Here is a 138,124-nt window from a genome sequence, read left to right on the forward strand (position 1 = left end):
GGGCGCCCAGTACAAATCCCGAAAGCTACGTTTGAAGTTTGAGGTGGCAAGACAAGCAAGCAGCCTCAGTCTCTGTACCTCTGTGCGAGCAGTGCCATGGGCAGATGAGGCTGAGCAACAGCTTTCCAGGCTAGCTCTTTCTGGCTGCGAGCTATCTGCAGACGTTCGCATTTTGGGAGCAGGGCTGCCGGAGACGCCCTACACGGATCCCCAAAGCTAAGTTTGAAGTTTTAAGTGGCAAGAGAAGCAAGCAGCCCCAGTCTCTGTGCCTCTGTGCGAGCAGTGCCATGGGCAGATGAGGCTGAGCAACAGCTTTCCAGGCTAGCTCTTTCTGGCTGCGAGCTATCTGTAGACGTTCGCATTTTGGGAGCAGGGCTGCCGGAGGCGCCCGGCACGGACACCGAGAGATACATTTGAAGTTTGAGGTGGCAACACAAGCAAGCAGCTCCAGTCTCTGTGCCTCTGTGCGAGCAGTGCCATGGGCAGATGAGTCTGAGCAACAACTTTCGAGGCTAGCTCTTTCTGGCTGCGAGCTATCTGCAGACGTTCGCATTTTGGGAGCAGGGCTGCCGGGGGCGCCCGGCACGGACCCCCAAAGCTACGATTGAAGTTTGAGGTGTCAAGACAAGCAAGCAGCCCCAGTCTCTGTGCCTCTGTGCGAGCAGTGCCATGGGCAGATGAGGCTGAGCAACAACTTTCGAGACTAGCTCTTTCTGGCTGCGAGCTATCTGCAGACGTTCGCAATTTGGGAGCAGGGGTGCCGGGGGCGCCCAGTACAAATCCCGAAAGCTACGTTTGACGTTTGAGGTGGCAAGAGAAGCAAGCAGCCCCAGTCTCTGTGCCTCTGTGCGAGCAGTGCCATGGGCAGATGGGGCTGAGCAACAGCTTTCCAGGCTAGCTCTTTCTGGCTGCGAACTATCTGCAGACGTTCGCATTTTGGGAGCAGGGCTGCTGGAGACGCCCGGCACGGACACCCAGAGATACATTTGAAGTTTGAGGTGGGAAAACAAGCAAGCAGCCCCAGTCTCTGTGCCTCTGTGCGAGCAGTGCCATGGGCAGATGAGGCTGAGCAACAGCTTTCCAGGTTAGCTCTTTCTGGCTGCGAGCTATCTGCAGACATTCGCATTTTGGGAGCAGGGCTGCCGGAGACGCCCGGCACGGATCCCCAAAGATACGTTTGAAGTTTTAAGTGGCAAGAGAAGCAACCAGCCCCAGTCTCTGTACCTCTGTGCGAGCAGTGCCATGGGCAGATGAGGCTGAGCAACAGCTTTCCAGGCTAGCTCTTTCTGGCTGCGAGCTATCTGCAGACGTTCGCATTTTGGGAGTAGGGCTGCCGGAGGCGCCCGGCACGGACCACGAGAGATACATTTGAAGTTTGAGGTGGCAAGAGAAGCAAGCAGCCCCAGTCTCTGTGCCTCTGTGCGAGCAGTGCCATGGGCAGATGAGGCTGAGCAACAGCTTTCCAGGCTAGCTCTTTCTGACTGCGAGCTATCTGCAGACGTTCGCATTTTGGGAGCAGGGCTGCCGGAGACGCCCAGTACGGATCCCCAAAGCTACGTTGGAAGTTTGAGGTGTCAAGACAAGCAAGCAGCCCCAGTCTCTGTGCCTCTGTGCGAGCAGTGCCATGGGCAGATGAGGCTGAGCAACAGCTTTCCAGGCTAGCTCTTTCTGGCTGCGAGCTATTTGCAGATGTTCGAATTTTGGGAGCAGGGCTGCCGGAGACGCCTGGGCCGGACAACAAAAGCTACGTTTGAGGTGACAAGACAAACAAGCAGCCCCAGTCTCTGTACCTCTGTGCGAGCAGTGCCATGGGCAGATGAGGCTGAGCAACAGCTTTCCAGGCTAGCTCTTTCTGGCTGCGAGCTATCTGCAGACGTTCGCATTTTGGGAGCAGGGCTGCCGGAGACGCCCGGCACAGATCCCCAAAGATACGTTTGAAGTTTTAAGTGGCAAGAGAAGTAAGCAGCCCCAGTCTCTGTGCCTCTGTGCGAGCAGTGCCATGGGCAGATGAGGCTGAGCAACAACTTTCGAGACCAGCTCTTTCTGGCTGCGAGCTATCTGCAGACGTTCGCATTTTGGGAGCAGGGCTGCCAGAGACGCCTGGCACGGACACCTAGAGATACATTTGAAGTTTGAGGTGGCAAGACAAGCTAGCAGCTCCAGTCTCTGTGCCTCTGTGCGAGCAGTGCAATGGGCAGATGAGGCTGAGCAACAGCTTTCCAGGCTAGCTCTTTCTGGCTGCGAGCTATCTGCAGACGTTCGCAATTTGGGAGCAGGGCTGCCGGGGGCGCCCAGTACAAATCCCGAAAGCTATGTTTGACGTTTGAGGTGGCAAGACAAGCAAGCAGCCCCAGTCTCTGTGCCTCTGTGCGAGCAGTGCCATGGGCAGATGAGGCTGAGCAACAGCTTTCCAGGCTAGCTCTTTCTGGCTGCGAGCTATCTGCAGACGTTCGCATTTTGGGAGCAGGGCTGCCGGAGGCGCCAGGCACGGACACCCAAAGCTACGTTTGACGTTTGAGGTGGCAAGAGAAGCAAGCAGCCACAGTCTCTGTGCCTCTGTGCGAGCAGTGCCATGGGCAGATGAGGCTGAGCAACAGCTTTCCAGGCTAGCTCTTTCTGGCTGCGAGCTATCTGCAGACGTTCGCAATTTGGGAGCAGGGCTGCCGAGGGCGCCCAGTACAAATCCTAAAAGCTACGTTTGAAGTTTGAGGTGTCAAGACAAGCAAGCAGCCCCAGTCTCTGTACCTCTGTGAGAGCAGTGCCATGGGCAGATGAAGCTGAGCAACAGCTTTCCAGGCTAGCTCTTTCTGGCTGCGAGCTATCTGCAGACGTTCGCATTTTGGGAGCAGGTCTGCCAGAGACGCCTGGCACGGATCCCCAAATATACGTTTGAAGTTTTAAGTGGCAAGAGAAGCAACCAGTCCCAGTCTCTGTACCTCTGTGCGAGCAGTGCCATGGGCAGATGAGGCTGAGCAACAGCTTTCCAGGCTAGCTCTTTCTGGCTGCGAACTATCTGCAAACGTTCGCATTTTGGGAGTAGGGCTGCCGGAGGCGCCCGGCACGGATCCCCAAATATACGTTTGAAGTTTTAAGTAGCAAGACAAGCAAGCAGCCACAGTCTCTGTGCCTCTGTGCGAGCAGTGCCATGGGCAGATGAGGCTGAGCAACAGCTTTCCAGGCTAGCTCTTTCTGGCTGCGAGCTATCTGCAGACGTTCGCATTTTGGGAGCAGGGCTGCCGGGGGCGCCGAGTACAAATCCCGAAAGCTACGTTTGAAGTTTTAAGTGGCAAGAGAAGCAACCAGCCCCAGTCTCTGTACCTCTGTGCGAGCAGTGCCATGGGCAGATGAGGCTGAGCAACAACTTTCCAGGCTAGCTCTTTCTGGCTGCGAGCTATCTGCAGACGTTCGCATTTTGGGAGCAGGGCTGCCGAATGCGTCCGGCACGGACCCCAAAATCTACGATTGAAGTTTGAGGTGGTGAGACAAGCAAGCAGCCCCAGTCTCTGTGCCTCTGTGCGAGCAGTGCCATGGGCAGATGAGGCTGAGCAACAGCTTTCCAGGCTAGCTCTTTCTGGCTGCGAGCTATCTGCAGACGTTCGCAATTTGGGAGCAGGGCTGCCGGGGGCGCCCAGTACAAATCCCGAAAGCTACGTTTGAAGTTTGAGGTGGCAAGACAAGCAAGCAGCCCCAGTCTCTGTACCTCTGTGCGAGCAGTGCCATGGGCAGATGAGGCTGAGCAACAGCTTTCCAGGCTAGCTCTTTCTGGCTGCGAGCTATCTGCAGACGTTCGCATTTTGGGAGCAGGGCTGCCGGAGGCGCCAGGCACGGACACCCAAAGCGACGTTTCACGTTTGAGGTGACAAGAGAAGCAACCAGCCACAGTCTCTGTGCCTCTGTGCGAGCAGTGCCATGGGCAGATGAGGCTGAGCAACAGCTTTCCAGGCTAGCACTTTCTGGCTGCGAGCTATCTGCAGACGTTCGCATTTTGGGAGCAGGGCTGCCGGAGGCGCCCGGCACGGACCCCCAGAGATACATTTGAAGTTTGAGGTGGGAAAACAAGCAAGCAGCCCCAGTCTCTGTGCCTCTGTGCAAGCAGTGCCATGGGCAGATGAGGCTGAGCAACAGCTTTCCAGGCTAGCTCTTTCTGGCTGCGAGCTATCTGCAGACGTTCGCATTTTGGGAGCAGGGCTGCCGAATGCGTCCGGCACGGACCCCAAAATCTACGATTGAAGTTTGAGGTGGTGAGACAAGCAAGCAGCCCCAGTCTCTGTGCCTCTGTGCGAGCAGTGCCATGGGCAGATGAGGCTGAGCAACAGCTTTCCAGGCTAGCTCTTTCTGGCTGCGAGCTATCTGCAGACGTTCGCAATTTGGGAGCAGGGCTGCCGGGGGCGCCCAGTACAAATCCCGAAAGCTACGTTTGAAGTTTGAGGTGGCAAGACAAGCAAGCAGCCTCAGTCTCTGTACCTCTGTGCGAGCAGTGCCATGGGCAGATGAGGCTGAGCAACAGCTTTCCAGGCTAGCTCTTTCTGGCTGCGAGCTATCTGCAGACGTTCGCATTTTGGGAGCAGGGCTGCCGGAGGCGCCAGGCACGGACACCCAAAGCGACGTTTCACGTTTGAGGTGGCAAGAGAAGCAACCAGCCACAGTCTCTGTGCCTCTGTGCGAGCAGTGCCATGGGCAGATGAGGCTGAGCAACAGCTTTCCAGGCTAGCACTTTCTGGCTGCGAGCTATCTGCAGACGTTCGCATTTTGGGAGCAGGGCTGCTGGATGCGCCCGGCACGGACCCCCAGAGATACATTTGAAGTTTGAGGTGGGAAAACAAGCAAGCAGCCCCAGTCTCTGTGCCTCTGTGCGAGCAGTGCCATGGGCAGATGAGGCTGAGCAACAGCTTTCCAGGTTAGCTCTTTCTGGCTGCGAGCTATCTGCAGACGTTCGCAGTTTGGGAGCAGGGCTGCCGGAGACGCCCTACACGGATCCCCAAAGCTAAGTTTGAAGTTTTAAGTGGCAAGAGAAGCAAGCAGCCCCAGTCTCTGTGCCTCTGTGCGAGCAGTGCCATGGGCAGATGAGGCTGAGCAACAGCTTTCGAGACTAGCTCTTTCTGGCTGCGAGCTATCTGTAGACGTTCGCATTTTGGGAGCAGGGCTGCCGGAGGCGCCCGGCACGGACACCGAGAGATACATTTGAAGTTTGAGGTGGCAACACAAGCAAGCAGCTCCAGTCTCTGTGCCTCTGTGCGAGCAGTGCCATGGGCAGATGAGTCTGAGCAACAACTTTCGAGGCTAGCTCTTTCTGGCTGCGAGCTATCTGCAGACGTTCGCATTTTGGGAGCAGGGCTGCCGGGGGCGCCCGGCACGGACCCCCAAAGCTACGATTGAAGTTTGAGGTGTCAAGACAAGCAAGCAGCCCCAGTCTCTGTGCCTCTGTGCGAGCAGTGCCATGGGCAGATGAGGCTGAGCAACAACTTTCGAGACTAGCTCTTTCTGGCTGCGAGCTATCTGCAGACGTTCGCAATTTGGGAGCAGGGGTGCCGGGGGCGCCCAGTACAAATCCCGAAAGCTACGTTTGACGTTTGAGGTGGCAAGAGAAGCAAGCAGCCCCAGTCTCTGTGCCTCTGTGCGAGCAGTGCCATGGGCAGATGGGGCTGAGCAACAGCTTTCCAGGCTAGCTCTTTCTGGCTGCGAACTATCTGCAGACGTTCGCATTTTGGGAGCAGGGCTGCTGGAGACGCCCGGCACGGACACCCAGAGATACATTTGAAGTTTGAGGTGGGAAAACAAGCAAGCAGCCCCAGTCTCTGTGCCTCTGTGCGAGCAGTGCCATGGGCAGATGAGGCTGAGCAACAGCTTTCCAGGTTAGCTCTTTCTGGCTGCGAGCTATCTGCAGACATTAGCATTTTGGGAGCAGGGCTGCCGGAGACGCCCGGCACGGATCCCCAAAGATACGTTTGAAGTTTTAAGTGGCAAGAGAAGCAACCAGCCCCAGTCTCTGTACCTCTGTGCGAGCAGTGCCATGGGCAGATGAGGCTGAGCAACAGCTTTCCAGGCTAGCTCTTTCTGGCTGCGAGCTATCTGCAGACGTTCGCATTTTGGGAGTAGGGCTGCCGGAGGCGCCCGGCACGGACCACCAGAGATACATTTGAAGTTTGAGGTGGCAAGAGAAGCAAGCAGCCCCAGTCTCTGTGCCTCTGTGCGAGCAGTGCCATGGGCAGATGAGGCTGAGCAACAGCTTTCCAGGCTAGCTCTTTCTGACTGCGAGCTATCTGCAGACGTTCGCATTTTGGGAGCAGGGCTGCCGGAGACGCCCGGCACGGATCCCCAAAGATACGTTTGAAGTTTTAAGTGGCAAGAGAAGGAAGCAGCCCCAGTCTCTGTACCTCTGTGCGAGCAGTGCCATGGGCAGATGAGGCTGAGCAACAACTTTCGAGACTAGCTCTTTCTGGCTGCGAGCTATCTGCAGACGTTTGCATTTTGGGAGCAGGGATGCCGGAGGCGCCAGGCACGGACACCCAAAGCTACGATTGAAGTTTGAGGTGGTGAGACAAGCAAGCAGCCCCAGTCTCTGTGCCTCTGTGCGAGCAGTGCCATGGGCAGATGAGGCTGAGCAACAGCTTTCCAGGCTAGCTCTTTCTGGCTGCGAGCTATCTGCAGACGTTCGCAATTTGGGAGCAGGGCTGCCGGGGGCGCCCAGTACAAATCCCGAAAGCTACGTTTGAAGTTTGAGGTGGCAAGACAAGCAAGCAGCCCCAGTCTCTGTACCTCTGTGCGAGCAGTGCCATGGGCAGATGAGGCTGAGCAACAGCTTTCCAGGCTAGCTCTTTCTGGCTGCGAGCTATCTGCAGACGTTCGCATTTTGGGAGCAGGGCTGCCGGAGGCGCCAGGCACGGACACCCAAAGCGACGTTTCACGTTTGAGGTGGCAAGAGAAGCAACCAGCCACAGTCTCTGTGCCTCTGTGCGAGCAGTGCCATGGGCAGATGAGGCTGAGCAACAGCTTTCCAGGCTAGCACTTTCTGGCTGCGAGCTATCTGCAGACGTTCGCATTTTGGGAGCAGGGCTGCCGGAGGCGCCCGGCACGGACCCCCAGAGATACATTTGAAGTTTGAGGTGGGAAAACAAGCAAGCAGCCCCAGTCTCTGTGCCTCTGTGCGAGCAGTGCCATGGGCAGATGAGGCTGAGCAACAGCTTTCCAGGCTAGCTCTTTCTGGCTGCGAGCTATCTGCAGACGTTCGCATTTTGGGAGCAGGGCTGCCGAATGCGTCCGGCACGGACCCCAAAATCTACGATTGAAGTTTGAGGTGGTGAGACAAGCAAGCAGCCCCAGTCTCTGTGCCTCTGTGCGAGCAGTGCCATGGGCAGATGAGGCTGAGCAACAGCTTTCCAGGCTAGCTCTTTCTGGCTGCGAGCTATCTGCAGACGTTCGCAATTTGGGAGCAGGGCTGCCGGGGGCGCCCAGTACAAATCCCGAAAGCTACGTTTGAAGTTTGAGGTGGCAAGACAAGCAAGCAGCCTCAGTCTCTGTACCTCTGTGCGAGCAGTGCCATGGGCAGATGAGGCTGAGCAACAGCTTTCCAGGCTAGCTCTTTCTGGCTGCGAGCTATCTGCAGACGTTCGCATTTTGGGAGCAGGGCTGCCGGAGGCGCCAGGCACGGACACCCAAAGCGACGTTTCACGTTTGAGGTGGCAAGAGAAGCAACCAGCCACAGTCTCTGTGCCTCTGTGCGAGCAGTGCCATGGGCAGATGAGGCTGAGCAACAGCTTTCCAGGCTAGCACTTTCTGGCTGCGAGCTATCTGCAGACGTTCGCATTTTGGGAGCAGGGCTGCCGGAGGCGCCCGGCACGGACCCCCAGAGATACATTTGAAGTTTGAGGTGGGAAAACAAGCAAGCAGCCCCAGTCTCTGTGCCTCTGTGCGAGCAGTGCCATGGGCAGATGAGGCTGAGCAACAGCTTTCCAGGTTAGCTCTTTCTGGCTGCGAGCTATCTGCAGACGTTCGCATTTTGGGAGCAGGGCTGCCGGAGACGCCCGGCACGGATCCCCAAAGCTAAGTTTGAAGTTTTAAGTGGCAAGAGAAGCAAGCAGCCCCAGTCTCTGTGCCTCTGTGCGAGCAGTGCCATGGGCAGATGAGGCTGAGCAACAGCTTTCGAGACTAGCTCTTTCTGGCTGCGAGCTATCTGTAGACGTTCGCATTTTGGGAGCAGGGCTGCCGGAGGCGCCCGGCACGGACACCGAGAGATACATTTGAAGTTTGAGGTGGCAACACAAGCAAGCAGCTCCAGTCTCTGTGCCTCTGTGCGAGCAGTGCCATGGGCAGATGAGTCTGAGCAACAACTTTCGAGGCTAGCTCTTTCTGGCTGCGAGCTATCTGCAGACGTTCGCATTTTGGGAGCAGGGCTGCCGGGGGCGCCCGGCACGGACCCCCAAAGCTACGATTGAAGTTTGAGGTGTCAAGACAAGCAAGCAGCCCCAGTCTCTGTGCCTCTGTGCGAGCAGTGCCATGGGCAGATGAGGCTGAGCAACAACTTTCGAGACTAGCTCTTTCTGGCTGCGAGCTATCTGCAGACGTTCGCAATTTGGGAGCAGGGGTGCCGGGGGCGCCCAGTACAAATCCCGAAAGCTACGTTTGACGTTTGAGGTGGCAAGAGAAGCAAGCAGCCCCAGTCTCTGTGCCTCTGTGCGAGCAGTGCCATGGGCAGATGGGGCTGAGCAACAGCTTTCCAGGCTAGCTCTTTCTGGCTGCGAGCTATCTGCAGACATTAGCATTTTGGGAGCAGGGCTGCCGGAGACGCCCGGCACGGATCCCCAAAGATACGTTTGAAGTTTTAAGTGGCAAGAGAAGCAACCAGCCCCAGTCTCTGTACCTCTGTGCGAGCAGTGCCATGGGCAGATGAGGCTGAGCAACAGCTTTCCAGGCTAGCTCTTTCTGGCTGCGAGCTATCTGCAGACGTTCGCATTTTGGGAGTAGGGCTGCCGGAGGCGCCCGGCACGGACCACCAGAGATACATTTGAAGTTTGAGGTGGCAAGAGAAGCAAGCAGCCCCAGTCTCTGTGCCTCTGTGCGAGCAGTGCCATGGGCAGATGAGGCTGAGCAACAGCTTTCCAGGCTAGCTCTTTCTGACTGCGAGCTATCTGCAGACGTTCGCATTTTGGGAGCAGGGCTGCCGGAGACGCCCGGCACGGATCCCCAAAGATACGTTTGAAGTTTTAAGTGGCAAGAGAAGGAAGCAGCCCCAGTCTCTGTACCTCTGTGCGAGCAGTGCCATGGGCAGATGAGGCTGAGCAACAACTTTCGAGACTAGCTCTTTCTGGCTGCGAGCTATCTGCAGACGTTTGCATTTTGGGAGCAGGGATGCCGGAGGCGCCAGGCACGGACACCCAAAGCTACGATTGAAGTTTGAGGTGGTGAGACAAGCAAGCAGCCCCAGTCTCTGTGCCTCTGTGCGAGCAGTGCCATGGGCAGATGAGGCTGAGCAACAGCTTTCCAGGCTAGCTCTTTCTGGCTGCGAGCTATCTGCAGACGTTCGCAATTTGGGAGCAGGGCTGCCGGGGGCGCCCAGTACAAATCCCGAAAGCTACGTTTGAAGTTTGAGGTGGCAAGACAAGCAAGCAGCCTCAGTCTCTGTACCTCTGTGCGAGCAGTGCCATGGGCAGATGAGGCTGAGCAACAGCTTTCCAGGCTAGCTCTTTCTGGCTGCGAGCTATCTGCAGACGTTCGCATTTTGGGAGCAGGGCTGCCGGAGGCGCCAGGCACGGACACCCAAAGCGACGTTTCACGTTTGAGGTGGCAAGAGAAGCAACCAGCCACAGTCTCTGTGCCTCTGTGCGAGCAGTGCCATGGGCAGATGAGGCTGAGCAACAGCTTTCCAGGCTAGCACTTTCTGGCTGCGAGCTATCTGCAGACGTTCGCATTTTGGGAGCAGGGCTGCCGGAGGCGCCCGGCACGGACCCCCAGAGATACATTTGAAGTTTGAGGTGGGAAAACAAGCAAGCAGCCCCAGTCTCTGTGCCTCTGTGCGAGCAGTGCCATGGGCAGATGAGGCTGAGCAACAGCTTTCCAGGCTAGCTCTTTCTGGCTGCGAGCTATCTGCAGACGTTCGCATTTTGGGAGCAGGGCTGCCGAATGCGTCCGGCACGGACCCCAAAATCTACGATTGAAGTTTGAGGTGGTGAGACAAGCAAGCAGCCCCAGTCTCTGTGCCTCTGTGCGAGCAGTGCCATGGGCAGATGAGGCTGAGCAACAGCTTTCCAGGCTAGCTCTTTCTGGCTGCGAGCTATCTGCAGACGTTCGCAATTTGGGAGCAGGGCTGCCGGGGGCGCCCAGTACAAATCCCGAAAGCTACGTTTGAAGTTTGAGGTGGCAAGACAAGCAAGCAGCCTCAGTCTCTGTACCTCTGTGCGAGCAGTGCCATGGGCAGATGAGGCTGAGCAACAGCTTTCCAGGCTAGCTCTTTCTGGCTGCGAGCTATCTGCAGACGTTCGCATTTTGGGAGCAGGGCTGCCGGAGGCGCCAGGCACGGACACCCAAAGCGACGTTTCACGTTTGAGGTGGCAAGAGAAGCAACCAGCCACAGTCTCTGTGCCTCTGTGCGAGCAGTGCCATGGGCAGATGAGGCTGAGCAACAGCTTTCCAGGCTAGCACTTTCTGGCTGCGAGCTATCTGCAGACGTTCGCATTTTGGGAGCAGGGCTGCCGGAGGCGCCCGGCACGGACACCCAGAGATACATTTGAAGTTTGAGGTGGGAAAACAAGCAAGCAGCCCCAGTCTCTGTGCCTCTGTGCGAGCAGTGCCATGGGCAGATGAGGCTGAGCAACAGCTTTCGAGGCTAGCTCTTTCTGGCTGCGAGCTATCTGTAGACGTTCGCATTTTGGGAGCAGGGCTGCCGGAGGCGCCCGGCACGGACACCGAGAGATACATTTGAAGTTTGAGGTGGCAACACAAGCAAGCAGCTCCAGTCTCTGTGCCTCTGTGCGAGCAGTGCCATGGGCAGATGAGTATGAGCAACAACTTTCGAGGCTAGCTCTTTCTGGCTGCGAGCTATCTGCAGACGTTCGCATTTTGGGAGCAGGGCTGCCGGGGGCGCCCGGCACGGACCCCCAAAGCTACGATTGAAGTTTGAGGTGTCAAGACAAGCAAGCAGCCCCAGTCTCTGTGCCTCTGTGCGAGCAGTGCCATGGGCAGATGAGGCTGAGCAACAACTTTCGAGACTAGCTCTTTCTGGCTGCGAGCTATCTGCAGACGTTCGCAATTTGGGAGCAGGGGTGCCGGGGGCGCCCAGTACAAATCCCGAAAGCTACGTTTGACGTTTGAGGTGGCAAGAGAAGCAAGCAGCCCCAGTCTCTGTGCCTCTGTGCGAGCAGTGCCATGGGCAGATGGGGCTGAGCAACAGCTTTCCAGGCTAGCTCTTTCTGGCTGCGAACTATCTGCAGACGTTCGCATTTTGGGAGCAGGGCTGCTGGAGACGCCCGGCACGGACACCCAGAGATACATTTGAAGTTTTAAGTGGCAAGAGAAGCAAGCAGCCCCAGTCTCTGTACCTCTGTGCGAGCAGTGCCATGGGCAGATGAGGCTGAGCAACAGCTTTCCAGGCTAGCTCTTTCTGGCTGCGAGCTATCTGCAGACGTTCGCATTTTGGGAGCAGGGCTGCCGGGGGCGCCCGGCACGGACCCCCAAAGCTACGATTGAAGTTTGAGGTGGGAAAACAAGCAAGCAGCCCCAGTCTCTGTGCCTCTGTGCGAGCAGTGCCATGGGCAGATGAGGCTGAGCAACAGCTTTCCAGGTTAGCTCTTTCTGGCTGCGAGCTATCTGCAGACATTCGCATTTTGGGAGCAGGGCTGCCGGAGACGCCCGGCACGGATCCCCAAAGATACGTTTGAAGTTTTAAGTGGCAAGAGAAGCAAGCAGCCCCAGTCTCTGTACCTCTGTGCGAGCAGTGCCATGGGCAGATGAGGCTGAGCAACAGCTTTCCAGGCTAGCTCTTTCTGGCTGCGAGCTATCTGCAGACGTTCGCATTTTGGGAGTAGGGCTGCCGGAGGCGCCCGGCACGGACCACCAGAGATACATTTGAAGTTTGAGGTGGCAAGAGAAGCAAGCAGCCCCAGTCTCTGTGCCTCTGTGCGAGCAGTGCCATGGGCAGATGAGGCTGAGCAACAGCTTTCCAGGCTAGCTCTTTCTGACTGCGAGCTATCTGCAGACGTTCGCATTTTGGGAGCAGGGCTGCCGGAGACGCCCGGCACGGATCCCCAAAGATACGTTTGAAGTTTTAAGTGGCAAGAGAAGGAAGCAGCCCCAGTCTCTGTACCTCTGTGCGAGCAGTGCCATGGGCAGATGAGGCTGAGCAACAACTTTCGAGACTAGCTCTTTCTGGCTGCGAGCTATCTGCAGACGTTTGCATTTTGGGAGCAGGGATGCCGGAGGCGCCCGGCACGGACACCCAAAGCTACGTTTGACGTTTGAGGTGGCAAGAGAAGCAAGCAGCCCCAGTCTCTGTGCCTCTGTGCGAGCAGTGCCATGGGCAGATGAGGCTGAGCAACAGCTTTCCAGGCTAGCTCTTTCTGGCTGCGAGCTATCTGCAGACGTTCGCAATTTGGGAGCAGGGCTGCCGGGGGCGCCCAGTACAAATCCCGAAAGCTACGTTTGAAGTTTGAGGTGGCAAGACAAGCAAGCAGCCCCAGTCTCTGTACCTCTGTGCGAGCAGTGCCATGGGCAGATGAGGCTGAGCAACAGCTTTCCAGGCTAGCTCTTTCTGGCTGCGAGCTATCTGCAGACGTTCGCATTTTGGGAGCAGGGCTGCCGGAGGCGCCAGGCACGGACACCCAAAGCGACGTTTCACGTTTGAGGTGGCAAGAGAAGCAAGCAGCCCCAGTCTCTGTGCCTCTGTGCGAGCAGTGCCATGGGCAGATGAGGCTGAGCAACAGCTTTCCAGGCTAGCACTTTCTGGCTGCGAGCTATCTGCAGACGTTCGCATTTTGGGAGCAGGGCTGCCGGAGACGCCCGGCACGGACACCCAGAGATACATTTGAAGTTTGAGGTGGGAAAACAAGCAAGCAGCCCCAGTCTCTGTGCCTCTGTGCGAGCAGTGCCATGGGCAGATGAGGCTGAGCAACAGCTTTCCAGGTTAGCTCTTTCTGGCTGCGAGCTATCTGCAGACGTTCGCATTTTGGGAGCAGGGCTGCCGGAGACGCCCGGCACGGATCCCCAAAGCTAAGTTTGAAGTTTTAAGTGGCAAGAGAAGCAAGCAGCCCCAGTCTCTGTGCCTCTGTGCGAGCAGTGCCATGGGCAGATGAGGCTGAGCAACAGCTTTCCAGGCTAGCTCTTTCTGGCTGCGAGCTATCTGTAGACGTTCGCATTTTGGGAGCAGGGCTGCCGGAGGCGCCCGGCACGGACACCGAGAGATACATTTGAAGTTTGAGGTGGCAACACAAGCAAGCAGCTCCAGTCTCTGTGCCTCTGTGCGAGCAGTGCCATGGGCAGATGAGTCTGAGCAACAACTTTCGAGGCTAGCTCTTTCTGGCTGCGAGCTATCTGCAGACGTTCGCATTTTGGGAGCAGGGCTGCCGGGGGCGCCCGGCACGGACCCCCAAAGCTACGATTGAAGTTTGAGGTGTCAAGACAAGCAAGCAGCCCCAGTCTCTGTGCCTCTGTGCGAGCAGTGCCATGGGCAGATGAGGCTGAGCAACAACTTTCGAGACTAGCTCTTTCTGGCTGCGAGCTATCTGCAGACGTTCGCAATTTGGGAGCAGGGGTGCCGGGGGCGCCCAGTACAAATCCCGAAAGCTACGTTTGACGTTTGAGGTGGCAAGAGAAGCAACCAGCCCCAGTCTCTGTGCCTCTGTGCGAGCAGTGCCATGGGCAGATGGGGCTGAGCAACAGCTTTCCAGGCTAGCTCTTTCTGGCTGCGAACTATCTGCAGACGTTCGCATTTTGGGAGCAGGGCTGCTGGAGACGCCCGGCACGGACACCCAGAGATACATTTGAAGTTTGAGGTGGGAAAACAAGCAAGCAGCCCCAGTCTCTGTGCCTCTGTGCGAGCAGTGCCATGGGCAGATGAGGCTGAGCAACAGCTTTCCAGGTTAGCTCTTTCTGGCTGCGAGCTATCTGCAGACATTCGCATTTTGGGAGCAGGGCTGCCGGAGACGCCCGGCACGGATCCCCAAAGATACGTTTGAAGTTTTAAGTGGCAAGAGAAGCAAGCAGCCCCAGTCTCTGTACCTCTGTGCGAGCAGTGCCATGGGCAGATGAGGCTGAGCAACAGCTTTCCAGGCTAGCTCTTTCTGGCTGCGAGCTATCTGCAGACGTTCGCATTTTGGGAGCAGGGCTGCCGGAGGCGCCAGGCACGGACACCCAAAGCGACGTTTCACGTTTGAGGTGGCAAGAGAAGCAAGCAGCCCCAGTCTCTGTGCCTCTGTGCGAGCAGTGCCATGGGCAGATGAGGCTGAGCAACAGCTTTCCAGGCTAGCACTTTCTGGCTGCGAGCTATCTGCAGACGTTCGCATTTTGGGAGCAGGGCTGCCGGAGGCGCCCGGCACGGACCCCCAGAGATACATTTGAAGTTTGAGGTGGGAAAACAAGCAAGCAGCCCCAGTCTCTGTGCCTCTGTGCGAGCAGTGCCATGGGCAGATGAGGCTGAGCAACAGCTTTCCAGGTTAGCTCTTTCTGGCTGCGAGCTATCTGCAGACGTTCGCATTTTGGGAGCAGGGCTGCCGGAGACGCCCGGCACGGATCCCCAAAGCTAAGTTTGAAGTTTTAAGTGGCAAGAGAAGCAAGCAGCCCCAGTCTCTGTGCCTCTGTGCGAGCAGTGCCATGGGCAGATGAGGCTGAGCAACAGCTTTCCAGGCTAGCTCTTTCTGGCTGCGAGCTATCTGTAGACGTTCGCATTTTGGGAGCAGGGCTGCCGGAGGCGCCCGGCACGGACACCGAGAGATACATTTGAAGTTTGAGGTGGCAACACAAGCAAGCAGCTCCAGTCTCTGTGCCTCTGTGCGAGCAGTGCCATGGGCAGATGAGTCTGAGCAACAACTTTCGAGGCTAGCTCTTTCTGGCTGCGAGCTATCTGCAGACGTTCGCATTTTGGGAGCAGGGCTGCCGGGGGCGCCCGGCACGGACCCCCAAAGCTACGATTGAAGTTTGAGGTGTCAAGACAAGCAAGCAGCCCCAGTCTCTGTGCCTCTGTGCGAGCAGTGCCATGGGCAGATGAGGCTGAGCAACAACTTTCGAGACTAGCTCTTTCTGGCTGCGAGCTATCTGCAGACGTTCGCAATTTGGGAGCAGGGGTGCCGGGGGCGCCCAGTACAAATCCCGAAAGCTACGTTTGACGTTTGAGGTGGCAAGAGAAGCAAGCAGCCCCAGTCTCTGTGCCTCTGTGCGAGCAGTGCCATGGGCAGATGGGGCTGAGCAACAGCTTTCCAGGCTAGCTCTTTCTGGCTGCGAACTATCTGCAGACGTTCGCATTTTGGGAGCAGGGCTGCTGGAGACGCCCGGCACGGACACCCAGAGATACATTTGAAGTTTGAGGTGGGAAAACAAGCAAGCAGCCCCAGTCTCTGTGCCTCTGTGCGAGCAGTGCCATGGGCAGATGAGGCTGAGCAACAGCTTTCCAGGTTAGCTCTTTCTGGCTGCGAGCTATCTGCAGACATTCGCATTTTGGGAGCAGGGCTGCCGGAGACGCCCGGCACGGATCCCCAAAGATACGTTTGAAGTTTTAAGTGGCAAGAGAAGCAAGCAGCCCCAGTCTCTGTACCTCTGTGCGAGCAGTGCCATGGGCAGATGAGGCTGAGCAACAGCTTTCCAGGCTAGCTCTTTCTGGCTGCGAGCTATCTGCAGACGTTCGCATTTTGGGAGTAGGGCTGCCGGAGGCGCCCGGCACGGACCACCAGAGATACATTTGAAGTTTGAGGTGGCAAGAGAAGCAAGCAGCCCCAGTCTCTGTGCCTCTGTGCGAGCAGTGCCATGGGCAGATGAGGCTGAGCAACAGCTTTCCAGGCTAGCTCTTTCTGACTGCGAGCTATCTGCAGACGTTCGCATTTTGGGAGCAGGGCTGCCGGAGACGCCCGGCACGGATCCCCAAAGATACGTTTGAAGTTTTAAGTGGCAAGAGAAGGAAGCAGCCCCAGTCTCTGTACCTCTGTGCGAGCAGTGCCATGGGCAGATGAGGCTGAGCAACAACTTTCGAGACTAGCTCTTTCTGGCTGCGAGCTATCTGCAGACGTTTGCATTTTGGGAGCAGGGATGCCGGAGGCGCCAGGCACGGACACCCAAAGTTACGTTTGACGTTTGAGGTGTCAAGAGAAGCAAGCAGCCCCAGTCTCTGTGCCTCTGTGCGAGCAGTGCCATGGGCAGATGAGGCTGAGCAACAGCTTTCCAGGCTAGCTCTTTCTGGCTGCGAGCTATCTGCAGACGTTCGCATTTTGGGAGCAGGGCTGCCAGAGACGCCCGGCACGGATCCCGAAAGATACGTTTGAAGTTTTAAGTGGCAAGAGAAGCAACCAGCCCCAGTCTCTGTACCTCTGTGCGAGCAGTGCCATGGGCAGATGAGGCTGAGCAACAACTTTCCAGGCTAGCTCTTTCTGGCTGCGAGCTATCTGCAGACGTTCGCATTTTGGGAGCAGGGCTGCCGAATGCGTCCGGCACGGACCCCAAAATCTACGATTGAAGTTTGAGGTGGTGAGACAAGCAAGCAGCCCCAGTCTCTGTGCCTCTGTGCGAGCAGTGCCATGGGCAGATGAGGCTGAGCAACAGCTTTCCAGGCTAGCTCTTTCTGGCTGCGAGCTATCTGCAGACGTTCGCAATTTGGGAGCAGGGCTGCCGGGGGCGCCCAGTACAAATCCCGAAAGCTACGTTTGAAGTTTGAGGTGGCAAGACAAGCAAGCAGCCCCAGTCTCTGTGCCTCTGTGCGAGCAGTGCCATGGGCAGATGAGGCTGAGCAACAGCTTTCCAGGCTAGCTCTTTCTGGCTGCGAGCTATCTGCAGACGTTCGCATTTTGGGAGCAGGGCTGCCGGAGGCGCCAGGCACGGACACCAAAAGCGACGTTTCACGTTTGAGGTGGCAAGAGAAGCAACCAGCCACAGTCTCTGTGCCTCTGTGCGAGCAGTGCCATGGGCAGATGAGGCTGAGCAACAGCTTTCCAGGCTAGCTCTTTCTGGCTGCGAGCTATCTGCAGACGTTCGCATTTTGGGAGCAGGGCTGCCGGGGGCGCCGAGTACAAATCCCGAAAGCTACGTTTGAAGTTTTAAGTGGCAAGAGAAGCAACCAGCCCCAGTCTCTGTACCTCTGTGCGAGCAGTGCCATGGGCAGATGAGGCTGAGCAACAACTTTCCAGGCTAGCTATTTCTGGCTGCGAGCTATCTGCAGACGTTCGCATTTTGGGAGCAGGGCTGCCGAATGCGTCCGGCACGGACCCCAAAATCTACGATTGAAGTTTGAGGTGGTGAGACAAGCAAGCAGCCCCAGTCTCTGTGCCTCTGTGCGAGCAGTGCCATGGGCAGATGAGGCTGAGCAACAGCTTTCCAGGCTAGCTCTTTCTGGCTGCGAGCTATCTGCAGACGTTCGCAATTTGGGAGCAGGGCTGCCGGGGGCGCCCAGTACAAATCCCGAAAGCTACGTTTGAAGTTTGAGGTGGCAAGACAAGCAAGCAGCCCCAGTCTCTGTGCCTCTGTGCGAGCAGTGCCATGGGCAGATGAGGCTGAGCAACAGCTTTCCAGGTTAGCTCTTTCTGGCTGCGAGCTATCTGCAGACGTTCGCATTTTGGGAGCAGGGCTGCCGGAGACGCCCGGCACGGATCCCCAAAGCTAAGTTTGAAGTTTTAAGTGGCAAGAGAAGCAAGCAGCCCCAGTCTCTGTGCCTCTGTGCGAGCAGTGCCATGGGCAGATGAGGCTGAGCAACAGCTTTCCAGGCTAGCTCTTTCTGGCTGCGAGCTATCTGTAGACGTTCGCATTTTGGGAGCAGGGCTGCCGGAGACGCCCGGCACGGACACCGAGAGATACATTTGAAGTTTGAGGTGGCAACACAAGCAAGCAGCTCCAGTCTCTGTGCCTCTGTGCGAGCAGTGCCATGGGCAGATGAGTCTGAGCAACAACTTTCGAGGCTAGCTCTTTCTGGCTGCGAGCTATCTGCAGACGTTCGCATTTTGGGAGCAGGGCTGCCGGGGGCGCCCGGCACGGACCCCCAAAGCTACGATTGAAGTTTGAGGTGTCAAGACAAGCAAGCAGCCCCAGTCTCTGTGCCTCTGTGCGAGCAGTGCCATGGGCAGATGAGGCTGAGCAACAACTTTCGAGACTAGCTCTTTCTGGCTGCGAGCTATCTGCAGACGTTCGCAATTTGGGAGCAGGGGTGCCGGGGGCGCCCAGTACAAATCCCGAAAGCTACGTTTGACGTTTGAGGTGGCAAGAGAAGCAAGCAGCCCCAGTCTCTGTACCTCTGTGCGAGCAGTGCCATGGGCAGATGAGGCTGAGCAACAGCTTTCCAGGCTAGCTCTTTCTGGCTGCGAACTATCTGCAGACGTTCGCATTTTGGGAGCAGGGCTGCTGGAGACGCCCGGCACGGACACCCAGAGATACATTTGAAGTTTGAGGTGGGAAAACAAGCAAGCAGCCCCAGTCTCTGTGCCTCTGTGGGAGCAGTGCCATGGGCAGATGAGGCTGAGCAACAGCTTTCCAGGTTAGCTCTTTCTGGCTGCGAGCTATCTGCAGACATTCGCATTTTGGGAGCAGGGCTGCCGGAGACGCCCGGCACGGATCCCCAAAGATACGTTTGAAGTTTTAAGTGGCAAGAGAAGCAACCAGCCCCAGTCTCTGTACCTCTGTGCGAGCAGTGCCATGGGCAGATGAGGCTGAGCAACAGCTTTCCAGGCTAGCTCTTTCTGGCTGCGAGCTATCTGCAGACGTTCGCATTTTGGGAGTAGGGCTGCCGGAGGCGCCCGGCACGGACCACCAGAGATACATTTGAAGTTTGAGGTGGCAAGAGAAGCAAGCAGCCCCAGTCTCTGTGCCTCTGTGCGAGCAGTGCCATGGGCAGATGAGGCTGAGCAACAGCTTTCCAGGCTAGCTCTTTCTGACTGCGAGCTATCTGCAGACGTTCGCATTTTGGGAGCAGGGCTGCCGGAGACGTCCGGCACGCATCCCCAAAGATACGTTTGAAGTTTTAAGTGGCAAGAGAAGGAAGCAGCCCCAGTCTCTGTACCTCTGTGCGAGCAGTGCCATGGGCAGATGAGGCTGAGCAACAACTTTCGAGACTAGCTCTTTCTGGCTGCGAGCTATCTGCAGACGTTTGCATTTTGGGAGCAGGGATGCCGGAGGCGCCAGGCACGGACACCCAAAGTTACGTTTGACGTTTGAGGTGTCAAGAGAAGCAAGCAGCCCCAGTCTCTGTGCCTCTGTGCGAGCAGTGCCATGGGCAGATGAGGCTGAGCAACAGCTTTCCAGGCTAGCTCTTTCTGGCTGCGAGCTATCTGCAGACGTTCGCATTTTGGGAGCAGGGCTGCCAGAGACGCCCGGCACGGATCCCGAAAGATACGTTTGAAGTTTTAAGTGGCAAGAGAAGCAACCAGCCCCAGTCTCTGTACCTCTGTGCGAGCAGTGCCATGGGCAGATGAGGCTGAGCAACAACTTTCCAGGCTAGCTCTTTCTGGCTGCGAGCTATCTGCAGACGTTCGCATTTTGGGAGCAGGGCTGCCGAATGCGTCCGGCACGGACCCCAAAATCTACGATTGAAGTTTGAGGTGGTGAGACAAGCAAGCAGCCCCAGTCTCTGTGCCTCTGTGTGAGCAGTGCCATGGGCAGATGAGGCTGAGCAACAGCTTTCCAGGCTAGCTCTTTCTGGCTGCGAGCTATCTGCAGACGTTCGCAATTTGGGAGCAGGGCTGCCGGGGGCGCCCAGTACAAATCCCGAAAGCTACGTTTGAAGTTTGAGGTGGCAAGACAAGCAAGCAGCCCCAGTCTCTGTGCCTCTGTGCGAGCAGTGCCATGGGCAGATGAGGCTGAGCAACAGCTTTCCAGGCTAGCTCTTTCTGGCTGCGAGCTATCTGCAGACGTTCGCATTTTGGGAGCAGGGCTGCCGGAGGCGCCAGGCACGGACACCCAAAGCGACGTTTCACGTTTGAGGTGGCAAGAGAAGCAACCAGCCACAGTCTCTGTGCCTCTGTGCGAGCAGTGCCATGGGCAGATGAGGCTGAGCAACAGCTTTCCAGGCTAGCTCTTTCTGGCTGCGAGCTATCTGCAGACGTTCGCAATTTGGGAGCAGGGCTGCCGGGGGCGCCCAGTACAAATCCCGAAAGCTACGTTTGAAGTTTGAGGTGTCAAGACAAGCAAGCAGCCCCAGTCTCTGTACCTCTGTGCGAGCAGTGCCATGGGCAGATGAGGCTGAGCAACAGCTTTCCAGGCTAGCACTTTCTGGCTGCGAGCTATCTGCAGACGTTCGCATTTTGGGAGCAGGGCTGCCGGGGGCGCCGAGTACAAATCCCGAAAGCTACGTTTGAAGTTTTAAGTGGCAAGAGAAGCAACCAGCCCCAGTCTCTGTACCTCTGTGCGAGCAGTGCCATGGGCAGATGAGGCTGAGCAACAACTTTCCAGGCTAGCTCTTTCTGGCTGCGAGCTATCTGCAGACGTTCGCATTTTGGGAGCAGGGTGCCGAATGCGTCCGGCACGGACCCCAAAATCTACGATTGAAGTTTGAGGTGGTGAGACAAGCAAGCAGCCCCAGTCTCTGTGCCTCTGTGCGAGCAGTGCCATGGGCAGATGAGGCTGAGCAACAGCTTTCCAGGCTAGCTCTTTCTGGCTGCGAGCTATCTGCAGACGTTCGCAATTTGGGAGCAGGGCTGCCGGGGGCGCCCAGTACAAATCCCGAAATCTACGTTTGAAGTTTGAGGTGGCAAGACAAGCAAGCAGCCCCAGTCTCTGTGCCTCTGTGCGAGCAGTGCCATGGGCAGATGAGGCTGAGCAACAGCTTTCCAGGCTAGCTCTTTCTGGCTGCGAGCTATCTGCAGACGTTCGCATTTTGGGAGCAGGGCTGCCGGAGGCGCCAGGCACGGACACCCAAAGCGACGTTTCACGTTTGAGGTGGCAAGAGAAGCAACCAGCCACAGTCTCTGTGCCTCTGTGTGAGCAGTGCCATGGGCAGATGAGGCTGAGCAACAGCTTTCCAGGCTAGCACTTTCTGGCTGCGAGCTATCTGCAGACGTTCGCATTTTGGGAGCAGGGCTGCCGGAGGCGCCCGGCACGGACCCCCAGAGATACATTTGAAGTTTGAGATGGTAAAACAAGCAAGCAGCCCCAGTCTCTGTGCCTCTGTGCGAGCAGTGCCATGGGCAGATGAGGCTGAGCAACAGCTTTCCAGGTTAGCTCTTTCTGGCTGCGAGCTGTCTGCAGACGTTCGCATTTTGGGAGCAGGGCTGCCGGAGACGCCCGGCACGGATCCCCAAAGCTAAGTTTGAAGTTTTAAGTGGCAAGAGAAGCAAGCAGCCCCAGTCTCTGTGCCTCTGTGCGAGCAGTGCCATGGGCAGATGAGGCTGAGCAACAGCTTTCCAGGCTAGCTCTTTCTGGCTGCGAGCTATCTGTAGACGTTCGCATTTTGGGAGCAGGGCTGCCGGAGGCGCCCGGCACGGACACCGAGAGATACATTTGAAGTTTGAGGTGGCAACACAAGCAAGCAGCTCCAGTCTCTGTGCCTCTGTGCGAGCAGTGCCATGGGCAGATGAGTCTGAGCAACAACTTTCCAGGCTAGCTCTTTCTGGCTGCGAGCTATCTGCAGACGTTCGCATTTTAGGAGCAGGGCTGCCGGGGGCGCCCGGCACGGACCCCCAAAGCTACGATTGAAGTTTGAGGTGTCAAGACAAGCAAGCAGCCCCAGTCTCTGTGCCTCTGTGCGAGCAGTGCCATGGGCAGATGAGGCTGAGCAACAACTTTCGAGACTAGCTCTTTCTGGCTGCGAACTATCTGCAGACGTTCGCATTTTGGGAGCAGGGCTGCTGGAGACGCCCGGCACGGACACCCAGAGATACATTTGAAGTTTGAGGTGGGAAAACAAGCAAGCAGCCCCAGTCTCTGTGCCTCTGTGCGAGCAGTGCCATGGGCAGATGAGGCTGAGCAACAGCTTTCCAGGCTAGCTCTTTCTGGCTGCGAGCTATCTGCAGACGTTCGCATTTTGGGAGCAGGGCTGCCAGAGACGCCCGGCACGGATCCCGAAAGATACGTTTGAAGTTTTAAGTGGTAAGAGAAGCAACCAGCCCCAGTCTCTGTACCTCTGTGCGAGCAGTGCCATGGGCAGATGAGGCTGAGCAACAACTTTCCAGGCTAGCTCTTTCTGGCTGCGAGCTATCTGCAGACGTTCGCATTTTGGGAGCAGGGCTGCCGAATGCGTCCGGCACGGACCCCAAAATCTACGATTGAAGTTTGAGGTGGTGAGACAAGCAAGCAGCCCCAGTCTCTGTGCCTCTGTGCGAGCAGTGCCATGGGCAGATGAGGCTGAGCAACAGCTTTCCAGGCTAGCTCTTTCTGGCTGCGAGCTATCTGCAGACGTTCGCAATTTGGGAGCAGGGCTGCCGGGGGCGCCCAGTAAAAATCCCGAAAGCTACGTTTGAAGTTTGAGGTGGCAAGACAAGCAAGCAGCCCCAGTCTCTGTGCCTCTGTGCGAGCAGTGCCATGGGCAGATGAGGCTGAGCAACAGCTTTCCAGGCTAGCTCTTTCTGGCTGCGAGCTATCTGCAGACGTTCGCATTTTGGGAGCAGGGCTGCCGGAGGCGCCAGGCACGGACACCCAAAGCGACGTTTCACGTTTGAGGTGGCAAGAGAAGCAACCAGCCACAGTCTCTGTGCCTCTGTGCGAGCAGTGCCATGGGCAGATGAGGCTGAGCAACAGCTTTCCAGGCTAGCACTTTCTGGCTGCGAGCTATCTGCAGACGTTTGCATTTTGGGAGCAGGTCTGCCGGAGGTGCCCGGCACGGACCCCCAGAGATACATTTGAAGTTTGAGGTGGGAAAACAAGCAAGCAGCCCCAGTCTCTGTGCCTCTGTGCGAGCAGTGCCATGGGCAGATGAGGCTGAGCAACAGCTTTCCAGGTTAGCTCTTTCTGGCTGCGAGCTATCTGCAGACGTTCGCATTTTGGGAGCAGGGCTGCCGGAGACGCCTGGGACGGATCCCCAAAGCTACGTTTGAAGTTTTAAGTGTCAAGAGAAGCAACCAGCCCCAGTCTCTGTACCTCTGTGCGAGCAGTGCCATGGGCAGATGAGGCTGAGCAACAGCTTTCCAGGCTAGCTCTTTCTGGCTGCGAGCTATCTGCAGACGTTCGCATTTTGGGAGCAGGGCTGCCGGAGGCGCCAGGCACGGACACCCAAAGCCACGCTTCACGTTTGAGGTGGCAAGAGAAGCAAGCAGCCACAGTCTCTGTGCCTCTGTGCGAGCAGTGCCATGGGCAGATGAGGCTGAGCAACAGCTTTCCAGGCTAGCTCTTTCTGGCTGCGAGCTATCTGCAGACGTTCGCATTTTGGGAGCAGGGCTGCCGGAGGCGCCAGGCACGGACACCCAAAGCTACGTTTGACGTTTGAGGTGGCAAGAGAAGCAAGCAGCCACAGTCTCTGTGCCTCTGTGCGAGCAGTGCCATGGGCAGATGAGGCTGAGCAACAGCTTTCCAGGCTAGCTCTTTCTGGCTGCGAGCTATCTGCAGACGTTCGCAATTTGGGAGCAGGGCTGCCGAGGGCGCCCAGTACAAATCCTAAAAGCTACGTTTGAAGTTTGAGGTGTCAAGACAAGCAAGCAGCCCCAGTCTCTGTACCTCTGTGAGAGCAGTGCCATGGGCAGATGAGGCTGAGCAACAGCTTTCCAGGCTAGCTCTTTCTGGCTGCGAGCTATCTGCAGACGTTCGCATTTTGGGAGCAGGGCTGCCAGAGACGCCTGGCACGGATCCCCAAAGATACGTTTGAAGTTTTAAGTGGCAAGAGAAGCAAGCAGCCCCAGTCTCTGTACCTCTGTGCGAGCAGTGCCATGGGCAGATGAGGCTGAGCAACAGCTTTCCAGGCTAGCTCTTTCTGGCTGCGAACTATCTGCAAACGTTCGCATTTTGGGAGCAGGGCTGCCGGAGGCGCCCGGCACGGATCCCCAAATATACGTTTGAAGTTTTAAGTAGCAAGACAAGCAAGCAGCCACAGTCTCTGTGCCTCTGTGCGAGCAGTGCCATGGGCAGATGAGGCTGAGCAACAGCTTTCCAGGCTAGCTCTTTCTGGCTGCGAGCTATCTGCAGACGTTCGCATTTTGGGAGCAGGGCTGCCGGAGACGCCCGGCACGGATCCCCAAAGCTACGTTTGAAGTTTTAAGTGGCAAGAGAAGCAACCAGCCCCAGTCTCAGTACCTCTGTGCGAGCAGTGCCATGGGCAGATGAGGCTGAGCAACAGCTTTCCAGGCTAGCTCTTTCTGGCTGCGAGCTATCTGCAGACGTTCGCATTTTGGGAGCAGGGCTGCCGGAGGCGCCAGGCACGGACACCCAAAGCCACGTTTCACGTTTGAGGTGTCAAGAGAAGCAAGCAGCCCCAGTCTCTGTGCCTCTGTGCGAGCAGTGCCATGGGCAGATGAGGCTGAGCAACAGCTTTCCAGGCTAGCTCTTTCTGGCTGCGAGCTATCTGCAGACGTTCGCATTTTGGGAGCAGGGCTGCCGGGGGCGCCGAGTACAAATCCCGAAAGCTACGTTTGAAGTTTTAAGTGGCAAGAGAAGCAACCAGCCCCAGTCTCTGTACCTCTGTGCGAGCAGTGCCATGGGCAGATGAGGCTGAGCAACAACTTTCCAGGCTAGCTCTTTCTGGCTGCGAGCTATCTGCAGACGTTCGCATTTTGGGAGCAGGGCTGCCGGAGGCGCCAGGCACGGACACCCAAAGCGACGTTTCACGTTTGAGGTGGCAAGAGAAGCAACCAGCCACAGTCTCTGTGCCTCTGTGCGAGCAGTGCCATGGGCAGATGAGGCTGAGCAACAGCTTTCCAGGCTAGCACTTTCTGGCTGCGAGCTATCTGCAGACGTTCGCATTTTGGGAGCAGGGCTGCCGGAGGCGCCCGGCACGGACCCCCAGAGATACATTTGAAGTTTGAGGTGGGAAAACAAGCAGCCAGCCCCAATCTCTGTGCCTCTGTGCGAGCAGTGCCATGGGCAGATGAGGCTGAGCAACAGCTTTCCAGGTTAGCTCTTTCTGGCTGCGAGCTATCTGCAGACGTTCGCATTTTGGGAGCAGGGCTGCCGGAGACGCCCGGCACGGATCCCCAAAGATACGTTTGAAGTTTTAAGTGGCAAGAGAAGCAACCAGCCCCAGTCTCAGTACTTCTGTGCGAGCAGTGCCATGGGCAGATGAGGCTGAGCAACAGCTTTCCAGGCTAGCACTTTCTGGCTGCGAGCTATCTGCAGACGTTCGCATTTTGGGAGTAGGGCTGCCGGAGGCGCCCGGCACGGACCACCAGAGATATATTTGAAGTTTGAGGTGGCAACACAAGCAAGCAGCTCCAGTCTCTGTGCCTCTGTGCGAGCAGTGCCATGGGCAGATGAGTCTGAGCAACAACTTTCGAGGCTAGCTCTTTCTGGCTGCGAGCTATCTGCAGACGTTCGCATTTTGGGAGCAGGGCTGCCGGGGGCGCCCGGCACGGACCCCCAAAGCTACGATTGAAGTTTGAGGTGTCAAGACAAGCAAGCAGCCCCAGTCTCTGTGCCTCTGTGCGAGCAGTGCCATGGGCAGATGAGGCTGAGCAACAACTTTCGAGACTAGCTCTTTCTGGCTGCGAGCTATCTGCAGACGTTCGCAATTTGGGAGCAGGGCTGCCGGGGGCGCCCAGTACAAATCCCGAAAGCTACGTTTGACGTTTGAGGTGGCAAGAGAAGCAAGCAGCCCCAGTCTCTGTGCCTCTGTGCGAGCAGTGCCATGGGCAGATGGGGCTGAGCAACAGCTTTCCAGGCTAGCTCTTTCTGGCTGCGAACTATCTGCAGACGTTCGCATTTTGGGAGCTGGGCTGCTGGAGACGCCCGGCACGGACCCCCAGAGATACATTTGAAGTTTGAGGTGGGAAAACAAGCAAGCAGCCCCAGTCTCTGTGCCTCTGTGCGAGCAGTGCCATGGGCAGATGAGGCTGAGCAACAGCTTTCCAGGTTAGCTCTTTCTGGCTGCGAGCTATCTGCAGACGTTCGCATTTTGGGAGCAGGGCTGCCGGAGACGCCCGGCACGGATCCCCAAAGCTACGTTTGAAGTTTTAAGTGGCAAGAGAAGCAACCAGCCCCAGTCTCTGTACCTCTGTGCGAGCAGTGCCATGGGCAGATGAGGCTGAGCAACAGCTTTCCAGGCTAGCTCTTTCTGGCTGCGAGCTATCTGCAGACGTTCGCATTTTGGGAGTAGGGCTGCCGGAGGCGCCCGGCACGGACCACCAGAGATACATTTGAAGTTTGAGGTGGCAAGAGAAGCAAGCAGCCCCAGTCTCTGTGCCTCTGTGCGAGCAGTGCCATGGGCAGATGAGGCTGAGCAACAGCTTTCCAGGCTAGCTCTTTCTGACTGCGAGCTATCTGCAGACGTTCGCATTTTGGGAGCAGGGCTGCCGGAGACGCCCGGCACGGATCCCCAAAGATACGTTTGAAGTTTTAAGTGGCAAGAGAAGGAAGCAGCCCCAGTCTCTGTACCTCTGTGCGAGCAGTGCCATGGGCAGATGAGGCTGAGCAACAACTTTCGAGACTAGCTCTTTCTGGCTGCGAGCTATCTGCAGACGTTTGCATTTTGGGAGCAGGGATGCCGGAGGCGCCAGGCACGGACACCCAAAGCTACGTTTGACGTTTGAGGTGGCAAGAGAAGCAAGCAGCCCCAGTCTCTGTGCCTCTGTGTGAGCAGTGCCATGGGCAGATGAGGCTGAGCAACAGCTTTCCAGGCTAGCTCTTTCTGGCTGCGAGCTATCTGCAGACGTTCGCATTTTGGGAGCAGGGCTGCCAGAGACGCCCGGCACGGATCCCGAAAGATACGTTTCAAGTTTTAAGTGGCAAGAGAAGCAGCCAGCCCCAGTCTCTGTACCTCTGTGCGAGCAGTGCCATGGGCAGATGAGGCTGAGCAACAACTTTCCAGGCTAGCTCTTTCTGGCTGCGAGCTATCTGCAGACGTTCGCATTTTGGGAGCAGGGCTGCCGAATGCGTCCGGCACGGACCCCAAAATCTACGATTGAAGTTTGAGGTGGTGAGACAAGCAAGCAGCCCCAGTCTCTGTGCCTCTGTGCGAGCAGTGCCATGGGCAGATGAGGCTGAGCAACAGCTTTCCAGGCTAGCTCTTTCTGGCTGCGAGCTATCTGCAGACGTTCGCAATTTGGGAGCAGGGCTGCCGGGGGCGCCCAGTACAAATCCCGAAAGCTACGTTTGAAGTTTGAGGTGGCAAGACAAGCAAGCAGCCCCAGTCTCTGTGCCTCTGTGCGAGCAGTGCCATGGGCAGATGAGGCTGAGCAACAGCTTTCCAGGCTAGCTCTTTCTGGCTGCGAGCTATCTGCAGACGTTTGCATTTTGGGAGCAGGGCTGCCGGAGGCGCCAGGCACGGACACCCAAAGCTACGTTTGACGTTTGAGGTGGCAAGAGAAGCAAGCAGCCCCAGTCTCTGTGCCTCTGTGCGAGCAGTGCCATGGGCAGATGAGGCTGAGCAACAGCTTTCCAGGCTAGCTCTTTCTGGCTGCGAGCTATCTGCAGACGTTCTCATTTTGGGAGCAGGGCTGCCGGGGGCGCCGAGTACAAATCCCGAAAGCTACGTTTGAAGTTTGAGGTGTCAAGACAAGCAAGCAGCCCCAGTCTCTGTGCCTCTGTGCGAGCAGTGCCATGGGCAGATGAGGCTGAGCAACAGCTTTCCAGGCTAGCACTTTCTGGCTGCGAGCTATCTGCAGACGTTTGCATTTTGGGAGCAGGTCTGCCGGAGGTGCCCGGCACGGACCCCCAGAGATACATTTGAAGTTTGAGGTGGGAAAACAAGCAAGCAGCCCCAGTCTCTGTGCCTCTGTGCGAGCAGTGCCATGGGCAGATGAGGCTGAGCAACAGCTTTCCAGGCTAGCTCTTTCTGGCTGCGAGCTATCTGCAGACGTTCGCATTTTGGGAGCAGGGCTGCCAGAGACGCCCGGCACGGATCCCGAAAGATACGTTTGAAGTTTTAAGTGGCAAGAGAAGCAACCAGCCCCAGTCTCTGTACCTCTGTGCGAGCAGTGCCATGGGCAGATGAGGCTGAGCAACAACTTTCCAGGCTAGCTCTTTCTGGCTGCGAGCTATCTGCAGACGTTCGCATTTTGGGAGCAGGGCTGCCGAATGCGTCCGGCACGGACCCCAAAATCTACGATTGAAGTTTGAGGTGGTGAGACAAGCAAGCAGCCCCAGTCTCTGTGCCTCTGTGCGAGCAGTGCCATGGGCAGATGAGGCTGAGCAACAGCTTTCCAGGCTAGCTCTTTCTGGCTGCGAGCTATCTGCAGACGTTCGCAATTTGGGAGCAGGGCTGCCGGGGGCGCCCAGTACAAATCCCGAAAGCTACGTTTGAAGTTTGAGGTGGCAAGACAAGCAAGCAGCCCCAGTCTCTGTGCCTCTGTGCGAGCAGTGCCATGGGCAGATGAGGCTGAGCAACAGCTTTCCAGGCTAGCTCTTTCTGGCTGCGAGCTATCTGCAGACGTTCGCATTTTGGGAGCAGGGCTGCCGGAGGCGCCAGGCACGGACACCCAAAGCGACGTTTCATGTTTGAGGTGGCAAGAGAAGCAACCAGCCACAGTCTCTGTGCCTCTGTGCGAGCAGTGCCATGGGCAGATGAGGCTGAGCAACAGCTTTCCAGGCTAGCTCTTTCTGGCTGCGAGCTATCTGCAGACGTTCGCATTTTGGGAGCAGGGCTGCCGGGGGCGCCGAGTACAAATCCCGAAAGCTACGTTTGAAGTTTGAGGTGTCAAGACAAGCAAGCAGCCCCAGTCTCTGTACCTCTGTGCGAGCAGTGCCATGGGCAGATGAGGCTGAGCAACAGCTTTCCAGGCTAGCACTTTCTGGCTGCGAGCTATCTGCAGACGTTCGCATTTTGGGAGCAGGGCTGCCGGGGGCGCCGAGTACAAATCCCGAAAGCTACGTTTGAAGTTTTAAGTGGCAAGAGAAGCAACCAGCCCCAGTCTCTGTACCTCTGTGCGAGCAGTGCCATGGGCAGATGAGGCTGAGCAACAACTTTCCAGGCTAGCTCTTTCTGGCTGCGAGCTATCTGCAGACGTTCGCATTTTGGGAGCAGGGCTGCCGAATGCGTCCGGCACGGACCCCAAAATCTACGATTGAAGTTTGAGGTGGTGAGACAAGCAAGCAGCCCCAGTCTCTGTGCCTCTGTGCGAGCAGTGCCATGGGCAGATGAGGCTGAGCAACAGCTTTCCAGGCTAGCTCTTTCTGGCTGCGAGCTATCTGCAGACGTTCGCAATTTGGGAGCAGGGCTGCCGGGGGCGCCCAGTACAAATCCCGAAAGCTACGTTTGAAGTTTGAGGTGGCAAGACAAGCAAGCAGCCCCAGTCTCTGTGCCTCTGTGCGAGCAGTGCCATGGGCAGATGAGGCTGAGCAACAGCTTTCCAGGCTAGCTCTTTCTGGCTGCGAGCTATCTGCAGACGTTCGCATTTTGGGAGCAGGGCTGCCGGAGGCGCCAGGCACGGACACCCAAAGCGACGTTTCACGTTTGAGGTGGCAAGAGAAGCAACCAGCCACAGTCTCTGTGCCTCTGTGTGAGCAGTGCCATGGGCAGATGAGGCTGAGCAACAGCTTTCCAGGCTAGCACTTTCTGGCTGCGAGCTATCTGCAGACGTTCGCATTTTGGGAGCAGGGCTGCCGGAGGCGCCCGGCACGGACCCCCAGAGATACATTTGAAGTTTGAGATGGGAAAACAAGCAAGCAGCCCCAGTCTCTGTGCCTCTGTGCGAGCAGTGCCATGGGCAGATGAGGCTGAGCAACAGCTTTCCAGGTTAGCTCTTTCTGGCTGCGAGCTGTCTGCAGACGTTCGCATTTTGGGAGCAGGGCTGCCGGAGACGCCCGGCACGGATCCCCAAAGCTAAGTTTGAAGTTTTAAGTGGCAAGAGAAGCAAGCAGCCCCAGTCTCTGTGCCTCTGTGCGAGCAGTGCCATGGGCAGATGAGGCTGAGCAACAGCTTTCCAGGCTAGCTCTTTCTGGCTGCGAGCTATCTGTAGACGTTCGCATTTTGGGAGCAGGGCTGCCGGAGGCGCCCGGCACGGACACCGAGAGATACATTTGAAGTTTGAGGTGGCAACACAAGCAAGCAGCTCCAGTCTCTGTGCCTCTGTGCGAGCAGTGCCATGGGCAGATGAGTCTGAGCAACAACTTTCGAGGCTAGCTCTTTCTGGCTGCGAGCTATCTGCAAACGTTCGCATTTTGGGAGCAGGGCTGCCGGGGGCGCCCGGCACGGACCCCCAAAGCTACGATTGAAGTTTGAGGTGTCAAGACAAGCAAGCAGCCCCAGTCTCTGTGCCTCTGTGCGAGCAGTGCCATGGGCAGATGAGGCTGAGCAACAACTTTCGAGACTAGCTCTTTCTGGCTGCGAGCTATCTGCAGACGTTCGCAATTTGGGAGCAGGGGTGCCGGGGGCGCCCAGTACAAATCCCGAAAGCTACGTTTGACGTTTGAGGTGGCAAGAGAAGCAAGCAGCCCCAGTCTCTGTGCCTCTGTGCGAGCAGTGCCATGGGCAGATGGGGCTGAGCAACAGCTTTCCAGGCTAGCTCTTTCTGGCTGCGAACTATCTGCAGACGTTCGCATTTTGGGAGCAGGGCTGCTGGAGACGCCCGGCACGGACACCCAGAGATACATTTGAAGTTTGAGGTGGGAAAACAAGCAAGCAGCCCCAGTCTCTGTGCCTCTGTGCGAGCAGTGCCATGGGCAGATGAGGCTGAGCAACAGCTTTCCAGGTTAGCTCTTTCTGGCTGCGAGCTATCTGCAGACATTCGCATTTTGGGAGCAGGGCTGCCGGAGACGCCCGGCACGGATCCCGAAAGATACGTTTGAAGTTTTAAGTGGCAAGAGAAGCAACCAGCCCCAGTCTCTGTACCTCTGTGCGAGCAGTGCCATGGGCAGATGAGGCTGAGCAACAGCTTTCCAGGCTAGCTCTTTCTGGCTGCGAGCTATCTGCAGACGTTCGCATTTTGGGAGTAGGGCTGCTGGAGGCGCCCGGCACGGACCACCAGAGATACATTTGAAGTTTGAGGTGGCAAGAGAAGCAAGCAGCCCCAGTCTCTGTGCCTCTGTGCGAGCAGTGCCATGGGCAGATGAGGCTGAGCAACAGCTTTCCAGGCTAGCTCTTTCTGACTGCGAGCTATCTGCAGACGTTCGCATTTTGGGAGCAGGGCTGCCGGAGACGCCCGGCACGGATCCCCAAAGATACGTTTGAAGTTTTAAGTGGCAAGAGAAGGAAGCAGCCCCAGTCTCTGTACCTCTGTGCGAGCAGTGCCATGGGCAGATGAGGCTGAGCAACAACTTTCGAGACTAGCTCTTTCTGGCTGCGAACTATCTGCAGACGTTCGCATTTTGGGAGCAGGGCTGCTGGAGACGCCCGGCACGGACACCCAGAGATACATTTGAAGTTTGAGGTGGGAAAACATGCAAGCAGCCCCAGTCTCTGTGCCTCTGTGCGAGCAGTGCCATGGGCAGATGAGGCTGAGCAACAGCTTTCCAGGCTAGCTCTTTCTGGCTGCGAGCTATCTGCAGACGTTCGCATTTTGGGAGCAGGGCTGCCAGAGACGCCCGGCACGGATCCCGAAAGATACGTTTGAAGTTTTAAGTGGCAAGAGAAGCAACCAGCCCCAGTCTCTGTACCTCTGTGCGAGCAGTGCCATGGGCAGATGAGGCTGAGCAACAACTTTCCAGGCTAGCTCTTTCTGGCTGCGAGCTATCTGCAGACGTTCGCATTTTGGGAGCAGGGCTGCCGAATGCGTCCGGCACGGACCCCAAAATCTACGATTGAAGTTTGAGGTGGTGAGACAAGCAAGCAGCCCCAGTCTCTGTGCCTCTGTGCGAGCAGTGCCATGGGCAGATGAGGCTGAGCAACAGCTTTCCAGGCTAGCTCTTTCTGGCTGCGAGCTATCTGCAGACGTTCGCAATTTGGGAGCAGGGCTGCCGGGGGCGCCCAGTAAAAATCCCGAAAGCTACGTTTGAAGTTTGAGGTGGCAAGACAAGCAAGCAGCCCCAGTCTCTGTGCCTCTGTGCGAGCAGTGCCATGGGCAGATGAGGCTGAGCAACAGCTTTCCAGGCTAGCTCTTTCTGGCTGCGAGCTATCTGCAGACGTTCGCATTTTGGGAGCAGGGCTGCCGGAGGCGCCAGGCACGGACACCCAAAGCGACGTTTCACGTTTGAGGTGGCAAGAGAAGCAACCAGCCACAGTCTCTGTGCCTCTGTGCGAGCAGTGCCATGGGCAGATGAGGCTGAGCAACAGCTTTCCAGGCTAGCACTTTCTGGCTGCGAGCTATCTGCAGACGTTTGCATTTTGGGAGCAGGTCTGCCGGAGGTGCCCGGCACGGACCCCCAGAGATACATTTGAAGTTTGAGGTGGTGAGACAAGCAAGCAGCCCCAGTCTCTGTGCCTCTGTGCGAGCAGTGCCATGGGCAGATGAGGCTGAGCAACAGCTTTCCAGGTTAGCTCTTTCTGGCTGCGAGCTATCTGCAGACGTTCGCATTTTGGGAGCAGGGCTGCCGGAGACGCCTGGGACGGATCCCCAAAGCTACGTTTGAAGTTTTAAGTGTCAAGAGAAGCAACCAGCCCCAGTCTCTGTACCTCTGTGCGAGCAGTGCCATGGGCAGATGAGGCTGAGCAACAGCTTTCCAGGCTAGCTCTTTCTGACTGCGAGCTATCTGCAGACGTTCGCATTTTGGGAGCAGGGCTGCCGGAGGCGCCAGGCACGGACACCCAAAGCCACGCTTCACGTTTGAGGTGGCAAGAGAAGCAAGCAGCCACAGTCTCTGTGCCTCTGTTCGAGCAGTGCCATGGGCAGATGAGGCTGAGCAACAGCTTTCCAGGCTAGCTCTTTCTGGCTGCGAGCTATCTGCAGACGTTCGCATTTTGGGAGCAGGGCTGCCGGAGGCGCCAGGCACGGACACCCAAAGCTACGTTTGACGTTTGAGGTGGCAAGAGAAGCAAGCAGCCACAGTCTCTGTGCCTCTGTGCGAGCAGTGCCATGGGCAGATGAGGCTGAGCAACAGCTTTCCAGGCTAGCTCTTTCTGGCTGCGAGCTATCTGCAGACGTTCGCAATTTGGGAGCAGGGCTGCCGAGGGCGCCCAGTACAAATCCTAAAAGCTACGTTTGAAGTTTGAGGTGTCAAGACAAGCAAGCAGCCCCAGTCTCTGTACCTCTGTGAGAGCAGTGCCATGGGCAGATGAGGCTGAGCAACAGCTTTCCAGGCTAGCTCTTTCTGGCTGCGAGCTATCTGCAGACGTTCGCATTTTGGGAGCAGGGCTGCCAGAGACGCCTGGCACGGATCCCCAAAGATACGTTTGAAGTTTTAAGTGGCAAGAGAAGCAACCAGCCCCAGTCTCTGTACCTCTGTGCGAGCAGTGCCATGGGCAGATGAGGCTGAGCAACAGCTTTCCAGGCTAGCTCTTTCTGGCTGCGAACTATCTGCAAACGTTCGCATTTTGGGAGCAGGGCTGCCGGAGGCGCCCGGCACGGATCCCCAAATATACGTTTGAAGTTTTAAGTAGCAAGACAAGCAAGCAGCCACAGTCTCTGTGCCTCTGTGCGAGCAGTGCCATGGGCAGATGAGGCTGAGCAACAGCTTTCCAGGCTAGCTCTTTCTGGCTGCGAGCTATCTGCAGACGTTCGCATTTTGGGAGCAGGGCTGCCGGAGACGCCCGGCACGGATCCCCAAAGCTACGTTTGAAGTTTTAAGTGGCAAGAGAAGCAACCAGCCCCAGTCTCAGTACCTCTGTGCGAGCAGTGCCATGGGCAGATGAGGCTGAGCAACAGCTTTCCAGGCTAGCTCTTTCTGGCTGCGAGCTATCTGCAGACGTTCGCATTTTGGGAGCAGGGCTGCCGGAGGCGCCAGGCACGGACACCCAAAGCCACGTTTCACGTTTGAGGTGTCAAGAGAAGCAAGCAGCCCCAGTCTCTGTGCCTCTGTGCGAGCAGTGCCATGGGCAGATGAGGCTGAGCAACAGCTTTCCAGGCTAGCTCTTTCTGGCTGCGAGCTATCTGCAGACGTTCGCATTTTGGGAGCAGGGCTGCCGGGGGCGCCGAGTACAAATCCCGAAAGCTACGTTTGAAGTTTTAAGTGGCAAGAGAAGCAACCAGCCCCAGTCTCTGTACCTCTGTGCGAGCAGTGCCATGGGCAGATGAGGCTGAGCAACAACTTTCCAGGCTAGCTCTTTCTGGCTGCGAGCTATCTGCAGACGTTCGCATTTTGGGAGCAGGGCTGCCGGAGGCGCCAGGCACGGACACCCAAAGCGACGTTTCACGTTTGAGGTGGCAAGAGAAGCAACCAGCCACAGTCTCTGTGCCTCTGTGCGAGCAGTGCCATGGGCAGATGAGGCTGAGCAACAGCTTTCCAGGCTAGCACTTTCTGGCTGCGAGCTATCTGCAGACGTTCGCATTTTGGGAGCAGGGCTGCCGGAGGCGCCCGGCACGGACCCCCAGAGATACATTTGAAGTTTGAGGTGGGAAAACAAGCAGCCAGCCCCAATCTCTGTGCCTCTGTGCGAGCAGTGCCATGGGCAGATGAGGCTGAGCAACAGCTTTCCAGGTTAGCTCTTTCTGGCTGCGAGCTATCTGCAGACGTTCGCATTTTGGGAGCAGGGCTGCCGGAGACGCCCGGCACGGATCCCCAAAGATACGTTTGAAGTTTTAAGTGGCAAGAGAAGCAACCAGCCCCAGTCTCAGTACTTCTGTGCGAGCAGTGCCATGGGCAGATGAGGCTGAGCAACAGCTTTCCAGGCTAGCTCTTTCTGGCTGCGAGCTATCTGCAGACGTTCGCATTTTGGGAGTAGGGCTGCCGGAGGCGCCCGGCACGGACCACCAGAGATATATTTGAAGTTTGAGGTGGCAACACAAGCAAGCAGCTCCAGTCTCTGTGCCTCTGTGCGAGCAGTGCCATGGGCAGATGAGTCTGAGCAACAACTTTCGAGGCTAGCTCTTTCTGGCTGCGAGCTATCTGCAGACGTTCGCATTTTGGGAGCAGGGCTGCCGGGGGCGCCCGGCACGGACCCCCAAAGCTACGATTGAAGTTTGAGGTGTCAAGACAAGCAAGCAGCCCCAGTCTCTGTGCCTCTGTGCGAGCAGTGCCATGGGCAGATGAGGCTGAGCAACAACTTTCGAGACTAGCTCTTTCTGGCTGCGAGCTATCTGCAGACGTTCGCAATTTGGGAGCAGGGCTGCCGGGGGCGCCCAGTACAAATCCCGAAAGCTACGTTTGACGTTTGAGGTGGCAAGAGAAGCAAGCAGCCCCAGTCTCTGTGCCTCTGTGCGAGCAGTGCCATGGGCAGATGGGGCTGAGCAACAGCTTTCCAGGCTAGCTCTTTCTGGCTGCGAACTATCTGCAGACGTTCGCATTTTGGGAGCTGGGCTGCTGGAGACGCCCGGCACGGACACCCAGAGATACATTTGAAGTTTGAGGTGGGAAAACAAGCAAGCAGCCCCAGTCTCTGTGCCTCTGTGCGAGCAGTGCCATGGGCAGATGAGGCTGAGCAACAGCTTTCCAGGTTAGCTCTTTCTGGCTGCGAGCTATCTGCAGACGTTCGCATTTTGGGAGCAGGGCTGCCGGAGACGCCCGGCACGGATCCCCAAAGCTACGTTTGAAGTTTTAAGTGGCAAGAGAAGCAACCAGCCCCAGTCTCTGTACCTCTGTGCGAGCAGTGCCATGGGCAGATGAGGCTGAGCAACAGCTTTCCAGGCTAGCTCTTTCTGGCTGCGAGCTATCTGCAGACGTTCGCATTTTGGGAGTAGGGCTGCCGGAGGCGCCCGGCACGGACCACCAGAGATACATTTGAAGTTTGAGGTGGCAAGAGAAGCAAGCAGCCCCAGTCTCTGTGCCTCTGTGCGAGCAGTGCCATGGGCAGATGAGGCTGAGCAACAGCTTTCCAGGCTAGCTCTTTCTGACTGCGAGCTATCTGCAGACGTTCGCATTTTGGGAGCAGGGCTGCCGGAGACGCCCGGCACGGATCCCCAAAGATACGTTTGAAGTTTTAAGTGGCAAGAGAAGGAAGCAGCCCCAGTCTCTGTACCTCTGTGCGAGCAGTGCCATGGGCAGATGAGGCTGAGCAACAACTTTCGAGACTAGCTCTTTCTGGCTGCGAGCTATCTGCAGACGTTTGCATTTTGGGAGCAGGGATGCCGGAGGCGCCAGGCACGGACACCCAAAGCTACGTTTGACGTTTGAGGTGGCAAGAGAAGCAAGCAGCCCCAGTCTCTGTGCCTCTGTGCGAGCAGTGCCATGGGCAGATGAGGCTGAGCAACAGCTTTCCAGGCTAGCTCTTTCTGGCTGCGAGCTATCTGCAGACGTTCGCATTTTGGGAGCAGGGCTGCCAGAGACGCCCGGCACGGATCCCGAAAGATACGTTTCAAGTTTTAAGTGGCAAGAGAAGCAGCCAGCCCCAGTCTCTGTACCTCTGTGCGAGCAGTGCCATGGGCAGATGAGGCTGAGCAACAACTTTCCAGGCTAGCTCTTTCTGGCTGCGAGCTATCTGCAGACGTTCGCAATTTGGGAGCAGGGCTGCCGGGGGCGCCCAGTACAAATCCCGAAAGCTACGTTTGAAGTTTGAGGTGGCAAGACAAGCAAGCAGCCCCAGTCTCTGTGCCTCTGTGCGAGCAGTGCCATGGGCAGATGAGGCTGAGCAACAGCTTTCCAGGCTAGCTCTTTCTGGCTGCGAGCTATCTGCAGACGTTTGCATTTTGGGAGCAGGGCTGCCGGAGGCGCCAGGCACGGACACCCAAAGCTACGTTTGACGTTTGAGGTGGCAAGAGAAGCAAGCAGCCCCAGTCTCTGTGCCTCTGTGCGAGCAGTGCCATGGGCAGATGAGGCTGAGCAACAGCTTTCCAGGCTAGCTCTTTCTGGCTGCGAGCTATCTGCAGACGTTCTCATTTTGGGAGCAGGGCTGCCGGGGGCGCCGAGTACAAATCCCGAAAGCTACGTTTGAAGTTTGAGGTGTCAAGACAAGCAAGCAGCCCCAGTCTCTGTACCTCTGTGCGAGCAGTGCCATGGGCAGATGAGGCTGAGCAACAGCTTTCCAGGCTAGCACTTTCTGGCTGCGAGCTATCTGCAGACGTTTGCATTTTGGGAGCAGGTCTGCCGGAGGTGCCCGGCACGGACCCCCAGAGATACATTTGAAGTTTGAGGTGGGAAAACAAGCAAGCAGCCCCAGTCTCTGTGCCTCTGTGCGAGCAGTGCCATGGGCAGATGAGGCTGAGCAACAGCTTTCCAGGTTAGCTCTTTCTGGCTGCGAGCTATCTGCAGACGTTCGCATTTTGGGAGCAGGGCTGCCGGAGACGCCTGGGACGGATCCCCAAAGCTACGTTTGAAGTTTTAAGTGTCAAGAGAAGCAACCAGCCCCAGTCTCTGTACCTCTGTGCGAGCAGTGCCATGGGCAGATGAGGCTGAGCAACAGCTTTCCAGGCTAGCTCTTTCTGGCTGCGAGCTATCTGCAGACGTTCGCATTTTGGGAGCAGGGCTACCGGAGGCGCCAGGCACGGACACCCAAAGCCACGTTTCACGTTTGAGGTGTAAAGAGAAGCAAGCAGCCCCAGTCTCTGTGCCTCTGTGCGAGCAGTGCCATGGGCAGATGAGGCTGAGCAACAGCTTTCCAGGCTAGCTCTTTCTGGCTGCGAGCTATCTGCAGACGTTCGCATTTTGGGAGCAGGGCTGCCGGAGGTGCCCGGCACGGACCCCCAGAGATACATTTGAAGTTTGAGGTGGTGAGACAAGCAAGCAGCCCCAGTCTCTGTGCCTCTGTGCGAGCAGTGCCATGGGCAGATGAGGCTGAGCAACAGCTTTCCAGGTTAGCTCTTTCTGGCTGCGAGCTATCTGCAGACGTTCGCATTTTGGGAGCAGGGCTGCTGGAGACGCCCGGCACGGATCCCCAAAGATACGTTTGAAGTTTTAAGTGGCAAGAGAAGCAACCAGCCCCAGTCTCAGTACTTCTGTGCGAGCAGTGCCATGGGCAGATGAGGCTGAGCAACAGCTTTCCAGGCTAGCTCTTTCTGGCTGCGAGTTATCTGCAGACGTTCGCATTTTGGGAGTAGGGCTGCCGGAGGCGCCCGGCACGGACCACCAGAGATACATTTGAAGTTTGAGGTGGCAAGAGAAGCAAGCAGCCCCAGTCTCTGTGCCTCTGTGCGAGCAGTGCCATGGGCAGATGAGGCTGAGCAACAGCTTTCCAGGCTAGCTCTTTCTGGCTGCGAGCTATCTGCAGACGTTCGCATTTTGGGAGCAGGGCTGCCGGAGACGCCCGGCACGGATCCCCAAAGCTAAGTTTGAAGTTTTAAGTGGCAAGAGAAGCAAGCAGCCCCAGTCTCTCTACCTCTGTGCGAGCAGTGCCATGGGCAGATGAGGCTGAGCAACAACTTTCGAGACTAGCTCTTTCTGGCTGCGAGCTATCTGCAGACGTTCGCATTTTGGGAGCAGGGCTGCCGGAGACGCCTGGGACGGATCCCCAAAGCTACGTTTGAAGTTTTAAGTGTCAAGAGAAGCAACCAGCCCCAGTCTCTGTACCTCTGTGCGAGCAGTGCCATGGGCAGATGAGGCTGAGCAACAGCTTTCCAGGCTAGCTCTTTCTGGCTGCGAGCTATCTGCAGACGTTCGCATTTTGGGAGCAGGGCTACCGGAGGCGCCAGGCACGGACACCCAAAGCCACGTTTCACGTTTGAGGTGTAAAGAGAAGCAAGCAGCCCCAGTCTCTGTGCCTCTGTGCGAGCAGTGCCATGGGCAGATGAGGCTGAGCAACAGCTTTCCAGGCTAGCTCTTTCTGGCTGCGAGCTATCTGCAGACGTTCGCATTTTGGGAGCAGGGCTGCCGGAGGTGCCCGGCACGGACCCCCAGAGATACATTTGAAGTTTGAGGTGGTGAGACAAGCAAGCAGCCCCAGTCTCTGTGCCTCTGTGCGAGCAGTGCCATGGGCAGATGAGGCTGAGCAACAGCTTTCCGGGTTAGCTCTTTCTGGCTGCGAGCTATCTGCAGACGTTCGCATTTTGGGAGCAGGGCTGCTGGAGACGCCCGGCACGGATCCCCAAAGATACGTTTGAAGTTTTAAGTGGCAAGAGAAGCAACCAGCCCCAGTCTCAGTACTTCTGTGCGAGCAGTGCCATGGGCAGATGAGGCTGAGCAACAGCTTTCCAGGCTAGCTCTTTCTGGCTGCGAGTTATCTGCAGACGTTCGCATTTTGGGAGTAGGGCTGCCGGAGGCGCCCGGCACGGACCACCAGAGATACATTTGAAGTTTGAGGTGGCAAGAGAAGCAAGCAGCCCCAGTCTCTGTGCCTCTGTGCGAGCAGTGCCATGGGCAGATGAGGCTGAGCAACAGCTTTCCAGGCTAGCTCTTTCTGGCTGCGAGCTATCTGCAGACGTTCGCATTTTGGGAGCAGGGCTGCCGGAGACGCCCGGCACGGATCCCCAAAGCTAAGTTTGAAGTTTTAAGTGGCAAGAGAAGCAAGCAGCCCCAGTCTCTCTACCTCTGTGCGAGCAGTGCCATGGGCAGATGAGGCTGAGCAACAACTTTCGAGACTAGCTCTTTCTGGCTGCGAGCTATCTGTAGACGTTCGCATTTTGGGAGCAGGGCTGCCGGAGGCACCCGGCACGGACACCGAGAGATACATTTGAAGTTTGAGGTGGCAACACAAGCAAGCAGCTCCAGTCTCTGTGCCTCTGTGCGAGCAGTGCCATGGGCAGATGAGGCTGAGCAACAGCTTTCCAGGCTAGCTCTTTCTGGCTGCGAGCTATCTGCAGACGTTCGCAATTTGGGAGCAGGGCTGCCGGGGGCGCCCAGTACAAATCCCGAAAGCTACGTTTGACGTTTGAGGTGGCAAGAGAAGCAAGCAGCCCCAGTCTCTGTGCCTCTGTGCGAGCAGTGCCATGGGCAGATGAGGCTGAGCAACAGCTTTCCAGGCTAGCTCTTTCTGGCTGCGAGCTATCTGCAGACGTTCGCATTTTGGGAGCAGGGCTGCCGGAGACGCCCGGCACGGACACCCAGAGATACATTTGAAGTTTGAGGTGGGAAAACAAGCAAGCAGCCCCAGTCTCTGTGCCTCTGTGCGAGCAGTGCCATGGGCAGATGAGGCTGAGCAACAGCTTTCCAGGTTAGCTCTTTCTGGCTGCGAGCTATCTGCAGACGTTCGCATTTTGGGAGCAGGGCTGCCGGAGACGCCCGGCACGGATCCCCAAAGCTACGTTTGAAATTTTAAGTAGCAAGAGAAGCAACCAGCCCCAGTCTCTGTACCTCTGTGCGAGCAGTGCCATGGGCAGATGAGGCTGAGCAACAGCTTTCCAGGCTAGCTCTTTCTGGCTGCGAGCTATCTGCAGACGTTCGCATTTTGGGAGTAGGGCTGCCGGAGGCGCCCGGCACGGACCACCAGAGATACATTTGAAGTTTGAGGTGGCAAGAGAAGCAAGCAGCCCCAGTCTCTGTGCCTCTGTGCGAGCAGTGCCATGGGCAGATGAGGCTGAGCAACAGCTTTCGAGGCTAGCTCTTTCTGGCTGCGAGCTATCTGCAGACGTTCGCATTTTGGGAGCAGGGCTGCCGGAGACGCCCGGCACGGATCCCCAAAGATACGTTTGAAGTTTTAAGTGGCAAGAGAAGCAACCAGCCCCAGTCTCTGTACCTCTGTGCGAGCAGTGCCATGGGCAGATGAGGCTGAGCAACAACTTTCGAGACTAGCTCTTTCTGGCTGCGAGCTATCTGCAGACGTTCGCAATTTGGGAGCAGGGCTGCCGGGGGCGCCCAGTACAAATCCCGAAAGCTATGTTTGACGTTTGAGGTGGCAAGAGAAGCAACCAGCCCCAGTCTCTGTGCCTCTGTGCGAGCAGTGCCATGGGCAGATGAGGCTGAGCAACAGCTTTCCAGGTTAGCTCTTTCTGGCTGCGAGCTATCTGCAGACGTTCGCATTTTGGGAGCAGGGCTGCCGGAGGCGCCAGGCACGGACACCCAAAGCTACGTTTGACGTTTGAGGTGGCAAGAGAAGCAAGCAGCCCCAGTCTCTGTGCCTCTGTGCGAGCAGTGCCATGGGCAGATGAGGCTGAGCAACAGCTTTCCAGGCTAGCTCTTTCTGGCTGCGAGCTATCTGCAGACGTTCGCATTTTGGGAGCAGGGCTGCCAGAGACGCCCGGCACGGATCCCGAAAGATACGTTTGAAGTTTTAAGTGGCAAGAGAAGCAACCAGCCCCAGTCTCTGTACCTCTGTGCGAGCAGTGCCATGGGCAGATGAGGCTGAGCAACAGCTTTCCAGGCTAGCTCTTTCTGGCTGCGAACTATCTGCAAACGTTCGCATTTTGGGAGTAGGGCTGCCGGAGGCGCCCGGCACGGATCCCCAAATATACGTTTGAAGTTTTAAGTGGCAAGAGAAGCAAGCAGCCCCAGTCTCTGTACCTCTGTGCGAGCAGTGCCATGGGCAGATGAGGCTGAGCAACAACTTTCGAGACTAGCTCTTTCTGGCTGCGAGCTATCTGCAGACGTTCGCAATTTGGGAGCAGGGCTGCCGGGGGCGCCCAGTACAAATCCCGAAAGCTATGTTTGACGTTTGAGGTGGCAAGAGAAGCAAGCAGCCCCAGTCTCTGTGCCTCTGTGCGAGCAGTGCCATGGGCAGATGAGGCTGAGCAACAGCTTTCCAGGCTAGCTCTTTCTGGCTGCGAGCTATCTGCAGACGTTCGCATTTTGGGAGCAGGGCTGCCGGAGACGCCCGGCACGGATCCCCAAAGCTACGTTTGAAGTTTTAAGTGGCAAGAGAAGCGACCAGCCCCAGTCTCTGTACCTCTGTGCGAGCAGTGCCATGGGCAGATGAGGCTGAGCAACAACTTTCGAGGCTAGCTCTTTCTGGCTGCGAGCTATCTGCAGACGTTCGCATTTTGGGAGCAGGGCTGCCGGATGCGTCTGGCACGGACCCCAAAATCTACGATTGAAGTTTGAGGTGGTGAGACAAGCAAGCAGCCCCAGTCTCTGTGCCTCTGTGCGAGCAGTGCCATGGGCAGATGAGGCTGAGCAACAGCTTTCCAGGCTAGCTCTTTCTGGCTGTGAGCTATCTGCAGACGTTCGCAATTTGGGAGCAAGGCTGCCGGGGGCGCCCAGTACAAATCCCGAAAGCTACGTTTGAAGTTTGAGGTGGCAAGAGAAGCAAGCAGCCCCAGTCTCTGTGCCTCTGTGCGAGCAGTGCCATGGGCAGATGAGGCTGAGCAACAGCTTTCCAGGCTAGCTCTTTCTGGCTGCGAACTATCTGCAAACGTTCGCATTATGGGAGTAGGGCTGCCGGAGGCGCCCAGCACGGATCCCCAAATATACGTTTGAAATTTTAAGTAGCAAGAGGAGCAAGCAGCCCCAGTCTCTGTGCCTCTGTGCGAGCAGTGCCATGGGCAGATGAGGCTGAGCAACAGCTTTCCAGGCTAGCTCTTTCTGGCTGCGAGCTATCTGCAGACGTTCGCATTTTGGGAGCAGGGCTGCCGGAGACGCCCGGCACAGATCCCGAAAGATACGTTTGAAGTTTTAAGGGGCAAGAGAAGCAAGCAGCCCCAGTCTCTGTACCTCTGTGCGAGCAGTGCCATGGGCAGATGAGGCTGAGCAACAACTTTCGAGGCTAGCTCTTTCTGGCTGCGAGCTATCTGCAGACGTTCGCATTTTGGGAGCAGGGCTGCCGAAGGCGCCCGGCACGGACACCCAGAGATATATTTGAAATTTGAGGTGGCAAGACAAGCAAGCAGCCCCAGTCTCTGTGCCTCTGTGCGAGCAGTGCCATGGGCAGATGAGGCTGAGCAACAGCTTTCCAGGCTAGCTCTTTCTGGCTGCGAGCTATCTGCAGACGTTCGCATTTTGGGAGCAGGGCTGCCGGAGACGCCCGGCACGGATCCCCAAAGCTACGTTTGAAGTTTTAAGTGACAAGAGAAGCGACCAGCCCCAGTCTCTGTACCTCTGTGCGAGCAGTGCCATGGGCAGATGAGGCTGAGCAACAACTTTCGAGGCTAGCTCTTTCTGGCTGCGAGCTATCTGCAGACGTTCGCATTTTGGGAGCAGGGCTGCCGGATGCGTCCGGCACGGACCCCAAAATCTACGATTGAAGTTTGAGGTGGTGAGACAAGCAAGCAGCCCCAGTCTCTGTGCCTCTGTGCGAGCAGTGCCATGGGCAGATGAGGCTGAGCAACAGCTTTCCAGGCTAGCTCTTTCTGGCTGCGAGCTATCTGCAGACGTTCGCAATTTGGGAGCAGGGCTGCCGGAGGCGCCCAGTACAAATCCCGAAAGCTACGTTTGAAGTTTGAGGTGGCAAGGCAAGCAAGCAGCCCCAGTCTCTGTGCCTCTGTGCGAGCAGTGCCATGGGCAGATGAGGCTGAGCAACAGCTTTCCAGGCTAGCTCTTTCTGGCTGCGAGCTATCTGCAGACGTTCGCATTTTGGGAGCAGGGCTGCCGGAGACGCCCGGCACGGATCCCCAAAGATACGTTTGAAGTTTTAAGTGGCAAGAGAAGCAAGCAGCCCCAGTCTCTGTACCTCTGTGCGAGCAGTGCCATGGGCAGATGAGGCTGAGCAACAACTTTCGAGACTAGCTCTTTCTGGCTGCGAGCTATCTGCAGACGTTCGCATTTTGGGAGCAGGGCTGCCGGGGGCGCCCAGTACAAATCCCGAAAGCTATGTTTGACGTTTGAGGTGTCAAGACAAGCAAGCAGCCCCAGTCTCTGTGCCTCTGTGCGAGCAGTGCCATGGGCAGATGAGGCTGAGCAACAGCTTTCCAGGCTAGCTCTTTCTGGCTGCGAGCTATCTGCAGACGTTCGCAATTTGGGAGCAGGGCTGCCGGGGGCGCCCAGTACAAATCCCGAAAGCTACGTTTGACGTTTGAGGTGGCAAGAGAAGCAAGCAGCCCCAGTCTCTGTGCCTCTGTGCGAGCAGTGCCATGGGCAGATGAGGCTGAGCAACAGCTTTCCAGGCTAGCTCTTTCTGGCTGCGAGCTATCTGCAGACGTTCGCATTTTGGGAGCAGGGCTGCCGGAGACGCCCGGCACGGACACCCAGAGATACATTTGAAGTTTGAGGTGGGAAAACAAGCAAGCAGCCCCAGTCTCTGTGCCTCTGTGCGAGCAGTGCCATGGGCAGATGAGGCTGAGCAACAGCTTTCCAGGCTAGCTCTTTCTGGCTGCGAGCTATCTGCAGACGTTCGCATTTTGGGAACAGGGCTGCCGGACACGCCCGGGATGTACACCCAAAGTTACGTTTGACGTTTGAGGTGGCAAGACAAGCAAGCAGCCCCAGTCTCTGTACCTCTGTGCGAGCAGTGCCATGGGCAGATGAGGCTGAGCAACAGCTTTCCAGGCTAGCTCTTTCTGGCTGCGAGCTATCTGCAGACGTTCGCATTTTGGGAGCAGGGCTGCCGGAGGCGCCAGGCACGGACACCCAAAGCGACGTTTCACGTTTGAGGTGGCAAGAGAAGCAACCAGCCACAGTCTCTGTGCCTCTGTGCGAGCAGTGCCATGGGCAGATGAGGCTGAGCAACAGCTTTCCAGGCTAGCTCTTTCTGGCTGCGAGCTATCTGCAGACGTTCGCATTTTGGGAGCAGGGCTGCCGGGGGCGCCGAGTACAAATCCCGAAAGCTACGTTTGAAGTTTGAGGTGTCAAGACAAGCAAGCAGCCCCAGTCTCTGTACCTCTGTGCGAGCAGTGCCATGGGCAGATGAGGCTGAGCAACAGCTTTCGAGGCTAGCTCTTTCTGGCTGCGAGCTATCTGCAGACGTTTGCATTTTGGGAGCAGGTCTGCCGGAGGTGCCCGGCACGGACCCCCAGAGATACATTTGAAGTTTGAGGTGGGAAAACAAGCAAGCAGCCCCAGTCTCTGTGCCTCTGTGCGAGCAGTGCCATGGGCAGATGAGGCTGAGCAACAGCTTTCCAGGTTAGCTCTTTCTGGCTGCGAGCTATCTGCAGACGTTCGCATTTTGGGAGCAGGGCTGCCGGAGAAGCCTGGGACGGATCCCCAAAGCTACGTTTGAAGTTTTAAGTGTCAAGAGAAGCAACCAGCCCCAGTCTCTGTACCTCTGTGCGAGCAGTGCCATGGGCAGATGAGGCTGAGCAACAGCTTTCCAGGCTAGCTCTTTCTGGCTGCGAGCTATCTGCAGACGTTCGCATTTTGGGAGCAGGGCTGCCGGAGGCGCCAGGCACGGACACCCAAAGCCACGTTTCACGTTTGAGGTGGCAAGAGAAGCAAGCAGCCACAGTCTCTGTGCCTCTGTGCGAGCAGTGCCATGGGCAGATGAGGCTGAGCAACAGCTTTCCAGGCTAGCTCTTTCTGGCTGCGAGCTATCTGCAGACGTTCGCAATTTGGGAGCAGGGCTGCCGAGGGCGCCCAGTACAAATCCTAAAAGCTACGTTTGAAGTTTTAAGTGTCAAGACAAGCAAGCAGCCCCAGTCTCTGTACCTCTGTGAGAGCAGTGCCATGGGCAGATGAGGCTGAGCAACAGCTTTCCAGGCTAGCTCTTTCTGGCTGCGAGCTATCTGCAGACGTTCGCATTTTGGGAGCAGGGCTGCCGGAGGCGCCTGGCACGGATCCCCAAAGCTACGTTTGAAGTTTTAAGTGGCAAGAGAAGCAACCAGCCCCAGTCTCTGTACCTCTGTGCGAGCAGTGCCATGGGCAGATGAGGCTGAGCAACAGCTTTCCAGGCTAGCTCTTTCTGGCTGCGAACTATCTGCAAACGTTCGCATTTTGGGAGTAGGGCTGCCGGAGGCGCCCGGCACGGATCCCCAAATATACGTTTGAAGTTTTAAGTAGCAAGAGAAGCAAGCAGCCCCAGTCTCTGTGCCTCTGTGCGAGCAGTGCCATGGGCAGATGAGGCTGAGCAACAGCTTTCCAGGCTAGCTCTTTCTGGCTGCGAGCTATCTGCAGACGTTCGCATTTTGGGAGCAGGGCTGCCGGAGACGCCCGGCACGGATCCCCAAAGATACGTTTGAAGTTTTAAGTGGCAAGAGAAGCAACCAGCCCCAGTCTCAGTACCTCTGTGCGAGCAGTGCCATGGGCAGATGAGGCTGAGCAACAGCTTTCCAGGCTAGCTCTTTCTGGCTGCGAGCTATCTGCAGACGTTCGCATTTTGGGAGCAGGGCTGCCGGAGGCGCCCGGCACGGACACCGAGAGATACATTTGAAGTTTGAGGTGGCAACACAAGCAAGCAGCTCCAGTCTCTGTGCCTCTGTGCGAGCAGTGCCATGGGCAGATGAGGCTGAGCAACAGCTTTCCAGGCTAGCTCTTTCTGGCTGCGAGCTATCTGCAGACGTTCGCAATTTGGGAGCAGGGCTGCCGGGGGCGCCCAGTACAAATCCCGAAAGCTACGTTTGACGTTTGAGGTGGCAAGAGAAGCAAGCAGCCCCAGTCTCTGTGCCTCTGTGCGAGCAGTGCCATGGGCAGATGAGGCTGAGCAACAGCTTTCCAGGCTAGCTCTTTCTGGCTGCGAGCTATCTGCAGACGTTCGCATTTTGGGAGCAGGGCTGCCGGAGACGCCCGGCACGGACCCCCAGAGATACATTTGAAGTTTGAGGTGGGAAAACAAGCAAGCAGCCCCAGTCTCTGTGCCTCTGTGCGAGCAGTGCCATGGGCAGATGAGGCTGAGCAACAGCTTTCCAGGTTAGCTCTTTCTGGCTGCGAGCTATCTGCAGACGTTCGCATTTTGGGAGCAGGGCTGCCGGAGACGCCCGGCACGGATCCCCAAAGCTACGTTTGAAATTTTAAGTAGCAAGAGAAGCAACCAGCCCCAGTCTCTGTACCTCTGTGCGAGCAGTGCCATGGGCAGATGAGGCTGAGCAACAGCTTTCCAGGCTAGCTCTTTCTGGCTGCGAGCTATCTGCAGACGTTCGCATTTTGGGAGTAGGGCTGCCGGAGGCGCCCGGCACGGACCACCAGAGATACATTTGAAGTTTGAGGTGGCAAGAGAAGCAAGCAGCCCCAGTCTCTGTGCCTCTGTGCGAGCAGTGCCATGGGCAGATGAGGCTGAGCAACAGCTTTCGAGGCTAGCTCTTTCTGGCTGCGAGCTATCTGCAGACGTTCGCATTTTGGGAGCAGGGCTGCCGGAGACGCCCGGCACGGATCCCCAAAGATACGTTTGAAGTTTTAAGTGGCAAGAGAAGCAACCAGCCCCAGTCTCTGTACCTCTGTGCGAGCAGTGCCATGGGCAGATGAGGCTGAGCAACAACTTTCGAGACTAGCTCTTTCTGGCTGCGAGCTATCTGCAGACGTTCGCAATTTGGGAGCAGGGCTGCCGGGGGCGCCCAGTACAAATCCCGAAAGCTATGTTTGACGTTTGAGGTGGCAAGAGAAGCAAGCAGCCCCAGTCTCTGTGCCTCTGTGCGAGCAGTGCCATGGGCAGATGAGGCTGAGCAACAGCTTTCCAGGTTAGCTCTTTCTGGCTGCGAGCTATCTGCAGACGTTCGCATTTTGGGAGCAGGGCTGCCGGAGGCGCCAGGCACGGACACCCAAAGCTACGTTTGAAGTTTGAGGTGGCAAGAGAAGCAAGCAGCCCCAGTCTCTGTGCCTCTGTGCGAGCAGTGCCATGGGCAGATGAGGCTGAGCAACAGCTTTCCAGGCTAGCTCTTTCTGGCTGCGAGCTATCTGCAGACGTTCGCATTTTGGGAGCAGGGCTGCCAGAGACGCCCGGCACGGATCCCGAAAGATACGTTTGAAGTTTTAAGTGGCAAGAGAAGCAACCAGCCCCAGTCTCTGTACCTCTGTGCGAGCAGTGCCATGGGCAGATGAGGCTGAGCAACAGCTTTCCAGGCTAGCTCTTTCTGGCTGCGAACTATCTGCAAACGTTCGCATTTTGGGAGTAGGGCTGCCGGAGGCGCCCGGCACGGATCCCCAAATATACGTTTGAAGTTTTAAGTGGCAAGAGAAGCAAGCAGCCCCAGTCTCTGTACCTCTGTGCGAGCAGTGCCATGGGCAGATGAGGCTGAGCAACAACTTTCGAGACTAGCTCTTTCTGGCTGCGAGCTATCTGCAGACGTTCGCAATTTGGGAGCAGTGCTGCCGGGGGCGCCCAGTACAAATCCCGAAAGCTATGTTTGACGTTTGAGGTGGCAAGAGAAGCAAGCAGCCCCAGTCTCTGTGCCTCTGTGCGAGCAGTGCCATGGGCAGATGAGGCTGAGCAACAGCTTTCCAGGCTAGCTCTTTCTGGCTGCGAGCTATCTGCAGACGTTCGCATTTTGGGAGCAGGGCTGCCGGAGGCGCCAGGCACGGACACCCAAAGCTATGTTTGACGTTTGAGGTGGCAAGAGAAGCAAGCAGCCCCAGTCTCTGTGCCTCTGTGCGAGCAGTGCCATGGGCAGATGAGGCTGAGCAACAGCTTTCCAGGCTAGCTCTTTCTGGCTGCGAGCTATCTGCAGACGTTCGCATTTTGGGAGCAGGGCTGCCGGAGACGCCCGGCACGGATCCCGAAAGATACGTTTGAAGTTTTAAGTGGCAAGAGAAGCAACCAGCCCCAGTCTCTGTACCTCTGTGCGAGCAGTGCCATGGGCAGATGAGGCTGAGCAACAACTTTCGAGGCTAGCTCTTTCTGGCTGCGAGCTATCTGCAGACGTTCGCATTTTGGGAGCAGGGCTGCCGAAGGCGCCCGGCACGGACACCCAGAGATATATTTGAAATTTGAGGTGGCAAGACAAGCAAGCAGCTCCAGTCTCTGTGCCTCTGTGCGAGCAGTGCCATGGGCAGATGAGGCTGAGCAACAGCTTTCCAGGCTAGCTCTTTCTGGCTGCGAGCTATCTGCAGACGTTCGCATTTTGGGAGCAGGGCTGCCGGAGACGCCCGGCACGGATCCCCAAAGCTACGTTTGAAGTTTTAAGTGGCAAGAGAAGCGACCAGCCCCAGTCTCTGTACCTCTGTGCGAGCAGTGCCATGGGCAGATGAGGCTGAGCAACAACTTTCCAGGCTAGCTCTTTCTGGCTGCGAGCTATCTGCAGACGTTCGCATTTTGGGAGCAGGGCTGCCGGATGCGTCTGGCACGGACCCCAAAATCTACGATTGAAGTTTGAGGTGGTGAGACAAGCAAGCAGCCCCAGTCTCTGTGCCTCTGTGCGAGCAGTGCCATGGGCAGATGAGGCTGAGCAACAGCTTTCCAGGCTAGCTCTTTCTGGCTGTGAGCTATCTGCAGACGTTCGCAATTTGGGAGCAAGGCTGCCGGGGGCGCCCAGTACAAATCCCGAAAGCTACGTTTGAAGTTTGAGGTGGCAAGAGAAGCAAGCAGCCCCAGTCTCTGTGCCTCTGTGCGAGCAGTGCCATGGGCAGATGAGGCTGAGCAACAGCTTTCCAGGCTAGCTCTTTCTGGCTGCGAACTATCTGCAAACGTTCGCATTATGGGAGTAGGGCTGCCGGAGGCGCCCAGCACGGATCCCCAAATATACGTTTGAAATTTTAAGTAGCAAGAGGAGCAAGCAGCCCCAGTCTCTGTGCCTCTGTGCGAGCAGTGCCATGGGCAGATGAGGCTGAGCAACAGCTTTCCAGGCTAGCTCTTTCTGGCTGCGAGCTATCTGCAGACGTTCGCATTTTGGGAGCAGGGCTGCCGGAGACGCCCGGCACAGATCCCGAAAGATACGTTTGAAGTTTTAAGTGGCAAGAGAAGCAACCAGCCCCAGTCTCTGTACCTCTGTGCGAGCAGTGCCATGGGCAGATGAGGCTGAGCAACAACTTTCGAGGCTAGCTCTTTCTGGCTGCGAGCTATCTGCAGACGTTCGCATTTTGGGAGCAGGGCTGCCGAAGGCGCCCGGCACGGACACCCAGAGATATATTTGAAATTTGAGGTGGCAAGACAAGCAAGCAGCCCCAGTCTCTGTGCCTCTGTGCGAGCAGTGCCATGGGCAGATGAGGCTGAGCAACAGCTTTCCAGGCTAGCTCTTTCTGGCTGCGAGCTATCTGCAGACGTTCGCATTTTGGGAGCAGGGCTGCCGGAGGCGCCTGGCACGGATCCCCAAAGCTACGTTTGAAGTTTTAAGTGGCAAGAGAAGCAACCAGCCCCAGTCTCTGTACCTCTGTGCGAGCAGTGCCATGGGCAGATGAGGCTGAGCAACAGCTTTCCAGGCTAGCTCTTTCTGGCTGCGAACTATCTGCAAACGTTCGCATTTTGGGAGTAGGGCTGCCGGAGGCGCCCGGCACGTATCCCCAAATATACGTTTGAAGTTTTAAGTAGCAAGAGAAGCAAGCAGCCCCAGTCTCTGTGCCTCTGTGCGAGCAGTGCCATGGGCAGATGAGGCTGAGCAACAGCTTTCCAGGCTAGCTCTTTCTGGCTGCGAGCTATCTGCAGACGTTCGCATTTTGGGAGCAGGGCTGCCGGAGACGCCCGGCACGGATCCCCAAAGATACGTTTGAAGTTTTAAGTGGCAAGAGAAGCAACCAGCCCCAGTCTCAGTACCTCTGTGCGAGCAGTGCCATGGGCAGATGAGGCTGAGCAACAGCTTTCCAGGCTAGCTCTTTCTGGCTGCGAGCTATCTGCAGACGTTCGCATTTTGGGAGCAGGGCTGCCGGAGGCGCCCGGCACGGACACCGAGAGATACATTTGAAGTTTGAGGTGGCAACACAAGCAAGCAGCTCCAGTCTCTGTGCCTCTGTGCGAGCAGTGCCATGGGCAGATGAGGCTGAGCAACAGCTTTCCAGGCTAGCTCTTTCTGGCTGCGAGCTATCTGCAGACGTTCGCAATTTGGGAGCAGGGCTGCCGGGGGCGCCCAGTACAAATCCCGAAAGCTACGTTTGACGTTTGAGGTGGCAAGAGAAGCAAGCAGCCCCAGTCTCTGTGCCTCTGTGCGAGCAGTGCCATGGGCAGATGAGGCTGAGCAACAGCTTTCCAGGCTAGCTCTTTCTGGCTGCGAGCTATCTGCAGACGTTCGCATTTTGGGAGCAGGGCTGCCGGAGACGCCCGGCACGGACACCCAGAGATACATTTGAAGTTTGAGGTGGGAAAACAAGCAAGCAGCCCCAGTCTCTGTGCCTCTGTGCGAGCAGTGCCATGGGCAGATGAGGCTGAGCAACAGCTTTCCAGGTTAGCTCTTTCTGGCTGCGAGCTATCTGCAGACGTTCGCATTTTGGGAGCAGGGCTGCCGGAGACGCCCGGCACGGATCCCCAAAGCTACGTTTGAAATTTTAAGTAGCAAGAGAAGCAACCAGCCCCAGTCTCTGTACCTCTGTGCGAGCAGTGCCATGGGCAGATGAGGCTGAGCAACAGCTTTCCAGGCTAGCTCTTTCTGGCTGCGAGCTATCTGCAGACGTTCGCATTTTGGGAGTAGGGCTGCCGGAGGCGCCCGGCACGGACCACCAGAGATACATTTGAAGTTTGAGGTGGCAAGAGAAGCAAGCAGCCCCAGTCTCTGTGCCTCTGTGCGAGCAGTGCCATGGGCAGATGAGGCTGAGCAACAGCTTTCGAGGCTAGCTCTTTCTGGCTGCGAGCTATCTGCAGACGTTCGCATTTTGGGAGCAGGGCTGCCGGAGACGCCCGGCACGGATCCCCAAAGATACGTTTGAAGTTTTAAGTGGCAAGAGAAGCAACCAGCCCCAGTCTCTGTACCTCTGTGCGAGCAGTGCCATGGGCAGATGAGGCTGAGCAACAACTTTCGAGACTAGCTCTTTCTGGCTGCGAGCTATCTGCAGACGTTCGCAATTTGGGAGCAGGGCTGCCGGGGGCGCCCAGTACAAATCCCGAAAGCTATGTTTGACGTTTGAGGTGGCAAGAGAAGCAAGCAGCCCCAGTCTCTGTGCCTCTGTGCGAGCAGTGCCATGGGCAGATGAGGCTGAGCAACAGCTTTCCAGGTTAGCTCTTTCTGGCTGCGAGCTATCTGCAGACGTTCGCATTTTGGGAGCAGGGCTGCCGGAGGCGCCAGGCACGGACACCCAAAGCTACGTTTGACGTTTGAGGTGGCAAGAGAAGCAAGCAGCCCCAGTCTCTGTGCCTCTGTGCGAGCAGTGCCATGGGCAGATGAGGCTGAGCAACAGCTTTCCAGGCTAGCTCTTTCTGGCTGCGAGCTATCTGCAGACGTTCGCATTTTGGGAGCAGGGCTGCCAGAGACGCCCGGCACGGATCCCGAAAGATACGTTTGAAGTTTTAAGTGGCAAGAGAAGCAACCAGCCCCAGTCTCTGTACCTCTGTGCGAGCAGTGCCATGGGCAGATGAGGCTGAGCAACAGCTTTCCAGGCTAGCTCTTTCTGGCTGCGAACTATCTGCAAACGTTCGCATTTTGGGAGTAGGGCTGCCGGAGGCGCCCGGCACGGATCCCCAAATATACGTTTGAAGTTTTAAGTGGCAAGAGAAGCAAGCAGCCCCAGTCTCTGTACCTCTGTGCGAGCAGTGCCATGGGCAGATGAGGCTGAGCAACAACTTTCGAGACTAGCTCTTTCTGGCTGCGAGCTATCTGCAGACGTTCGCAATTTGGGAGCAGTGCTGCCGGGGGCGCCCAGTACAAATCCCGAAAGCTATGTTTGACGTTTGAGGTGGCAAGAGAAGCAAGCAGCCCCAGTCTCTGTGCCTCTGTGCGAGCAGTGCCATGGGCAGATGAGGCTGAGCAACAGCTTTCCAGGCTAGCTCTTTCTGGCTGCGAGCTATCTGCAGACGTTCGCATTTTGGGAGCAGGGCTGCCGGAGGCGCCAGGCACGGACACCCAAAGCTATGTTTGACGTTTGAGGTGGCAAGAGAAGCAAGCAGCCCCAGTCTCTGTGCCTCTGTGCGAGCAGTGCCATGGGCAGATGAGGCTGAGCAACAGCTTTCCAGGCTAGCTCTTTCTGGCTGCGAGCTATCTGCAGACGTTCGCATTTTGGGAGCAGGGCTGCCGGAGACGCCCGGCACGGATCCCGAAAGATACGTTTGAAGTTTTAAGTGGCAAGAGAAGCAACCAGCCCCAGTCTCTGTACCTCTGTGCGAGCAGTGCCATGGGCAGATGAGGCTGAGCAACAACTTTCGAGGCTAGCTCTTTCTGGCTGCGAGCTATCTGCAGACGTTCGCATTTTGGGAGCAGGGCTGCCGAAGGCGCCCGGCACGGACACCCAGAGATATATTTGAAATTTGAGGTGGCAAGACAAGCAAGCAGCTCCAGTCTCTGTGCCTCTGTGCGAGCAGTGCCATGGGCAGATGAGGCTGAGCAACAGCTTTCCAGGCTAGCTCTTTCTGGCTGCGAGCTATCTGCAGACGTTCGCATTTTGGGAGCAGGGCTGCCGGAGACGCCCGGCACGGATCCCCAAAGCTACGTTTGAAGTTTTAAGTGGCAAGAGAAGCGACCAGCCCCAGTCTCTGTACCTCTGTGCGAGCAGTGCCATGGGCAGATGAGGCTGAGCAACAACTTTCCAGGCTAGCTCTTTCTGGCTGCGAGCTATCTGCAGACGTTCGCATTTTGGGAGCAGGGCTGCCGGATGCGTCTGGCACGGACCCCAAAATCTACGATTGAAGTTTGAGGTGGTGAGACAAGCAAGCAGCCCCAGTCTCTGTGCCTCTGTGCGAGCAGTGCCATGGGCAGATGAGGCTGAGCAACAGCTTTCCAGGCTAGCTCTTTCTGGCTGTGAGCTATCTGCAGACGTTCGCAATTTGGGAGCAAGGCTGCCGGGGGCGCCCAGTACAAATCCCGAAAGCTACGTTTGAAGTTTGAGGTGGCAAGAGAAGCAAGCAGCCCCAGTCTCTGTGCCTCTGTGCGAGCAGTGCCATGGGCAGATGAGGCTGAGCAACAGCTTTCCAGGCTAGCTCTTTCTGGCTGCGAACTATCTGCAAACGTTCGCATTATGGGAGTAGGGCTGCCGGAGGCGCCCAGCACGGATCCCTAAATATACGTTTGAAATTTTAAGTAGCAAGAGGAGCAAGCAGCCCCAGTCTCTGTGCCTCTGTGCGAGCAGTGCCATGGGCAGATGAGGCTGAGCAACAGCTTTCCAGGCTAGCTCTTTCTGGCTGCGAGCTATCTGCAGACGTTCGCATTTTGGGAGCAGGGCTGCCGGAGACGCCCGGCACAGATCCCGAAAGATACGTTTGAAGTTTTAAGTGGCAAGAGAAGCAACCAGCCCCAGTCTCTGTACCTCTGTGCGAGCAGTGCCATGGGCAGATGAGGCTGAGCAACAACTTTCGAGGCTAGCTCTTTCTGGCTGCGAGCTATCTGCAGACGTTCGCATTTTGGGAGCAGGGCTGCCGAAGGCGCCCGGCACGGACACCCAGAGATATATTTGAAATTTGAGGTGGCAAGACAAGCAAGCAGCCCCAGTCTCTGTGCCTCTGTGCGAGCAGTGCCATGGGCAGATGAGGCTGAGCAACAGCTTTCCAGGCTAGCTCTTTCTGGCTGCGAGCTATCTGCAGACGTTCGCATTTTGGAAGCAGGGCTGCCGGAGACGCCCGGCACGGATCCCCAAAGCTACGTTTGAAGTTTTAAGTGACAAGAGAAGCGACCAGCCCCAGTCTCTGTACCTCTGTGCGAGCAGTGCCATGGGCAGATGAGGCTGAGCAACAACTTTCGAGGCTAGCTCTTTCTGGCTGCGAGCTATCTGCAGACGTTCGCATTTTGGGAGCAGGGCTGCCGGATGCGTCCGGCACGGACCCCAAAATCTACGATTGAAGTTTGAGGTGGTGAGACAAGCAAGCAGCCCCAGTCTCTGTGCCTCTGTGCGAGCAGTGCCATGGGCAGATGAGGCTGAGCAACAGCTTTCCAGGCTAGCACTTTCTGGCTGCGAGCTATCTGCAGACGTTCGCAATTTGGGAGCAGGGCTGCCGGAGGCGCCCAGTACAAATCCCGAAAGCTACGTTTGAAGTTTGAGGTGGCAAGGCAAGCAAGCAGCCCCAGTCTCTGTGCCTCTGTGCGAGCAGTGCCATGGGCAGATGAGGCTGAGCAACAGCTTTCCAGGCTAGCTCTTTCTGGCTGCGAGCTATCTGCAGACGTTCGCATTTTGGGAGCAGGGCTGCCGGAGACGCCCGGCACGGATCCCCAAATATACGTTTGAAGTTTTAAGTGGCAAGAGAAGCAAGCAGCCCCAGTCTCTGTACCTCTGTGCGAGCAGTGCCATGGGCAGATGAGGCTGAGCAACAACTTTCGAGACTAGCTCTTTCTGGCTGCGAGCTATCTGCAGACGTTCGCATTTTGGGAGCAGGGCTGCCGGGGGCGCCCAGTACAAATCCCGAAAGCTATGTTTGACGTTTGAGGTGTCAAGACAAGCAAGCAGCCCCAGTCTCTGTGCCTCTGTGCGAGCAGTGCCATGGGCAGATGAGGCTGAGCAACAGCTTTCCAGGCTAGCTCTTTCTGGCTGCGAGCTATCTGCAGACGTTCGCAATTTGGGAGCAGGGCTGCCGGGGGCGCCCAGTACAAATCCCGAAAGCTACGTTTGACGTTTGAGGTGGCAAGACAAGCAAGCAGCCCCAGTCTCTGTGCCTCTGTGCGAGCAGTGCCATGGGCAGATGAGGCTGAGCAACAGCTTTCCAGGCTAGCTCTTTCTGGCTGCGAGCTATCTGCAGACGTTCGCATTTTGGGAGCAGGGCTGCCGGAGACGCCCGGCACGGACACCCAGAGATACATTTGAAGTTTGAGGTGGGAAAACAAGCAAGCAGCCCCAGTCTCTGTGCCTCTGTGCGAGCAGTGCCATGGGCAGATGAGGCTGAGCAACAGCTTTCCAGGTTAGCTCTTTCTGGCTGCGAGCTATCTGCAGACGTTCGCATTTTGGGAACAGGGCTGCCGGACACGCCCGGGATGTACACCCAAAGTTACGTTTGACGTTTGAGGTGGCAAGACAAGCAAGCAGCCCCAGTCTCTGTACCTCTGTGCGAGCAGTGCCATGGGCAGATGAGGCTGAGCAACAGCTTTCCAGGCTAGCTCTTTCTGGCTGCGAGCTATCTGCAGACGTTCGCATTTTGGGAGCAGGGCTGCCGGAGGCGCCAGGCACGGACACCCAAAGCGACGTTTCACGTTTGAGGTGGCAAGAGAAGCAACCAGCCACAGTCTCTGTGCCTCTGTGCGAGCAGTGCCATGGGCAGATGAGGCTGAGCAACAGTTTTCCAGGCTAGCTCTTTCTGGCTGCGAGCTATCTGCAGACGTTCGCATTTTGGGAGCAGGGCTGCCGGGGGCGCCGAGTACAAATCCCGAAAGCTACGTTTGAAGTTTGAGGTGTCAAGACAAGCAAGCAGCCCCAGTCTCTGTACCTCTGTGCGAGCAGTGCCATGGGCAGATGAGGCTGAGCAACAGCTTTCCAGGCTAGCACTTTCTGGCTGCGAGCTATCTGCAGACGTTTGCATTTTGGGAGCAGGTCTGCCGGAGGTGCCCGGCACGGACCCCCAGAGATACATTTGAAGTTTGAGGTGGGAAAACAAGCAAGCAGCCCCAGTCTCTGTGCCTCTGTGCGAGCAGTGCCATGGGCAGATGAGGCTGAGCAACAGCTTTCCAGGTTAGCTCTTTCTGGCTGCGAGCTATCTGCAGACGTTCGCATTTTGGGAGCAGGGCTGCCGGAGAAGCCTGGGACGGATCCCCAAAGCTACGTTTGAAGTTTTAAGTGTCAAGAGAAGCAACCAGCCCCAGTCTCTGTACCTCTGTGCGAGCAGTGCCATGGGCAGATGAGGCTGAGCAACAGCTTTCCAGGCTAGCTCTTTCTGGCTGCGAGCTATCTGCAGACGTTCGCATTTTGGGAGCAGGGCTGCCGGAGGCGCCAGGCACGGACACCCAAAGCCACGTTTCACGTTTGAGGTGGCAAGAGAAGCAAGCAGCCACAGTCTCTGTGCCTCTGTGCGAGCAGTGCCATGGGCAGATGAGGCTGAGCAACAGCTTTCCAGGCTAGCTCTTTCTGGCTGCGAGCTATCTGCAGACGTTCGCATTTTGGGAGCAGGGCTGCCGGAGGCGCCAGGCACGGACACCCAAAGCTACGTTTGACGTTTCAGGTGGCAAGAGAAGCAAGCAGCCACAGTCTCTGTGCCTCTGTGCGAGCAGTGCCATGGGCAGATGAGGCTGAGCAACAGCTTTCCAGGCTAGCTCTTTCTGGCTGCGAGCTATCTGCAGACGTTCGCAATTTGGGAGCAGGGCTGCCGAGGGCGCCCAGTACAAATCCTAAAAGCTACGTTTGAAGTTTTAAGTGTCAAGACAAGCAAGCAGCCCCAGTCTCTGTACCTCTGTGAGAGCAGTGCCATGGGCAGATGAGGCTGAGCAACAGCTTTCCAGGCTAGCTCTTTCTGGCTGCGAGCTATCTGCAGACGTTCGCATTTTGGGAGCAGGGCTGCCGGAGGCGCCTGGCACGGATCCCCAAAGCTACGTTTGAAGTTTTAAGTGGCAAGAGAAGCAGCCAGCCCCAGTCTCTGTACCTCTGTGCGAGCAGTGCCATGGGCAGATGAGGCTGAGCAACAGCTTTCCAGGCTAGCTCTTTCTGGCTGCGAACTATCTGCAAACGTTCGCATTTTGGGAGTAGGGCTGCCGGAGGCGCCCGGCACGGATCCCCAAATATACGTTTGAAGTTTTAAGTAGCAAGAGAAGCAAGCAGCCCCAGTCTCTGTGCCTCTGTGCGAGCAGTGCCATGGGCAGATGAGGCTGAGCAACAGCTTTCCAGGCTAGCTCTTTCTGGCTGCGAGCTATCTGCAGACGTTCGCATTTTGGGAGCAGGGCTGCCGGAGGCGCCAGGCACGGACACCCAAAGCCACGTTTCACGTTTGAGGTGGCAAGAGAAGCAAGCAGCCCCAGTCTCTGTGCCTCTGTGCGAGCAGTGCCATGGGCAGATGAGGCTGAGCAACAGCTTTCCAGGCTAGCTCTTTCTGGCTGCGAGCTATCTGCAGACGTTCGCATTTTGGGAGCAGGGCTGCCGGGGGCGCCGAGTACAAATCCCGAAAGCTACGTTTGAAGTTTTAAGTGGCAAGAGAAGCAACCAGCCCCAGTCTCTGTACCTCTGTGCGAGCAGTGCCATGGGCAGATGAGGCTGAGCAACAGCTTTCCAGGCTAGCTCTTTCTGGCTGCGAGCTATCTGCAGACGTTCGCATTTTGGGAGCAGGGCTGCCGAATGCGTCCGGCACAGACCCCAAAGTCTACGATTGAAGTTTGAGGTGGTGAGACAAGCAAGCAGCCCCAGTCTCTGTGCCTCTGTGCGAGCAGTGCCATGGGCAGATGAGGCTGAGCAACAGCTTTCCAGGCTAGCTCTTTCTGGCTGCGAGCTATCTGCAGACGTTCGCAATTTGGGAGCAGGGCTGCCGGGGGCGCCCAGTACAAATCCCGAAAGCTACGTTTGAAGTTTGAGGTGGCAAGACAAGCAAGCAGCCCCAGTCTCTGTACCTCTGTGCGAGCAGTGCCATGGGCAGATGAGGCTGAGCAACAGCTTTCCAGGCTAGCTCTTTCTGGCTGCGAGCTATCTGCAGACGTTCGCATTTTGGGAGCAGGGCTGCCGGAGGCGCCCGGCACGGACCCCCAGAGATACATTTGAAGTTTGAGGTGGGAAATCAAGCAGCCAGCCCCAGTCTCTGTGCCTCTGTGCGAGCAGTGCCATGGGCAGATGAGGCTGAGCAACAGCTTTCCAGGCTAGCTCTTTCTGGCTGCGAGCTATCTGCAGACGTTCGCATTTTGGGAGCAGGGCTGCCGGAGACGCCCGGCACGGATCCCCAAAGATAAGTTTGAAGCTTTAAGTGGCAAGAGAAGCAAGCAGCCCCAGTCTCTGTGCCTCTGTGCGAGCAGTGCCATGGGCAGATGAGGCTGAGCAACAGCTTTCCAGGCTAGCTCTTTCTGGCTGCGAGCTATCTGTAGACGTTCGCATTTTGGGAGCAGGGCTGCCGGAGGCGCCCGGCACGGACACCGAGAGATACATTTGAAGTTTGAGGTGGCAACACAAGCAAGCAGCTCCAGTCTCTGTGCCTCTGTGCGAGCAGTGCCATGGGCAGATGAGTCTGAGCAACAACTTTCGAGGCTAGCTCTTTCTGGCTGCGAGCTATCTGCAGACGTTCGCATTTTGGGAGCAGGGCTGCCGGGGGCGCCCGGCACGGACCCCCAAAGCTACGATTGAAGTTTGAGGTGTCAAGACAAGCAAGCAGCCCCAGTCTCTGTGCCTCTGTGCGAGCAGTGCCATGGGCAGATGAGGCTGAGCAACAGCTTTCCAGGCTAGCTCTTTCTGGCTGCGAGCTATCTGCAGACGTTCGCATTTTGGGAGCAGGGCTGCCAGAGACGCCCGGCATGGATCCCGAAAGATACGTTTCAAGTTTTAAGTGGCAAGAGAAGCAGCCAGCCCCAGTCTCTGTACCTCTGTGCGAGCAGTGCCATGGGCAGATGAGGCTAAGCAACAACTTTCCAGGCTAGCTCTTTCTGGCTGCGAGCTATCTGCAGACGTTCGCATTTTGGGAGCAGGGCTGCCGAATGCGTCCGGCACGGACCCCAAAATCTACGATTGAAGTTTGAGGTGGCAAGACAAGCAAGCAGCCCCAGTCTCTGTGCCTCTGTGCGAGCAGTGCCATGGGCAGATGAGGCTGAGCAACAGCTTTCCAGGCTAGCTCTTTCTGGCTGCGAGCTATCTGCAGACGTTCGCAATTTGGGAGCAGGGCTGCCGGGGGCGCCCAGTACAAATCCCGAAAGCTACGTTTGAAGTTTGAGGTGGCAAGAGAAGCAAGCAGCCCCAGTCTCTGTGCCTCTGTGCGAGCAGTGCCATGGGCAGATGAGGCTGAGCAACAGCTTTCCAGGCTAGCTCTTTCTGGCTGCGAGCTATCTGCAGACGTTCGCATTTTGGGAGCAGGGCTGCCGGAGGCGCCAGGCACGGACACCCAAAGCGACGTTTCACGTTTGAGGTGGCAAGAGAAGCAACCAGCCACAGTCTCTGTGCCTCTGTGCGAGCAGTGCCATGGGCAGATGAGGCTGAGCAACAGCTTTCCAGGCTAGCTCTTTCTGGCTGCGAGCTATCTGCAGACGTTCGCATTTTGGGAGCAGGGCTGCCGGGGGCGCCGAGTACAAATCCCAAAAGCTACGTTTGAAGTTTGAGGTGTCAAGACAAGCAAGCAGCCCCAGTCTCTGTACCTCTGTGCGAGCAGTGCCATGGGCAGATGAGGCTGAGCAACAGTTTTCCAGGCTAGCACTTTCTGGCTGCGAGCTATCTGCAGACGTTTGCATTTTGGGAGCAGGTCTGCCGGAGGTGCCCGGCACGGACCCCCAGAGATACATTTGAAGTTTGAGGTGGGAAAACAAGCAAGCAGCCCCAGTCTCTGTGCCTCTGTGCGAGCAGTGCCATGGGCAGATGAGGCTGAGCAACAGCTTTCCAGGTTAGCTCTTTCTGGCTGCGAGCTATCTGCAGACGTTCGCATTTTGGGAGCAGGGCTGCAGGAGACGCCTGGGACGGATCCCCAAAGCTACGTTTGAAGTTTTAAGTGTCAAGAGAAGCAACCAGCCCCAGTCTCTGTACCTCTGTGCGAGCAGTGCCATGGGCAGATGAGGCTGAGCAACAGCTTTCCAGGCTAGCTCTTTCTGGCTGCGAGCTATCTGCAGACGTTCGCATTTTGGGAGCAGGGCTGCCGGAGGCGCCAGGCACGGACACCCAAAGCCACGTTTCACGTTTGAGGTGGCAAGAGAAGCAAGCAGCCCCAGTCTCTGTGCCTCTGTGCGAGCAGTGCCATGGGCAGATGAGGCTGAGCAACAGCTTTCCAGGCTAGCTCTTTCTGGCTGCGAGCTATCTGCAGACGTTCGCATTTTGGGAGCAGGGCTGCCGGAGGTGCCCGGCACGGACCCCCAGAGATACATTTGAAGTTTGAGGTGGGAAAACAAGCAAGCAGCCCCAGTCTCTGTGCCTCTGTGCGAGCAGTGCCATGGGCAGATGAGGCTGAGCAACAGCTTTCCAGGTTAGCTCTTTCTGGCTGCGAGCTATCTGCAGACGTTCGCATTTTGGGAGCAGGGCTGCCGGGGGCGCCCAGTACAAATCCCGAAAGCTACGTTTGACGTTTGAGGTGGCAAGAGAAGCAAGCAGCCCCAGTCTCTGTGCCTCTGTGCGAGCAGTGCCATGGGCAGATGAGGCTGAGCAACAGCTTTCCAGGCTAGCTCTTTCTGGCTGCGAGCTATCTGCAGACGTTCGCATTTTGGGAGCAGGGCTGCCGGAGACGCCCGGCACGGACACCCAGAGATACATTTGAAGTTTGAGGTGGGAAAACAAGCAAGCAGCCCCAGTCTCTGTGCCTCTGTGCGAGCAGTGCCATGGGCAGATGAGGCTGAGCAACAGCTTTACAGGCTAGCTCTTTCTGGCTGCGAGCGATCTGCAGACGTTCGCATTTTGGGAGCAGGGCTGCCGGAGACGCCCGGCACGGATCCCCAAAGCTACGTTTGAAGTTTTAAGTAGCAAGAGAAGCAACCAGCCCCAGTCTCTGTACCTCTGTGCGAGCAGTGCCATGGGCAGATGAGGCTGAGCAACAGCTTTCCAGGCTAGCTCTTTCTGGCTGCGAGCTATCTGCAGACGTTCGCATTTTGGGAGTAGGGTTGCCGGAGGCGCCCGGCACGGACCACCAGAGATACATTTGACGTTTGAGGTGGCAAGAGAAGCAAGCAGCCCCAGTCTCTGTGCCTCTGTGCGAGCAGTGCCATGGGCAGATGAGGCTGAGCAACAGCTTTCGAGGCTAGCTCTTTCTGGCTGCGAGCTATCTGCAGACGTTCGCATTTTGGGAGCAGGGCTGCCGGAGACGCCCGGCACGGATCCCCAAAGATACGTTTGAAGTTTTAAGTGGCAAGAGAAGCAACCAGCCCCAGTCTCTGTACCTCTGTGCGAGCAGTGCCATGGGCAGATGAGGCTGAGCAACAACTTTCGAGACTAGCTGTTTCTGGCTGCGAGCTATCTGCAGACGTTCGCAATTTGGGAGCAGGGCTGCCGGGGGCGCCCAGTACAAATCCCGAAAGCTATGTTTGACGTTTGAGGTGGCAAGAGAAGCAAGCAGCCCCAGTCTCTGTGCCTCTGTGCGAGCAGTGCCATGGGCAGATGAGGCTGAGCAACAGCTTTCCAGGTTAGCTCTTTCTGGCTGCGAGCTATCTGCAGACGTTCGCATTTTGGGAGCAGGGCTGCCGGAGGCGCCAGGCACGGACACCCAAAGCTACGTTTGACGTTTGAGGTGGCAAGAGAAGCAAGCAGCCCCAGTCTCTGTGCCTCTGTGCGAGCAGTGCCATGGGCAGATGAGGCCGAGCAACAGCTTTCCAGGCTAGCTCTTTCTGGCTGCGAGCTATCTGCAGACGTTCGCATTTTGGGAGCAGGGCTGCCAGAGACGCCCGGCACGGATCCCAAAAGATACGTTTGAAGTTTTAAGTGGCAAGAGAAGCAACCAGCCCCAGTCTCTGTACCTCTGTGCGAGCAGTGCCATGGGCAGATGAGGCTGAGCAACAGCTTTCCAGGCTAGCTCTTTCTGGCTGCGAACTATCTGCAAACGTTCGCATTTTGGGAGTAGGGCTGCCGGAGGCGCCCGGCACGGATCCCCAAATATACGTTTGAAGTTTTAAGTGGCAAGAGAAGCAAGCAGCCCCAGTCTCTGTACCTCTGTGCGAGCAGTGCCATGGGCAGATGAGGCTGAGCAACAGCTTTCCAGGCTAGCTCTTTCTGGCTGCGAGCTATCTGCAGACGTTCGCATTTTGGGAGCAGGGCTGCCGGAGGCGCCAGGCACGGACACCCAAAGCCACGCTTCACGTTTGAGGTGGCAAGAGAAGCAAGCAGCCACAGTCTCTGTGCCTCTGTGCGAGCAGTGCCATGGGCAGATGAGGCTGAGCAACAGCTTTCCAGGCTAGCTCTTTCTGGCTGCGAGCTATCTGCAGACGTTCGCATTTTGGGAGCAGGGCTGCCGGAGGCGCCAGGCACGGACACCCAAAGCTACGTTTGACGTTTGAGGTGGCAAGAGAAGCAAGCAGCCACAGTCTCTGTGCCTCTGTGCGAGCAGTGCCATGGGCAGATGAGGCTGAGCAACAGCTTTCCAGGCTAGCTCTTTCTGGCTGCGAGCTATCTGCAGACGTTCGCAATTTGGGAGCAGGGCTGCCGAGGGCGCCCAGTACAAATCCTAAAAGCTACGTTTGAAGTTTGAGGTGTCAAGACAAGCAAGCAGCCCCAGTCTCTGTACCTCTGTGAGAGCAGTGCCATGGGCAGATGAGGCTGAGCAACAGCTTTCCAGGCTAGCTCTTTCTGGCTGCGAGCTATCTGCAGACGTTCGCATTTTGGGAGCAGGGCTGCCAGAGACGCCTGGCACGGATCCCCAAAGATACGTTTGAAGTTTTAAGTGGCAAGAGAAGCAACCAGCCCCAGTCTCTGTACCTCTGTGCGAGCAGTGCCATGGGCAGATGAGGCTGAGCAACAGCTTTCCAGGCTAGCTCTTTCTGGCTGCGAACTATCTGCAAACGTTCGCATTTTGGGAGCAGGGCTGCCGGAGGCGCCCGGCACGGATCCCCAAATATACGTTTGAAGTTTTAAGTAGCAAGACAAGCAAGCAGCCCCAGTCTCTGTGCCTCTGTGCGAGCAGTGCCATGGGCAGATGAGGCTGAGCAACAGCTTTCCAGGCTAGCTCTTTCTGGCTGCGAGCTATCTGCAGACGTTCGCATTTTGGGAGCAGGGCTGCCGGAGACGCCCGGCACGGATCCCCAAAGCTACGTTTGAAGTTTTAAGTGGCAAGAGAAGCAACCAGCCCCAGTCTCAGTACCTCTGTGCGAGCAGTGCCATGGGCAGATGAGGCTGAGCAACAGCTTTCCAGGCTAGCTCTTTCTGGCTGCGAGCTATCTGCAGACGTTCGCATTTTGGGAGCAGGGCTGCCGGAGGCGCCAGGCACGGACACCCAAAGCCACGTTTCACGTTTGAGGTGTCAAGAGAAGCAAGCAGCCCCAGTCTCTGTGCCTCTGTGCGAGCAGTGCCATGGGCAGATGAGGCTGAGCAACAGCTTTCCAGGCTAGCTCTTTCTGGCTGCGAGCTATCTGCAGACGTTCGCATTTTGGGAGCAGGGCTGCCGGGGGCGCCGAGTACAAATCCCGAAAGCTACGTTTGAAGTTTTAAGTGGCAAGAGAAGCAACCAGCCCCAGTCTCTGTACCTCTGTGCGAGCAGTGCCATGGGCAGATGAGGCTGAGCAACAACTTTCCAGGCTAGCTCTTTCTGGCTGCGAGCTATCTGCAGACGTTCGCATTTTGGGAGCAGGGCTGCCGAATGCGTCCGGCACGGACCCCAAAGTCTACGATTGAAGTTTGAGGTGGTGAGACAAGCAAGCAGCCCCAGTCTCTGTGCCTCTGTGCGAGCAGTGCCATGGGCAGATGAGGCTGAGCAACAGCTTTCCAGGCTAGCTCTTTCTGGCTGCGAGCTATCTGCAGACGTTCGCAATTTGGGAGCAGGGCTGCCGGGGGCGCCCAGTACAAATCCCGAAAGCTACGTTTGAAGTTTGAGGTGGCAAGACAAGCAAGCAGCCCCAGTCTCTGTACCTCTGTGCGAGCAGTGCCATGGGCAGATGAGGCTGAGCAACAGCTTTCCAGGCTAGCTCTTTCTGGCTGCGAGCTATCTGCAGACGTTCGCATTTTGGGAGCAGGGCTGCCGGAGGCGCCAGGCACGGACACCCAAAGCGACGTTTCACGTTTGAGGTGGCAAGAGAAGCAACCAGCCACAGTCTCTGTGCCTCTGTGCGAGCAGTGCCATGGGCAGATGAGGCTGAGCAACAGCTTTCCAGGCTAGCTCTTTCTGGCTGCGAACTATCTGCAAACGTTCGCATTTTGGGAGCAGGGCTGCCGGAGGCGCCCGGCACGGATCCCCAAATATACGTTTGAAGTTTTAAGTAGCAAGACAAGCAAGCAGCCCCAGTCTCTGTGCCTCTGTGCGAGCAGTGCCATGGGCAGATGAGGCTGAGCAACAGCTTTCCAGGCTAGCTCTTTCTGGCTGCGAGCTATCTGCAGACGTTCGCATTTTGGGAGCAGGGCTGCCGGAGACGCCCGGCACGGATCCCCAAAGCTACGTTTGAAGTTTTAAGTGGCAAGAGAAGCAACCAGCCCCAGTCTCAGTACCTCTGTGCGAGCAGTGCCATGGGCAGATGAGGCTGAGCAACAGCTTTCCAGGCTAGCTCTTTCTGGCTGCGAGCTATCTGCAGACGTTCGCATTTTGGGAGCAGGGCTGCCGGAGGCGCCAGGCACGGACACCCAAAGCCACGTTTCACGTTTGAGGTGTCAAGAGAAGCAAGCAGCCCCAGTCTCTGTGCCTCTGTGCGAGCAGTGCCATGGGCAGATGAGGCTGAGCAACAGCTTTCCAGGCTAGCTCTTTCTGGCTGCGAGCTATCTGCAGACGTTCGCATTTTGGGAGCAGGGCTGCCGGGGGCGCCGAGTACAAATCCCGAAAGCTACGTTTGAAGTTTTAAGTGGCAAGAGAAGCAACCAGCCCCAGTCTCTGTACCTCTGTGCGAGCAGTGCCATGGGCAGATGAGGCTGAGCAACAACTTTCCAGGCTAGCTCTTTCTGGCTGCGAGCTATCTGCAGACGTTCGCATTTTGGGAGCAGGGCTGCCGAATGCGTCCGGCACGGACCCCAAAGTCTACGATTGAAGTTTGAGGTGGTGAGACAAGCAAGCAGCCCCAGTCTCTGTGCCTCTGTGCGAGCAGTGCCATGGGCAGATGAGGCTGAGCAACAGCTTTCCAGGCTAGCTCTTTCTGGCTGCGAGCTATCTGCAGACGTTCGCAATTTGGGAGCAGGGCTGCCGGGGGCGCCCAGTACAAATCCCGAAAGCTACGTTTGAAGTTTGAGGTGGCAAGACAAGCAAGCAGCCCCAGTCTCTGTACCTCTGTGCGAGCAGTGCCATGGGCAGATGAGGCTGAGCAACAGCTTTCCAGGCTAGCTCTTTCTGGCTGCGAGCTATCTGCAGACGTTCGCATTTTGGGAGCAGGGCTGCCGGAGGCGCCAGGCACGGACACCCAAAGCGACGTTTCACGTTTGAGGTGGCAAGAGAAGCAACCAGCCACAGTCTCTGTGCCTCTGTGCGAGCAGTGCCATGGGCAGATGAGGCTGAGCAACAGCTTTCCAGGCTAGCACTTTCTGGCTGCGAGCTATCTGCAGACGTTCGCATTTTGGGAGCAGGGCTGCCGGAGGCGCCCGGCACGGACCCGCAGAGATACATTTGAAGTTTGAGGTGGGAAAACAAGCAAGCAGCCCCAGTCTCTGTGCCTCTGTGCGAGCAGTGCCATGGGCAGATGAGGCTGAGCAACAGCTTTCCAGGTTAGCTCTTTCTGGCTGCGAGCTATCTGCAGACGTTCGCATTTTGGGAGCAGGGCTGCCGGAGACGCCCGGCACGGATCCCCAAAGATACGTTTGAAGTTTTAAGTGGCAAGAGAAGCAACCAGCCCCAGTCTCAGTACTTCTGTGCGAGCAGTGCCATGGGCAGATGAGGCTGAGCAACAGCTTTCCAGGCTAGCTCTTTCTGGCTGCGAGCTATCTGCAGACGTTCGCATTTTGGGAGTAGGGCTGCCGGAGGCGCCCGGCACGGACCACCAGAGATATATTTGAAGTTTGAGGTGGCAACACAAGCAAGCAGCTCCAGTCTCTGTGCCTCTGTGCGAGCAGTGCCATGGGCAGATGAGTCTGAGCAACAACTTTCGAGGCTAGCTCTTTCTGGCTGCGAGCTATCTGCAGACGTTCGCATTTTGGGAGCAGGGCTGCCGGGGGCGCCCGGCACGGACCCCCAAAGCTACGATTGAAGTTTGAGGTGTCAAGACAAGCAAGCAGCCCCAGTCTCTGTGCCTCTGTGCGAGCAGTGCCATGGGCAGATGAGGCTGAGCAACAACTTTCGAGACTAGCTCTTTCTGGCTGCGAGCTATCTGCAGACGTTCGCAATTTGGGAGCAGGGCTGCCGGGGGCGCCCAGTACAAATCCCGAAAGCTACGTTTGACGTTTGAGGTGGCAAGAGAAGCAAGCAGCCCCAGTCTCTGTGCCTCTGTGCGAGCAGTGCCATGGGCAGATGGGGCTGAGCAACAGCTTTCCAGGCTAGCTCTTTCTGGCTGCGAACTATCTGCAGACGTTCGCATTTTGGGAGCAGGGCTGCTGGAGACGCCCGGCACGGACACCCGGAGATACATTTGAAGTTTGAGGTGGGAAAACAAGCAAGCAGCCCCAGTCTCTGTGCCTCTGTGCGAGCAGTGCCATGGGCAGATGAGGCTGAGCAACAGCTTTCCAGGTTAGCTCTTTCTGGCTGCGAGCTATCTGCAGACGTTCGCATTTTGGGAGCAGGGCTGCCGGAGACGCCCGGCACGGATCCCCAAAGCTACGTTTGAAGTTTTAAGTGGCAAGAGAAGCAACCAGCCCCAGTCTCTGTACCTCTGTGCGAGCAGTGCCATGGGCAGATGAGGCTGAGCAACAGCTTTCCAGGCTAGCTCTTTCTGGCTGCGAGCTATCTGCAGACGTTCGCATTTTGGGAGTAGGGCTGTCGGAGGCGCCCGGCACGGACCACCAGAGATACATTAGAAGTTTGAGGTGGCAAGAGAAGCAAGCAGCCCCAGTCTCTGTGCCTCTGTGCGAGCAGTGCCATGGGCAGATGAGGCTGAGCAACAGCTTTCCAGGCTAGCTCTTTCTGACTGCGAGCTATCTGCAGACGTTCGCATTTTGGGAGCAGGGCTGCCGGAGACGCCCGGCACGGATCCCCAAAGATACGTTTGAAGTTTTAAGTGGCAAGAGAAGGAAGCAGCCCCAGTCTCTGTACCTCTGTGCGAGCAGTGCCATGGGCAGATGAGGCTGAGCAACAACTTTCGAGACTAGCTCTTTCTGGCTGCGAGCTATCTGCAGACGTTTGCATTTTGGGAGCAGGGATGCCGGAGGCGCCAGGCACGGACACCCAAAGCTACGTTTGACGTTTGAGGTGGCAAGAGAAGCAAGCAGCCCCAGTCTCTGTGCCTCTGTGCGAGCAGTGCCATGGGCAGATGAGGCTGAGCAACAGCTTTCCAGGCTAGCTCTTTCTGGCTGCGAGCTATCTGCAGACGTTCGCATTTTGGGAGCAGGGCTGCCAGAGACGCCCGGCACGGATCCCGAAAGATACGTTTCAAGTTTTAAGTGGCAAGAGAAGCAGCCAGCCCCAGTCTCTGTACCTCTGTGCGAGCAGTGCCATGGGCAGATGAGGCTGAGCAACAACTTTCGAGGCTAGCTCTTTCTGGCTGCGAGCTATCTGCAGACGTTCGCATTTTGGGAGCAGGGCTGCCGAATGCGTCCGGCACGGACCCCAAAATCTACGATTGAAGTTTGAGGTGGTGAGACAAGCAAGCAGCCCCAGTCTCTGTGCCTCTGTGCGAGCAGTGCCATGGGCAGATGAGGCTGAGCAACAGCTTTCCAGGCTAGCTCTTTCTGGCTGCGAGCTATCTGCAGACGTTCGCAATTTGGGAGCAGGGCTGCCGGGGGCGCCCAGTACAAATCCCGAAAGCTACGTTTGAAGTTTGAGGTGGCAAGACAAGCAAGCAGCCCCAGTCTCTGTGCCTCTGTGCGAGCAGTGCCATGGGCAGATGAGGCTGAGCAACAGCTTTCCAGGCTAGCTCTTTCTGGCTGCGAGCTATCTGCAGACGTTTGCATTTTGGGAGCAGGGCTGCCGGAGGCGCCAGGCACGGACACCCAAAGCGACGTTTCACGTTTGAGGTGGCAAGAGAAGCAACCAGCCACAGTCTCTGTGCCTCTGTGCGAGCAGTGCCATGGGCAGATGAGGCTGAGCAACAGCTTTCCAGGCTAGCTCTTTCTGGCTGCGAGCTATCTGCAGACGTTCGCATTTTGGGAGCAGGGCTGCCGGGGGCGCCGAGTACAAATCCCGAAAGCTACGTTTGAAGTTTGAGGTGTCAAGACAAGCAAGCAGCCCCAGTCTCTGTACCTCTGTGCGAGCAGTGCCATGGGCAGATGAGGCTGAGCAACAGCTTTCCAGGCTAGCACTTTCTGGCTGCGAGCTATCTGCAGACGTTTGCATTTTGGGAGCAGGTCTGCCGGAGGTGCCCGGCACGGACCCCCAGAGATACATTTGAAGTTTGAGGTGGGAAAACAAGCAAGCAGCCCCAGTCTCTGTGCCTCTGTGCGAGCAGTGCCATGGGCAGATGAGGCTGAGCAACAGCTTTCCAGGTTAGCTCTTTCTGGCTGCGAGCTATCTGCAGACGTTCGCATTTTGGGAGCAGGGCTGCCGGAGACGCCTGGGACGGATCCCCAAAGCTACGTTTGAAGTTTTAAGTGTCAAGAGAAGCAAGCAGCCCCAGTCTCTGTACCTCTGTGCGAGCAGTGCCATGGGCAGATGAGGCTGAGCAACAGCTTTCCAGGCTAGCTCTTTCTGGCTGCGAGCTATCTGCAGACGTTCGCATTTTGGGAGCAGGGCTGCCGGAGGCGCCAGGCACGGACACCCAAAGCCACGTTTCACGTTTGAGGTGGCAAGAGAAGCAAGCAGCCACAGTCTCTGTGCCTCTGTGCGAGCAGTGCCATGGGCAGATGAGGCTGAGCAACAGCTTTCCAGGCTAGCTCTTTCTGGCTGCGAGCTATCTGCAGACGTTCGCATTTTGGGAGCAGGGCTGCCGGAGACGCCCGGCACGGACCCCCAGAGATACATTTGAAGTTTGAGGTGGTGACACAAGCAAGCAGCCCCAGTCTCTGTGCCTCTGTGCGAGCAGTGCCATGGGCAGATGAGGCTGAGCAACAGCTTTCCAGGTTAGCTCTTTCTGGCTGCGAGCTATCTGCAGACGTTCGCATTTTGGGAGCAGGGCTGCTGGAGACGCCCGGCACGGATCCCCAAAGATACGTTTGAAGTTTTAAGTGGCAAGAGAAGCAACCAGCCCCAGTCTCAGTACTTCTGTGCGAGCAGTGCCATGGGCAGATGAGGCTGAGCAACAGCTTTCCAGGCTAGCTCTTTCTGGCTGCGAGTTATCTGCAGACGTTCGCATTTTGGGAGTAGGGCTGCCGGAGGCGCCCGGCACGGACCACCAGAGATACATTTGAAGTTTGAGGTGGCAAGAGAAGCAAGCAGCCCCAGTCTCTGTGCCTCTGTGCGAGCAGTGCCATGGGCAGATGAGGCTGAGCAACAGCTTTCCAGGCTAGCTCTTTCTGGCTGCGAGCTATCTGCAGACGTTCGCATTTTGGGAGCAGGGCTGCCGGAGACGCCCGGCACGGATCCCCAAAGCTAAGTTTGAAGTTTTAAGTGGCAAGAGAAGCAAGCAGCCCCAGTCTCTCTACCTCTGTGCGAGCAGTGCCATGGGCAGATGAGGCTGAGCAACAACTTTCGAGGCTAGCTCTTTCTGGCTGCGAGCTATCTGTAGACGTTCGCATTTTGGGAGCAGGGCTGCCGGAGGCGCCCGGCACGGACACCGAGAGATACATTTGAAGTTTGAGGTGGCAACACAAGCAAGCAGCTCCAGTCTCTGTGCCTCTGTGCGAGCAGTGCCATGGACAGATGAGTCTGAGCAACAACTTTCGAGGCTAGCTCTTTCTGGCTGCGAGCTATCTGCAGACGTTCGCATTTTGGGAGCAGGGCTGCCGGGGGCGCCCGGCACGGACCCCCAGAGCTACGATTGAAGTTTGAGGTGTCAAGACAAGCAAGCAGCCCCAGTCTCTGTGCCTCTGTGCGAGCAGTGCCATGGGCAGATGAGGCTGAGCAACAGCTTTCCAGGCTAGCTCTTTCTGGCTGCGAGCTATCTGCAGACGTTCGCAATTTGGGAGCAGGGCTGCCGGGGGCGCCCAGTACAAATCCCGAAAGCTACGTTTGACGTTTGAGGTGGCAAGAGAAGCAAGCAGCCCCAGTCTCTGTGCCTCTGTGCGAGCAGTGCCATGGGCAGATGAGGCTGAGCAACAGCTTTCCAGGCTAGCTCTTTCTGGCTGCGAGCTATCTGCAGACGTTCGCATTTTGGGAGCAGGGCTGCCGGAGACGCCCGGCACGGACACCCAGAGATACATTTGAAGTTTGAGGTGGGAAAACAAGCAAGCAGCCCCAGTCTCTGTGCCTCTGTGCGAGCAGTGCCATGGGCAGATGAGGCTGAGCAACAGCTTTCCAGGCTAGCTCTTTCTGGCTGCGAGCTATCTGCAGACGTTCGCATTTTGGGAGCAGGGCTGCCGGAGACGCCCGGCACGGATCCCCAAAGCTACGTTTGAAATTTTAAGTAGCAAGAGAAGCAACCAGCCCCAGTCTCTGTACCTCTGTGCGAGCAGTGCCATGGGCAGATGAGGCTGAGCAACAGCTTTCGAGGCTAGCTCTTTCTGGCTGCGAGCTATCTGCAGACGTTCGCATTTTGGGAGCAGGGCTGCCGGAGACGCCCGGCACGGATCCCCAAAGATACGTTTGAAGTTTTAAGTGGCAAGAGAAGCAACCAGCCCCAGTCTCTGTACCTCTGTGCGAGCAGTGCCATGGGCAGATGAGGCTGAGCAACAACTTTCGAGACTAGCTCTTTCTGGCTGCGAGCTATCTGCAGACGTTCGCAATTTGGGAGCAGGGCTGCCGGGGGCGCCCAGTACAAATCCCGAAAGCTATGTTTGACGTTTGAGGTGGCAAGAGAAGCAAGCAGCCCCAGTCTCTGTGCCTCTGTGCGAGCAGTGCCATGGGCAGATGAGGCTGAGCAACAGCTTTCCAGGTTAGCTCTTTCTGGCTGCGAGCTATCTGCAGACGTTCGCATTTTGGGAGCAGGGCTGCCGGAGGCGCCAGGCACGGACACCCAAAGCTACGTTTGACGTTTGAGGTGGCAAGAGAAGCAAGCAGCCCCAGTCTCTGTGCCTCTGTGCGAGCAGTGCCATGGGCAGATGAGGCTGAGCAACAGCTTTCCAGGCTAGCTCTTTCTGGCTGCGAGCTATCTGCAGACGTTCGCATTTTGGGAGCAGGGCTGCCAGAGACGCCCGGCACGGATCCCGAAAGATACGTTTGAAGTTTTAAGTGGCAAGAGAAGCAACCAGCCCCAGTCTCTGTACCTCTGTGCGAGCAGTGCCATGGGCAGATGAGGCTGAGCAACAGCTTTCCAGGCTAGCTCTTTCTGGCTGCGAACTATCTGCAAACGTTCGCATTTTGGGAGCAGGGCTGCCGGAGGCGCCCGGCACGGATCCCCAAATATACGTTTGAAGTTTTAAGTAGCAAGACAAGCAAGCAGCCCCAGTCTCTGTGCCTCTGTGCGAGCAGTGCCATGGGCAGATGAGGCTGAGCAACAGCTTTCCAGGCTAGCTCTTTCTGGCTGCGAGCTATCTGCAGACGTTCGCATTTTGGGAGCAGGGCTGCCGGAGACGCCCGGCACGGATCCCCAAAGCTACGTTTGAAGTTTTAAGTGGCAAGAGAAGCAACCAGCCCCAGTCTCAGTACCTCTGTGCGAGCAGTGCCATGGGCAGATGAGGCTGAGCAACAGCTTTCCAGGCTAGCTCTTTCTGGCTGCGAGCTATCTGCAGACGTTCGCATTTTGGGAGCAGGGCTGCCGGAGGCGCCAGGCACGGACACCCAAAGCCACGTTTCACGTTTGAGGTGTCAAGAGAAGCAAGCAGCCCCAGTCTCTGTGCCTCTGTGCGAGCAGTGCCATGGGCAGATGAGGCTGAGCAACAGCTTTCCAGGCTAGCTCTTTCTGGCTGCGAGCTATCTGCAGACGTTCGCATTTTGGGAGCAGGGCTGCCGGGGGCGCCGAGTACAAATCCCGAAAGCTACGTTTGAAGTTTTAAGTGGCAAGAGAAGCAACCAGCCCCAGTCTCTGTACCTCTGTGCGAGCAGTGCCATGGGCAGATGAGGCTGAGCAACAACTTTCCAGGCTAGCTCTTTCTGGCTGCGAGCTATCTGCAGACGTTCGCATTTTGGGAGCAGGGCTGCCGAATGCGTCCGGCACGGACCCCAAAGTCTACGATTGAAGTTTGAGGTGGTGAGACAAGCAAGCAGCCCCAGTCTCTGTGCCTCTGTGCGAGCAGTGCCATGGGCAGATGAGGCTGAGCAACAGCTTTCCAGGCTAGCTCTTTCTGGCTGCGAGCTATCTGCAGACGTTCGCAATTTGGGAGCAGGGCTGCCGGGGGCGCCCAGTACAAATCCCGAAAGCTACGTTTGAAGTTTGAGGTGGCAAGACAAGCAAGCAGCCCCAGTCTCTGTACCTCTGTGCGAGCAGTGCCATGGGCAGATGAGGCTGAGCAACAGCTTTCCAGGCTAGCTCTTTCTGGCTGCGAGCTATCTGCAGACGTTCGCATTTTGGGAGCAGGGCTGCCGGAGGCGCCAGGCACGGACACCCAAAGCGACGTTTCACGTTTGAGGTGGCAAGAGAAGCAACCAGCCACAGTCTCTGTGCCTCTGTGCGAGCAGTGCCATGGGCAGATGAGGCTGAGCAACAGCTTTCCAGGCTAGCACTTTCTGGCTGCGAGCTATCTGCAGACGTTCGCATTTTGGGAGCAGGGCTGCCGGAGGCGCCCGGCACGGACCCGCAGAGATACATTTGAAGTTTGAGGTGGGAAAACAAGCAGCCAGCCCCAATCTCTGTGCCTCTGTGCGAGCAGTGCCATGGGCAGATGAGGCTGAGCAACAGCTTTCCAGGTTAGCTCTTTCTGGCTGCGAGCTATCTGCAGACGTTCGCATTTTGGGAGCAGGGCTGCCGGAGACGCCCGGCACGGATCCCCAAAGATACGTTTGAAGTTTTAAGTGGCAAGAGAAGCAACCAGCCCCAGTCTCAGTACTTCTGTGCGAGCAGTGCCATGGGCAGATGAGGCTGAGCAACAGCTTTCCAGGCTAGCTCTTTCTGGCTGCGAGCTATCTGCAGACGTTCGCATTTTGGGAGTAGGGCTGCCGGAGGCGCCCGGCACGGACCACCAGAGATATATTTGAAGTTTGAGGTGGCAACACAAGCAAGCAGCTCCAGTCTCTGTGCCTCTGTGCGAGCAGTGCCATGGGCAGATGAGTCTGAGCAACAACTTTCGAGGCTAGCTCTTTCTGGCTGCGAGCTATCTGCAGACGTTCGCATTTTGGGAGCAGGGCTGCCGGGGGCGCCCGGCACGGACCCCCAAAGCTACGATTGAAGTTTGAGGTGTCAAGACAAGCAAGCAGCCCCAGTCTCTGTGCCTCTGTGCGAGCAGTGCCATGGGCAGATGAGGCTGAGCAACAACTTTCGAGACTAGCTCTTTCTGGCTGCGAGCTATCTGCAGACGTTCGCATTTTGGGAGCAGGGCTGCCGGAGACGCCCGGCACGGATCCCCAAAGATACGTTTGAAGTTTTAAGTGGCAAGAGAAGCAACCAGCCCCAGTCTCTGTACCTCTGTGCGAGCAGTGCCATGGGCAGATGAGGCTGAGCAACAACTTTCGAGACTAGCTCTTTCTGGCTGCGAGCTATCTGCAGACGTTCGCAATTTGGGAGCAGGGCTGCCGGGGGCGCCCAGTACAAATCCCGAAAGCTATGTTTGACGTTTGAGGTGGCAAGAGAAGCAAGCAGCCCCAGTCTCTGTGCCTCTGTGCGAGCAGTGCCATGGGCAGATGAGGCTGAGCAACAGCTTTCCAGGTTAGCTCTTTCTGGCTGCGAGCTATCTGCAGACGTTCGCATTTTGGGAGCAGGGCTGCCGGAGGCGCCAGGCACGGACACCCAAAGCTACGTTTGACGTTTGAGGTGGCAAGAGAAGCAAGCAGCCCCAGTCTCTGTGCCTCTGTGCGAGCAGTGCCATGGGCAGATGAGGCTGAGCAACAGCTTTCCAGGCTAGCTCTTTCTGGCTGCGAGCTATCTGCAGACGTTCGCATTTTGGGAGCAGGGCTGCCGGGGGCGCCCAGTACAAATCCCGAAAGATACGTTTGAAGTTTTAAGTGGCAAGAGAAGCAACCAGCCCCAGTCTCTGTACCTCTGTGCGAGCAGTGCCATGGGCAGATGAGGCTGAGCAACAGCTTTCCAGGCTAGCTCTTTCTGGCTGCGAACTATCTGCAAACGTTCGCATTTTGGGAGCAGGGCTGCCGGAGGCGCCCGGCACGGATCCCCAAATATACGTTTGAAGTTTTAAGTAGCAAGACAAGCAAGCAGCCCCAGTCTCTGTGCCTCTGTGCGAGCAGTGCCATGGGCAGATGAGGCTGAGCAACAGCTTTCCAGGCTAGCTCTTTCTGGCTGCGAGCTATCTGCAGACGTTCGCATTTTGGGAGCAGGGCTGCCGGAGACGCCCGGCATGGATCCCCAAAGCTACGTTTGAAGTTTTAAGTGGCAAGAGAAGCAACCAGCCCCAGTCTCAGTACCTCTGTGCGAGCAGTGCCATGGGCAGATGAGGCTGAGCAACAGCTTTCCAGGCTAGCTCTTTCTGGCTGCGAGCTATCTGCAGACGTTCGCATTTTGGGAGCAGGGCTGCCGGAGGCGCCAGGCACGGACACCCAAAGCCACGTTTCACGTTTGAGGTGTCAAGAGAAGCAAGCAGCCCCAGTCTCTGTGCCTCTGTGCGAGCAGTGCCATGGGCAGATGAGGCTGAGCAACAGCTTTCCAGGCTAGCTCTTTCTGGCTGCGAGCTATCTGCAGACGTTCGCATTTTGGGAGCAGGGCTGCCGGGGGCGCCGAGTACAAATCCCGAAAGCTACGTTTGAAGTTTTAAGTGGCAAGAGAAGCAACCAGCCCCAGTCTCTGTACCTCTGTGCGAGCAGTGCCATGGGCAGATGAGGCTGAGCAACAACTTTCCAGGCTAGCTCTTTCTGGCTGCGAGCTATCTGCAGACGTTCGCATTTTGGGAGCAGGGCTGCCGAATGCGTCCGGCACGGACCCCAAAGTCTACGATTGAAGTTTGAGGTGGTGAGACAAGCAAGCAGCCCCAGTCTCTGTGCCTCTGTGCGAGCAGTGCCATGGGCAGATGAGGCTGAGCAACAGCTTTCCAGGCTAGCTCTTTCTGGCTGCGAGCTATCTGCAGACGTTCGCAATTTGGGAGCAGGGCTGCCGGGGGCGCCCAGTACAAATCCCGAAAGCTACGTTTGAAGTTTGAGGTGGCAAGACAAGCAAGCAGCCCCAGTCTCTGTACCTCTGTGCGAGCAGTGCCATGGGCAGATGAGGCTGAGCAACAGCTTTCCAGGCTAGCTCTTTCTGGCTGCGAGCTATCTGCAGACGTTCGCATTTTGGGAGCAGGGCTGCCGGAGGCGCCAGGCACGGACACCCAAAGCGACGTTTCACGTTTGAGGTGGCAAGAGAAGCAACCAGCCACAGTCTCTGTGCCTCTGTGCGAGCAGTGCCATGGGCAGATGAGGCTGAGCAACAGCTTTCCAGGCTAGCACTTTCTGGCTGCGAGCTATCTGCAGACGTTCGCATTTTGGGAGCAGGGCTGCCGGAGGCGCCCGGCACGGACCCGCAGAGATACATTTGAAGTTTGAGGTGGGAAAACAAGCAGCCAGCCCCAATCTCTGTGCCTCTGTGCGAGCAGTGCCATGGGCAGATGAGGCTGAGCAACAGCTTTCCAGGTTAGCTCTTTCTGGCTGCGAGCTATCTGCAGACGTTCGCATTTTGGGAGCAGGGCTGCCGGAGACGCCCGGCACGGATCCCCAAAGATACGTTTGAAGTTTTAAGTGGCAAGAGAAGCAACCAGCCCCAGTCTCAGTACTTCTGTGCGAGCAGTGCCATGGGCAGATGAGGCTGAGCAACAGCTTTCCAGGCTAGCTCTTTCTGGCTGCGAGCTATCTGCAGACGTTCGCATTTTGGGAGTAGGGCTGCCGGAGGCGCCCGGCACGGACCACCAGAGATATATTTGAAGTTTGAGGTGGCAACACAAGCAAGCAGCTCCAGTCTCTGTGCCTCTGTGCGAGCAGTGCCATGGGCAGATGAGTCTGAGCAACAACTTTCGAGGCTAGCTCTTTCTGGCTGCGAGCTATCTGCAGACGTTCGCATTTTGGGAGCAGGGCTGCCGGGGGCGCCCGGCACGGACCCCCAAAGCTACGATTGAAGTTTGAGGTGTCAAGACAAGCAAGCAGCCCCAGTCTCTGTGCCTCTGTGCGAGCAGTGCCATGGGCAGATGAGGCTGAGCAACAACTTTCGAGACTAGCTCTTTCTGGCTGCGAGCTATCTGCAGACGTTCGCAATTTGGGAGCAGGGCTGCCGGGGGCGCCCAGTACAAATCCCGAAAGCTACGTTTGACGTTTGAGGTGGCAAGAGAAGCAAGCAGCCCCAGTCTCTGTGCCTCTGTGCGAGCAGTGCCATGGGCAGATGGGGCTGAGCAACAGCTTTCCAGGCTAGCTCTTTCTGGCTGCGAACTATCTGCAGACGTTCGCATTTTGGGAGCAGGGCTGCTGGAGACGCCCGGCACGGACACCCAGAGATACATTTGAAGTTTGAGGTGGGAAAACAAGCAAGCAGCCCCAGTCTCTGTGCCTCTGTGCGAGCAGTGCCATGGGCAGATGAGGCTGAGCAACAGCTTTCCAGGTTAGCTCTTTCTGGCTGCGAGCTATCTGCAGACGTTCGCATTTTGGGAGCAGGGCTGCCGGAGACGCCCGGCACGGATCCCCAAAGCTACGTTTGAAGTTTTAAGTGGCAAGAGAAGCAACCAGCCCCAGTCTCTGTACCTCTGTGCGAGCAGTGCCATGGGCAGATGAGGCTGAGCAACAGCTTTCCAGGCTAGCTCTTTCTGGCTGCGAGCTATCTGCAGACGTTCGCATTTTGGGAGTAGGGCTGTCGGAGGCGCCCGGCACGGACCACCAGAGATACATTAGAAGTTTGAGGTGGCAAGAGAAGCAAGCAGCCCCAGTCTCTGTGCCTCTGTGCGAGCAGTGCCATGGGCAGATGAGGCTGAGCAACAGCTTTCGAGGCTAGCTCTTTCTGGCTGCGAGCTATCTGCAGACGTTCGCATTTTGGGAGCAGGGCTGCCGGGGGCGCCCGGCACGGACCCCCAGAGCTACGATTGAAGTTTGAGGTGTCAAGACAAGCAAGCAGCCCCAGTCTCTGTGCCTCTGTGCGAGCAGTGCCATGGGCAGATGAGGCTGAGCAACAGCTTTCCAGGCTAGCTCTTTCTGGCTGCGAGCTATCTGCAGACGTTCGCAATTTGGGAGCAGGGCTGCCGGGGGCGCCCAGTACAAATCCCGAAAGCTACGTTTGACGTTTGAGGTGGCAAGAGAAGCAAGCAGCCCCAGTCTCTGTGCCTCTGTGCGAGCAGTGCCATGGGCAGATGAGGCTGAGCAACAGCTTTCCAGGCTAGCTCTTTCTGGCTGCGAGCTATCTGCAGACGTTCGCATTTTGGGAGCAGGGCTGCCGGAGACGCCCGGCACGGACACCCAGAGATACATTTGAAGTTTGAGGTGGGAAAACAAGCAAGCAGCCCCAGTCTCTGTGCCTCTGTGCGAGCAGTGCCATGGGCAGATGAGGCTGAGCAACAGCTTTCCAGGTTAGCTCTTTCTGGCTGCGAGCTATCTGCAGACGTTCGCATTTTGGGAGCAGGGCTGCCGGAGACGCCCGGCACGGATCCCCAAAGCTACGTTTGAAATTTTAAGTAGCAAGAGAAGCAACCAGCCCCAGTCTCTGTACCTCTGTGCGAGCAGTGCCATGGGCAGATGAGGCTGAGCAACAGCTTTCCAGGCTAGCTCTTTCTGGCTGCGAGCTATCTGCAGACGTTCGCATTTTGGGAGCAGGGCTGCCGGAGACGCCCGGCACGGATCCCCAAAGATACGTTTGAAGTTTTAAGTGGCAAGAGAAGCAACCAGCCCCAGTCTCTGTACCTCTGTGCGAGCAGTGCCATGGGCAGATGAGGCTGAGCAACAACTTTCGAGACTAGCTCTTTCTGGCTGCGAGCTATCTGCAGACGTTCGCAATTTGGGAGCAGGGCTGCCGGGGGCGCCCAGTACAAATCCCGAAAGCTATGTTTGACGTTTGAGGTGGCAAGAGAAGCAAGCAGCCCCAGTCTCTGTGCCTCTGTGCGAGCAGTGCCATGGGCAGATGAGGCTGAGCAACAGCTTTCCAGGTTAGCTCTTTCTGGCTGCGAGCTATCTGCAGACGTTCGCATTTTGGGAGCAGGGCTGCCGGAGGCGCCAGGCACGGACACCCAAAGCTACGTTTGACGTTTGAGGTGGCAAGAGAAGCAAGCAGCCCCAGTCTCTGTGCCTCTGTGCGAGCAGTGCCATGGGCAGATGAGGCTGAGCAACAGCTTTCCAGGCTAGCTCTTTCTGGCTGCGAGCTATCTGCAGACGTTCGCATTTTGGGAGCAGGGCTGCCAGAGACGCCCGGCACGGATCCCGAAAGATACGTTTGAAGTTTTAAGTGGCAAGAGAAGCAACCAGCCCCAGTCTCTGTACCTCTGTGCGAGCAGTGCCATGGGCAGATGAGGCTGAGCAACAGCTTTCCAGGCTAGCTCTTTCTGGCTGCGAACTATCTGCAAACGTTCGCATTTTGGGAGCAGGGCTGCCGGAGGCGCCCGGCACGGATCCCCAAATATACGTTTGAAGTTTTAAGTAGCAAGACAAGCAAGCAGCCCCAGTCTCTGTGCCTCTGTGCGAGCAGTGCCATGGGCAGATGAGGCTGAGCAACAGCTTTCCAGGCTAGCTCTTTCTGGCTGCGAGCTATCTGCAGACGTTCGCATTTTGGGAGCAGGGCTGCCGAATGCGTCCGGCACGGACCCCAAAGTCTACGATTGAAGTTTGAGGTGGTGAGACAAGCAAGCAGCCCCAGTCTCTGTGCCTCTGTGCGAGCAGTGCCATGGGCAGATGAGGCTGAGCAACAGCTTTCCAGGCTAGCTCTTTCTGGCTGCGAGCTATCTGCAGACGTTCGCAATTTGGGAGCAGGGCTGCCGGGGGCGCCCAGTACAAATCCCGAAAGCTACGTTTGAAGTTTGAGGTGGCAAGACAAGCAAGCAGCCCCAGTCTCTGTACCTCTGTGCGAGCAGTGCCATGGGCAGATGAGGCTGAGCAACAGCTTTCCAGGCTAGCTCTTTCTGGCTGCGAGCTATCTGCAGACGTTCGCATTTTGGGAGCAGGGCTGCCGGAGGCGCCAGGCACGGACACCCAAAGCGACGTTTCACGTTTGAGGTGGCAAGAGAAGCAACCAGCCACAGTCTCTGTGCCTCTGTGCGAGCAGTGCCATGGGCAGATGAGGCTGAGCAACAGCTTTCCAGGCTAGCACTTTCTGGCTGCGAGCTATCTGCAGACGTTCGCATTTTGGGAGCAGGGCTGCCGGAGGCGCCCGGCACGGACCCGCAGAGATACATTTGAAGTTTGAGGTGGGAAAACAAGCAGCCAGCCCCAATCTCTGTGCCTCTGTGCGAGCAGTGCCATGGGCAGATGAGGCTGAGCAACAGCTTTCCAGGTTAGCTCTTTCTGGCTGCGAGCTATCTGCAGACGTTCGCATTTTGGGAGCAGGGCTGCCGGAGACGCCCGGCACGGATCCCCAAAGATACGTTTGAAGTTTTAAGTGGCAAGAGAAGCAACCAGCCCCAGTCTCAGTACTTCTGTGCGAGCAGTGCCATGGGCAGATGAGGCTGAGCAACAGCTTTCCAGGCTAGCTCTTTCTGGCTGCGAGCTATCTGCAGACGTTCGCATTTTGGGAGTAGGGCTGCCGGAGGCGCCCGGCACGGACCACCAGAGATATATTTGAAGTTTGAGGTGGCAACACAAGCAAGCAGCTCCAGTCTCTGTGCCTCTGTGCGAGCAGTGCCATGGGCAGATGAGTCTGAGCAACAACTTTCGAGGCTAGCTCTTTCTGGCTGCGAGCTATCTGCAGACGTTCGCATTTTGGGAGCAGGGCTGCCGGGGGCGCCCGGCACGGACCCCCAAAGCTACGATTGAAGTTTGAGGTGTCAAGACAAGCAAGCAGCCCCAGTCTCTGTGCCTCTGTGCGAGCAGTGCCATGGGCAGATGAGGCTGAGCAACAACTTTCGAGACTAGCTCTTTCTGGCTGCGAGCTATCTGCAGACGTTCGCAATTTGGGAGCAGGGCTGCCGGGGGCGCCCAGTACAAATCCCGAAAGCTACGTTTGACGTTTGAGGTGGCAAGAGAAGCAAGCAGCCCCAGTCTCTGTGCCTCTGTGCGAGCAGTGCCATGGGCAGATGGGGCTGAGCAACAGCTTTCCAGGCTAGCTCTTTCTGGCTGCGAACTATCTGCAGACGTTCGCATTTTGGGAGCAGGGCTGCTGGAGACGCCCGGCACGGACACCCAGAGATACATTTGAAGTTTGAGGTGGGAAAACAAGCAAGCAGCCCCAGTCTCTGTGCCTCTGTGCGAGCAGTGCCATGGGCAGATGAGGCTGAGCAACAGCTTTCCAGGTTAGCTCTTTCTGGCTGCGAGCTATCTGCAGACGTTCGCATTTTGGGAGCAGGGCTGCCGGAGACGCCCGGCACGGATCCCCAAAGCTACGTTTGAAGTTTTAAGTGGCAAGAGAAGCAACCAGCCCCAGTCTCTGTACCTCTGTGCGAGCAGTGCCATGGGCAGATGAGGCTGAGCAACAGCTTTCCAGGCTAGCTCTTTCTGGCTGCGAGCTATCTGCAGACGTTCGCATTTTGGGAGTAGGGCTGTCGGAGGCGCCCGGCACGGACCACCAGAGATACATTAGAAGTTTGAGGTGGCAAGAGAAGCAAGCAGCCCCAGTCTCTGTGCCTCTGTGCGAGCAGTGCCATGGGCAGATGAGGCTGAGCAACAGCTTTCCAGGCTAGCTCTTTCTGACTGCGAGCTATCTGCAGACGTTCGCATTTTGGGAGCAGGGCTGCCGGAGACGCCCGGCACGGATCCCCAAAGATACGTTTGAAGTTTTAAGTGGCAAGAGAAGGAAGCAGCCCCAGTCTCTGTACCTCTGTGCGAGCAGTGCCATGGGCAGATGAGGCTGAGCAACAACTTTCGAGACTAGCTCTTTCTGGCTGCGAGCTATCTGCAGACGTTTGCATTTTGGGAGCAGGGATGCCGGAGGCGCCAGGCACGGACACCCAAAGCTACGTTTGACGTTTGAGGTGGCAAGAGAAGCAAGCAGCCCCAGTCTCTGTGCCTCTGTGCGAGCAGTGCCATGGGCAGATGAGGCTGAGCAACAGCTTTCCAGGCTAGCTCTTTCTGGCTGCGAGCTATCTGCAGACGTTCGCATTTTGGGAGCAGGGCTGCCAGAGACGCCCGGCACGGATCCCGAAAGATACGTTTCAAGTTTTAAGTGGCAAGAGAAGCAGCCAGCCCCAGTCTCTGTACCTCTGTGCGAGCAGTGCCATGGGCAGATGAGGCTGAGCAACAACTTTCCAGGCTAGCTCTTTCTGGCTGCGAGCTATCTGCAGACGTTCGCATTTTGGGAGCAGGGCTGCCGAATGCGTCCGGCACGGACCCCAAAATCTACGATTGAAGTTTGAGGTGGTGAGACAAGCAAGCAGCCCCAGTCTCTGTGCCTCTGTGCGAGCAGTGCCATGGGCAGATGAGGCTGAGCAACAGCTTTCCAGGCTAGCTCTTTCTGGCTGCGAGCTATCTGCAGACGTTCGCAATTTGGGAGCAGGGCTGCCGGGGGCGCCCAGTACAAATCCCGAAAGCTACGTTTGAAGTTTGAGGTGGCAAGACAAGCAAGCAGCCCCAGTCTCTGTGCCTCTGTGCGAGCAGTGCCATGGGCAGATGAGGCTGAGCAACAGCTTTCCAGGCTAGCTCTTTCTGGCTGCGAGCTATCTGCAGACGTTTGCATTTTGGGAGCAGGTCTGCCGGAGGTGCCCGGCACGGACCCCCAGAGATACATTTGAAGTTTGAGGTGGGAAAACAAGCAAGCAGCCCCAGTCTCTGTGCCTCTGTGCGAGCAGTGCCATGGGCAGATGAGGCTGAGCAACAGCTTTCCAGGTTAGCTCTTTCTGGCTGCGAGCTATCTGCAGACGTTCGCATTTTGGGAGCAGGGCTGCCGGAGACGCCTGGGACGGATCCCCAAAGCTACGTTTGAAGTTTTAAGTGTCAAGAGAAGCAAGCAGCCCCAGTCTCTGTACCTCTGTGCGAGCAGTGCCATGGGCAGATGAGGCTGAGCAACAGCTTTCCAGGCTAGCTCTTTCTGGCTGCGAGCTATCTGCAGACGTTCGCATTTTGGGAGCAGGGCTGCCGGAGGCGCCAGGCACGGACACCCAAAGCCACGTTTCACGTTTGAGGTGGCAAGAGAAGCAAGCAGCCACAGTCTCTGTGCCTCTGTGCGAGCAGTGCCATGGGCAGATGAGGCTGAGCAACAGCTTTCCAGGCTAGCTCTTTCTGGCTGCGAGCTATCTGCAGACGTTCGCATTTTGGGAGCAGGGCTGCCGGAGACGCCCGGCACGGACCCCCAGAGATACATTTGAAGTTTGAGGTGGTGACACAAGCAAGCAGCCCCAGTCTCTGTGCCTCTGTGCGAGCAGTGCCATGGGCAGATGAGGCTGAGCAACAGCTTTCCAGGTTAGCTCTTTCTGGCTGCGAGCTATCTGCAGACGTTCGCATTTTGGGAGCAGGGCTGCTGGAGACGCCCGGCACGGATCCCCAAAGATACGTTTGAAGTTTTAAGTGGCAAGAGAAGCAACCAGCCCCAGTCTCAGTACTTCTGTGCGAGCAGTGCCATGGGCAGATGAGGCTGAGCAACAGCTTTCCAGGCTAGCTCTTTCTGGCTGCGAGTTATCTGCAGACGTTCGCATTTTGGGAGTAGGGCTGCCGGAGGCGCCCGGCACGGACCACCAGAGATACATTTGAAGTTTGAGGTGGCAAGAGAAGCAAGCAGCCCCAGTCTCTGTGCCTCTGTGCGAGCAGTGCCATGGGCAGATGAGGCTGAGCAACAGCTTTCCAGGCTAGCTCTTTCTGGCTGCGAGCTATCTGCAGACGTTCGCATTTTGGGAGCAGGGCTGCCGGAGACGCCCGGCACGGATCCCCAAAGCTAAGTTTGAAGTTTTAAGTGGCAAGAGAAGCAAGCAGCCCCAGTCTCTCTACCTCTGTGCGAGCAGTGCCATGGGCAGATGAGGCTGAGCAACAACTTTCGAGGCTAGCTCTTTCTGGCTGCGAGCTATCTGCAGACGTTCGCATTTTGGGAGCAGGGCTGCCGGGGGCGCCCGGCACGGACCCCCAGAGCTACGATTGAAGTTTGAGGTGTCAAGACAAGCAAGCAGCCCCAGTCTCTGTGCCTCTGTGCGAGCAGTGCCATGGGCAGATGAGGCTGAGCAACAGCTTTCCAGGCTAGCTCTTTCTGGCTGCGAGCTATCTGCAGACGTTCGCAATTTGGGAGCAGGGCTGCCGGGGGCGCCCAGTACAAATCCCGAAAGCTACGTTTGACGTTTGAGGTGGCAAGAGAAGCAAGCAGCCCCAGTCTCTGTGCCTCTGTGCGAGCAGTGCCATGGGCAGATGAGGCTGAGCAACAGCTTTCCAGGCTAGCTCTTTCTGGCTGCGAGCTATCTGCAGACGTTCGCATTTTGGGAGCAGGGCTGCCGGAGACGCCCGGCACGGACACCCAGAGATACATTTGAAGTTTGAGGTGGGAAAACAAGCAAGCAGCCCCAGTCTCTGTGCCTCTGTGCGAGCAGTGCCATGGGCAGATGAGGCTGAGCAACAGCTTTCCAGGTTAGCTCTTTCTGGCTGCGAGCTATCTGCAGACGTTCGCATTTTGGGAGCAGGGCTGCCGGAGACGCCCGGCACGGATCCCCAAAGCTACGTTTGAAATTTTAAGTAGCAAGAGAAGCAACCAGCCCCAGTCTCTGTACCTCTGTGCGAGCAGTGCCATGGGCAGATGAGGCTGAGCAACAGCTTTCCAGGCTAGCTCTTTCTGGCTGCGAGCTATCTGCAGACGTTCGCATTTTGGGAGCAGGGCTGCCGGAGACGCCCGGCACGGATCCCCAAAGATACGTTTGAAGTTTTAAGTGGCAAGAGAAGCAACCAGCCCCAGTCTCTGTACCTCTGTGCGAGCAGTGCCATGGGCAGATGAGGCTGAGCAACAACTTTCGAGACTAGCTCTTTCTGGCTGCGAGCTATCTGCAGACGTTCGCAATTTGGGAGCAGGGCTGCCGGGGGCGCCCAGTACAAATCCCGAAAGCTATGTTTGACGTTTGAGGTGGCAAGAGAAGCAAGCAGCCCCAGTCTCTGTGCCTCTGTGCGAGCAGTGCCATGGGCAGATGAGGCTGAGCAACAGCTTTCCAGGTTAGCTCTTTCTGGCTGCGAGCTATCTGCAGACGTTCGCATTTTGGGAGCAGGGCTGCCGGAGGCGCCAGGCACGGACACCCAAAGCTACGTTTGACGTTTGAGGTGGCAAGAGAAGCAAGCAGCCCCAGTCTCTGTGCCTCTGTGCGAGCAGTGCCATGGGCAGATGAGGCTGAGCAACAGCTTTCCAGGCTAGCTCTTTCTGGCTGCGAGCTATCTGCAGACGTTCGCATTTTGGGAGCAGGGCTGCCAGAGACGCCCGGCACGGATCCCGAAAGATACGTTTGAAGTTTTAAGTGGCAAGAGAAGCAACCAGCCCCAGTCTCTGTACCTCTGTGCGAGCAGTGCCATGGGCAGATGAGGCTGAGCAACAGCTTTCCAGGCTAGCTCTTTCTGGCTGCGAACTATCTGCAAACGTTCGCATTTTGGGAGTAGGGCTGCCGGAGGCGCCCGGCACGGATCCCCAAATATACGTTTGAAGTTTTAAGTGGCAAGAGAAGCAAGCAGCCCCAGTCTCTGTACCTCTGTGCGAGCAGTGCCATGGGCAGATGAGGCTGAGCAACAACTTTCGAGACTAGCTCTTTCTGGCTGCGAGCTATCTGCAGACGTTCGCAATTTGGGAGCAGGGCTGCCGGGGGCGCCCAGTACAAATCCCGAAAGCTATGTTTGACGTTTGAGGTGGCAAGAGAAGCAAGCAGCCCCAGTCTCTGTGCCTCTGTGCGAGCAGTGCCATGGGCAGATGAGGCTGAGCAACAGCTTTCCAGGCTAGCTCTTTCTGGCTGCGAGCTATCTGCAGACGTTCGCATTTTGGGAGCAGGGCTGCCGGAGGCGCCAGGGACGGACACCCAAAGCTATGTTTGACGTTTGAGGTGGCAAGAGAAGCAAGCAGCCCCAGTCTCTGTGCCTCTGTGCGAGCAGTGCCATGGGCAGATGAGGCTGAGCAACAGCTTTCCAGGCTAGCTCTTTCTGGCTGCGAGCTATCTGCAGACGTTCGCATTTTGGGAGCAGGGCTGCCGGAGACGCCCGGCACGGATCCCGAAAGATACGTTTGAAGTTTTAAGTGGCAAGAGAAGCAACCAGCCCCAGTCTCTGTACCTCTGTGCGAGCAGTGCCATGGGCAGATGAGGCTGAGCAACAACTTTCGAGGCTAGCTCTTTCTGGCTGCGAGCTATCTGCAGACGTTCGCATTTTGGGAGCAGGGCTGCCGAAGGCGCCCGGCACGGACACCCAGAGATATATTTGAAATTTGAGGTGGCAAGACAAGCAAGCAGCTCCAGTCTCTGTGCCTCTGTGCGAGCAGTGCCATGGGCAGATGAGGCTGAGCAACAGCTTTCCAGGCTAGCTCTTTCTGGCTGCGAGCTATCTGCAGACGTTCGCATTTTGGGAGCAGGGCTGCCGGAGACGCCCGGCACGGATCCCCAAAGCTACGTTTGAAGTTTTAAGTGGCAAGAGAAGCGACCAGCCCCAGTCTCTGTACCTCTGTGCGAGCAGTGCCATGGGCAGATGAGGCTGAGCAACAACTTTCCAGGCTAGCTCTTTCTGGCTGCGAGCTATCTGCAGACGTTCGCATTTTGGGAGCAGGGCTGCCGGATGCGTCTGGCACGGACCCCAAAATCTACGATTGAAGTTTGAGGTGGTGAGACAAGCAAGCAGCCCCAGTCTCTGTGCCTCTGTGCGAGCAGTGCCATGGGCAGATGAGGCTGAGCAACAGCTTTCCAGGCTAGCTCTTTCTGGCTGTGAGCTATCTGCAGACGTTCGCAATTTGGGAGCAAGGCTGCCGGGGGCGCCCAGTACAAATCCCGAAAGCTACGTTTGAAGTTTGAGGTGGCAAGACAAGCAAGCAGCCCCAGTCTCTGTGCCTCTGTGCGAGCAGTGCCATGGGCAGATGAGGCTGAGCAACAGCTTTCCAGGCTAGCTCTTTCTGGCTGCGAACTATCTGCAAACGTTCGCATTATGGGAGTAGGGCTGCCGGAGGCGCCCAGCACGGATCCCCAAATATACGTTTGAAATTTTAAGTAGCAAGAGGAGCAAGCAGCCCCAGTCTCTGTGCCTCTGTGCGAGCAGTGCCATGGGCAGATGAGGCTGAGCAACAGCTTTCCAGGCTAGCTCTTTCTGGCTGCGAGCTATCTGCAGACGTTCGCATTTTGGGAGCAGGGCTGCCGGAGACGCCCGGCACAGATCCCGAAAGATACGTTTGAAGTTTTAAGTGGCAAGAGAAGCAACCAGCCCCAGTCTCTGTACCTCTGTGCGAGCAGTGCCATGGGCAGATGAGGCTGAGCAACAACTTTCGAGGCTAGCTCTTTCTGGCTGCGAGCTATCTGCAGACGTTCGCATTTTGGGAGCAGGGCTGCCGAAGGCGCCCGGCACGGACACCCAGAGATATATTTGAAATTTGAGGTGGCAAGACAAGCAAGCAGCTCCAGTCTCTGTGCCTCTGTGCGAGCAGTGCCATGGGCAGATGAGGCTGAGCAACAGCTTTCCAGGCTAGCTCTTTCTGGCTGCGAGCTATCTGCAGACGTTCGCATTTTGGGAGCAGGGCTGCCGGAGACGCCCGGCACGGATCCCCAAAGCTACGTTTGAAGTTTTAAGTGGCAAGAGAAGCAACCAGCCCCAGTCTCAGTACCTCTGTGCGAGCAGTGCCATGGGCAGATGAGGCTGAGCAACAGCTTTCCAGGCTAGCTCTTTCTGGCTGCGAGCTATCTGCAGACGTTCGCATTTTGGGAGCAGGGCTGCCGGAGGCGCCAGGCACGGACACCCAAAGCCACGTTTCACGTTTGAGGTGTCAAGAGAAGCAAGCAGCCCCAGTCTCTGTGCCTCTGTGCGAGCAGTGCCATGGGCAGATGAGGCTGAGCAACAGCTTTCCAGGCTAGCTCTTTCTGGCTGCGAGCTATCTGCAGACGTTCGCATTTTGGGAGCAGGGCTGCCGGGGGCGCCGAGTACAAATCCCGAAAGCTACGTTTGAAGTTTTAAGTGGCAAGAGAAGCAACCAGCCCCAGTCTCTGTACCTCTGTGCGAGCAGTGCCATGGGCAGATGAGGCTGAGCAACAACTTTCCAGGCTAGCTCTTTCTGGCTGCGAGCTATCTGCAGACGTTCGCATTTTGGGAGCAGGGCTGCCGAATGCGTCCGGCACGGACCCCAAAGTCTACGATTGAAGTTTGAGGTGGTGAGACAAGCAAGCAGCCCCAGTCTCTGTGCCTCTGTGCGAGCAGTGCCATGGGCAGATGAGGCTGAGCAACAGCTTTCCAGGCTAGCTCTTTCTGGCTGCGAGCTATCTGCAGACGTTCGCAATTTGGGAGCAGGGCTGCCGGGGGCGCCCAGTACAAATCCCGAAAGCTACGTTTGAAGTTTGAGGTGGCAAGACAAGCAAGCAGCCCCAGTCTCTGTACCTCTGTGCGAGCAGTGCCATGGGCAGATGAGGCTGAGCAACAGCTTTCCAGGCTAGCTCTTTCTGGCTGCGAGCTATCTGCAGACGTTCGCATTTTGGGAGCAGGGCTGCCGGAGGCGCCAGGCACGGACACCCAAAGCGACGTTTCACGTTTGAGGTGGCAAGAGAAGCAACCAGCCACAGTCTCTGTGCCTCTGTGCGAGCAGTGCCATGGGCAGATGAGGCTGAGCAACAGCTTTCCAGGCTAGCACTTTCTGGCTGCGAGCTATCTGCAGACGTTCGCATTTTGGGAGCAGGGCTGCCGGAGGCGCCCGGCACGGACCCGCAGAGATACATTTGAAGTTTGAGGTGGGAAAACAAGCAGCCAGCCCCAATCTCTGTGCCTCTGTGCGAGCAGTGCCATGGGCAGATGAGGCTGAGCAACAGCTTTCCAGGTTAGCTCTTTCTGGCTGCGAGCTATCTGCAGACGTTCGCATTTTGGGAGCAGGGCTGCCGGAGACGCCCGGCACGGATCCCCAAAGATACGTTTGAAGTTTTAAGTGGCAAGAGAAGCAACCAGCCCCAGTCTCAGTACTTCTGTGCGAGCAGTGCCATGGGCAGATGAGGCTGAGCAACAGCTTTCCAGGCTAGCTCTTTCTGGCTGCGAGCTATCTGCAGACGTTCGCATTTTGGGAGTAGGGCTGCCGGAGGCGCCCGGCACGGACCACCAGAGATATATTTGAAGTTTGAGGTGGCAACACAAGCAAGCAGCTCCAGTCTCTGTGCCTCTGTGCGAGCAGTGCCATGGGCAGATGAGTCTGAGCAACAACTTTCGAGGCTAGCTCTTTCTGGCTGCGAGCTATCTGCAGACGTTCGCATTTTGGGAGCAGGGCTGCCGGGGGCGCCCGGCACGGACCCCCAAAGCTACGATTGAAGTTTGAGGTGGCAAGAGAAGCAAGCAGCCCCAGTCTCTGTGCCTCTGTGCGAGCAGTGCCATGGTCAGATGAGGCTGAGCAACAGCTTTCCAGGTTAGCTCTTTCTGGCTGCGAGCTATCTGCAGACGTTCGCAATTTGGGAGCAGGGCTGCCGGGGGCGCCCAGTACAAATCCCGAAAGCTACGTTTGACGTTTGAGGTGGCAAGAGAAGCAAGCAGCCCCAGTCTCTGTGCCTCTGTGCGAGCAGTGCCATGGGCAGATGGGGCTGAGCAACAGCTTTCCAGGCTAGCTCTTTCTGGCTGCGAACTATCTGCAGACGTTCGCATTTTGGGAGCAGGGCTGCTGGAGACGCCCGGCACGGACACCCAGAGATACATTTGAAGTTTGAGGTGGGAAAACAAGCAAGCAGCCCCAGTCTCTGTGCCTCTGTGCGAGCAGTGCCATGGGCAGATGAGGCTGAGCAACAGCTTTCCAGGTTAGCTCTTTCTGGCTGCGAGCTATCTGCAGACGTTCGCATTTTGGGAGCAGGGCTGCCGGAGACGCCCGGCACGGATCCCCAAAGCTACGTTTGAAGTTTTAAGTGGCAAGAGAAGCAACCAGCCCCAGTCTCTGTACCTCTGTGCGAGCAGTGCCATGGGCAGATGAGGCTGAGCAACAGCTTTCCAGGCTAGCTCTTTCTGGCTGCGAGCTATCTGCAGACGTTCGCATTTTGGGAGTAGGGCTGTCGGAGGCGCCCGGCACGGACCACCAGAGATACATTAGAAGTTTGAGGTGGCAAGAGAAGCAAGCAGCCCCAGTCTCTGTGCCTCTGTGCGAGCAGTGCCATGGGCAGATGAGGCTGAGCAACAGCTTTCCAGGCTAGCTCTTTCTGACTGCGAGCTATCTGCAGACGTTCGCATTTTGGGAGCAGGGCTGCCGGAGACGCCCGGCACGGATCCCCAAAGATACGTTTGAAGTTTTAAGTGGCAAGAGAAGGAAGCAGCCCCAGTCTCTGTACCTCTGTGCGAGCAGTGCCATGGGCAGATGAGGCTGAGCAACAACTTTCGAGACTAGCTCTTTCTGGCTGCGAGCTATCTGCAGACGTTTGCATTTTGGGAGCAGGGATGCCGGAGGCGCCAGGCACGGACACCCAAAGCTACGTTTGACGTTTGAGGTGGCAAGAGAAGCAAGCAGCCCCAGTCTCTGTGCCTCTGTGCGAGCAGTGCCATGGGCAGATGAGGCTGAGCAACAGCTTTCCAGGCTAGCACTTTCTGGCTGCGAGCTATCTGCAGACGTTCGCATTTTGGGAGCAGGGCTGCCAGAGACGCCCGGCACGGATCCCGAAAGATACGTTTCAAGTTTTAAGTGGCAAGAGAAGCAGCCAGCCCCAGTCTCTGTACCTCTGTGCGAGCAGTGCCATGGGCAGATGAGGCTGAGCAACAACTTTCCAGGCTAGCTCTTTCTGGCTGCGAGCTATCTGCAGACGTTCGCATTTTGGGAGCAGGGCTGCCGAATGCGTCCGGCACGGACCCCAAAATCTACGATTGAAGTTTGAGGTGGTGAGACAAGCAAGCAGCCCCAGTCTCTGTGCCTCTGTGCGAGCAGTGCCATGGGCAGATGAGGCTGAGCAACAGCTTTCCAGGCTAGCTCTTTCTGGCTGCGAGCTATCTGCAGACGTTCGCAATTTGGGAGCAGGGCTGCCGGGGGCGCCCAGTACAAATCCCGAAAGCTACGTTTGAAGTTTGAGGTGGCAAGACAAGCAAGCAGCCCCAGTCTCTGTGCCTCTGTGCGAGCAGTGCCATGGGCAGATGAGGCTGAGCAACAGCTTTCCAGGCTAGCTCTTTCTGGCTGCGAGCTATCTGCAGACGTTTGCATTTTGGGAGCAGGGCTGCCGGAGGCGCCAGGCACGGACACCCAAAGCGACGTTTCACGTTTGAGGTGGCAAGAGAAGCAACCAGCCACAGTCTCTGTGCCTCTGTGCGAGCAGTGCCATGGGCAGATGAGGCTGAGCAACAGCTTTCCAGGCTAGCTCTTTCTGGCTGCGAGCTATCTGCAGACGTTCGCATTTTGGGAGCAGGGCTGCCGGGGGCGCCGAGTACAAATCCCGAAAGCTACGTTTGAAGTTTGAGGTGTCAAGACAAGCAAGCAGCCCCAGTCTCTGTACCTCTGTGCGAGCAGTGCCATGGGCAGATGAGGCTGAGCAACAGCTTTCCATGCTAGCACTTTCTGGCTGCGAGCTATCTGCAGACGTTTGCATTTTGGGAGCAGGTCTGCCGGAGGTGCCCGGCACGGACCCCCAGAGATACATTTGAAGTTTGAGGTGGGAAAACAAGCAAGCAGCCCCAGTCTCTGTGCCTCTGTGCGAGCAGTGCCATGGGCAGATGAGGCTGAGCAACAGCTTTCCAGGTTAGCTCTTTCTGGCTGCGAGCTATCTGCAGACGTTCGCATTTTGGGAGCAGGGCTGCCGGAGACGCCTGGGACGGATCCCCAAAGCTACGTTTGAAGTTTTAAGTGTCAAGAGAAGCAAGCAGCCCCAGTCTCTGTACCTCTGTGCGAGCAGTGCCATGGGCAGATGAGGCTGAGCAACAGCTTTCCAGGCTAGCTCTTTCTGGCTGCGAGCTATCTGCAGACGTTCGCATTTTGGGAGCAGGGCTGCCGGAGGCGCCAGGCACGGACACCCAAAGCCACGTTTCACGTTTGAGGTGGCAAGAGAAGCAAGCAGCCACAGTCTCTGTGCCTCTGTGCGAGCAGTGCCATGGGCAGATGAGGCTGAGCAACAGCTTTCCAGGCTAGCTCTTTCTGGCTGCGAGCTATCTGCAGACGTTCGCATTTTGGGAGCAGGGCTGCCGGAGACGCCCGGCACGGACACCCAGAGATACATTTGAAGTTTGAGGTGGTGACACAAGCAAGCAGCCCCAGTCTCTGTGCCTCTGTGCGAGCAGTGCCATGGGCAGATGAGGCTGAGCAACAGCTTTCCAGGTTAGCTCTTTCTGGCTGCGAGCTATCTGCAGACGTTCGCATTTTGGGAGCAGGGCTGCTGGAGACGCCCGGCACGGATCCCCAAAGATACGTTTGAAGTTTTAAGTGGCAAGAGAAGCAACCAGCCCCAGTCTCAGTACTTCTGTGCGAGCAGTGCCATGGGCAGATGAGGCTGAGCAACAGCTTTCCAGGCTAGCTCTTTCTGGCTGCGAGTTATCTGCAGACGTTCGCATTTTGGGAGTAGGGCTGCCGGAGGCGCCCGGCACGGACCACCAGAGATACATTTGAAGTTTGACGTGGCAAGAGAAGCAAGCAGCCCCAGTCTCTGTGCCTCTGTGCGAGCAGTGCCATGGGCAGATGAGGCTGAGCAACAGCTTTCCAGGCTAGCTCTTTCTGGCTGCGAGCTATCTGCAGACGTTCGCATTTTGGGAGCAGGGCTGCCGGAGACGCCCGGCACGGATCCCCAAAGCTAAGTTTGAAGTTTTAAGTGGCAAGAGAAGCAAGCAGCCCCAGTCTCTCTACCTCTGTGCGAGCAGTGCCATGGGCAGATGAGGCTGAGCAACAACTTTCGAGGCTAGCTCTTTCTGGCTGCGAGCTATCTGTAGACGTTCGCATTTTGGGAGCAGGGCTGCCGGAGGCGCCCGGCACGGACACCGAGAGATACATTTGAAGTTTGAGGTGGCAACACAAGCAAGCAGCTCCAGTCTCTGTGCCTCTGTGCGAGCAGTGCCATGGACAGATGAGTCTGAGCAACAACTTTCGAGGCTAGCTCTTTCTGGCTGCGAGCTATCTGCAGACGTTCGCATTTTGGGAGCAGGGCTGCCGGGGGCGCCCGGCACGGACCCCCAGAGCTACGATTGAAGTTTGAGGTGTCAAGACAAGCAAGCAGCCCCAGTCTCTGTGCCTCTGTGCGAGCAGTGCCATGGGCAGATGAGGCTGAGCAACAGCTTTCCAGGCTAGCTCTTTCTGGCTGCGAGCTATCTGCAGACGTTCGCAATTTGGGAGCAGGGCTGCCGGGGGCGCCCAGTACAAATCCCGAAAGCTACGTTTGACGTTTGAGGTGGCAAGAGAAGCAAGCAGCCCCAGTCTCTGTGCCTCTGTGCGAGCAGTGCCATGGGCAGATGAGGCTGAGCAACAGCTTTCCAGGCTAGCTCTTTCTGGCTGCGAGCTATCTGCAGACGTTCGCATTTTGGGAGCAGGGCTGCCGGAGACGCCCGGCACGGACACCCAGAGATACATTTGAAGTTTGAGGTGGGAAAACAAGCAAGCAGCCCCAGTCTCTGTGCCTCTGTGCGAGCAGTGCCATGGGCAGATGAGGCTGAGCAACAGCTTTCCAGGTTAGCTCTTTCTGGCTGCGAGCTATCTGCAGACGTTCGCATTTTGGGAGCAGGGCTGCTGGAGACGCCCGGCACGGATCCCCAAAGCTACGTTTGAAATTTTAAGTAGCAAGAGAAGCAACCAGCCCCAGTCTCTGTACCTCTGTGCGAGCAGTGCCATGGGCAGATGAGGCTGAGCAACAGCTTTCCAGGCTAGCTCTTTCTGGCTGCGAGCTATCTGCAGACGTTCGCATTTTGGGAGCAGGGCTGCCGGAGACGCCCGGCACGGATCCCCAAAGCTACGTTTGAAGTTTTAAGTGGCAAGAGAAGCAACCAGCCCCAGTCTCTGTACCTCTGTGCGAGCAGTGCCATGGGCAGATGAGGCTGAGCAACAACTTTCGAGACTAGCTCTTTCTGGCTGCGAGCTATCTGCAGACGTTCGCAATTTGGGAGCAGGGCTGCCGGGGGCGCCCAGTACAAATCCCGAAAGCTATGTTTGACGTTTGAGGTGGCAAGAGAAGCAAGCAGCCCCAGTCTCTGTGCCTCTGTGCGAGCAGTGCCATGGGCAGATGAGGCTGAGCAACAGCTTTCCAGGTTAGCTCTTTCTGGCTGCGAGCTATCTGCAGACGTTCGCATTTTGGGAGCAGGGCTGCCGGAGGCGCCAGGCACGGACACCCAAAGCTACGTTTGACGTTTGAGGTGGCAAGAGAAGCAAGCAGCCCCAGTCTCTGTGCCTCTGTGCGAGCAGTGCCATGGGCAGATGAGGCTGAGCAACAGCTTTCCAGGCTAGCTCTTTCTGGCTGCGAGCTATCTGCAGACGTTCGCATTTTGGGAGCAGGGCTGCCAGAGACGCCCGGCACGGATCCCGAAAGATACGTTTGAAGTTTTAAGTGGCAAGAGAAGCAACCAGCCCCAGTCTCTGTACCTCTGTGCGAGCAGTGCCATGGGCAGATGAGGCTGAGCAACAGCTTTCCAGGCTAGCTCTTTCTGGCTGCGAACTATCTGCAAACGTTCGCATTTTGGGAGTAGGGCTGCCGGAGGCGCCCGGCACGGATCCCCAAATATACGTTTGAAGTTTTAAGTGGCAAGAGAAGCAAGCAGCCCCAGTCTCTGTACCTCTGTGCGAGCAGTGCCATGGGCAGATGAGGCTGAGCAACAACTTTCGAGACTAGCTCTTTCTGGCTGCGAGCTATCTGCAGACGTTCGCAATTTGGGAGCAGGGCTGCCGGGGGCGCCCAGTACAAATCCCGAAAGCTATGTTTGACGTTTGAGGTGGCAAGAGAAGCAAGCAGCCCCAGTCTCTGTGCCTCTGTGCGAGCAGTGCCATGGGCAGATGAGGCTGAGCAACAGCTTTCCAGGCTAGCTCTTTCTGGCTGCGAGCTATCTGCAGACGTTCGCATTTTGGGAGCAGGGCTGCCGGAGGCGCCAGGCACGGACACCCAAAGCTATGTTTGACGTTTGAGGTGGCAAGAGAAGCAAGCAGCCCCAGTCTCTGTGCCTCTGTGCGAGCAGTGCCATGGGCAGATGAGGCTGAGCAACAGCTTTCCAGGCTAGCTCTTTCTGGCTGCGAGCTATCTGCAGACGTTCGCATTTTGGGAGCAGGGCTGCCGGAGACGCCCGGCACGGATCCCGAAAGATACGTTTGAAGTTTTAAGTGGCAAGAGAAGCAACCAGCCCCAGTCTCTGTACCTCTGTGCGAGCAGTGCCATGGGCAGATGAGGCTGAGCAACAACTTTCGAGGCTAGCTCTTTCTGGCTGCGAGCTATCTGCAGACGTTCGCATTTTGGGAGCAGGGCTGCCGAAGGCGCCCGGCACGGACACCCAGAGATATATTTGAAATTTGAGGTGGCAAGACAAGCAAGCAGCTCCAGTCTCTGTGCCTCTGTGCGAGCAGTGCCATGGGCAGATGAGGCTGAGCAACAGCTTTCCAGGCTAGCTCTTTCTGGCTGCGAGCTATCTGCAGACGTTCGCATTTTGGGAGCAGGGCTGCCGGAGACGCCCGGCACGGATCCCCAAAGCTACGTTTGAAGTTTTAAGTGGCAAGAGAAGCGACCAGCCCCAGTCTCTGTACCTCTGTGCGAGCAGTGCCATGGGCAGATGAGGCTGAGCAACAACTTTCCAGGCTAGCTCTTTCTGGCTGCGAGCTATCTGCAGACGTTCGCATTTTGGGAGCAGGGCTGCCGGATGCGTCTGGCACGGACCCCAAAATCTACGATTGAAGTTTGAGGTGGTGAGACAAGCAAGCAGCCCCAGTCTCTGTGCCTCTGTGCGAGCAGTGCCATGGGCAGATGAGGCTGAGCAACAGCTTTCCAGGCTAGCTCTTTCTGGCTGTGAGCTATCTGCAGACGTTCGCAATTTGGGAGCAAGGCTGCCGGGGGCGCCCAGTACAAATCCCGAAAGCTACGTTTGAAGTTTGAGGTGGCAAGACAAGCAAGCAGCCCCAGTCTCTGTGCCTCTGTGCGAGCAGTGCCATGGGCAGATGAGGCTGAGCAACAGCTTTCCAGGCTAGCTCTTTCTGGCTGCGAACTATCTGCAAACGTTCGCATTATGGGAGTAGGGCTGCCGGAGGCGCCCAGCACGGATCCCCAAATATACGTTTGAAATTTTAAGTAGCAAGAGGAGCAAGCAGCCCCAGTCTCTGTGCCTCTGTGCGAGCAGTGCCATGGGCAGATGAGGCTGAGCAACAGCTTTCCAGGCTAGCTCTTTCTGGCTGCGAGCTATCTGCAGACGTTCGCATTTTGGGAGCAGGGCTGCCGGAGACGCCCGGCACAGATCCCGAAAGATACGTTTGAAGTTTTAAGTGGCAAGAGAAGCAACCAGCCCCAGTCTCTGTACCTCTGTGCGAGCAGTGCCATGGGCAGATGAGGCTGAGCAACAGCTTTCCAGGCTAGCTCTTTCTGGCTGCGAGCTATCTGCAGACGTTCGCATTTTGGGAGCAGGGCTGCCGAAGGCGCCCGGCACGGACACCCAGAGATATATTTGAAATTTGAGGTGGCAAGACAAGCAAGCAGCCCCAGTCTCTGTGCCTCTGTGCGAGCAGTGCCATGGGCAGATGAGGCTGAGCAACAGCTTTCCAGGCTAGCTCTTTCTGGCTGCGAGCTATCTGCAGACGTTCGCATTTTGGAAGCAGGGCTGCCGGAGACGCCCGGCACGGATCCCCAAAGCTACGTTTGAAGTTTTAAGTGACAAGAGAAGCGACCAGCCCCAGTCTCTGTACCTCTGTGCGAGGAGTGCCATGGGCAGATGAGGCTGAGCAACAACTTTCGAGGCTAGCTCTTTCTGGCTGCGAGCTATCTGCAGACGTTCGCATTTTGGGAGCAGGGCTGCCGGATGCGTCCGGCACGGACCCCAAAATCTACGATTGAAGTTTGAGGTGGTGAGACAAGCAAGCAGCCCCAGTCTCTGTGCCTCTGTGCGAGCAGTGCCATGGGCAGATGAGGCTGAGCAACAGCTTTCCAGGCTAGCTCTTTCTGGCTGCGAGCTATCTGCAGACGTTCGCAATTTGGGAGCAGGGCTGCCGGAGGCGCCCAGTACAAATCCCGAAAGCTACGTTTGAAGTTTGAGGTGGCAAGGCAAGCAAGCAGCCCCAGTCTCTGTGCCTCTGTGCGAGCAGTGCCATGGGCAGATGAGGCTGAGCAACAGCTTTCCAGGCTAGCTCTTTCTGGCTGCGAGCTATCTGCAGACGTTCGCATTTTGGGAGCAGGGCTGCCGGAGACGCCCGGCACGGATCCCCAAAGATACGTTTGAAGTTTTAAGTGGCAAGAGAAGCAAGCAGCCCCAGTCTCTGTACCTCTGTGCGAGCAGTGCCATGGGCAGATGAGGCTGAGCAACAACTTTCGAGACTAGCTCTTTCTGGCTGCGAGCTATCTGCAGACGTTCGCATTTTGGGAGCAGGGCTGCCGGAGGCGCCAGGCACGGACACCCAAAGCCACGTTTCACGTTTGAGGTGGCAAGAGAAGCAAGCAGCCACAGTCTCTGTGCCTCTGTGCGAGCAGTGCCATGGGCAGATGAGGCTGAGCAACAGCTTTCCAGGCTAGCTCTTTCTGGCTGCGAGCTATCTGCAGACGTTCGCATTTTGGGAGCAGGGCTGCCGGAGACGCCCGGCACGGACACCCAGAGATACATTTGAAGTTTGAGGTGGTGACACAAGCAAGCAGCCCCAGTCTCTGTGCCTCTGTGCGAGCAGTGCCATGGGCAGATGAGGCTGAGCAACAGCTTTCCAGGTTAGCTCTTTCTGGCTGCGAGCTATCTGCAGACGTTCGCATTTTGGGAGCAGGGCTGCTGGAGACGCCCGGCACGGATCCCCAAAGATACGTTTGAAGTTTTAAGTGGCAAGAGAAGCAACCAGCCCCAGTCTCAGTACTTCTGTGCGAGCAGTGCCATGGGCAGATGAGGCTGAGCAACAGCTTTCCAGGCTAGCTCTTTCTGGCTGCGAGTTATCTGCAGACGTTCGCATTTTGGGAGTAGGGCTGCCGGAGGCGCCCGGCACGGACCACCAGAGATACATTTGAAGTTTGAGGTGGCAAGAGAAGCAAGCAGCCCCAGTCTCTGTGCCTCTGTGCGAGCAGTGCCATGGGCAGATGAGGCTGAGCAACAGCTTTCCAGGCTAGCTCTTTCTGGCTGCGAGCTATCTGCAGACGTTCGCATTTTGGGAGCAGGGCTGCCGGAGACGCCCGGCACGGATCCCCAAAGCTAAGTTTGAAGTTTTAAGTGGCAAGAGAAGCAAGCAGCCCCAGTCTCTCTACCTCTGTGCGAGCAGTGCCATGGGCAGATGAGGCTGAGCAACAACTTTCGAGGCTAGCTCTTTCTGGCTGCGAGCTATCTGTAGACGTTCGCATTTTGGGAGCAGGGCTGCCGGAGGCGCCCGGCACGGACACCGAGAGATACATTTGAAGTTTGAGGTGGCAACACAAGCAAGCAGCTCCAGTCTCTGTGCCTCTGTGCGAGCAGTGCCATGGACAGATGAGTCTGAGCAACAACTTTCGAGGCTAGCTCTTTCTGGCTGCGAGCTATCTGCAGACGTTCGCATTTTGGGAGCAGGGCTGCCGGGGGCGCCCGGCACGGACCCCCAGAGCTACGATTGAAGTTTGAGGTGTCAAGACAAGCAAGCAGCCCCAGTCTCTGTGCCTCTGTGCGAGCAGTGCCATGGGCAGATGAGGCTGAGCAACAGCTTTCCAGGCTAGCTCTTTCTGGCTGCGAGCTATCTGCAGACGTTCGCAATTTGGGAGCAGGGCTGCCGGGGGCGCCCAGTACAAATCCCGAAAGCTACGTTTGACGTTTGAGGTGGCAAGAGAAGCAAGCAGCCCCAGTCTCTGTGCCTCTGTGCGAGCAGTGCCATGGGCAGATGAGGCTGAGCAACAGCTTTCCAGGCTAGCTCTTTCTGGCTGCGAGCTATCTGCAGACGTTCGCATTTTGGGAGCAGGGCTGCCGGAGACGCCCGGCACGGACACCCAGAGATACATTTGAAGTTTGAGGTGGGAAAACAAGCAAGCAGCCCCAGTCTCTGTGCCTCTGTGCGAGCAGTGCCATGGGCAGATGAGGCTGAGCAACAGCTTTCCAGGTTAGCTCTTTCTGGCTGCGAGCTATCTGCAGACGTTCGCATTTTGGGAGCAGGGCTGCCGGAGACGCCCGGCACGGATCCCCAAAGCTACGTTTGAAATTTTAAGTAGCAAGAGAAGCAACCAGCCCCAGTCTCTGTACCTCTGTGCGAGCAGTGCCATGGGCAGATGAGGCTGAGCAACAGCTTTCCAGGCTAGCTCTTTCTGGCTGCGAGCTATCTGCAGACGTTCGCATTTTGGGAGCAGGGCTGCCGGAGACGCCCGGCATGGATCCCCAAAGATACGTTTGAAGTTTTAAGTGGCAAGAGAAGCAACCAGCCCCAGTCTCTGTACCTCTGTGCGAGCAGTGCCATGGGCAGATGAGGCTGAGCAACAACTTTCGAGACTAGCTCTTTCTGGCTGCGAGCTATCTGCAGACGTTCGCAATTTGGGAGCAGGGCTGCCGGGGGCGCCCAGTACAAATCCCGAAAGCTATGTTTGACGTTTGAGGTGGCAAGAGAAGCAAGCAGCCCCAGTCTCTGTGCCTCTGTGCGAGCAGTGCCATGGGCAGATGAGGCTGAGCAACAGCTTTCCAGGTTAGCTCTTTCTGGCTGCGAGCTATCTGCAGACGTTCGCATTTTGGGAGCAGGGCTGCCGGAGGCGCCAGGCACGGACACCCAAAGCTACGTTTGACGTTTGAGGTGGCAAGAGAAGCAAGCAGCCCCAGTCTCTGTGCCTCTGTGCGAGCAGTGCCATGGGCAGATGAGGCTGAGCAACAGCTTTCCAGGCTAGCTCTTTCTGGCTGCGAGCTATCTGCAGACGTTCGCATTTTGGGAGCAGGGCTGCCAGAGACGCCCGGCACGGATCCCGAAAGATACGTTTGAAGTTTTAAGTGGCAAGAGAAGCAACCAGCCCCAGTCTCTGTACCTCTGTGCGAGCAGTGCCATGGGCAGATGAGGCTGAGCAACAGCTTTCCAGGCTAGCTCTTTCTGGCTGCGAACTATCTGCAAACGTTCGCATTTTGGGAGTAGGGCTGCCGGAGGCGCCCGGCACGGATCCCCAAATATACGTTTGAAGTTTTAAGTGGCAAGAGAAGCAAGCAGCCCCAGTCTCTGTACCTCTGTGCGAGCAGTGCCATGGGCAGATGAGGCTGAGCAACAACTTTCGAGACTAGCTCTTTCTGGCTGCGAGCTATCTGCAGACGTTCGCAATTTGGGAGCAGGGCTGCCGGGGGCGCCCAGTACAAATCCCGAAAGCTATGTTTGACGTTTGAGGTGGCAAGAGAAGCAAGCAGCCCCAGTCTCTGTGCCTCTGTGCGAGCAGTGCCATGGGCAGATGAGGCTGAGCAACAGCTTTCCAGGCTAGCTCTTTCTGGCTGCGAGCTATCTGCAGACGTTCGCATTTTGGGAGCAGGGCTGCCGGAGGCGCCAGGCACGGACACCCAAAGCTATGTTTGACGTTTGAGGTGGCAAGAGAAGCAAGCAGCCCCAGTCTCTGTGCCTCTGTGCGAGCAGTGCCATGGGCAGATGAGGCTGAGCAACAGCTTTCCAGGCTAGCTCTTTCTGGCTGCGAGCTATCTGCAGACGTTCGCATTTTGGGAGCAGGGCTGCCGGAGACGCCCGGCACGGATCCCGAAAGATACGTTTGAAGTTTTAAGTGGCAAGAGAAGCAACCAGCCCCAGTCTCTGTACCTCTGTGCGAGCAGTGCCATGGGCAGATGAGGCTGAGCAACAACTTTCGAGGCTAGCTCTTTCTGGCTGCGAGCTATCTGCAGACGTTCGCATTTTGGGAGCAGGGCTGCCGAAGGCGCCCGGCACGGACACCCAGAGATATATTTGAAATTTGAGGTGGCAAGACAAGCAAGCAGCTCCAGTCTCTGTGCCTCTGTGCGAGCAGTGCCATGGGCAGATGAGGCTGAGCAACAGCTTTCCAGGCTAGCTCTTTCTGGCTGCGAGCTATCTGCAGACGTTCGCATTTTGGGAGCAGGGCTGCCGGAGACGCCCGGCACGGATCCCCAAAGCTACGTTTGAAGTTTTAAGTGGCAAGAGAAGCGACCAGCCCCAGTCTCTGTACCTCTGTGCGAGCAGTGCCATGGGCAGATGAGGCTGAGCAACAACTTTCCAGGCTAGCTCTTTCTGGCTGCGAGCTATCTGCAGACGTTCGCATTTTGGGAGCAGGGCTGCCGGATGCGTCTGGCACGGACCCCAAAATCTACGATTGAAGTTTGAGGTGGTGAGACAAGCAAGCAGCCCCAGTCTCTGTGCCTCTGTGCGAGCAGTGCCATGGGCAGATGAGGCTGAGCAACAGCTTTCCAGGCTAGCTCTTTCTGGCTGTGAGCTATCTGCAGACGTTCGCAATTTGGGAGCAAGGCTGCCGGGGGCGCCCAGTACAAATCCCGAAAGCTACGTTTGAAGTTTGAGGTGGCAAGACAAGCAAGCAGCCCCAGTCTCTGTGCCTCTGTGCGAGCAGTGCCATGGGCAGATGAGGCTGAGCAACAGCTTTCCAGGCTAGCTCTTTCTGGCTGCGAACTATCTGCAAACGTTCGCATTATGGGAGTAGGGCTGCCGGAGGCGCCCAGCACGGATCCCCAAATATACGTTTGAAATTTTAAGTAGCAAGAGGAGCAAGCAGCCCCAGTCTCTGTGCCTCTGTGCGAGCAGTGCCATGGGCAGATGAGGCTGAGCAACAGCTTTCCAGGCTAGCTCTTTCTGGCTGCGAGCTATCTGCAGACGTTCGCATTTTGGGAGCAGGGCTGCCGGAGACGCCCGGCACAGATCCCGAAAGATACGTTTGAAGTTTTAAGTGGCAAGAGAAGCAACCAGCCCCAGTCTCTGTACCTCTGTGCGAGCAGTGCCATGGGCAGATGAGGCTGAGCAACAACTTTCGAGGCTAGCTCTTTCTGGCTGCGAGCTATCTGCAGACGTTCGCATTTTGGGAGCAGGGCTGCCGAAGGCGCCCGGCACGGACACCCAGAGATATATTTGAAATTTGAGGTGGCAAGACAAGCAAGCAGCCCCAGTCTCTGTGCCTCTGTGCGAGCAGTGCCATGGGCAGATGAGGCTGAGCAACAGCTTTCCAGGCTAGCTCTTTCTGGCTGCGAGCTATCTGCAGACGTTCGCATTTTGGAAGCAGGGCTGCCGGAGACGCCCGGCACGGATCCCCAAAGCTACGTTTGAAGTTTTAAGTGACAAGAGAAGCGACCAGCCCCAGTCTCTGTACCTCTGTGCGAGGAGTGCCATGGGCAGATGAGGCTGAGCAACAACTTTCGAGGCTAGCTCTTTCTGGCTGCGAGCTATCTGCAGACGTTCGCATTTTGGGAGCAGGGCTGCCGGATGCGTCCGGCACGGACCCCAAAATCTACGATTGAAGTTTGAGGTGGTGAGACAAGCAAGCAGCCCCAGTCTCTGTGCCTCTGTGCGAGCAGTGCCATGGGCAGATGAGGCTGAGCAACAGCTTTCCAGGCTAGCTCTTTCTGGCTGCAAGCTATCTGCAGACGTTCGCAATTTGGGAGCAGGGCTGCCGGAGGCGCCCAGTACAAATCCCGAAAGCTACGTTTGAAGTTTGAGGTGGCAAGGCAAGCAAGCAGCCCCAGTCTCTGTGCCTCTGTGCGAGCAGTGCCATGGGCAGATGAGGCTGAGCAACAGCTTTCCAGGCTAGCTCTTTCTGGCTGCGAGCTATCTGCAGACGTTCGCATTTTGGGAGCAGGGCTGCCGGAGACGCCCGGCACGGATCCCCAAAGATACGTTTGAAGTTTTAAGTGGCAAGAGAAGCAAGCAGCCCCAGTCTCTGTACCTCTGTGCGAGCAGTGCCATGGGCAGATGAGGCTGAGCAACAACTTTCGAGACTAGCTCTTTCTGGCTGCGAGCTATCTGCAGACGTTCGCATTTTGGGAGCAGGGCTGCCGGGGGCGCCCAGTACAAATCCCGAAAGCTATGTTTGACGTTTGAGGTGTCAAGACAAGCAAGCAGCCCCAGTCTCTGTGCCTCTGTGCGAGCAGTGCCATGGGCAGATGAGGCTGAGCAACAGCTTTCCAGGCTAGCTCTTTCTGGCTGCGAGCTATCTGCAGACGTTCGCAATTTGGGAGCAGGGCTGCCGGGGGCGCCCAGTACAAATCCCGAAAGCTACGTTTGACGTTTGAGGTGGCAAGAGAAGCAAGCAGCCCCAGTCTCTGTGCCTCTGTGCGAGCAGTGCCATGGGCAGATGAGGCTGAGCAACAGCTTTCCAGGCTAGCTCTTTCTGGCTGCGAGCTATCTGCAGACGTTCGCATTTTGGGAGCAGGGCTGCCGGAGACGCCCGGCACGGACACCCAGAGATACATTTGAAGTTTGAGGTGGGAAAACAAGCAAGCAGCCCCAGTCTCTGTGCCTCTGTGCGAGCAGTGCCATGGGCAGATGAGGCTGAGCAACAGCTTTCCAGGTTAGCTCTTTCTGGCTGCGAGCTATCTGCAGACGTTCGCATTTTGGGAGCAGGGCTGCCGGAGACGCCCGGCACGGATCCCCAAAGATACGTTTGAAGTTTTAAGTGGCAAGAGAAGCAAGCAGCCCCAGTCTCTGTACCTCTGTGCGAGCAGTGCCATGGGCAGATGAGGCTGAGCAACAGCTTTCCAGGCTAGCTCTTTCTGGCTGCGAGCTATCTGCAGACGTTCGCATTTTGGGAGTAGGGCTGCCGGAGGCGCCCGGCACGGACCACCAGAGATACATTTGACGTTTGAGGTGGCAAGAGAAGCAAGCAGCCCCAGTCTCTGTGCCTCTGTGCGAGCAGTGCCATGGGCAGATGAGGCTGAGCAACAGCTTTCCAGGCTAGCTCTTTCTGGCTGCGAGCTATCTGCAGACGTTCGCATTTTGGGAGCAGGGCTGCCAGAGACGCCCGGCACGGATCCCCAAAGATACGTTTGAAGTTTTAAGTGGCAAGAGAAGGAAGCAGCCCCAGTCTCTGTACCTCTGTGCGAGCAGTGCCATGGGCAGATGAGGCTGAGCAACAACTTTCGAGACTAGCTCTTTCTGGCTGCGAGCTATCTGCAGACGTTCGCAATTTGGGAGCAGGGCTGCCGGGGGCGCCCAGTACAAATCCCGAAAGCTATGTTTGACGTTTGAGGTGGCAAGAGAAGCAAGCAGCCCCAGTCTCTGTGCCTCTGTGCGAGCAGTGCCATGGGCAGATGAGGCTGAGCAACAGCTTTCCAGGCTAGCTCTTTCTGGCTGCGAGCTATCTGCAGACGTTCGCATTTTGGGAGCAGGGCTGCCGGAGGCGCCAGGCACGGACACCCAAAGCTACGTTTGACGTTTGAGGTGGCAAGAGAAGCAAGCAGCCCCAGTCTCTGTACCTCTGTGCGAGCAGTGCCATGGGCAGATGAGGCTGAGCAACAACTTTCCAGGCTAGCTCTTTCTGGCTGCGAGCTATCTGCAGACGTTCGCATTTTGGGAGCAGGGCTGCCGAATGCGTCTGGCACGGACCCCAAAATCTACGATTGAAGTTTGAGGTGGTGAGACAAGCAAGCAGCCCCAGTCTCTGTGCCTCTGTGCGAGCAGTGCCATGGGCAGATGAGGCTGAGCAACAGCTTTCCAGGCTAGCTCTTTCTGGCTGCGAGCTATCTGCAGACGTTCGCATTTTGGGAACAGGGCTGCCGGACACGCCCGGGATGTACACCCAAAGTTACGTTTGACGTTTGAGGTGGCAAGACAAGCAAGCAGCCCCAGTCTCTGTACCTCTGTGCGAGCAGTGCCATGGGCAGATGAGGCTGAGCAACAGCTTTCCAGGCTAGCTCTTTCTGGCTGCGAGCTATCTGCAGACGTTCGCATTTTGGGAGCAGGGCTGCCGGAGGCGCCAGGCACGGACACCCAAAGCGACGTTTCACGTTTGAGGTGGCAAGAGAAGCAACCAGCCACAGTCTCTGTGCCTCTGTGCGAGCAGTGCCATGGGCAGATGAGGCTGAGCAACAGCTTTCCAGGCTAGCTCTTTCTGGCTGCGAGCTATCTGCAGACGTTCGCATTTTGGGAGCAGGGCTGCCGGGGGCGCCGAGTACAAATCCCGAAAGCTACGTTTGAAGTTTGAGGTGTCAAGACAAGCAAGCAGCCCCAGTCTCTGTACCTCTGTGCGAGCAGTGCCATGGGCAGATGAGGCTGAGCAACAGCTTTCCAGGCTAGCACTTTCTGGCTGCGAGCTATCTGCAGACGTTTGCATTTTGGGAGCAGGTCTGCCGGAGGTGCCCGGCACGGACCCCCAGAGATACATTTGAAGTTTGAGGTGGGAAAACAAGCAAGCAGCCCCAGTCTCTGTGCCTCTGTGCGAGCAGTGCCATGGGCAGATGAGGCTGAGCAACAGCTTTCCAGGTTAGCTCTTTCTGGCTGCGAGCTATCTGCAGACGTTCGCATTTTGGGAGCAGGGCTGCCGGAGAAGCCTGGGACGGATCCCCAAAGCTACGTTTGAAGTTTTAAGTGTCAAGAGAAGCAACCAGCCCCAGTCTCTGTACCTCTGTGCGAGCAGTGCAATGGGCAGATGAGGCTGAGCAACAGCTTTCCAGGCTAGCTCTTTCTGGCTGCGAGCTATCTGCAGACGTTCGCATTTTGGGAGCAGGGCTGCCGGAGGCGCCAGGCACGGACACCCAAAGCCACGTTTCACGTTTGAGGTGGCAAGAGAAGCAAGCAGCCACAGTCTCTGTGCCTCTGTGCGAGCAGTGCCATGGGCAGATGAGGCTGAGCAACAGCTTTCCAGGCTAGCTCTTTCTGGCTGCGAGCTATCTGCAGACGTTCGCATTTTGGGAGCAGGGCTGCCGGAGGCGCCAGGCACGGACACCCAAAGCTACGTTTGACGTTTGAGGTGGCAAGAGAAGCAAGCAGCCACAGTCTCTGTGCCTCTGTGCGAGCAGTGCCATGGGCAGATGAGGCTGAGCAACAGCTTTCCAGGCTAGCTCTTTCTGGCTGCGAGCTATCTGCAGACGTTCGCAATTTGGGAGCAGGGCTGCCGAGGGCGCCCAGTACAAATCCTAAAAGCTACGTTTGAAGTTTTAAGTGTCAAGACAAGCAAGCAGCCCCAGTCTCTGTACCTCTGTGAGAGCAGTGCCATGGGCAGATGAGGCTGAGCAACAGCTTTCCAGGCTAGCTCTTTCTGGCTGCGAGCTATCTGCAGACGTTCGCATTTTGGGAGCAGGGCTGCCGGAGGCGCCTGGCACGGATCCCCAAAGCTACGTTTGAAGTTTTAAGTGGCAAGAGAAGCAAGCAGCCCCAGTCTCTGTACCTCTGTGCGAGCAGTGCCATGGGCAGATGAGGCTGAGCAACAGCTTTCCAGGCTAGCTCTTTCTGGCTGCGAACTATCTGCAAACGTTCGCATTTTGGGAGTAGGGCTGCCGGAGGCGCCCGGCACGGATCCCCAAATATACGTTTGAAGTTTTAAGTAGCAAGAGAAGCAAGCAGCCCCAGTCTCTGTGCCTCTGTGCGAGCACTGCCATGGGCAGATGAGGCTGAGCAACAGCTTTCCAGGCTAGCTCTTTCTGGCTGTGAGCTATCTGCAGACGTTCGCATTTTGGGAGCAGGGCTGCCGGAGACGCCCGGCACGGATCCCCAAAGATACGTTTGAAGTTTTAAGTGGCAAGAGAAGCAACCAGCCCCAGTCTCAGTACCTCTGTGCGAGCAGTGCCATGGGCAGATGAGGCTGAGCAACAGCTTTCCAGGCTAGCTCTTTCTGGCTGCGAGCTATCTGCAGACGTTCGCATTTTGGGAGCAGGGCTGCCGGAGGCGCCAGGCACGGACACCCAAAGCCACGTTTCACGTTTGAGGTGGCAAGAGAAGCAAGCAGCCCCAGTCTCTGTGCCTCTGTGCGAGCAGTGCCATGGGCAGATGAGGCTGAGCAACAGCTTTCCAGGCTAGCTCTTTCTGGCTGCGAGCTATCTGCAGACGTTCGCATTTTGGGAGCAGGGCTGCCGGGGGCGCCGAGTACAAATCCCGAAAGCTACGTTTGAAGTTTTAAGTGGCAAGAGAAGCAACCAGCCCCAGTCTCTGTACCTCTGTGCGAGCAGTGCCATGGGCAGATGAGGCTGAGCAACAGCTTTCCAGGCTAGCTCTTTCTGGCTGCGAGCTATCTGCAGACGTTCGCATTTTGGGAGCAGGGCTGCCGGGGGCGCCGAGTACAAATCCCGAAAGCTACGTTTGAAGTTTGAGGTGTCAAGACAAGCAAGCAGCCCCAGTCTCTGTACCTCTGTGCGAGCAGTGCCATGGGCAGATGAGGCTGAGCAACAGCTTTCCAGGCTAGCACTTTCTGGCTGCGAGCTATCTGCAGACGTTTGCATTTTGGGAGCAGGTCTGCCGGAGGTGCCCGGCACGGACCCCCAGAGATACATTTGAAGTTTGAGGTGGGAAAACAAGCAAGCAGCCCCAGTCTCTGTGCCTCTGTGCGAGCAGTGCCATGGGCAGATGAGGCTGAGCAACAGCTTTCCAGGTTAGCTCTTTCTGGCTGCGAGCTATCTGCAGACGTTCGCATTTTGGGAACAGGGCTGCCGGAGAAGCCTGGGACGGATCCCCAAAGCTACGTTTGAAGTTTTAAGTGTCAAGAGAAGCAACCAGCCCCAGTCTCTGTACCTCTGTGCGAGCAGTGCCATGGGCAGATGAGGCTGAGCAACAGCTTTCCAGGCTAGCTCTTTCTGGCTGCGAGCTATCTGCAGACGTTCGCATTTTGGGAGCAGGGCTGCCGGAGGCGCCAGGCACGGACACCCAAAGCCACGTTTCACGTTTGAGGTGGCAAGAGAAGCAAGCAGCCACAGTCTCTGTGCCTCTGTGCGAGCAGTGCCATGGGCAGATGAGGCTGAGCAACAGCTTTCCAGGCTAGCTCTTTCTGGCTGCGAGCTATCTGCAGACGTTCGCATTTTGGGAGCAGGGCTGCCGGAGGCGCCAGGCACGGACACCCAAAGCTACGTTTGACGTTTGAGGTGGCAAGAGAAGCAAGCAGCCACAGTCTCTGTGCCTCTGTGCGAGCAGTGCCATGGGCAGATGAGGCTGAGCAACAGCTTTCCAGGCTAGCTCTTTCTGGCTGCGAGCTATCTGCAGACGTTCGCAATTTGGGAGCAGGGCTGCCGAGGGCGCCCAGTACAAATCCTAAAAGCTACGTTTGAAGTTTTAAGTGTCAAGACAACAAGCAGCCCCAGTCTCTGTACCTCTGTGAGAGCAGTGCCATGGGCAGATGAGGCTGAGCAACAGCTTTCCAGGCTAGCTCTTTCTGGCTGCGAGCTATCTGCAGACGTTCGCATTTTGGGAGCAGGGCTGCCGGAGGCGCCTGGCACGGATCCCCAAAGCTACGTTTGAAGTTTTAAGTGGCAAGAGAAGCAAGCAGCCCCAGTCTCTGTACCTCTGTGCGAGCAGTGCCATGGGCAGATGAGGCTGAGCAACAGCTTTCCAGGCTAGCTCTTTCTGGCTGCGAACTATCTGCAAACGTTCGCATTTTGGGAGTAGGGCTGCCGGAGGCGCCCGGCACGGATCCCCAAATATACGTTTGAAGTTTTAAGTAGCAAGAGAAGCAAGCAGCCCCAGTCTCTGTGCCTCTGTGCGAGCAGTGCCATGGGCAGATGAGGCTGAGCAACAGCTTTCCAGGCTAGCTCTTTCTGGCTGCGAGCTATCTGCAGACGTTCGCATTTTGGGAGCAGGGCTGCCGGAGACGCCCGGCACGGATCCCCAAAGATACGTTTGAAGTTTTAAGTGGCAAGAGAAGCAACCAGCCCCAGTCTCAGTACCTCTGTGCGAGCAGTGCCATGGGCAGATGAGGCTGAGCAACAGCTTTCCAGGCTAGCTCTTTCTGGCTGCGAGCTATCTGCAGACGTTCGCATTTTGGGAGCAGGGCTGCCGGAGGCGCCAGGCACGGACACCCAAAGCCACGTTTCACGTTTGAGGTGGCAAGAGAAGCAAGCAGCCCCAGTCTCTGTGCCTCTGTGCGAGCAGTGCCATGGGCAGATGAGGCTGAGCAACAGCTTTCCAGGCTAGCTCTTTCTGGCTGCGAGCTATCTGCAGACGTTCGCATTTTGGGAGCAGGGCTGCCGGGGGCGCCGAGTACAAATCCCGAAAGCTACGTTTGAAGTTTTAAGTGGCAAGAGAAGCAACCAGCCCCAGTCTCTGTACCTCTGTGCGAGCAGTGCCATGGGCAGATGAGGCTGAGCAACAGCTTTCCAGGCTAGCTCTTTCTGGCTGCGAGCTATCTGCAGACGTTCGCAATTTGGGAGCAGGGCTGCCGAGGGCGCCCAGTACAAATCCTAAAAGCTACGTTTGAAGTTTTAAGTGTCAAGACAACAAGCAGCCCCAGTCTCTGTACCTCTGTGAGAGCAGTGCCATGGGCAGATGAGGCTGAGCAACAGCTTTCCAGGCTAGCTCTTTCTGGCTGCGAGCTATCTGCAGACGTTCGCATTTTGGGAGCAGGGCTGCCGGAGGCGCCTGGCACGGATCCCCAAAGCTACGTTTGAAGTTTTAAGTGGCAAGAGAAGCAAGCAGCCCCAGTCTCTGTACCTCTGTGCGAGCAGTGCCATGGGCAGATGAGGCTGAGCAACAGCTTTCCAGGCTAGCTCTTTCTGGCTGCGAACTATCTGCAAACGTTCGCATTTTGGGAGTAGGGCTGCCGGAGGCGCCCGGCACGGATCCCCAAATATACGTTTGAAGTTTTAAGTAGCAAGAGAAGCAAGCAGCCCCAGTCTCTGTGCCTCTGTGCGAGCAGTGCCATGGGCAGATGAGGCTGAGCAACAGCTTTCCAGGCTAGCTCTTTCTGGCTGCGAGCTATCTGCAGACGTTCGCATTTTGGGAGCAGGGCTGCCGGAGACGCCCGGCACGGATCCCCAAAGATACGTTTGAAGTTTTAAGTGGCAAGAGAAGCAACCAGCCCCAGTCTCAGTACCTCTGTGCGAGCAGTGCCATGGGCAGATGAGGCTGAGCAACAGCTTTCCAGGCTAGCTCTTTCTGGCTGCGAGCTATCTGCAGACGTTCGCATTTTGGGAGCAGGGCTGCCGGAGGCGCCAGGCACGGACACCCAAAGCCACGTTTCACGTTTGAGGTGGCAAGAGAAGCAAGCAGCCCCAGTCTCTGTGCCTCTGTGCGAGCAGTGCCATGGGCAGATGAGGCTGAGCAACAGCTTTCCAGGCTAGCTCTTTCTGGCTGCGAGCTATCTGCAGACGTTCGCATTTTGGGAGCAGGGCTGCCGGGGGCGCCGAGTACAAATCCCGAAAGCTACGTTTGAAGTTTTAAGTGGCAAGAGAAGCAACCAGCCCCAGTCTCTGTACCTCTGTGCGAGCAGTGCCATGGGCAGATGAGGCTGAGCAACAGCTTTCCAGGCTAGCTCTTTCTGGCTGCGAGCTATCTGCAGACGTTCGCATTTTGGGAGCAGGGCTGCCGAATGCGTCCGGCACGGACCCCAAAGTCTACGATTGAAGTTTGAGGTGGTGAGACAAGCAAGCAGCCCCAGTCTCTGTGCCTCTGTGCGAGCAGTGCCATGGGCAGATGAGGCTGAGCAACAGCTTTCCAGGCTAGCTCTTTCTGGCTGCGAGCTATCTGCAGACGTTCGCAATTTGGGAGCAGGGGTGCCGGGGGCGCCCAGTACAAATCCCGAAAGCTACGTTTGAAGTTTGAGGTGGCAAGACAAGCAAGCAGCCCCAGTCTCTGTACCTCTGTGCGAGCAGTGCCATGGGCAGATGAGGCTGAGCAACAGCTTTCCAGGCTAGCTCTTTCTGGCTGCGAGCTATCTGCAGACGTTCGCATTTTGGGAGCAGGGCTGCCGGAGGCGCCCGGCACGGACCCCCAGAGATACATTTGAAGTTTGAGGTGGGAAATCAAGCAGCCAGCCCCAGTCTCTGTGCCTCTGTGCGAGCAGTGCCATGGGCAGATGAGGCTGAGCAACAGCTTTCCAGGCTAGCTCTTTCTGGCTGCGAGCTATCTGCAGACGTTCGCATTTTGGGAGCAGGGCTGCCGGAGACGCCCGGCACGGATCCCCAAAGATAAGTTTGAAGTTTTAAGTGGCAAGAGAAGCAAGCAGCCCCAGTCTCTGTGCCTCTGTGCGAGCAGTGCCATGGGCAGATGAGGCTGAGCAACAGCTTTCCAGGCTAGCTCTTTCTGGCTGCGAGCTATCTGTAGACGTTCGCATTTTGGGAGCAGGGCTGCCGGAGGCGCCCGGCACGGACACCGAGAGATACATTTGAAGTTTGAGGTGGCAACACAAGCAAGCAGCTCCAGTCTCTGTGCCTCTGTGCGAGCAGTGCCATGGGCAGATGAGTCTGAGCAACAACTTTCGAGGCTAGCTCTTTCTGGCTGCGAGCTATCTGCAGACGTTCGCATTTTGGGAGCAGGGCTGCCGGGGGCGCCCGGCACGGACCCCCAAAGCTACGATTGAAGTTTGAGGTGTCAAGACAAGCAAGCAGCCCCAGTCTCTGTGCCTCTGTGCGAGCAGTGCCATGGGCAGATGAGGCTGAGCAACAGCTTTCCAGGCTAGCTCTTTCTGGCTGCGAGCTATCTGCAGACGTTTGCATTTTGGGAGCAGGGATGCCGGAGGCGCCAGGCACGGACACCCAAAGCTACGTTTGACGTTTGAGGTGGCAAGAGAAGCAAGCAGCCCCAGTCTCTGTGCCTCTGTGCGAGCAGTGCCATGGGCAGATGAGGCTGAGCAACAGCTTTCCAGGCTAGCTCTTTCTGGCTGCGAGCTATCTGCAGACGTTCGCATTTTGGGAGCAGGGCTGCCAGAGACGCCCGGCATGGATCCCGAAAGATACGTTTCAAGTTTTAAGTGGCAAGAGAAGCAGCCAGCCCCAGTCTCTGTACCTCTGTGCGAGCAGTGCCATGGGCAGATGAGGCTGAGCAACAACTTTCCAGGCTAGCTCTTTCTGGCTGCGAGCTATCTGCAGACGTTCGCATTTTGGGAGCAGGGCTGCCGAATGCGTCCGGCACGGACCCCAAAATCTACGATTGAAGTTTGAGGTGGCAAGACAAGCAAGCAGCCCCAGTCTCTGTGCCTCTGTGCGAGCAGTGCCATGGGCAGATGAGGCTGAGCAACAGCTTTCCAGGCTAGCTCTTTCTGGCTGCGAGCTATCTGCAGACGTTCGCAATTTGGGAGCAGGGCTGCCGGGGGCGCCCAGTACAAATCCCGAAAGCTACGTTTGAAGTTTGAGGTGGCAAGAGAAGCAAGCAGCCCCAGTCTCTGTGCCTCTGTGCGAGCAGTGCCATGGGCAGATGAGGCTGAGCAACAGCTTTCCAGGCTAGCTCTTTCTGGCTGCGAGCTATCTGCAGACGTTCGCATTTTGGGAGCAGGGCTGCCGGAGGCGCCAGGCACGGACACCCAAAGCGACGTTTCACGTTTGAGGTGGCAAGAGAAGCAACCAGCCACAGTCTCTGTGCCTCTGTGCGAGCAGTGCCATGGGCAGATGAGGCTGAGCAACAGCTTTCCAGGCTAGCTCTTTCTGGCTGCGAGCTATCTGCAGACGTTTGCATTTTGGGAGCAGGTCTGCCGGAGGTGCCCGGCACGGACCCCCAGAGATACATTTGAAGTTTGAGGTGGGAAAACAAGCAAGCAGCCCCAGTCTCTGTGCCTCTGTGCGAGCAGTGCCATGGGCAGATGAGGCTGAGCAACAGCTTTCCAGGTTAGCTCTTTCTGGCTGCGAGCTATCTGCAGACGTTCGCATTTTGGGAGCAGGGCTGCCGGAGACGCCTGGGACGGATCCCCAAAGCTACGTTTGAAGTTTTAAGTGTCAAGAGAAGCAACCAGCCCCAGTCTCTGTACCTCTGTGCGAGCAGTGCCATGGGCAGATGAGGCTGAGCAACAGCTTTCCAGGCTAGCTCTTTCTGGCTGCGAGCTATCTGCAGACGTTCGCATTTTGGGAGCAGGGCTGCCGGAGGCGCCAGGCACGGACACCCAAAGCCACGTTTCACGTTTGAGGTGGCAAGAGAAGCAAGCAGCCCCAGTCTCTGTGCCTCTGTGCGAGCAGTGCCATGGGCAGATGAGGCTGAGCAACAGCTTTCCAGGCTAGCTCTTTCTGGCTGCGAGCTATCTGCAGACGTTCGCATTTTGGGAGCAGGGCTGCCGGAGGTGCCCGGCACGGACCCCCAGAGATACATTTGAAGTTTGAGGTGGGAAAACAAGCAAGCAGCCCCAGTCTCTGTGCCTCTGTGCGAGCAGTGCCATGGGCAGATGAGGCTGAGCAACAGCTTTCCAGGTTAGCTCTTTCTGGCTGCGAGCTATCTGCAGACGTTCGCATTTTGGGATCAGGGCTGCCGGGGGCGCCCAGTACAAATCCCGAAAGCTACGTTTGACGTTTGAGGTGGCAAGAGAAGCAAGCAGCCCCAGTCTCTGTGCCTCTGTGCGAGCAGTGCCATGGGCAGATGAGGCTGAGCAACAGCTTTCCAGGCTAGCTCTTTCTGGCTGCGAGCTATCTGCAGACGTTCGCATTTTGGGAGCAGGGCTGCCGGGGGCGCCGAGTACAAATCCCAAAAGCTACGTTTGTAGTTTGAGGTGTCAAGACAAGCAAGCAGCCCCAGTCTCTGTACCTCTGTGCGAGCAGTGCCATGGGCAGATGAGGCTGAGCAACAGCTTTCCAGGCTAGCACTTTCTGGCTGCGAGCTATCTGCAGACGTTTGCATTTTGGGAGCAGGTCTGCCGGAGGTGCCCGGCACGGACCCCCAGAGATACATTTGAAGTTTGAGGTGGGAAAACAAGCAAGCAGCCCCAGTCTCTGTGCCTCTGTGCGAGCAGTGCCATGGGCAGATGAGGCTGAGCAACAGCTTTCCAGGTTAGCTCTTTCTGGCTGCGAGCTATCTGCAGACGTTCGCATTTTGGGAGCAGGGCTGCCGGAGACGCCTGGGACGGATCCCCAAAGCTACGTTTGAAGTTTTAAGTGTCAAGAGAAGCAACCAGCCCCAGTCTCTGTACCTCTGTGCGAGCAGTGCCATGGGCAGATGAGGCTGAGCAACAGCTTTCCAGGCTAGCTCTTTCTGGCTGCGAGCTATCTGCAGACGTTCGCATTTTGGGAGCAGGGCTGCCGGAGGCGCCAGGCACGGACACCCAAAGCCACGTTTCACGTTTGAGGTGGCAAGAGAAGCAAGCAGCCCCAGTCTCTGTGCCTCTGTGCGAGCAGTGCCATGGGCAGATGAGGCTGAGCAACAGCTTTCCAGGCTAGCTCTTTCTGGCTGCGAGCTATCTGCAGACGTTCGCATTTTGGGAGCAGGGCTGCCGGAGGTGCCCGGCACGGACCCCCAGAGATACATTTGAAGTTTGAGGTGGGAAAACAAGCAAGCAGCCCCAGTCTCTGTGCCTCTGTGCGAGCAGTGCCATGGGCAGATGAGGCTGAGCAACAGCTTTCCAGGTTAGCTCTTTCTGGCTGCGAGCTATCTGCAGACGTTCGCATTTTGGGATCAGGGCTGCCGGGGGCGCCCAGTACAAATCCCGAAAGCTACGTTTGACGTTTGAGGTGGCAAGAGAAGCAAGCAGCCCCAGTCTCTGTGCCTCTGTGCGAGCAGTGCCATGGGCAGATGAGGCTGAGCAACAGCTTTCCAGGCTAGCTCTTTCTGGCTGCGAGCTATCTGCAGACGTTCGCATTTTGGGAGCAGGGCTGCCGGAGACGCCCGGCACGGACACCCAGAGATACATTTGAAGTTTGAGGTGGGAAAACAAGCAAGCAGCCCCAGTCTCTGTGCCTCTGTGCGAGCAGTGCCATGGGCAGATGAGGCTGAGCAACAGCTTTACAGGCTAGCTCTTTCTGGCTGCGAGCGATCTGCAGACGTTCGCATTTTGGGAGCAGGGCTGCCGGAGACGCCCGGCACGGATCCCCAAAGCTACGTTTGAAGTTTTAAGTAGCAAGAGAAGCAACCAGCCCCAGTCTCTGTACCTCTGTGCGAGCAGTGCCATGGGCAGATGAGGCTGAGCAACAGCTTTCCAGGCTAGCTCTTTCTGGCTGCGAGCTATCTGCAGACGTTCGCATTTTGGGAGTAGGGCTGCCGGAGGCGCCCGGCACGGACCACCAGAGATACATTTGAAGTTTGAGGTGGCAAGAGAAGCAAGCAGCCCCAGTCTCTGTGCCTCTGTGCGAGCAGTGCCATGGGCAGATGAGGCTGAGCAACAGCTTTCGAGGCTAGCTCTTTCTGGCTGCGAGCTATCTGCAGACGTTCGCATTTTGGGAGCAGGGCTGCCGGAGACGCCCGGCACGGATCCCCAAAGATACGTTTGAAGTTTTAAGTGGCAAGAGAAGCAACCAGCCCCAGTCTCTGTACCTCTGTGCGAGCAGTGCCATGGGCAGATGAGGCTGAGCAACAACTTTCGAGACTAGCTCTTTCTGGCTGCGAGCTATCTGCAGACGTTCGCAATTTGGGAGCAGGGCTGCCGGGGGCGCCCAGTACAAATCCCGAAAGCTATGTTTGACGTTTGAGGTGGCAAGAGAAGCAAGCAGCCCCAGTCTCTGTGCCTCTGTGCGAGCAGTGCCATGGGCAGATGAGGCTGAGCAACAGCTTTCCAGGTTAGCTCTTTCTGGCTGCGAGCTATCTGCAGACGTTCGCATTTTGGGAGCAGGGCTGCCGGAGGCGCCAGGCACGGACACCCAAAGCTACGTTTGACGTTTGAGGTGGCAAGAGAAGCAAGCAGCCCCAGTCTCTGTGCCTCTGTGCGAGCAGTGCCATGGGCAGATGAGGCTGAGCAACAGCTTTCCAGGCTAGCTCTTTCTGGCTGCGAGCTATCTGCAGACGTTCGCATTTTGGGAGCAGGGCTGCCAGAGACGCCCGGCACGGATCCCGAAAAATACGTTTGAAGTTTTAAGTGGCAAGAGAAGCAACCAGCCCCAGTCTCTGTACCTCTGTGCGAGCAGTGCCATGGGCAGATGAGGCTGAGCAACAGCTTTCCAGGCTAGCTCTTTCTGGCTGCGAACTATCTGCAAACGGTCGCATTTTGGGAGTAGGGCTGCCGGAGGCGCCCGGCACGGATCCCCAAATATACGTTTGAAGTTTTAAGTGGCAAGAGAAGCAAGCAGCCCCAGTCTCTGTACCTCTGTGCGAGCAGTGCCATGGGCAGATGAGGCTGAGCAACAACTTTCGAGACTAGCTCTTTCTGGCTGCGAGCTATCTGCAGACGTTCGCAATTTGGGAGCAGGGCTGCCGGGGGCGCCCAGTACAAATCCCGAAAGCTATGTTTGACGTTTGAGGTGGCAAGAGAAGCAAGCAGCCCCAGTCTCTGTGCCTCTGTGCGAGCAGTGCCATGGGCAGATGAGGCTGAGCAACAGCTTTCCAGGCTAGCTCTTTCTGGCTGCGAGCTATCTGCAGACGTTCGCATTTTGGGAGCAGGGCTGCCGGAGGCGCCAGGCACGGACACCCAAAGCTATGTTTGACGTTTGAGGTGGCAAGAGAAGCAAGCAGCCCCAGTCTCTGTGCCTCTGTGCGAGCAGTGCCATGGGAAGATGAGGCTGAGCAACAGCTTTCCAGGCTAGCTCTTTCTGGCTGCGAGCTATCTGCAGACGTTCGCATTTTGGGAGCAGGGCTGCCGGAGACGCCCGGCACGGATCCCGAAAGATACGTTTGAAGTTTTAAGTGGCAAGAGAAGCAACCAGCCCCAGTCTCTGTACCTCTGTGCGAGCAGTGCCATGGGCAGATGAGGCTGAGCAACAACTTTCGAGGCTAGCTCTTTCTGGCTGCGAGCTATCTGCAGACGTTCGCATTTTGGGAGCAGGGCTGCCGAAGGCGCCCGGCACGGACACCCAGAGATATATTTGAAATTTGAGGTGGCAAGACAAGCAAGCAGCTCCAGTCTCTGTGCCTCTGTGCGAGCAGTGCCATGGGCAGATGAGGCTGAGCAACAGCTTTCCAGGCTAGCTCTTTCTGGCTGCGAGCTATCTGCAGACGTTCGCATTTTGGGAGCAGGGCTGCCGGAGACGCCCGGCACGGATCCCCAAAGCTACGTTTGAAGTTTTAAGTGGCAAGAGAAGCGACCAGCCCCAGTCTCTGTACCTCTGTGCGAGCAGTGCCATGGGCAGATGAGGCTGAGCAACAACTTTCCAGGCTAGCTCTTTCTGGCTGCGAGCTATCTGCAGACGTTCGCATTTTGGGAGCAGGGCTGCCGGATGCGTCTGGCACGGACCCCAAAATCTACGATTGAAGTTTGAGGTGGTGAGACAAGCAAGCAGCCCCAGTCTCTGTGCCTCTGTGCGAGCAGTGCCATGGGCAGATGAGGCTGAGCAACAGCTTTCCAGGCTAGCTCTTTCTGGCTGTGAGCTATCTGCAGACGTTCGCAATTTGGGAGCAAGGCTGCCGGGGGCGCCCAGTACAAATCCCGAAAGCTACGTTTGAAGTTTGAGGTGGCAAGAGAAGCAAGCAGCCCCAGTCTCTGTGCCTCTGTGCGAGCAGTGCCATGGGCAGATGAGGCTGAGCAACAGCTTTCCAGGCTAGCTCTTTCTGGCTGCGAACTATCTGCAAACGTTCGCATTATGGGAGTAGGGCTGCCGGAGGCGCCCAGCACGGATCCCCAAATATACGTTTGAAATTTTAAGTAGCAAGAGGAGCAAGCAGCCCCAGTCTCTGTGCCTCTGTGCGAGCAGTGCCATGGGCAGATGAGGCTGAGCAACAGCTTTCCAGGCTAGCTCTTTCTGGCTGCGAGCTATCTGCAGACGTTCGCATTTTGGGAGCAGGGCTGCCGGAGACGCCCGGCACAGATCCCGAAAGATACGTTTGAAGTTTTAAGTGGCAAGAGAAGCAACCAGCCCCAGTCTCTGTACCTCTGTGCGAGCAGTGCCATGGGCAGATGAGGCTGAGCAACAACTTTCGAGGCTAGCTCTTTCTGGCTGCGAGCTATCTGCAGACGTTCGCATTTTGGGAGCAGGGCTGCCGAAGGCGCCCGGCACGGACACCCAGAGATATATTTGAAATTTGAGGTGGCAAGAGAAGCAAGCAGCCCCAGTCTCTGTGCCTCTGTGCGAGCAGTGCCATGGGCAGATGAGGCTGAGCAACAGCTTTCCAGGCTAGCTCTTTCTGGCTGCGAGCTATCTGCAGACGTTCGCATTTTGGGAGCAGGGCTGCCGGAGACGCCCGGCACGGATCCCCAAAGCTACGTTTGAAGTTTTAAGTGACAAGAGAAGCGACCAGCCCCAGTCTCTGTACCTCTGTGCGAGCAGTGCCATGGGCAGATGAGGCTGAGCAACAACTTTCGAGGCTAGCTCTTTCTGGCTGCGAGCTATCTGCAGACGTTCGCATTTTGGGAGCAGGGCTGCCGGATGCGTCCGGCACGGACCCCAAAATCTACGATTGAAGTTTGAGGTGGTGAGACAAGCAAGCAGCCCCAGTCTCTGTGCCTCTGTGCGAGCAGTGCCATGGGCAGATGAGGCTGAGCAACAGCTTTCCAGGCTAGCTCTTTCTGGCTGCGAGCTATCTGCAGACGTTCGCAATTTGGGAGCAGGGCTGCCGGAGGCGCCCAGTACAAATCCCGAAAGCTACGTTTGAAGTTTGAGGTGGCAAGACAAGCAAGCAGCCCCAGTCTCTGTGCCTCTGTGCGAGCAGTGCCATGGGCAGATGAGGCTGAGCAACAGCTTTCCAGGCTAGCTCTTTCTGGCTGCGAGCTATCTGCAGACGTTCGCATTTTGGGAGCAGGGCTGCCGGAGACGCCCGGCACGGATCCCCAAAGATACGTTTGAAGCTTTAAGTGGCAAGAGAAGCAAGCAGCCCCAGTCTCTGTACCTCTGTGCGAGCAGTGCCATGGGCAGATGAGGCTGAGCAACAACTTTCGAGACTAGCTCTTTCTGGCTGCGAGCTATCTGCAGACGTTCGCATTTTGGGAGCAGGGCTGCCGGGGGCGCCCAGTACAAATCCCGAAAGCTATGTTTGACGTTTGAGGTGTCAAGACAAGCAAGCAGCCCCAGTCTCTGTGCCTCTGTGCGAGCAGTGCCATGGGCAGATGAGGCTGAGCAACAGCTTTCCAGGCTAGCTCTTTCTGGCTGCGAGCTATCTGCAGACGTTCGCAATTTGGGAGCAGGGCTGCCGGGGGCGCCCAGTACAAATCCCGAAAGCTACGTTTGACGTTTGAGGTGGAAAGAGAAGCAAGCAGCCCCAGTCTCTGTGCCTCTGTGCGAGCAGTGCCATGGGCAGATGAGGCTGAGCAACAGCTTTCCAGGCTAGCTCTTTCTGGCTGCGAGCTATCTGCAGACGTTCGCATTTTGGGAGCAGGGCTGCCGGAGACGCCCGGCACGGACACCCAGAGATACATTTGAAGTTTGAGGTGGGAAAACAAGCAAGCAGCCCCAGTCTCTGTGCCTCTGTGCGAGCAGTGCCTTGGGCAGATGAGGCTGAGCAACAGCTTTCCAGGTTAGCTCTTTCTGGCTGCGAGCTATCTGCAGACGTTCGCATTTTGGGAGCAGGGCTGCCGGAGACGCCCGGCACGGATCCCCAAAGATACGTTTGAAGTTTTAAGTGGCAAGAGAAGCAAGCAGCCCCAGTCTCTGTACCTCTGTGCGAGCAGTGCCATGGGCAGATGAGGCTGAGCAACAGCTTTCCAGGCTAGCTCTTTCTGGCTGCGAGCTATCTGCAGACGTTTGCATTTTGGGAGTAGGGCTGCCGGAGGCGCCCGGCACGGACCACCAGAGATACATTTGACGTTTGAGGTGTCAAGAGAAGCAAGCAGCCCCAGTGTCTGTGCCTCTGTGCGAGCAGTGCCATGGGCAGATGAGGCTGAGCAACAGCTTTCCAGGCTAGCTCTTTCTGGCTGCGAGCTATCTGCAGACGTTCGCATTTTGGGAGCAGGGCTGCCAGAGACGCCCGGCACGGATCCCCAAAGATACGTTTGAAGTTTTAAGTGGCAAGAGAAGGAAGCAGCCCCAGTCTCTGTACCTCTGTGCGAGCAGTGCCATGGGCAGATGAGGCTGAGCAACAACTTTCGAGACTAGCTCTTTCTGGCTGCGAGCTATCTGCAGACGTTCGCAATTTGGGAGCAGGGCTGCCGGGGGCGCCCAGTACAAATCCCGAAAGCTATGTTTGACGTTTGAGGTGGCAAGAGAAGCAAGCAGCCCCAGTCTCTGTGCCTCTGTGCGAGCAGTGCCATGGGAAGATGAGGCTGAGCAACAGCTTTCCAGGCTAGCTCTTTCTGGCTGCGAGCTATCTGCAGACGTTCGCATTTTGGGAGCAGGGCTGCCGGAGGCGCCAGACACGGACACCCAAAGCTACGTTTGACGTTTGAGGTGGCAAGAGAAGCAAGCAGCCCCAGTCTCTGTACCTCTGTGCGAGCAGTGCCATGGGCAGATGAGGCTGAGCAACAACTTTCCAGGCTAGCTCTTTCTGGCTGCGAGCTATCTGCAGACGTTCGCATTTTGGGAGCAGGGCTGCCGAATGCGTCCGGCACGGACCCCAAAATCTACGATTGAAGTTTGAGGTGGTGAGACAAGCAAGCAGCCCCAGTCTCTGTGCCTCTGTGCGAGCAGTGCCATGGGCAGATGAGGCTGAGCAACAGCTTTCCAGGCTAGCTCTTTCTGGCTGCGAGCTATCTGCAGACGTTCGCATTTTGGGAACAGGGCTGCCGGACACGCCCGGGATGTACACCCAAAGCTACGTTTGACGTTTGAGGTGGCAAGACAAGCAAGCAGCCCCAGTCTCTGTACCTCTGTGCGAGCAGTGCCATGGGCAGATGAGGCTGAGCAACAGCTTTCCAGGCTAGCTCTTTCTGGCTGCGAGCTATCTGCAGACGTTCGCATTTTGGGAGCAGGGCTGCCGGAGGCGCCAGGCACGGACACCCAAAGCCACGTTTCACGTTTGAGGTGGCAAGAGAAGCAACCAGCCACAGTCTCTGTGCCTCTGTGCGAGCAGTGCCATGGGCAGATGAGGCTGAGCAACAGCTTTCCAGGCTAGCTCTTTCTGGCTGCGAGCTATCTGCAGACGTTCGCATTTTGGGAGCAGGGCTGCCGGGGGCGCCGAGTACAAATCCCGAAAGCTACGTTTGAAGTTTGAGGTGTCAAGACAAGCAAGCAGCCCCAGTCTCTGTACCTCTGTGCGAGCAGTGCCATGGGCAGATGAGGCTGAGCAACAGCTTTCCAGGCTAGCACTTTCTGGCTGCGAGCTATCTGCAGACGTTTGCATTTTGGGAGCAGGTCTGCCGGAGGTGCCCGGCACGGACCCCCAGAGATACATTTGAAGTTTGAGGTGGGAAAACAAGCAAGCAGCCCCAGTCTCTGTGCCTCTGTGCGAGCAGTGCCATGGGCAGATGAGGCTGAGCAACAGCTTTCCAGGTTAGCTCTTTCTGGCTGCGAGCTATCTGCAGACGTTCGCATTTTGGGAGCAGGGCTGCCGGAGAAGCCTGGGACGGATCCCCAAAGCTACGTTTGAAGTTTTAAGTGTCAAGAGAAGCAACCAGCCCCAGTCTCTGTACCTCTGTGCGAGCAGTGCCATGGGCAGATGAGGCTGAGCAACAGCTTTCCAGGCTAGCTCTTTCTGGCTGCGAGCTATCTGCAGACGTTCGCATTTTGGGAGCAGGGCTGCCGGAGGCGCCAGGCACGGACACCCAAAGCCACGTTTCACGTTTGAGGTGGTAAGAGAAGCAAGCAGCCACAGTCTCTGTGCCTCTGTGCGAGCAGTGCCATGGGCAGATGAGGCTGAGCAACAGCTTTCCAGGCTAGCTCTTTCTGGCTGCGAGCTATCTGCAGACGTTCGCATTTTGGGAGCAGGGCTGCCGGAGGTGCCCGGCACGGACACCCAAAGCTACGTTTGACGTTTGAGGTGGCAAGAGAAGCAAGCAGCCACAGTCTCTGTGCCTCTGTGCGAGCAGTGCCATGGGCAGATGAGGCTGAGCAACAGCTTTCCAGGCTAGCTCTTTCTGGCTGCGAGCTATCTGCAGACGTTCGCATTTTGGGAACAGGGCTGCCGGACACGCCCGGGATGTACACCCAAAGCTACGTTTGACGTTTGAGGTGGCAAGACAAGCAAGCAGCCCCAGTCTCTGTGCCTCTGTGCGAGCAGTGCCATGGGCAGATGAGGCTGAGCAACAGCTTTCCAGGCTAGCTCTTTCTGGCTGCGAGCTATCTGCAGACGTTCGCATTTTGGGAGCAGGGCTGCCGGAGGCGCCAGGCACGGACACCCAAAGCGACGTTTCACGTTTGAGGTGGCAAGAGAAGCAACCAGCCACAGTCTCTGTGCCTCTGTGCGAGCAGTGCCATGGGCAGATGAGGCTGAGCAACAGCTTTCCAGGCTAGCTCTTTCTGGCTGCGAGCTATCTGCAGACGTTCGCGTTTTGGGAGCAGGGCTGCCGGGGGCGCCGAGTACAAATCCCGAAAGCTACGTTTGAAGTTTGAGGTGTCAAGACAAGCAAGCAGCCCCAGTCTCTGTGCCTCTGTGCGAGCAGTGCCATGGGCAGATGAGGCTGAGCAACAGCTTTCCAGGCTAGCACTTTCTGGCTGCGAGCTATCTGCAGACGTTTGCATTTTGGGAGCAGGTCTGCCGGAGGTGCCCGGCACGGACCCCCAGAGATACATTTGAAGTTTGAGGTGGGAAAACAAGCAAGCAGCCCCAGTCTCTGTGCCTCTGTGCGAGCAGTGCCATGGGCAGATGAGGCTGAGCAACAGCTTTCCAGGTTAGCTCTTTCTGGCTGCGAGCTATCTGCAGACGTTCGCATTTTGGGAGCAGGGCTGCCGGAGAAGCCTGGGACGGATCCCCAAAGCTACGTTTGAAGTTTTAAGTGTCAAGAGAAGCAACCAGCCCCAGTCTCTGTACCTCTGTGCGAGCAGTGCCATGGGCAGATGAGGCTGAGCAACAGCTTTCCAGGCTAGCTCTTTCTGGCTGCGAGCTATCTGCAGACGTTCGCATTTTGGGAGCAGGGCTGCCGGAGGCGCCAGGCACGGACACCCAAAGCCACGTTTCACGTTTGAGGTGGCAAGAGAAGCAAGCAGCCACAGTCTCTGTGCCTCTGTGCGAGCAGTGCCATGGGCAGATGAGGCTGAGCAACAGCTTTCCAGGCTAGCTCTTTCTGGCTGCGAGCTATCTGCAGACGTTCGCATTTTGGGAGCAGGGCTGCCGGAGGTGCCCGGCACGGACACCCAAAGCTACGTTTGACGTTTGAGGTGGCAAGAGAAGCAAGCAGCCACAGTCTCTGTGCCTCTGTGCGAGCAGTGCCATGGGCAGATGAGGCTGAGCAACAGCTTTCCAGGCTAGCTCTTTCTGGCTGCGAGCTATCTGCAGACGTTCGCAATTTGGGAGCAGGGCTGCCGAGGGCGCCCAGTACAAATCCTAAAAGCTACGTTTGAAGTTTTAAGTGTCAAGACAAGCAAGCAGCCCCAGTCTCTGTACCTCTGTGAGAGCAGTGCCATGGGCAGATGAGGCTGAGCAACAGCTTTCCAGGCTAGCTCTTTCTGGCTGCGAGCTATCTGCAGACGTTCGCATTTTGGGAGCAGGGCTGCCGGAGGCGCCTGGCACGGATCCCCAAAGCTACGTTTGAAGTTTTAAGTGGCAAGAGAAGCAACCAGCCCCAGTCTCTGTACCTCTGTGCGAGCAGTGCCATGGGCAGATGAGGCTGAGCAACAGCTTTCCAGGCTAGCTCTTTCTGGCTGCGAGCTATCTGCAGACGTTCGCATTTTGGGAGCAGGGCTGCCGGAGACGCCCGGCACGGATCCCCAAAGATACGTTTGAAGTTTTAAGTGGCAAGAGAAGCAACCAGCCCCAGTCTCAGTACCTCTGTGCGAGCAGTGCCATGGGCAGATGAGGCTGAGCAACAGCTTTCCAGGCTAGCTCTTTCTGGCTGCGAGCTATCTGCAGACGTTCGCAATTTGGGAGCAGGGCTGCCGAGGGCGCCCAGTACAAATCCTAAAAGCTACGTTTGAAGTTTTAAGTGTCAAGACAAGCAAGCAGCCCCAGTCTCTGTACCTCTGTGAGAGCAGTGCCATGGGCAGATGAGGCTGAGCAACAGCTTTCCAGGCTAGCTCTTTCTGGCTGCGAGCTATCTGCAGACGTTCGCATTTTGGGAGCAGGGCTGCCGGAGGCGCCTGGCACGGATCCCCAAAGCTACGTTTGAAGTTTTAAGTGGCAAGAGAAGCAACCAGCCCCAGTCTCTGTACCTCTGTGCGAGCAGTGCCATGGGCAGATGAGGCTGAGCAACAGCTTTCCAGGCTAGCTCTTTCTGGCTGCGAGCTATCTGCAGACGTTCGCATTTTGGGAGCAGGGCTGCCGGAGACGCCCGGCACGGATCCCCAAAGATACGTTTGAAGTTTTAAGTGGCAAGAGAAGCAACCAGCCCCAGTCTCAGTACCTCTGTGCGAGCAGTGCCATGGGCAGATGAGGCTGAGCAACAGCTTTCCAGGCTAGCTCTTTCTGGCTGCGAGCTATCTGCAGACGTTCGCATTTTGGGAGCAGGGCTGCCGGAGGCGCCAGGCACGGACACCCAAAGCCACGTTTCACGTTTGAGGTGGCAAGAGAAGCAACCAGCCACAGTCTCTGTGCCTCTGTGCGAGCAGTGCCATGGGCAGATGAGGCTGAGCAACAGCTTTCCAGGCTAGCTCTTTCTGGCTGCGAGCTATCTGCAGACGTTCGCATTTTGGGAGCAGGGGTGCCGAATGCGTCCGGCACGGACCCCAAAGTCTACGATTGAAGTTTGAGGTGGTGAGACAAGCAAGCAGCCCCAGTCTCTGTGCCTCTGTGGGAGCAGTGCCATGGGCAGATGAGGCTGAGCAACAGCTTTCCAGGCTAGCTCTTTCTGGCTGCGAGCTATCTGCAGACGTTCGCATTTTGGGAGCAGGGCTGCCGGAGGCGCCCGGCACGGACCCCCAGAGATACATTTGAAGTTTGAGGTGGGAAATCAAGCAGCCAGCCCCAGTCTCTGTGCCTCTGTGCGAGCAGTGCCATGGGCAGATGAGGCTGAGCAACAGCTTTCCAGGCTAGCTCTTTCTGGCTGCGAGCTATCTGCAGACGTTCGCATTTTGGGAGCAGGGCTGCCGGAGACGCCCGGCACGGATCCCCAAAGCTAAGTTTGAAGTTTTAAGTGGCAAGAGAAGCAAGCAGCCCCAGTCTCTGTGCCTCTGTGCGAGCAGTGCCATGGGCAGATGAGGCTGAGCAACAGCTTTCCAGGCTAGCTCTTTCTGGCTGCGAGCTATCTGTAGACGTTCGCATTTTGGGAGCAGGGCTGCCGGAGGCGCCCGGCACGGACACCGAGAGATACATTTGAAGTTTGAGGTGGCAACACAAGCAAGCAGCTCCAGTCTCTGTGCCTCTGTGCGAGCAGTGCCATGGGCAGATGAGTCTGAGCAACAACTTTCGAGGCTAGCTCTTTCTGGCTGCGAGCTATCTGCAGACGTTCGCATTTTTGGAGCAGGGCTGCCGGGGGCGCCCGGCACGGACCCCCAAAGATACGATTGAAGTTTGAGGTGTCAAGACAAGCAAGCAGCCCCAGTCTCTGCCTCTGTGCGAGCAGTGCCATGGGCAGATGAGGCTGAGCAACAACTTTCGAGACTAGCTCTTTCTGGCTGCGAGCTATCTGCAGACGTTTGCATTTTGGGAGCAGGGATGCCGGAGGCGCCAGGCACGGACACCCAAAGCTACGTTTGACGTTTGAGGTGGCAAGAGAAGCAAGCAGCCCCAGTCTCTGTGCCTCTGTGCGAGCAGTGCCATGGGCAGATGAGGCTGAGCAACAGCTTTCCAGGCTAGCTCTTTCTGGCTGCGAGCTATCTGCAGACGTTCGCATTTTGGGAGCAGGGCTGCCAGAGACGCCCGGCATGGATCCCGAAAGATACGTTTCAAGTTTTAAGTGGCAAGAGAAGCAGCCAGCCCCAGTCTCTGTACCTCTGTGCGAGCAGTGCCATGGGCAGATGAGGCTGAGCAACAACTTTCCAGGCTAGCTCTTTCTGGCTGCGAGCTATCTGCAGACGTTCGCATTTTGGGAGCAGGGCTGCCGAATGCGTCCGGCACGGACCCCAAAATCTACGATTGAAGTTTGAGGTGGCAAGACAAGCAAGCAGCCCCAGTCTCTGTACCTCTGTGCGAGCAGTGCCATGGGCAGATGAGGCTGAGCAACAGCTTTCCAGGCTAGCTCTTTCTGGCTGCGAGCTATCTGCAGACGTTCGCAATTTGGGAGCAGGGCTGCCGGGGGCGCCCAGTGCAAATCCCGAAAGCTACGTTTGAAGTTTGAGGTGGCAAGAGAAGCAAGCAGCCCCAGTCTCTGTGCCTCTGTGCGAGCAGTGCCATGGGCAGATGAGGCTGAGCAACAGCTTTCCAGGCTAGCTCTTTCTGGCTGCGAGCTATCTGCAGACGTTCGCATTTTGGGAGCAGGGCTGCCGGAGGCGCCAGGCACGGACACCCAAAGCGACGTTTCACGTTTGAGGTGGCAAGAGAAGCAACCAGCCACAGTCTCTGTGCCTCTGTGCGAGCAGTGCCATGGGCAGATGAGGCTGAGCAACAGCTTTCCAGGCTAGCTCTTTCTGGCTGCGAGCTATCTGCAGACGTTCGCATTTTGGGAGCAGGGCTGCCGGGGGCGCCGAGTACAAATCCCAAAAGCTACGTTTGAAGTTTGAGGTGTCAAGACAAGCAAGCAGCCCCAGTCTCTGTACCTCTGTGCGAGCAGTGCCATGGGCAGATGAGGCTGAGCAACAGCTTTCCAGGCTAGCACTTTCTGGCTGCGAGCTATCTGCAGACGTTTGCATTTTGGGAGCAGGTCTGCCGGAGGTGCCCGGCACGGACCCCCAGAGATACATTTGAAGTTTGAGGTGGGAAAACAAGCAAGCAGCCCCAGTCTCTGTGCCTCTGTGCGAGCAGTGCCATGGGCAGATGAGGCTGAGCAACAGCTTTCCAGGTTAGCTCTTTCTGGCTGCGAGCTATCTGCAGACGTTCGCATTTTGGTAGCAGGGCTGCCGGAGACGCCTGGGACGGATCCCCAAAGCTACGTTTGAAGTTTTAAGTAGCAAGAGAAGCAAGCAGCCCCAGTCTCTGTGCCTCTGTGCGAGCAGTGCCATGGGCAGATGAGGCTGAGCAACAGCTTTCCAGGCTAGCTCTTTCTGGCTGCGAGCTATCTGCAGACGTTCGCATTTTGGGAGTAGGGCTGCCGGAGGTGCCCGGCACGGACCCCCAGAGATACATTTGAAGTTTGAGGTGGGAAAACAAGCAAGCAGCCCCAGTCTCTGTGCCTCTGTGCGAGCAGTGCCATGGGCAGATGAGGCTGAGCAACAGCTTTCCAGGTTAGCTCTTTCTGGCTGCGAGCTATCTGCAGACGTTCGCATTTTGGGAGCAGGGCTGCTGGAGACGCCCGGCACGGATCCCCAAAGATACGTTTGAAGTTTTAAGTGGCAAGAGAAGCAACCAGCCCCAGTCTCAGTACTTCTGTGCGAGCAGTGCCATGGGCAGATGAGGCTGAGCAACAGCTTTCCAGGCTAGCTCTTTCTGGCTGCGAGCTATCTGCAGACGTTCGCATTTTGGGAGTAGGGCTGCCGAAGGCGCCCGGCACGGACCACCAGAGGTACATTTGAAGTTTGAGGTGGCAAGACAAGCAAGCAGCCCCAGTCTCTGTGCCTCTGTGCGAGCAGTGCCATGGGCAGATGAGGCTGAGCAACAGCTTTCCAGGCTAGCTCTTTCTGGCTGCGAGCTATCTGCAGACGTTCGCATTTTGGGAGCAGGGCTGCCGGAGACGCCCGGCACGGATCCCCAAAGCTAAGTTTGAAGTTTTAAGTGGCAAGAGAAGCAAGCAGCCCCAGTCTCTCTACCTCTGTGCGAGCAGTGCCATGGGCAGATGAGGCTGAGCAACAACTTTCGAGACTAGCTCTTTCTGGCTGCGAGCTATCTGTAGACGTTCGCATTTTGGGAGCAGGGCTGCCGGAGGCGCCCGGCACGGACACCGAGAGATACATTTGAAGTTTGAGGTGGCAACACAAGCAAGCAGCTCGAGTCTCTGTGCCTCTGTGCGAGCAGTGCCATGGGCAGATGAGTCTGAGCAACAACTTTCGAGGCTAGCTCTTTCTGGCTGCGAGCTATCTGCAGACGTTCGCATTTTGGGAGCAGGGCTGCCGGGGGCGCCCGGCACGGACCCCCAGAGCTACGATTGAAGTTTGAGGTGTCAAGACAAGCAAGCAGCCCCAGTCTCTGTGCCTCTGTGCGAGCAGTGCCATGGGCAGATGAGGCTGAGCAACAGCTTTCCAGGCTAGCTTTTTCTGGCTGCGAGCTATCTGCAGACGTTCGCAATTTGGGAGCAGGGCTGCCGGGGGCGCCCAGTACAAATCCCGAAAGCTACGTTTGACGTTTGAGGTGGCAAGACAAGCAAGCAGCCCCAGTCTCTGTGCCTCTGTGCGAGCAGTGCCATGGGCAGATGAGGCTGAGCAACAGCTTTCCAGGCTAGCTCTTTCTGGCTGCGAGCTATCTGCAGACGTTCGCATTTTGGGAGTAGGGCTGCCGGAGGCGCCCGGCACGGACCACCAGAGATACATTTGAAGTTTGAGGTGGCAAGACAAGCAAGCAGCCCCAGTCTCTGTGCCTCTGTGCGAGCAGTGCCATGGGCAGATGAGGCTGAGCAACAGCTTTCCAGGCTAGCTCTTTCTGGCTGCGAGCTATCTGCAGACGTTCGCATTTTGGGAGCAGGGCTGCCGGAGGCGCCAGGCACGGACACCCAAAGCTACGTTTGACGTTTGAGGTGGCAAGAGAAGCAAGCAGCCCCAGTCTCTGTGCCTCTGTGCGAGCAGTGCCATGGGCAGATGAGGCTGAGCAACAGCTTTCCAGGCTAGCTCTTTCTGGCTGCGAGCTATCTGCAGACGTTCGCATTTTGGGAGCAGGGCTGCCGGAGGCGCCAGGCACGGACACCCAAAGCTACGTTTGACGTTTGAGGTGGCAAGAGAAGCAAGCAGCCCCAGTCTCTGTGCCTCTGTGCGAGCAGTGCCATGGGCAGATGAGGCTGAGCAACAGCTTTCCAGGCTAGCTCTTTCTGGCTGCGAGCTATCTGCAGACGTTCGCATTTTGGGAGCAGGGCTGCCAGAGACGCCCGGCACGGATCCCGAAAGATACGTTTGAAGTTTTAAGTGGCAAGAGAAGCAACCAGCCCCAGTCTCTGTACCTCTGTGCGAGCAGTGCCATGGGCAGATGAGGCTGAGCAACAGCTTTCCAGGCTAGCTCTTTCTGGCTGCGAACTATCTGCAAACGTTCGCATTTTGGGAGTAGGGCTGCCGGAGGCGCCCGGCACGGATCCCCAAATATACGTTTGAAGTTTTAAGTGGCAAGAGAAGCAAGCAGCCCCAGTCTCTGTACCTCTGTGCGAGCAGTGCCATGGGCAGATGAGGCTGAGCAACAGCTTTCCAGGCTAGCTCTTTCTGGCTGCGAGCTATCTGCAGACGTTCGCAATTTGGGAGCAGGGCTGCCGGGGGCGCCCAGTACAAATCCCGAAAGCTATGTTTGACGTTTGAGGTGGCAAGAGAAGCAAGCAGCCCCAGTCTCTGTGCCTCTGTGCGAGCAGTGCCATGGGCAGATGAGGCTGAGCAACAGCTTTCCAGGCTAGCTCTTTCTGGCTGCGAGCTATCTGCAGACGTTCGCATTTTGGGAGCAGGGCTGCCGGAGGCGCCAGGCACGGACACCCAAAGCTACGTTTGACGTTTGAGGTGGCAAGAGAAGCAAGCAGCCCCAGTCTCTGTGCCTCTGTGCAAGCAGTGCCATGGGCAGATGAGGCTGAGCAACAGCTTTCCAGGCTAGCTCTTTCTGGCTGCGAGCTATCTGCAGACGTTCGCATTTTGGGAGCAGTGCTGCCGGAGGCGCCAGGCACGGACACCCAGAGATATATTTGAAATTTGAGGTGGCAAGACAAGCAAGCAGCTCCAGTCTCTGTGCCTCTGTGCGAGCAGTGCCATGGGCAGATGAGGCTGAGCAACAGCTTTCCAGGCTAGCTCTTTCTGGCTGCGAGCTATCTGCAGACGTTCGCATTTTGGGAGCAGGGCTGCCGAAGGCGCCCGGCACGGACACCCAGAGATATATTTGAAATTTGAGGTGGCAAGACAAGCAAGCAGCTCCAGTCTCTGTGCCTCTGTGCGAGCAGTGCCATGGGCAGATGAGGCTGAGCAACAGCTTTCCAGGCTAGCTCTTTCTGGCTGCGAGCTATCTGCAGACGTTCGCATTTTGGGAGCAGGGCTGCCGGAGACGCCCGGCACGGATCCCCAAAGCTACGTTTGAAGTTTTAAGTGGCAAGAGAAGCGACCAGCCCCAGTCTCTGTACCTCTGTGCGAGCAGTGCCATGGGCAGATGAGGCTGAGCAACAACTTTCGAGGCTAGCTCTTTCTGGCTGCGAGCTATCTGCAGACGTTCGCATTTTGGGAGCAGGGCTGCCGGATGCGTCCGGCACGGACCCCAAAATCTACGATTGAAGTTTGAGGTGGTGAGACAAGCAAGCAGCCCCAGTCTCTGTGCCTCTGTGCGAGCAGTGCCATGGGCAGATGAGGCTGAGCAACAGCTTTCCAGGCTAGCTCTTTCTGGCTGCGAGCTATCTGCAGACGTTCGCAATTTGGGAGCAGGGCTGCCGGAGGCGCCCAGTACAAATCCCGAAAGCTACGTTTGAAGTTTGAGGTGGCAAGAGAAGCAAGCAGCCCCAGTCTCTGTGCCTCTGTGCGAGCAGTGCCATGGGCAGATGAGGCTGAGCAACAGCTTTCCAGGCTAGCTCTTTCTGGCTGCAAGCTATCTGCAGACGTTCGCATTTTGGGAGCAGGGCTGCCGGAGACGCCCGGCACGGATCCCCAAAGATACGTTTGAAGTTTTAAGTGGCAAGAGAAGCAAGCAGCCCCAGTCTCTGTACCTCTGTGCGAGCAGTGCCATGGGCAGATGAGGCTGAGCAACAGCTTTCCAGGCTAGCTCTTTCTGGCTGCGAGCTATCTGCAGACGTTCGCAATTTGGGAGCAGGGCTCCCGGGGGCGCCCAGTACAAATCCCGAAAGCTACGTTTGACGTTTGAGGTGGCAAGAGAAGCAAGCAGCCCCAGTCTCTGTGCCTCTGTGCGAGCAGTGCCATGGGCAGATGAGGCTGAGCAACAGCTTTCCAGGCTAGCTCTTTCTGGCTGCGAGCTATCTGCAGACGTTCGCATTTTGGGAGCAGGGCTGCCGGAGACGCCCGGCACGGACACCCAGAGATACATTTGAAGTTTGAGGTGGGAAAACAAGCAAGCAGCCCCAGTCTCTGTGCCTCTGTGCGAGCAGTGCCATGGGCAGATGAGGCTGAGCAACAGCTTTCCAGGTTAGCTCTTTCTGGCTGCGAGCTATCTGCAGACGTTCGCATTTTGGGAGCAGGGCTGCCGGAGACGCCCGGCACGGATCCCCAAAGATACGTTTAAAGTTTTAAGTGGCAAGAGAAGCAAGCAGCCCCAGTCTCTGTACCTCTGTGCGAGCAGTGCCATGGGCAGATGAGGCTGAGCAACAGCTTTCCAGGCTAGCTCTTTCTGGCTGCGAGCTATCTGCAGACGTTCGCATTTTGGGAGTAGGGCTGCCGGAGGCGCCCGGCACGGACCACCAGAGATACATTTGAAGTTTGAGGTGGCAAGAGAAGCAACCAGCCCCAGTCTCTGTGCCTCTGTGCGAGCAGTGCCATGGGCAGATGAGGCTGAGCAACAGCTTTCCAGGCTAGCTCTTTCTGGCTGCGAGCTATCTGCAGACGTTCGCATTTTGGGAGCAGGGCTGCCAGAGACGCCCGGCACGGATCCCCAAAGATACGTTTGAAGTTTTAAGTGGCAAGAGAAGGAAGCAGCCCCAGTCTCTGTACCTCTGTGCGAGCAGTGCCATGGGCAGATGAGGCTGAGCAACAACTTTCGAGACTAGCTCTTTCTGGCTGCGAGCTATCTGCAGACGTTCGCAATTTGGGAGCAGGGCTGCCGGGGGCGCCCAGTACAAATCCCGAAAGCTATGTTTGACGTTTGAGGTGGCAAGAGAAGCAAGCAGCCCCAGTCTCTGTGCCTCTGTGCGAGCAGTGCCATGGGCAGATGAGGCTGAGCAACAGCTTTCCAGGCTAGCTCTTTCTGGCTGCGAGCTATCTGCAGACGTTCGCATTTTGGGAGCAGGGCTGCCGGAGGCGCCAGGCACGGACACCCAAAGCTACGTTTGACGTTTGAGGTGGCAAGAGAAGCAAGCAGCCCCAGTCTCTGTGCCTCTGTGGGAGCAGTGCCATGGGCAGATGAGGCTGAGCAACAGCTTTCCAGGCTAGCTCTTTCTGGCTGCGAGCTATCTGCAGACGTTCGCATTTTGGGAGCAGGGCTGCCAGAGACGCCCGGCACGGATCCCGAAAGATACGTTTGAAGTTTTAAGTGGCAAGAGAAGCAAGCAGCCCCAGTCTCTGTACCTCTGTGCGAGCAGTGCCATGGGCAGATGAGGCTGAGCAACAGCTTTCCAGGCTAGCTCTTTCTGGCTGCGAACTATTTGCAAACGTTCGCATTTTGGGAGCAGGGCTGCCGAAGGCGCCCGGCACGGACACCCAGAGATATATTTGAAATTTGAGGTGGCAAGACAAGCAAGCAGCCCCAGTCTCTGTGCCTCTGTGCGAGCAGTGCCATGGGCAGATGAGGCTGAGCAACAGCTTTCCAGGCTAGCTCTTTCTGGCTGCGAGCTATCTGCAGACGTTCGCATTTTGGGAGCAGGGCTGCCGGAGACGCCCGGCACGGATCCCCAAAGCTACGTTTGAAGTTTTAAGTGGCAAGAGAAGCGACCAGCCCCAGTCTCTGTACCTCTGTGCGAGCAGTGCCATGGGCAGATGAGGCTGAGCAACAACTTTCGAGGCTAGCTCTTTCTGGCTGCGAGCTATCTGCAGACGTTCGCATTTTGGGAGCAGGGCTGCCGGATGCGTCCGGCACGGACCCCAAAATCTACGATTGAAGTTTGAGGTGGTGAGACAAGCAAGCAGCCCCAGTCTCTGTGCCTCTGTGCGAGCAGTGCCATGGGCAGATGAGGCTGAGCAACAGCTTTCCAGGCTAGCTCTTTCTGGCTGCGAGCTATCTGCAGACGTTCGCAATTTGGGAGCAGGGCTGCCGGAGGCGCCCAGTACAAATCCCGAAAGCTACGTTTGAAGTTTGAGGTGGCAAGACAAGCAAGCAGCCCCAGTCTCTGTGCCTCTGTGCGAGCAGTGCCATGGGCAGATGAGGCTGAGCAACAGCTTTCCAGGCTAGCTCTTTCTGGCTGCGAGCTATCTGCAGACGTTCGCATTTTGGGAGCAGGGCTGCCGGGGGCGCCGAGTACAAATCCCAAAAGCTACGTTTGAAGTTTGAGGTGTCAAGACAAGCAAGCAGCCCCAGTCTCTGTACCTCTGTGCGAGCAGTGCCATGGGCAGATGAGGCTGAGCAACAGCTTTCCAGGCTAGCACTTTCTGGCTGCGAGCTATCTGCAGACGTTTGCATTTTGGGAGCAGGTCTGCCGGAGGTGCCCGGCACGGACCCCCAGAGATACATTTGAAGTTTGAGGTGGGAAAACAAGCAAGCAGCCCCAGTCTCTGTGCCTCTGTGCGAGCAGTGCCATGGGCAGATGAGGCTGAGCAACAGCTTTCCAGGTTAGCTCTTTCTGGCTGCGAGCTATCTGCAGACGTTCGCATTTTGGGAGCAGGGCTGCCGGAGACGCCTGGGACGGATCCCCAAAGCTACGTTTGAAGTTTTAAGTAGCAAGAGAAGCAACCAGCCCCAGTCTCTGTACCTCTGTGCGAGCAGTGCCATGGGCAGATGAGGCTGAGCAACAGCTTTCCAGGCTAGCTCTTTCTGGCTGCGAGCTATCTGCAGACGTTCGCATTTTGGGAGCAGGGCTGCCGGAGGCGCCAGGCACGGACACCCAAAGCCACGTTTCACGTTTGAGGTGGCAAGAGAAGCAAGCAGCCCCAGTCTCTGTGCCTCTGTGCGAGCAGTGCCATGGGCAGATGAGGCTGAGCAACAGCTTTCCAGGCTAGCTCTTTCTGGCTGCGAGCTATCTGCAGACGTTCGCATTTTGGGAGCAGGGCTGCCGGAGGTGCCCGGCACGGACCCCCAGAGATACATTTGAAGGTTGAGGTGGGAAAACAAGCAAGCAGCCCCAGTCTCTGTGCCTCTGTGCGAGCAGTGCCATGGGCAGATGAGGCTGAGCAACAGCTTTCCAGGTTAGCTCTTTCTGGCTGCGAGCTATCTGCAGACGTTCGCATTTTGGGAGCAGGGCTGCTGGAGACGCCCGGCACGGATCCCCAAAGATACGTTTGAAGTTTTAAGTGGCAAGAGAAGCAACCAGCCCCAGTCTCAGTACTTCTGTGCGAGCAGTGCCATGGGCAGATGAGGCTGAGCAACAGCTTTCCAGGCTAGCTCTCTCTGGCTGCGAGCTATCTGCAGACGTTCGCATTTTGGGAGTAGGGCTGCCGAAGGCGCCCGGCACGGACCACCAGAGATACATTTGAAGTTTGAGGTGGCAAGACAAGCAAGCAGCCCCAGTCTCTGTGCCTCTGTGCGAGCAGTGCCATGGGCAGATGAGGCTGAGCAAAAGCTTTCCAGGCTAGCTCTTTCTGGTTGCGAGCTATTTGCAGACGTTCGCATTTTGGGAGCAGGGCTGCCGGAGACGCCCGGCACGGATCCCCAAAGCTAAGTTTGAAGTTTTAAGTGGCAAGAGAAGCAAGCAGCCCCAGTCTCTGTACCTCTGTGCGAGCAGTGCCATGGGCAGATGAGGCTGAGCAACAACTTGCGAGACTAGCTCTTTCTGGCTGCGAGCTATCTGTAGACGTTCGCATTTTGGGAGCAGGGCTGCCGGAGGCGCCCGGCACGGACACCGAGAGATACATTTGAAGTTTGAGGTGGCAACACAAGCAAGCAGCTCGAGTCTCTGTGCCTCTGTGCGAGCAGTGCCATGGGCAGATGAGTCTGAGCAACAACTTTCGAGGCTAGCTCTTTCTGGCTGCGAGCTATCTGCAGACGTTCGCATTTTGGGAGCAGGGCTGCCGGGGGCGCCCGGCACGGACCCCCAGAGCTACGATTGAAGTTTGAGGTGTCAAGACAAGCAAGCAGCCCCAGTCTCTGTGCCTCTGTGCGAGCAGTGCCATGGGCAGATGAGGCTGAGCAACAGCTTTCCAGGCTAGCTTTTTCTGGCTGCGAGCTATCTGCAGACGTTCGCAATTTGGGAGCAGGGCTGCCGGGGGCGCCCAGTACAAATCCCGAAAGCTACGTTTGACGTTTGAGGTGGCAAGAGAAGCAAGCAGCCCCAGTCTCTGTGCCTCTGTGCGAGCAGTGCCATGGGCAGATGAGGCTGAGCAACAGCTTTCCAGGCTAGCTCTTTCTGGCTGCGAGCTATCTGCAGACGTTCGCATTTTGGGAGCAGGGCTGCCGGAGACGCCCGGCACGGACACCCAGAGATACATTTGAAGTTTGAGGTGGGAAAACAAGCAAGCAGCCCCAGTCTCTGTGCCTCTGTGGGAGCAGTGCCATGGGCAGATGAGGCTGAGAAACAGCTTTCCAGGCTAGCTCTTTCTGGCTGCGAGCTATCTGCAGACGTTCGCATTTTGGGAGCAGGGCTGCCGGAGACGCCCGGCACGGATCCCCAAAGCTACGTTTGAAGTTTTAAGTGGCAAGAGAAGCAACCAGCCCCAGTCTCTGTACCTCTGTGCGAGCAGTGCCATGGGCAGATGAGGCTGAGCAACAGCTTTCCAGGCTAGCTCTTTCTGGCTGCGAGCTATCTGCAGACGTTCGCATTTTGGGAGTAGGGCTGCCGGAGGCGCCCGGCACGGACCACCAGAGATACATTTGAAGTTTGAGGTGGCAAGACAAGCAAGCAGCCCCAGTCTCTGTGCCTCTGTGCGAGCAGTGCCATGGGCAGATGAGGCTGAGCAACAGGTTTCGAGGCTAGCTCTTTCTGGCTGCGAGCTATCTGCAGACGTTCGCATTTTGGGAGCAGGGCTGCCGGAGACGCCCGGCACGGATCCCCAAAGCTACGTTTGAAGTTTTAAGTGGCAAGAGAAGCAACCAGCCCCAGTCTCTGTACCTCTGTGCGAGCAGTGCCATGGGCAGATGAGGCTGAGCAACAACTTTCGAGACTAGCTCTTTCTGGCTGCGAGCTATCTGCAGACGTTCGCAATTTGGGAGCAGGGCTGCCGGGGGCGCCCAGTACAAATCCCGAAAGCTATGTTTGACGTTTGAGGTGGCAAAGGAAGCAAGCAGCCCCAGTCTCTGTGCCTCTGTGCGAGCAGTGCCATGGGCAGATGAGGCTGAGCAACAGCTTTCCAGGCTAGCTCTTTCTGGCTGCGAGCTATCTGCAGACGTTCGCATTTTGGGAGCAGGGCTGCCGGAGGCGCCAGGCACGGACACCCAAAGCTACGTTTGACGTTTGAGGTGGCAAGAGAAGCAAGCAGCCCCAGTCTCTGTGCCTCTGTGCGAGCAGTGCCATGGGCAGATGAGGCTGAGCAACAGCTTTCCAGGCTAGCTCTTTCTGGCTGCGAGCTATCTGCAGACGTTCGCATTTTGGGAGCAGGGCTGCCAGAGACGCCCGGCACGGATCCCGAAAGATACGTTTGAAGTTTTAAGTGGCAAGAGAAGCAAGCAGCCCCAGTCTCTGTACCTCTGTGCGAGCAGTGCCATGGGCAGATGAGGCTGAGCAACAGCTTTCCAGGCTAGCTCTTTCTGGCTGCGAACTATCTGCAAACGTTCGCATTTTGGGATTAGGGCTGCCGGAGGCGCCCGGCACGGATCCCCAAATATACGTTTGAAGTTTTAAGTGGCAAGAGAAGTAAGCAGCCCCAGTCTCTGTACCTCTGTGCGAGCAGTGCCATGGGCAGATGAGGCTGAGCAACAGCTTTCGAGACTAGCTCTTTCTGGCTGCGAGCTATCTGCAGACGTTCGCAATTTGGGAGCAGGGCTGCCGGGGGCGCCCAGTACAAATCCCGAAAGCTATGTTTGACGTTTGAGGTGGCAAGAGAAGCAAGCAGCCCCAGTCTCTGTGCCTCTGTGCGAGCAGTGCCATGGGAAGATGAGGCTGAGCAACAGCTTTCCAGGCTAGCTCTTTCTGGCTGCGAGCTATCTGCAGACGTTCGCATTTTGGGAGCAGGGCTGCCGGAGGCGCCAGGCACGGACACCCAAAGCTACGTTTGACGTTTGAGGTGGCAAGAGAAGCAAGCAGCCCCAGTCTCTGTGCCTCTGTGCGAGCAGTGCCATGGGCAGATGAGGCTGAGCAACAACTTTCGAGGCTAGCTCTTTCTGGCTGCGAGCTATCTGCAGACGTTCGCATTTTGGGAGCAGTGCTGCCGGAGGCGCCAGGCACGGACACCCAGAGATATAATTGAAATTTGAGGTGGCAAGACAAGCAAGCAGCTCCAGTCTCTGTGCCTCTGTGCGAGCAGTGCCATGGGCAGATGAGGCTGAGCAACAGCTTTCCAGGCTAGCTCTTTCTGGCTGCGAGCTATCTGCAGACGTTCGCATTTTGGGAGCAGGGCTGCCGAAGGCGCCCGGCACGGACACCCAGATATATATTTGAAATTTGAGGTGGCAAGACAAGCAAGCAGCTCCAGTCTCTGTGCCTCTGTGCGAGCAGTGCCATGGGCAGATGAGGCTGAGCAACAGCTTTCCAGGCTAGCTCTTTCTGGCTGCGAGCTATCTGCAGACGTTCGCATTTTGGGAGCAGGGCTGCCGGAGACGCCCGGCACGGATCCCCAAAGCTACGTTTGAAGATTTAAGTGGCAAGAGAAGCGACCAGCCCCAGTCTCTGTACCTCTGTGCGAGCAGTGCCATGGGCAGATGAGGCTGAGCAACAACTTTCGAGGCTAGCTCTTTCTGGCTGCGAGCTATCTGCAGACGTTCGCATTTTGGGAGCAGGGCTGCCGGATGCGTCCGGCACGGACCCCAAAATCTACGATTGAAGTTTGAGGTGGTGAGACAAGCAAGCAGCCCCAGTCTCTGTGCCTCTGTGCGAGCAGTGCCATGGGCAGATGAGGCTGAGCAACAGCTTTCCAGGTTAGCTCTTTCTGGCTGCGAGCTATCTGCAGACGTTCGCAATTTGGGAGCAGGGCTGCCGGAGGCGCCCAGTACAAATCCCGAAAGCTACGTTTGAAGTTTGAGGTGGCAAGAGAAGCAAGCAGCCCCAGTCTCTGTGCCTCTGTGCGAGCAGTGCCATGGGCAGATGAGGCTGAGCAACAGCTTTCCAGGCTAGCTCTTTCTGGCTGCAAGCTATCTGCAGACGTTCGCATTTTGGGAGCAGGGCTGCCGGAGACGCCCGGCACGGATCCCCAAAGATACGTTTGAAGTTTTAA

Source organism: Opisthocomus hoazin, chromosome 27, assembly GCF_030867145.1.
Source record: "Opisthocomus hoazin isolate bOpiHoa1 chromosome 27, bOpiHoa1.hap1, whole genome shotgun sequence".
Taxonomy (NCBI): Eukaryota; Metazoa; Chordata; class Aves; order Opisthocomiformes; family Opisthocomidae; genus Opisthocomus; species Opisthocomus hoazin.